Source organism: Tachypleus tridentatus, chromosome 2 (genome assembly GCF_004210375.1).
Source record: "Tachypleus tridentatus isolate NWPU-2018 chromosome 2, ASM421037v1, whole genome shotgun sequence".
NCBI classification, from domain to species: Eukaryota; Metazoa; Arthropoda; class Merostomata; order Xiphosura; family Limulidae; genus Tachypleus; species Tachypleus tridentatus.
Window position 1 is genome coordinate 135,650,598 of NC_134826.1, and position 144,179 is coordinate 135,794,776.

Genomic DNA, 144,179 nt, shown 5'->3' on the forward strand with positions numbered 1-144,179 from the left:
TACTCAACCTCAATTTTTTTTCACTTTCATCTTATAAATCACACTGAATGTCAAAAGACGCCTGCTAGTTGAAAAGCAAATCGATGACATTGACATAAGATGTGCTCATAATTGATGACACACACGTTTTGCGCTAATGGAATAACTTTTAGCGGTGATGTTTGTCAGTTATTGTCAGTATTACATATTATGGAGAAATAGAAAATTCGTGATGAAATCTAGAGTAAAATAAGGGTGATATACAAAGTAGGGAAGAGATGACAATCGCACAAGTACATTTGTTTTTTTAATGGAAGTTTTTTTTTATTTTAAACGGAAGGTCGGTAGGGGCGTTCTGAAACACAGGATTAACGTGTGTGTTAGTACATTCCATAATTGTGTTTTATAAAATTTAATATCATGTGTATCGATTTTCTTCACTTTACTTCGTACATAATATCGGGCTTAGCTTAATTGTATAATAACTATACTGATTGTATAGTCTACAAAGCATTGAGTATTTTGCGTTTTTGTTCATTTATTATTGGCAGGCGATTCCTGTTTTACCCTGCATTTAAGCTTTGTTAAAGAACATGGGGATTTCTATATAAACCGGTTCTAAGAGCTAGTGATAATATATCGTTCACACAAGGATTATGACTTATTTTTAATGACAAAATCTATCCAGAAACACATCTAGCTGATTTAAGTTTCTACTTAATACTTTATCACTAAATAAAGTAGTTGTAGGGATATCTGATTGAACCAAGAAAAATAAAGACACACGATCAGGTGAATTTGTCACTTTCTGTTTCGTATCTTAGCGATGATTTACTGATTTGTTTTGGAGCTTGTTGGGCAGTAAACAAATGTTAGTGAATGATATCCTTTTTTAAAGTAAAAAATCTCTGTCACTGCTGAATTTTTCGCGATAATATTTGTATTATGCTTGTCGAGTACCTTGGCCATCCTTAGATATCGACTCTACTGATTATATGGCGACTGATAACTGGAATTTGATAAAAGTCCTTTTTGGTTTGTTTTTTTTTAGTTTATTTTGCGTATAAGTTTCTAGATATTATTTTTCAAAGGGCATTTGGTAATTATGAGAGCACATGTCTTTTGTTCTAATAGGAGTTTCGTTCTCTTTGTCACTGTTTTCGAAACAAGACATGTTGGAACATATTTTAAAATACTTCATTAATTCCAAACCTCTTTCCACGTACGCTTATTTTAACTTGTCACAAATGTTGGTGAAACGCTGAAATTCACGGGATATCCGGTGTTCTATTGTATGTTACATTCAAAACTTTACAACTGTACACATGTTAACAACGTATTCACATCCGAAATACTTCACTAAGTTGGGGAAGCATAACATTCTGAGTGTTTTCATGCTATAACTGGAATTAAAAAACAAATAAAAACAAAAGTTCTTTCAAGTTCCACATTCCTATACATATGTATATATAAATACTATTTCCTACTGTTTTAGTATAAGTCATTAATATATAGTTCTACTTGAATATAATTTTATAAAATAGCTATTAGTGAGATACTGTCCACCTATTAATGGGTTACTGCTTATCTATTAGTGAGATACTGCCTACTTATTATTGAGATACTGTTTACCTATTAGTGGAATACTGTATATCTATTAGTAAGATGTTATTAACCTATTCTACAAAGTTTCATCATGCCTACCTATTGTTTGATACTGTTTGGCGCAGATAGCCTAGCTGCTTTGTACCATAAAACACCAAATCAACCTATTAGTCAGAATGGTGAGACTATTCACTGAATCAAAACAGTGACATTTGTTTTGTGTTATAAAATCAGGTAGAGATATGTGTGCGGTCGTTTTCGTCTTGAGAAAGCTCCAACGCCCTCTTTCGGGGTACATTTCACACTCATAAGTTTGAGAACCACTGCTACATTGTATACTTACTACTTGCAAGTGCGGAAGGTGTTTTTGTGGCAACAACTCGTAAACCATGAATTTTTGGGACTTAAGAGTTTTGTCTAGCTGACTTTTAAGCATCTAAGTATTGATTATATAACGTTGATTAGGCTACGAGTGCCAGGAACAATAGCTTGGTGGTTAAGATGCACATATTGTAAGTTCATAGATTTAAAGTTCACAAGCCGTTACCGCAGGTGCACGCCCACATTTCATGGCGTTGAGTTATTATAAATACAGACCATATTTGTTGTTATGACTTAGGCTTACCATTCTTCCACTGGAGGTATGACCGACTCGCAACCGGCCTGGGCGCTATCAGTATCACTCACAGTTCCGCTACTCTCGCTACTGTCCTCATCACTAGAACTTGTCAGATCTCACCACTTGGTCATGCCAAGCGACTTTCGGCTTCGAAGGAACGAAAGCACCTCAAATAATTTAAAACAATAATTAATTTATCAAACAACCTTACTGATTAATTTTCGTTAATTATTGTGTCAGTGGGGATAAAGAAAATAGAACTTATAACTGACAATTTTTAAGTAGAACTTGAACATTTTATGATTTAAATCGCTAAGATCAGGTTTTGATTTCCATCGGCGGATTCAGCAGATGGCCCAATACGCTTTGCTAGAAGAAAAACATTCACATATAGAACTTTAACGTAATTTACTTTGGAAAATACTATAAAAATATTTAGAAGAACGTAATATCAGAGAAGACGCTAATTAGTATTAATTAGCTCTAGAATATTCTAAAAATTATTTAGATTAGGCTTTATATTTTCATAGAAAAATCTCTATTTAATTTTATTATTATTTTGCATAATAGTAAAATAAAACTGCATTTTTCCTAAAAGTTGATATTGACTCATCACAAAGTATTATCATGATAAAGAACTAACTTCCTGTGAAACTTCCGTTTCGGATATAAGCTGTCCTTTGTCTTCTGAATTAAATACGAATGTATTTGTTTGATGAAAACAACGACTGCTCCGGAGAAAACGAACATTATCGCATCGTTGTTTTTCATTCTTCATGAAAACTGGTAGAGATGGCACACTTGAGGAATTATTAGGGTCACAGAATTAGAATTTGTTACATTAGGACAAATATGAAGTGAAAAGAACAACCGAAAATTGAAATAAACGTGCAAGCACATTCACAACTTCAAAAAGAGACCAAAAACATTAAGATGTGGAGCTCGAACTACAATTATTTCTTTTAAACCCCAATTACTTTTATTATTTTTAGGAAACGTAATTTTCTTGAGATTATAATAATTTTCTTTTTGGCAAGCCCCTTCAGTGGCTCAGTGGTATGTTTGTGGACTTACAGCGCTAAAACCGCGTTTTCGATACCCTTGGTGGGCAGAGCACAGATAGCCTATTGTGTAGCTTTGTGCGTGATACAAAACAACAACAAACAAAGAATAATAATTTTAATGTAAATTATTCTGCATCGAAAAACAATATTTCCATTTCTGTATTCAATAACAATGTACATGCAGATAATGGTTGTGATAGTTTTCCGTTTTACATTTAATAATAACTCAGGTGTAAGTGAAGATTATCACAATATCTATCTTGTGTATTAAAGGACAATTTAGATATAAATAGCGATTACATTTGTCTTTTATGTATCCAACAATAATGTAAATAGATATGGCGATTATTATAAATTTTTCTCTGTATTAAATAATAACCCAGGTGGAAATGGTTAATCATTTCTAAAGTGGTGAAGCCACCTCAAGTTTTTCAACAAACCTCCTGTCTTTTGTATAATTATTAATTTTCCTTTACGAGAGAAATAAGAACCAAAGAAGTTTCTTGGAAAGATAAACTTCAAACAGATGAATTTCTAGATAAAAATATCGTGATTAGGTTAATTGCTCTGATAAATCTCTGAATAAATAATCTTCACCATGTGTTTAGCTTTGTAAACATGTTCAGATGTTACAAATGACGTTGAGTTCGTATCCAGCGTGGCCATATATGGCTAGGTGGTTAAGGCACTCGACTCGTAATCTGAGGGTCGCAGTTTCGAATTCCCGTCAACCAAACATGCTCGCCCTTTCAACCGTGGGGGCGTTATAATGTGACGGTCAATCCCACTATTCGTTGGTAAAAGAGTAGCCCAAGAGTTGGCGGTGGGTGGAGATGACTAGAATAATTAGTCATTCTAATTATTATCATTAATTATCATTAGTGATAAAGACTCACTCTAGTCTTATACTGCTAAATTAGGGATGGCTAGCGCATGCAGCCCTCGTGTAGCTTTACGCGAAATACAAAACAAACCTACGAGCACTACTGGAGGTATGCCTAACACATTTTAACTTATACTAATTAAATGATTTCCTCAACTAATACCTTGTACGGATCACATTCGTGATGTAAGAAGAAACAAGTAGGTTCAAGAAGTCTTAATATAAAGCGATAAAACCTTATAACCCGAGTGCTAAAGAAAGGTAGATCTTTGTCCTTTAGGGGTAAACTGGGAATGGTAGTGTTACTGAATGCGTCACATATAAAGAGTGTTGAATAACGTTATGACGATTGCCTGGGCTTCCAAGAAGTGTTTCATATATGTTTTTCAATCTAGCGTTGTTATGTGTGTTTTATTTCCGGTTAAACACGGCTGGAAACGCGAGCGTTTTATGAAAAGGTGTTAGAGGTGTCTTCAAGTCTAATATATTATGCTGGAGGTCAGATAAAAATATAAATAATTAAGAGTTTTACAGAATAATGAATCAAGAGTAACAACCATTGTACTCATTAACACACACATTAAATTTTTACACAAACAATTTGTTCATGCCTACAATTAAAGTAAGGCTCAAAATTATCTGTATAAAATATTGTTGAAAAAGTTATGTTACGTTATTTTGAATTTTGCGCAAAGCTACTCGAGGGGTATCTGCACTAGCCGTCCCTAATTTAGTGGTGTAGGATCAGAGAGAAGGCAGCTAATCATCACCATCCATCACTTGGACTACTATTTCACCAATAAATAATGGGATTAACCATCACATTATAACGCCCCCACGGCTGAAAGGGGTAAAGGGCGAACATGTTTGGTGTGACATAGATTCGAACCCGTGACCCTCGGATTACGATTCGAGGGCCTTAACCACCTGGCTGTGCCGAAAAAGAAGGGAAAAGGTGGTAGAGAGAATAAAAATCTGTAAATGAAATATATAAAAACATAAGGAGTGGAGAGGATAGCCTGATACGCCTCGACTAAGAGAAGTCAGAAAAACAAAACACCTTGCTAGAAATATTTTGCTTTATAGGTGTTCAAAGAGAATTAAACGTCAGTGTTGTTATAGTAAAATGAAGGTGACATATGAAGTTTTACTGAAAAATCAATATCAAGTACAGAACTTTCTCAAGACAAGTATGGAAAATTATCACAAATAGTAGGTATTCGAAAGTTTAGCGGTAAACACTGAGAGCCACACTAAATGAAGGATAATAAATAAAAATTATTTTTCTGATACGGAGCAAATCAATGATCAGAAGTCACTGATTCCAGGATCTAGATTTATTCCTCTAGGTTTATTTAATCAAACGTTTTTTCAAGTAATACCTCTTACAAATTGAAGTAATTCGACGATTTCTTTAAGTGATAGCTTGTGTGAGTTACAGTTTAACTATTTTCTTAAATAATAATTTGTATAAATTAAAGGAGATCAACCATTTCTGTAAGTAATACTTTGCATAAGTTACAGTGATTCAACCATTTGTTTAAGTAATAGCTTGTATAAATCCTATTTATTCGTATGTTTCCATAAATAATATTTTGTATAAATTGCAGTACTTCAACCATTACCTTAAATAATGGCTTGCATAAATTACATTAGTTCAACGCAGTGGCGGATTTAAGGTTGTGTGGGCCCAGAGGCTAATATATTTTGTGAACCCTACATCTCATATAATTTTACATAGAATAAAATTATCAATGGGCCCCCATTAAAACCATGGGCTCTGGAGCTTATTCAACTATCACCTTAAATAATGGTCTACATAAATTAGATTAGTTCAACCATTTTCTTAAATAAAGGTTGGATGACAAGGTTACATTAATATTATAATAAACTAAGCTATTATTTTTATTATATTATTTTTTCATCAGCTTGCTGGTAATCAGTTACAATTACTCTTAGTGGTTATGCAGTTCAATAACTCTAGTATTTTTTAGGATCAATAATTATTCATTGTTAAATCAGCAATACTTGTAATAGTGTTACGCAATATCTTACATCCAAATCATATAGTATTTAGTTAAACCATTTCAAAACGTAAACATAATGCAATATTGAAATATACGTGCATATTATACATCTAATACATACAACAGATATACATAATAAACCAATGAATTTTCGGAAAGTTGCGTTTCAACAATGACTTTTTGTATTTTAGCAACAGAATTATGATCTGATATTGGTTGTTAATATATGTACTGAAATTGTAAAATGAAATGTATAGACATTACACAGCAAAATTTGAAATTTGTTAATTTAGTGTTTGATTAAAAATATTTGTTTTTTTTATTCTTTATTTATAATTTCGGTAATATAATTGCGAAATATTATAATTCAAAAATGATTTAGGTTTAACACTGAAGTAGTATTTTTATTTTCATGAGACGTTTTATGTACTTGAGCCAAGGCGAGGTGGTTCTACATCACGTCTTTACTTGAGGCTTAATTAATACAAAAACACAAAAAGCACGGGCTCACTCTTGTCATCGTGATAAAGTTTAATATTTTATTTATATCTATGTAGTTATTTGATGAAGACTTCTAAGACTTTATTACCTTTAGTTATAGACAAAATCGAAGTAACCAGGAATTTCAATGAAGTGGTGTTTCAGGTAAGTTTTACGTTTCTATATTAAGCCTAATTCTTAACTTAGGTTACAGATAGTGTTAAGAGTCAGCTAATATTTTGTGAGTGCAAATTCTTTATTTTCCGAAATTATTGCCGAAATGTATTGCTGTATATAAAATTTCCATATATCTTTGAAATTATTTCCCAAATAAAAGTTGTGGACTATTTGCATTAACAACCTGTAATCAACATTAAATTGATATATATATGAAAATTAAATCATGCCCCACCAATTTGGGTCTATAACAATTAACCTTAATAAACATATGACATCTCACAGTTGCAGTGTCGAATTTTCAATGTGTTTGAAGCACTTCACTAAATTTTAAATGCCCGTCATTGCTTCCTAGGTTGTTATTGTGTGAGTGTGTTATTTTTTGTGTGTAAAATTCCAGTCAATCACTTTTGGACATCTAAAAATATGTCAGTAGGTGTGTTATTCAAGAGAAGCCATCAACATAGTTTAGATCCCTGAGTATGCAAGAAAGTATGTTATTTGAATGCAACCTTTTTTGGCTGCGATAACGTCTTGTGTTTAACATGATGGAGATTGTCTATTGGCCATAAGAGGAAGTGATTATTAATTTACATCCTCTCCTGAAACAAATGGTCCATGCATTCATTAACACTATTCTTTCCTGGATCCCCTACCAATCTTCAGATATAAATACTATAATATAGCACCGGAAAAAATATACAAGTATATATAACTACTTCCCACATAATTTTGAAAAATTGAATTGCTCTTGGCAGTTATATAAATAGAGCTGACCAAGTAACTTATTTTATTCAACATTTCTTGAATATTTATATTAAGATGACTTTTAATGGCTGGTATACACACTGACTAACTATCGATAAAACTGCTTATGACGCTCCATCTGTAATTTTAAAATGGTCGAACCTCAATGGTGATCTTTCCATGAGGAAAGTTCATACTGTTTCAGTGTTATTTACAACTACCTGAACCTGATTCTTTTTTCCTTTCTATTGGTTCACTGGTGGGTCATTTGTAAGTTTACAGACTAATAATGCAACATCTAATTTGACCTTTTTCTAAAATAGTCAACTAAAACCAATAAATGACTTGCAGTTCCCCTTAGTGACTCAATCACAAGTCTAAGGCTTACAGCTTTAAAAGTTGAATTTCAATACCCGTAACGGGTAGAACACAGTGTGAGCGTTGATCTTAACAATGACCAAACCAAACCATGACATACAGTGTAAAAAAAAAAAAAAGCAAAACAAAACAATATATGTATATATATATATACATTTAGTTTAAACTTTTTATTTTGGTTTTTGTACACATCAAGAATTATAATAACTAAAATAAATAACACAAAGTTTCTTGGTTGGGTGATCTTGAAATTAATTTTGTCCTATTAAAGACCTATTTGCTACCATATTAACATGTTTCTTCATATTATTACTAACCTGAAATCAAAACCTATAGTAGCAACTCTTAAGAATTACGATTTTGTTAACTCTTTTTGTATAGCTTGGTATTCTTACAGATATTAATATCCAATTTATATCGATGGTGGAAAATATAACATTTACATAAATTATAAACATTCATAAGATTGAAGTTCATTTTTAATGAAAAGTTTTAAAGTGGTTTTTGAATTTCAGGACTGTACATATGTTCTGTGCAATTGTAAACAAAATATTGTAATCTGTAAAATTGATTAAGCAAATTTTTTAACCAGTCTGATTTCTGTTGTAAATGAATCTTACTGAACGTATTCATAACATATTCAAACGTTGTTTCATTCGTCAAGATAATATGAAACATGAATTCATGATGGAGGGGTTTGTTCAATATATTAAAAAAAAAATTGTAATTAAGCACAAAGTTACACAATGGGTTATCTGTGTTTTGCCCACCACGGGTATCAAAACACGGTTTCTAGCGTTGAAAGTCCGCAAGCATACCACTGTGTCATTGATGGGCTTTTAAAAATAATACTGTAATAATATTTAGTTGTTGTTAAGCGCAAAACTACACAGTGAGTTATCTGTGCTCTGCCCGTCACGAGTGTCGAAACCCGAATTTTTAGCGTCGTAAGCTAGAAGACTTAACACACAGCCTCTAAAGGCAGCTATAATATAAATTACTTTCTTACGTAGTTTTGCTTCATTACTATAATATTTTTATTACTCAGCTTTATTTGCAGTTTCGCACTTTTAAATACCCAATTCTATTGGAAATAAAAATGCTTTTCCTGTCTTGAGAAATGTGGTAGAATTTCTTCTATGAGGCATAACCAGAGATTTAATGTGGCCAGGATGTAATAAGCTCATTTATATACAGTACTTAAATAACTTTATATGGGTTTTCTCTCACTATTAACTATAAAATAAAGACAACTACGTGCAATGAAATTTTGGAGCATATGAATATATATATATTCAAGGGCAATAAAAACCATTAAAAATAACATGCACATATTTCTAGATTCTTCCGTTTGAACGAGTATATATTTTATTCTTCCTTTTTTATCTTTCGTTTGTTAAGTCATTGTTTCATCAAAAACTTCGTGAACTATAAAGTATCGAGGTAAAAATGACTGCAAAATACCACAATTTATTTCAGAAAGATGTAATGTATAAATATTGTAGCACAACGATTTCTTGTTACATTTTTTTTTTCTTTCAGCGTTTCTGCTGATAATTTAGGTGTAAAAGGGAGGTAAAATATGTTTGGGTTGAAATAACGTTTCTTAATTTTCTATGAAGACTCTCAAAACTCTTTCTTAATCATTTATTCAGACGTAACAAAAGAAAGACGACTGATACATTTATATACCTTTTCTTAACATAAACTCTGAGGGCAGTATTTGACAAAATAGCTACACGAGGGCTATCTGCGCTAGCCGTCTCTAATTTAGCAGTGTAAGACTAAAGGGAAGACAGCTAGTCTTCATCACCCACCGCCAACTCTTTGATTACTCTTTTTTTCCAATGAATAGTGGGATTGACCGTACCGTTATAACGTCCCCACGGCTGAAAGGGCGAGCATGTTTGGTGTGACGGGAATTCGAACGCGCTACCCTCAGATTAGGAGTCGAGTACCTTAACCACCTGGCCACGCCGAGCCACGTCTAAAGAACATAGGGTAAATGATGAATTATTAATGAAGGCTTATGATAGATAATATCTGTATAAATATAATAGTACTGTTTGTTGTATGTCCATGTAACTACTTCGCAGGGTGTGGATGGATCTTCACCAAAATTGGTATGGAAGTTCATTAGTTTATGCGGTGGGGGGTACATACAAGTATTCAGTTTTGCATTTTGCGGTTTTTATGGGCGTTTTTTTTTTTTTTACCACAACCTTATCTCCTATTTATAAATCTTGGTATGAAGGTTTGTTGGGTCCGTGCGGAGATGTTCGCAGATTTTCAGTTTCACATTTTTTGCTCTGCAGTTTTACGGGCCTTTTTGCAATATTTACAATTACATACAAAGGAAGCAACTTTTCATGTTCTAAGATAACCTTTCATTAATCTTGAATTTACTTAACTTCCGTCCATGGGATGGGTACTCCAACTGGTATGTATATAAATTCTTGAATACAAAAATGTATGAGGCTATGTAACGTTTCAAGTGAATCTAGGATACTGGAGATCTTCCTGTTAAAATGTAAGTAATATCGTTGATGAATTGTAACTAGAAAAGGTTTATACATCTCGAGCTGTGGGGAGAAGATGGAGAGCGCTATCTAGAGGAGCTTTAGGTTATTTATTTTAAGTAAAATATTTTATTTAATTACTTAAATGGGACTTTCTAGGTGCGTTTTTTGTTTTCCTGACTCTAATGTAAATGAGGATTTTTACTTTTTCATTGAAGCCAAAATTACATATATAACAATGTAAGTTTTTCACTTCCATGCTGTAAACACTGAGGCTGTAATTATACGATGGATAAGAATAAATAAATTAGGTTATTGGTCTTGGTGTGTAAAAAATAACCTATTCAGAAAGTTGGACCATTTTATGTTGTTATAAAATGCTCTGGTTACACTGCTTTGTTGAGGCTCTAATAATATATTGATGAGTGTTACAAAGAAGTTTTCTAGAAATCACTTGTATGTATAAATAGAACATGTTACGATAATAATTTTCAAATGTATTTTGATACGTCGTTCTAACTAAAAGTACTTTTCAAAAATTTATGTCTAAAATATTTTTTTTGGTTTCAATCATAAAGACAAAATACTTTTTCGGGTCTTTATTTCACTTACATTTACACAGAAGAAATCTCTAACGTATTGTTATTATAATATTCCATTTACACTTATTTGACAATTACTCTTAAACCTGCTTTCCATTTTACGTGGCAAGTAAATAACAGATGCTACGTAGGCTGAGTTAAATTTTGCGAATAAATGACAAAAGTCTTTCCTGGTCGTGATTCCTCAGTTAGACTAGGATATATATCTATTATAAGAACAATTATATACATTAGTGAAATATATCTAACGAAGTTAAAGGAAGTACTGAAAACGAATTACTAAGTCGTGTTGGGAATACATTTTCTGAGGAACAGTACAGTGATCTAAAGAGACCAATTGAGACCAAAACACAACATCACAACTTCATTGTTTTTATCATTCAGTAGATGGCGCTCTTTGGTGATGAACAGACATAAACTCGGTTGAAATCCGTTCTGAAACAACAGAAAAAGTCCTTTTAGTTGCTGCCAAATTCTTCATTCAACAATAAGTTATTATTCAAATAGCCCAGTACATCACAAAGAGTTTGGTATTTTATGCACGTCCAAGCTACTTATGTTTCCATTCCGTGTGCTGATTAAACAATAGTGGCGTGATACAAGAATCTTAGTAGCTATTGATTTGTAATAAAATAAGCTATTTTGTATTTGAACAAATGTTTCTTTCTGTTTTATGTTGTATAGAATGTTTCACACCTAAGGTAAGAAAACATTAAGATGAGATATTGAAAACATTTCTTCAGTGTACCCAGATTCTTCTTTTTTAATTCTCATATGACTGTTTTCCTTTCAGAATATATCAAAATACTTGACACAAATTGTGACACTAAGTAATTTTTTGTGAAGCAGGTTTGTTTGTTTTTTAATTTCGCGCATAGCTACACGAGGGCTATCTGACTAGTCGTCCCTAATTTAGCAGCGTAAGACTAGAGGGAAGGCAGCTAGTCATCAACACCCACCGTCAATTATGCAGATAACACTACGGTAGGTGTGTGTAAACAAAATATAAAACGAAACGTCGTATATTTAAATATTGCACCATCCATTAAATAACCTTTATAAACTGTATCTTTAAGTCATGAAATTCTTTACACCCGAATGTAGTACAGTTCTGTAAATATCAGTATATTCGTAATTCAGGTATCATTAAATACTTTGATTTAAATACACACGTAACGGTCCGGCAGAGCCAAGTGGGTTAAAGCGTGGGACTCCTATATCGAGGGTCGCGGGTTCGCATGCTCGCCCTCAGTCAATCCCACTGTTCGTTGGTGAAAGAGTAGCCCGAGAGTTGGTGGTGGGTGGTGATGATTAGCTGCCTTCCCTCTGATCTTATACTGCTAAATTAGGGACGGCTAGCGCAGATAGCCCTCGAGTAGCTTTGCGCGAAATTCAAAACAAACATACACACGTAAAAAAGGTTACAATCTGTGTGAGAACTGAATATAAAAAGTCAGTGAAAAACGTTGCATGCTAAATGAAAACATAAAGTTGAGTTAACTTTGTATGACAATAACGCTTTCAACCATTACCATTAAAACGTCATGTAATAAATGTAGTACTTAGCCTGTAAAAACAACTTGTAATATTGTCTTGTAAGTGATAAGTTTAGCTCTTTTTAACAACATCATGCGTGTAGTGAAATGTAAGTGTGCTTTAGATTACGTTGGTAAAGTGTTCTACAGTCACTGTGCACTTATATATGTATATAATTACAAAACTGCACAGTGACTTTCCGATTATCCTGTATAATGAAAATAAAAAGTATAATTGAAACAAAGGTACAGAAAATAAGTGAAATCATGTTAGAAACTTATAATAATTTATTTTCATCGTAATTTGATATATTTAATTCAAGTTATTAACATTTAGTGTAAAGTTATATTTGTACGTCTTGAGTTAACACTCTCTACTGAGCGCAGATAGCCCTCGTGTAGCTTTGCGCTAAATTAAAAACAAACCAAACCAAACACTCTACTGAAATCATGAAACTGGTAGGAAATAAAACGAAGAGAAAAATAACACCTATTAGTTTAGCATTGTGGTGTTTTAGTACTGTGTCAGTATGTGTTTCGGTTTCCTTTATATGTTTTGTATAGCCTATTTTATAAACGTGCATAAACATCTGTAAAGGAAACAAATATGTATATGGCTATATGTCTTCTTGCGTATGTATATTTGGAGTTATAAGAATTGTCATTTGCACATGATATATAAAACAGTGGAGAACTCGAACGTGAGCATACTTTAAAGTGATGAATGAATGAGTTTATATATAATCTGTATTTACTGGTTTGCTTTTTGTGAAGAACTGTATAACATTAAACTGATGAAGTGAAGTATTCGTTTTTGTTCGAGACTAACACGAATAATGTATTGGTTACTTTTTCCCTGCTTTTTTTAACCCTTTTCTACTACAAAGGAAGATAATTATCTACTTTGTCTCTTGCAGGGTGATTATTATACTCACGTGATCAACAATATCGTTCTTACCACCACTCGTGCTTGTCTTAGGATATTTTCCTATTTGTCATCTCCCCCTTGCGGCAATGTTTACGTCATTTGCAAGGAAATGATTTATGTTATTTTATTCTTACAATGACCCGAGGATAAAAAATCGTTAAAAGTAGTAAACGAATTGTTGGCTAAACAATAAACTTATTTCTTTTAACTGTGAAATTGCACTTAACGAAGTTTCAATTCTTTAGTTATATATAACATAACACAAAGCCTTTCTGTAATAATACTAATATATACTGAGAAGAAGCTGAACTACATCCTTGCAAGTAAGGTTGACTTTGTCCTGTGTACGGGCTTGCATTTTGGAGACGTACAGAGAACAAAATCATATGTGGTGAAGAAACTACACAGAACGAGGAAACCTTAATGCCATCAAACGAGTTTTTGGAAAGTGCCCTGCATTACTGAATAAACATTCTTTAATTTCTTATATACAAGCAAAATAATACGAAATAAAATACTTCTAGATGTAAAATGCACATTGCACGATGTGGAAATTTGGTGCCCTGAGAGATGAATTGGTTTCATATGGAACGAAAATATTAGCTCCGTGCTTGAAAATTATTTATTTTAGTGATCCAAATACAAGACAATATTATGCCCTATTAGTGAGTTAGTTAGTTATCACCATTAGATTCCATCTAGGAGCATAGGGCCGCAATCGCTTGCGGATTCTTCAACAAGTATTTAAGTGAGTAGGTTGTTAGCCCACTGCACCGAGCCGTCCCTAATTTAGCAGTGTAAGACTAGAGGGAAGGCAGCTAGTCATCATCACCCACCGCCAACTCTTGGGCTACTCTTTTACCAACGAATAGTGGGATTGACCGTCACATTATAACGCCCCCACGGCTGGGAGGGTGAGCATGTTTGGCGCGACCCTCGGATTACGAGTCGCACGTCTTACGCGCTAGGCCATGCCAGGCCTATTATGCCCTATTATATGATCTAATTGTGTTTGACAAACTAACAGGAGTAATTGTCGATACAAGATACTTGAATCTCTGAAGAGATACAAGGTGATAATAGGTAACTCATGTGAGTTACAATCATTAGAGAAAATAGGGTGTATGTTAAGAATTAGTTGTTGATCACAATCTGTTTTAAAGAAAGAAGCTTCAAACGCAGTTTAGTAAGGATGTTCTCTTCTTTTAATCTTTCTGTTGTTAAATCATCTCATATATCTTTAATGTGCAATATGATGGATGTTTGCAATGGCCTTCTCTACGTTTTCCATAACATTCTAAGACGATCAAAGTTTATCTGAACCTGAATCAAAGGAGCTTAAGATTGAAAGTTTGTGGCAAAAACATTGGGTTACACACCATAACTACCTTGAAACTACACATATAGTTTAGGGGTATTTAGTAACGTGTTTACTTACTTACTGACGGTTCTTCCACCACAGGTGACCCAAAATTTCCATCAATAGTAAATGTATTATGCAACCTTTCAGACACTAGTCACTTTTGTTCTGGTAATGCTTCTGTTGAAACCTTTGTGACCTTTAGTTTCGTAGCTTCAATATCGTTAGTTTGATATTTAATCACGGTTGAAGAAGTATTGGTTAAATGACAACCCATAATGTACCCTAAATTCACATAGAGACAATCATTACCCTATAGTGTGTATTCAACTGCAATCGATTTGGTTAAGAAGATTAATCTTTGTTCACCTATGCGACGAACAGGATAGCATTACTCACTAATATAAGGAAACAAGATATTCATCATGAAAAATTTAAAAAAAGAAATGATTCCAAGAGGGAAAAAGGACTCGCATTGAGCTGCTCCGGAACTGTCGAATATCGAGGTAACAGAAACAATGCTAAACCTGATCAAGAAGAAACGGAGTTGTTGTCTCCCAGTTAACATTTCGTAACATCTAATTATGGCAATGAAAGGATGAGTTACATTTGAGTGTTTCTTTTTCTGATTTAAGTTTGAAAGTTTATGACTTTTTTTCCAAACATCAAGGAACAGATGGCATTTCTTACCATTCAACAGTAGAAAGCTCCTAAACAAGATGGTACTTTTAATATAGTACAAATAATGCACACATGGTTAATAAGTACTAGACTATCAAACTTTACAATGACACAAATGGCCTCTTATAGGTTATTGCTTTCTAAAGAACATGTCTAAGAGAGATTTGCACAGATCCATCTGAAGCAACTTACATGTATTCTCTGTTTGATATCAATAGCTAATGTATCCCGAACTTCTACAGTTAATAAATAACATATTGAGTTATTCGTTTTTTCCAAAGTTTTTAACTGCTTTTTTTACGAATTACGCTTATAGGAAGCCATATTTTTCAAGTCTGAGTTGCTACTTATGCCCAAATTCTGGACGATGCACATAACATATGTTTATCTTTCACAAAATATTTCTTTACTATATCTGATTTGTTACTTATGTTGGTGGATCCACCCTTGTTTTTTTTAGAAAACCATAGATCGGCCTCTGAGTTCATTTTCTCTCGTGTTCTGTGAACGTTTTCATTTAAAATAAGTGTTGACTAAACGAAGAAAATAAATAACAATTTGGTTCACTGGAACATTCTATTATACCCGAATAAAGAAGAAGTTTTACTACGATCAGTTTGACCTTTTCATTCGAACAAATTCCACAATAAAATATTTAGAATGTAAAAGAAAGTAAAAATGTAAGGTAAACTTTATCATAAATGTTAAGTGCTCGATATTCTTGAAAAAAATTTTTCTACACATGTTTAGAATAATATCCAACATGTACAGCATAAAATCTTAAAGAGTTCTAAAGGTTATAATAGTCTTAAGTCTAAGTAGTGTTCTAATTCAGAAATATTACATTACATCACGGCAACTCTTGGTAATACGGTGATAACAGCCCGCAAAGAACTTCTAAAGGTTTAAACAATCTAAGTCAAAACAATGTTATAATTTAGAAATATTACATTACGACAGGGCAGATTTTGGGTAATATGGTGTTAACAGTATTTAAAATAGTCATAAAAGATATATTTGTAATAAGTGGATCAAGAGTTTCCTGTTTCCACTTGCATCAGGTTTTTCGAGATTTGTCGGATGTCATATAGTTGGACAGTTCTGTTTCATCAAAAGCATCGTCATCTAACATCCGTAAACTACTGTTGCTTATTGAACTGCTGACTTTACGTTTTCCACCAGAATCTTTTCCCTTCTGCACCGATAAAGCTGGAGTATTCAGAGCAATCTCTTGAGTTCCTTTAGGGGCAGGATTTACTGTAGCGTCGTTGGTCAGTAGCAGGCGAATTTTGACATCTGACGCGTGGTGTGGGGACACAGATAAGAGAGTGTTGTCAGTAGTCTCAAAAGCTGTCGAACGGTAAGTGCTATTTAAGCGAGACAGGTACTTGAACTTACCGCTTCTTGGTTGGCGGCAACCACAGCATCTTGTTATTGTGTCTTTGAAAGCTTGTCTGAACTTCAAAGACAGGATACTGTACAGGATAGGGTTGATGGTGGCGCTGAAGTAGTACGATACACCGGAAATGTAGTTCAATACGTCATAAACCTTCCTGTCTGTTGCTGTTGGTTTCTTGACGTATATTGCCATTAGACGCTGGGCGTGGAAGGGTGCCCAGCAGATGAAGAAAGCCACCACCACAGCAACTGCAAGGAAACAAATATACAATTTAACAGCTTAAATGAAATAGGTACGAAACACCCATTAAAGACACTCCACCACCAGGATTTGAAGTTCTTCTGAACTTACTTTCTTGAGCATACGAGTTGATGTCATTTTGGTCGCTGTGAGGAACTATCTTCCCAGAGACTGAAATGTCATCAACTTCTACACTTCATATAGACGCAGTGCAATGGTAAGTAAATTTTTATAAAATGATTCACAAAATAATGACCTTCATGTGCCTTTGGTATTTTAATTTCGCGCAAATCTACACGAGGTTTATCTGCACTAGCCGTCCCTAATTTAGCCGTTTAAGACTAGAGGGAAGGCAACTAGTCATCACTACCCACCGCCAACTCTTGGGCTACTCTTTTACCAACGAATAGTGGGATTGAATGTAACATTATAACGCTCTCACGGCTGAAAGGGCGAGCATGCTTGGTATGATGGAGATTCGAACCTGCGATCTTTGAACACAAGTAGAGTGAGTTAACCACATGGCCATGCGGGGCCCGCCTTTGGAGACAATCTCATATATATATGATTAAATACAGGAAATTACGAATTAGTACTTATAGACGTTATGTCTATACATTGACACACAAATATCGACATATATATACACACACACATGTGTATATTCATAATTTCTCTTTATCAAAATCCAATTTTGGTTGGAGACTAAATGTAGGTTATTGAAAACTTGGTCACTCGCCAGCTACTAGATAGAGGGCGTCATTTTATGAAGAATCTCTCTTTCTTTTCGAAAACTATTTTTAAAATAGAACAAATCATTCATGCTATAAAACATTATACATTATTACTGAAGTAACCTCGTGAACTAATTCGTGATGACGATCCATTTGAAGTAAAAATGCTGGTACGGTTATAAGAAAACAGAGGACAACGTTTCGACATTCTTAGATCATTTTTGTTAACCTGATGATGACCTAAGAAGGTCGAAATGTTGTCCTCTGTTTTATTAGTAAAATTGTTAATACTCATACCGGCCATCCTGAGGTATATTTATAACTGCGTTAGTCTTACGTTTGATGATGGAAACATATTCAAGCACACTTATTCATTTCTCAAGCTGTGTTCGCATTAGATAAAGAAATAATAATGCTTAACCGATACGAAGGTTTTGAAGCAATCACATTTTCATAGTGTTCTTTAATTATGAAAATGAAAATCAGGCCTTTAAAACGTTTTATTATTTGGATTTTATTTGCAAATAATGCGTGAAATCTAGTTTTTTGTTTCTAGCCAAAGAGTAGTAGAGGGCGCCTCAAATTCAAATGTTTAACGGATCTAAAGTTTTAGAGCCAAGGAATAGATATGTTTCAACGACTCATTTTTATATCATATATGGGTAATATATTCGTGGAAGTACTGCTTAAAATACTGGTCATCAGGTTCCTTAACCCTTTCAGTATTTCTGGGTTGTATTTGTCCCAGTGTATGTTTGTACAGGATTTGTAGGATCCGTATATCTGTTAAAAAAATATGTTCAGTGTGGTGCCGTACTTCTTTTAGTATAAATTTAGGTTTTCTGTTCGTACTTACATCGTTTTTACGTCAATAATACAAAATCCTTACCGAAAGGGATAATTATTTTTAGGCCTAGTATATCTGGCGCTTGACTCGCCACTTGAAAGTTGCGGGTTCAAATTTCTTTCATCGAACATGCTCGCTCTTAAAGCTGTGAGAAGTTATCATGTGACAGTTGATCCCACTATTCATTGGTAATTGGGCAGCTCAAGAATTGACGTTGCCTTCCCTCTAGACTATCACTGCTAAATTGGGAATGGCTAACGCAAGTAGCCCTAAAAAAGCTTTGCACAGAATTGAAAACAAACCATTCGAAGCTTGTTTATCCTTTGAATTTGTAGAAAAAGAGAGGGTATCATTTTATAAATGTTTGCGCTAAAACAAAATGATTCATGGTTGAATTCGATTATAAAAATAGAATTTTACGTATATAAATAAAAAAAAGAGACAAATATTTGTACATAAAGGATATCACAGATAAAAACCAACAACAGTGAAATGAAAATGTGGTGTGGACATTCCGACATAAATTTTTCTTTTTTGATTGTACAAAGAATGAAAGATATTTGGCAGTTTAATACATATGTCACCTAGTAGGTCTTAAAACACAGGGAAAAATAAACATGTAATTTTTAATGTGGCATAAAATAATTATTTTGCTGGATAGTTCGGAAGTGTGGTTTGGTTTGATTTGTTTTGAATTTCGCGCAAAGCTACACGAGGGCTATCTGCGCTAGTCATCCCTAATTTAGCAGTGTAAGACTAGAGGGAAAGCAGCTAGTCATCACCCCCACAGCCCAACGCTTTGGCTACTCTTTTACCAACGAATAGTGGGATTGACCATCACATTATAACGTACCCACGGCTGAAAGGGCGAGCATGTTTGGTGTGACGGGGATTCGGAGGTGTGAGTAGCGTCAATGTTACATATTATTCGAATCGTAAGTAAAACGTTCACTGTTGTAGTGAAAGTCAGTTAATAACATCATACACTTGATGTAACTCGTTGTGAGTAATGGTTTATTAAGCCTCACATGCTTTGTTTTTTTACGAATCTCTTCCTTCGATTTGTCATCTATACGTCTACTTTCATTAAAAATAAGAGTTGAGAACGTAACATAAACAATATTTTAATTTATATATTACAACAAAAACCAAAACTTCTGTCTCTAATGGATTATGCCTCCACTCTCTTCCACAGTGACTCAGCGGCAGGTCTGAAATGTTATAACGCTAAAAAAAGGGTTTCGATATATGTGGTGGACATGGCACAATAACATCTTGTTTATCTATGTGCTTAATAGCGAAAAATCATGAAAATCTGATGGTTTATAGTAAACTGCTTCAGAGCTACGTTGCTAAATCTGGAAACGTGAACTCATGGTAATGCATTTAAAACAGTACAGTTTTGAAGTTTAATTCTGTGGACTATAATTTGCATCTCGAAAGTTAAAAAACAAACAAAAAAACACGATGAAGATGGTTTGGACTTTATAACAGGTACGTCTCATTAGAAGTCACTTTTAGTCTTTTCACCTGGGTTTCATGTAATTTAATGATTATCGTACCCTAACTGTGATTCCAAAAGTTCATGGTTCACGTTCCATTGCTGCAGAAACGTGTTGTGTAATTCGAGATCGTAGTTGCAGTATGAAAGAGTTAACCATGAGTTAGTGTAAGTGATGTTGAATAATTGCCTTCCCTAGTTTGTAGTGACTGGTATGCATAGATAGTTTTCGTGTGGCTTTGTGCGAAAATGGTGTGGGTCATAATTTATTGTATTGAAAGAGTAATTATGCCAAAAAAAATTAGGTGTTTCAGTGAGATTGGAGATTTTTAATTTATGATGTTAACAGCCAAGATAGAGCCTCAAAGTTACTGTTTGTGCGTGAAAATGCAAAATATCATATAGAATGCATTACCAATATCATAATATTCGTATTGAAGTAAAGACCTAAGTGTGATTGGTAACGTGTTGATGACATTACAGAACATGTTAACGTATGGAACTACGTCTCAATGACTACATAAAACTTTTTGTTCCACAGCTATGTATTTAATATAACTTGTTGAAAATGTCGTCTTAGGTAGATGTTCAAAATATTATAATGCATCACCACGCCGCCTGTAGTCAGCTACTAAAACTATCTTGAAATCTGAGTAACCAAGATACATGTATTATGTATTTTGTAAAAGAAAGACGTAACTACGCAGCTTGTTAGGGCTACATCAACAAACACCGAAATGTCTAGCTGGAAAACAACGTTGAAAATGGTATCGGACTTATAATATGCACCATAGTATATACGCTACTTTATTCCCAAACAATAATGTCTTTTCTCCATTCATCAAACATCCTGGCCTTACGGCTAACAAAGCTCCGTTGATATATTAGTGATTCTATATAGCTATTTCTAAAGGTTAGTATCTGCTGGGTTGAGTCTTGTGTCCTTAATTAAAGTCACGTCTCAGTAGAAGTAATGATATAGATAATTACACAGCCTGATTTCGATGTTTGATATCATCGCATGTCACCATACGTTTCCCCTGAACGAAGCAGTTAATTCGGTATTGATTCTTTAAAATAAGACGTTTGTTCATTTTCTCTCTTCCCAAACCGTAGTTTTAGAAGGCTTGGTGGGACGAGGAAACAACACATCCTTGTGTAGAGTTTTGCTTCCCTATGAAAACTGATATTTTTCTTATGTTTAGTTTTTATTCATGTGGTGTAAATGTATAACCTCCAAGTTAAAGTAAACATGCACTAATCTCAACCAAGGGGCATAAATTACAATATAAGTGTATTTTAGTTATGAATTATCTTAGTTCAACTCTTGAATCCGTAATGTTATTTTAAATATAGGTTCCATGAAAAATGAACTAATAATTACTTTACATCAAGTTGCAATTTAATTATATCTTAAAATTTACATATGAACAACTGTTACTGGAGAGAAAAAGAGGATTGGTTTAGATGAACCAAAACGTAGTTTATAATATAACTTACGCAACTGGACATTAATCATGGAGTGTGCACTTTGAGCTTCTAAAGTTCTTAATAGACAGAGGCACAACACTTATTATATTACTGAACTGAAGATTGCATCGAATGTTAAATACATTAAAACCAACACATTTATTACGCATGTATTTTATGTATTTGTAGCTGTTTGTTGGTAAGCGGAAAACTAAACGATATGTATAGGGTTACTGTGTTGAGACCACTGCGGGTATTTGACACCGATTTTTAGCGTTTTAGTTTTCAGACGTAGAGCTCGGTGTCGAGTGTTAATGTATTAGTATACATTGCTGTTTGATACTGTAACGTTTCTTTGCGTTTAACGTCATAGGCTTTAGTTTCTGTATATTTTTACCTTCTACTTTGATTGATATGTTTACTGGATCGTTATGAGATACTGCTAAAGTTTGTCTGAAATGGGATATTTCGTTGTCATATAATACTTGAGGCTCTGGTATTGTCACTTTTAACTGCTTTGTTTGTTTTGTTTTTTAATTTCGCACAAAGCTATACGAGGACTGTCTGCGCTAGCCGTCCCTAATTTAGCAGCGTATGACTATAGGGAAAACAGCTAGTCTTCGCGACCCATCGCCAGCTCTTGGGCTAATCTTTTACCAACGAAGAGTGGAATTGACCGTCACATTATAACGCCCCCACGGCTGAAAGGGCGAGAATGTTTGGTGTGACAGGGATTCGAACTCGCGAACCTCAGATTACGAGTCACTTTTAATCCCCATATACCCTTACGAACATACGAATATAAAATTGCAAATTCAATATTTATGATTAAAACGAGAAGTAATTTTGTAACACAACAGGAATGTCACGTGGTGCAAAATGAAGTTGATTATACAAAAATATTGTTCCGTTTTGCAATGTTGACGGAACTAGAAGTGCTTTACGTGTCGATATATTTTCATGACTATGAGTGCTCATTTGTCGGCGTATTTTCATAAATTAAGAGTGTCTATTCGAAGATGTATTTGGTGATTGGAAGTTCTTTTTTGATTGTATATTTTCATGAGTGAAATTTATTATTTTTGTTGTATTTTCATGAAACAAAGTGATTATTTTTCAGCATACTTTCATGAGTGAGAGTGATTATTTTTCAGTACATATTCATGACTGGGAATTACTATTTGTCAGTGTATTTTCATCACTGAAAATTATCGTTTCTAATGTATTTTCGCGACTGAGAATGACATTTGTAGTGTATTTTCATGACTGAGCATGATATTTCTAATGTATTTTCGTGACCGAGCATGATATTTGTAGTGTATTTTCGTGACTGAGCATTATATTTGTAGTGTATATTCGTGACTGAGCATTATATTTGTAGTGTATTTTCGTGACTGAGCATTATATTTGTGGTGTATTTTCGTGACTGAGAATGATATTTGTAGTATATTTTCACGACTGAGCATGATACTTGTAGTGTATATTCATGACTGAAAATGATATTTATAGTACATTTTCATGACTAAGCATGATATTTGTAGTGTATTTTCGTTACTCAGAATGATATTTATAGTATATTTTCACGACTGAGCATGATTCTTGTAGTGTATATTCATGACTGAGAATGATATTTATAGTAAATTTTCATGACTGAGAATGATATTTATAGTACATTTTCATGACTAAGCATGATATTTGTAGTGTATTTTCATATCTGGATGTGTTTATTTGTGATTGTTTTTCATAAATTAGAATATTTATATGTATATCTTCGTAACTGGAAGCGATTTTTGTTGGTGTTTTGTGATTACTTAATGCGCTTATTCGTCGGTGTATCTTTACTATCACATTACAAATACCCTCACGAGCAGAAAGGTCCTAGCAGCTTGCGAAGGTAACAATAAAATATATTCGTGTGTTTTCATATATTCGAATAGTTATCAAAACTGAATAATTTGTTTTTAATGCATAAAACCTCCATATCCTCAGCATGTATTTATTTTTATCATCATTACAACTAATTGTGCCCCCCAGTGGCTCAGCGGTATGTCTGCGGACTTACAACGCTAAAAAGGGGGTTTCGATACCCGTGGTGGGCAGAGCACAGATAGCCCATTGTGTAGCTTTGTGCTTAATTCAAAACAACAAAACAACTAATTGTATATGTTATACAACATACACGTATAATTAGTCACGGGCCTTTTAAGATTTATACACGGTAGGAACAATGATAACTCTCATACGTTTTCGTTTGAGTCGCACAAAAGTCTAGTCTTGATAAGAATAATACCCTCAGAACTGGGCCCTGCATGACCAGGTGGATTAAGAAGTTCGAGTCGTAATTTGAGGGTCGTGGGTTCGAATCCCCATCGCACCAAATATGCTCGCCCTTTCAGCCGTGGGGTCGTTATGATGTAACGGTCAATGCCACTATTCGTTGGTAAAAGAGTACCCCAAGAGTTGGCGGTTGGTGGTGATGACTAGCCTTACACTACTAAATTAGGGGCGGCTAGCGTAGATATCCCTCGTGTAGCTTTGTGCGAAATTCAACAACAAAACAAACCTTCAGAATTTTCTCACGTTCGTTTGTTTATAATCTCGCGTAAAGATACACGAGGGGTATCTGCGCTAACTATCCCTAATATAGCAGTGTCAGATTAGAGGGAAGGAAGTTGGTCATCACCCCCACCGCTAACTCTTGCGCTACTCTTTCATCAACGAATATTGACCGTCACATTATACCCACTCTGCGTTAAAAAGCGGACATGTTTGGTGTGAGGAGGATTCGAACCGGCGACCCGCAGATTACGCATCGAGCGCCTGAACACCTGGCCATCTGATGTTTGTATTTGGTGAGTATAGATTAACCATACAACTTGCAATCTTAAAAAGTCCTTGGTCTTTGACAATCAAGTTAACAGATTCAAATTAAATGTGCTAAGAATACTTTAAAGAGTTTTCTCCTGTATGGATTTGGTGAGGATAAATTAATATATACAAATTACGACCAAAGTAATTCAAGGGTATCACGGCAATAGTGTTTAATTGTTATGCCAAAATTACTTAAGTTTAATTGCAACGTAATATGTAGGATTATTTAAATGTATATATGTTTTATACTATTTATTTACTTTTGGGGATTAAAAGAAACTGCCCTAAATGATTTTAACTTGAATTACAGAACATTAAAATTCTATTGAATGGTGAATTCTTCTATTAATAAAGTTTCTAACTAATACAGCCATTGGCAACATGGCGTCAGACTAAAACACTAGAATCTTTTATCTTAACGCTGACTAAACCTTATCGATGTGGTTTATAAAAACATAAAGAAACGTTTGAAATATTATATCTTCCCTTTGATATATTCGATAGGCTTGTTTATAGAACTTTACCTTTTTCGGCAAAGGCGAACGTAATTTAATGACATTGGAGTAACGTTTTTACTATTTTTATAGTGTTATGTCGTGTGTTAGTATTAGCCATTGGTAGACTGAAGTTGGTTTTGAAGCATAAGTCTTTTCCTTAACATTGTTGCTACTCAAAAGTGCTGACGTTGAGTACGAACTAACCGCAGAAGCCTCTTGAAATCGTTTATTTTCTGGGAAAATGGCAAGAGAATACGATTGGAACGACTAATTGAAGGGATAATGCTTCATATTTCTTAACTGCGCGTGAACACTCGATTCTTTCATACTTAAACGAAATCATGACGCTTGTAGTACACTAGCGCCCTCCTTTGACATAGAGGAGAGAAACTTTCAGGGTTTTAACAATGAAATTGGTGATTGTTCTTCAATACCTAGAATTAACCTGAGCTTATCGGTAATTATAAAAAAAATATTTTTAGCGATGCATGATTTGTGATATATATATAAACTATGCTTCATTAATTTACTAATTTAAAATGTAGAGTTACTAGTATGGTATTGTTTTAATAATTTGTAGTCACAAATAAAAATAAGATAAGTAACATAGAAAAGCACACGAAGGTGTGGAGAAAAAATACAACTTTGAATTCTTCACTTAATATATTCCGTGTTTTTGTCTTATAACAAAGTCACAACGGGCTATCTGCTGTGTCTATCGAGGGGAATCGAACCCCTGATTTTAGCGTTGTAAGTTCGAAAACTTAGCGCTATTTCAGCGGGTGACGTAATATATTCTCAAAGCACCTAACATAGTTTAACGTAACCTTTAAAATCTGTGTTTTTCAACGTCCCACATTGCCTTCCCCCTTTCGCAATCCCAGGCTCTTCCAAATCCTCTCCAACCTTAAATTATCATTAAATAATTAATTATTTGCATCATTATACTTTATTTTTACAATACTTATTAATGCAATTCAGGTAGTGTACAAAACAATTAGTGTCTAATGATTAATTAAAGGTGATTATTTGACCAAAAAATTAAAGAAAAAATACAACTTTGATTTCAGAGTTGTTACTCAATATCAGATTTCCGTTCGAATTGTACAACTTTAATGAGAACTTTGAGTCTCGTGCTGAGAAACTAAATGAGAAAATCGAGAAACAAAACAAGTCAATTTTGTTCGAAGATCGCCCTGCTCACTAATGTTGATACGCCCCTTCTTTCGTCAGAATATCCGTAACATTACTGAAAGCACTTTCAACCGAGTATGTGGTCGTTAATGGAAGAAGTACTTCTGGGCCGCCGCAGCTAATTTGTTATATTTGAGACTAACTTGAGGATCCTGCCACATCAGTTGTTGTTTTTTTTGAGGCATGGATCGGCTTCACGCTATCATTGTTTTGTATCTCAAGATACAAAATTTTATTAAAATTAATAAAAGTTTTAATACCGTATCAGCCGTCTTGAGATACATTGTTACCTCAAGTGGGTTTCTCGTCATTTCGAATTACTTTAATCGTTTTATAAGTCCGTCAACCCGTCGAACTGATCAGAGTTCATAGCCAGAAACTCATTGTTTTGGCATTTAAAAAGAAATGTCTGAGTAATCCAAGAGGGAAAGTTCAATTGTTGGAGATCGGTAAATCTTTCGTTCGACTCAATATGCAGGTTGGAATGATGTTAAGAGGTGATTCGGATGTTAAGAGATGATTAAGATGTTAAGAGATGATTCGGAGTATCCCGAGGATCCTCTCCAGTTCTTTCTCCGGCCACAATTCCTCCCCTTGGACTTGAACTTCCTCCCTGTTGAGAACCACTTGGTTGGTTAGTTTGTTTTCTGAATTTCCCGCAAAGCTACACGAGGGCTATCTGCTCGTAATTTAGCAGTGATAGACTAGAGGGAAGGCAACGAGTCAGCACTATTCACCGCCAATTGTTGGGTTACTTTTGTACCAATGGATGATGAAATTAATCGTACATTATAACGCCTCCCCACAACTAGAAGAGCGAGAAATTTCAGTGGAATGGGATCTGAAGTCGCGACCCTCAAACCTTAACCACCAGACCCACCTGTGAATGTGAATTGAATAGCCAGTTGAGATGGAACCCAAAATAATACATCTTGTGATTCTACGTGTCTGGTTAAATCAAGCGAAATATAGTCTTTCCTTTTAAGCATACTCGTTTACTTTAAATAAAAAATAAAACAGTTTCTAAAATATTATATTATAAAAGCTGTGAAAAAAAATCGATATTTTGGTAATTCAGGTTCGTCAGATGTGTTTGCGATCTTAAGCACGAATCTACACAGTGAACTCTAGCTGCCTGTATTGTGACCATCACTGTTATCAAAATCCGATGTTAACGTTACAAGCGTACACAGGTGCCGCTGTGCCACTGGCGGGGTGAAGAGATAAAGTACAGAAAGCATAAATAGGTTATAAGCTGCATAGATATATATTATCATTAACACGCTATTCCATTAAAAGATATGTGGATATCGTAATAACCTATTCAAAGCATAGATATTAAAATCAACTTAAAATCACATTAGTTGTTTGTTATTAAGCACAAAGCTATACAAAAAAAAAAAATATCTCTGCTCTGCCCACCATGGGTATCGAAATCCAGTTTCCAGCAGTAAAAGTCCACTATTGGATCGTTTTTATTGATAAATCAGCCTTTAATATATTTTTACCAGAGGAATAGACATATGAGTGTGTTTTTATCAACAAAACGTTACCACTCACCAGTTGGTATTTCAAACAAAATACAAGAACTCATCAACTAACTTGGTTCTATGACAGCGAAAGTTCGGTATATAGTTAAATGTATATGTAGTACAGTAGGAGAGATAATGATAACATTACAATTTTAAACGCCTAAGCTTGGAAAACTTAAAACTTGTACAAGGCCTAACTATGTAGTAAAACGTAATTAGGCCTAACAACGTGATCGCAGTTTTTATACAGCGCGAAAACATTTCAAATAGACCGTTGTATGCCAAAGATCAAACTTATATGTAGAGTCCTAGTTTTCATCAAAATGTTAAATGGGTAAGGAATGGTGGTAGACAAAAGCTGTGTGTAAAACTCGTGTTAGATAAAAGCTACATTAATGACTAGAAGTAGACAAAACCAACATCTAATAACATGTGGTAGACAAAAGCTACATCTAATCATTCGTGGTAGACAAAAGCTACATTTAACGACATGTGATAGACAAAGCTACATATAATAATGATATACAGTAGCCAAAATATACTTTTAATTACACGTGGTAGACAAAAAACTAGTCTAATAACACGCGGTAGACAAACCCTTCATCTAATGATAATTACACGTGGTAGACAAAAGCTACGCTTAATGACTCGTGGTAGACAAGAGCTACTACATCTAATGACAGGCAGTAGACAAAATCGGCACCTTATGACTCGTGCTGGACAAAAGCTACATCTGATGATTAGTTGTAGACAAAAGCTACATCTAATAATTCGCGATAGGCAAAAGTTAGAACTGAAATGGTATTTGACACATTTGCAGTCAACTAAAAGAGTCCTGCGAGGATAAAGAAACTTTACGCCAACGTGGTATTTTTTATCACATTAATATGGAGGGCCAAGGTACTTAACAGGCATAATACAAATGTGCACGCTAAAAATAAACAATGACAGAAAAGTTTACTTTAGAAAATGATTTTCGCTGACTTTCACTTGTTTATCTACCCAACAAGCTCAAAACAAGGCAAAAAATCATCGCTAAGATACGAAACAGAAAGTGACCAACCGACCTGATTGTTCATCTTTCTTATATACGAAACAGAAAGTGACCAACCGACCTGATTGTTCATCTTTCTTATATACGAAACAGAAAGTGACCAACCGACCTGATTGTTCATCTTTCTTATATACGAAACAGAAAGTGACCAACCAACCTTATTGTTCATCTTTCTTATATACGAAACAGAAAGTGACCAACCAACCTGATTATTCATTTTTCTTATATACGAAACTGAAAGTGACCAACCAACCTGATTGTTCATCTTTCTTATATACGAAACAGAAAGTGGCCAACCGACCTGATTGTTCATCTTTCTTGTTTTGGTTCAGTCAGATATCTGTACAACTACTTTATCACTAAAGTCAGTTGAAACTTCCATTATAAACATAATGGGTAGAATTATTAATCACAAATAAGTCATAATTCTAATGTGAACGAGGTTATATTACAGTTAGTTGTTGTTTTTTACAGTAATATGGTTTACATAGCTTGTGTAAAATAAGTGAAATAGGAATTATCAGCCAAAAATAGATGAATATTAGATGACTCTAACATGTAGGATACTCAATGCTTTGTATACTATACAATCAATGTTTGAAGGAGCAAATATTTTTGTGTATGAAATGAAGGAGTTACAGAAAAATTCAATACACATAATATTAAGTTTTATTACACCCACTCACAGAATGCACTAATCTTCAGTCAGAGGAAGAAATATCACAAAACAAGTAATAAAAATGTTTTGTAAATCTTAACTGATGTAGGGATGGCAGTGCGAAAAAGAATGCAAATAACAATATAGAGAAGACAAAGTTATAAATATATCATCCTTACATAAATTTCAGTATTAAAATTTAATGTTACACTGTAAAATACATATTTTACTTCAACATTACTGTATATTGAAGCTATATACTCTTTGCTTTTGGTATGCGATTTCTTTATCATGATGTGATGGCCATGTCAATGTAGATATCAACGTAATTTAACTAAACGTCTATTCAAAGAAAACCAAGTTGAGTCAAAACGTATCTTGATTATTACAGACTATTTCAGATTATTAATACAAGATCGGTCAAATTGATCGATTTTATAACCATTTTGTACTTGTGCATTTTATAGTATAATATTAATTCTTAATACTGAAAGCTATGTAGGGTTGAATTTTTCTATCGTTATATTATTTATTCCTATATTCTTATTTGCATCTCTGCATCATTTTATATTTACAACATGTGTTTTATTACTTACACATCTTTAAGACATAATATTTTTTGTGCTCAACCATCTAACCTTAACATCATAAAATGAACTCAGTGGGTGTTTTTAGTTTCGTGTTATCAGTTGTTATTTAAAATAATTGTATACAATTGATAATCAAATCTTACGATTAATTTATATTTAAATTTTCATTGCGAAATAAGTGAAGTGAGTGTATCAAGTTATAAAATAAAACTATAACAGTTGTATGAAGTCTCACCTCACCAACTGTACTCACATGACTTGTTAATTGTAACGAAAATAATAACAAGTTTGAAATTCCTAGGATAATGTATATCTTTTATTTTTAATAGAATAAGTAATTAAATAAGCCATTTCATAAACAGTCTAATTTTGAGTTATTGAGCTTCATGTTTTTACCTTAGGTCACGTGTTTTAAGTCTTTATGATAAAACACTTCTTCAAGCTTGTACCTTAAATCACGTGCTTCAAGTCTTTTAAATCTTAATGCTTACAACTCACGGCTTAAGTCGTTTGGGAACAATTAAAGCTTCCATTTCATAAAAAAAATCAAATCCTTCCTAATATATGAATATCTATAGAAAATTATGGCCAGAGAAGCATGAAAAACAAACGCTAGAATTAGCTTGCTTCTAACACTCCTTTATCAGATTGTCTTAGAGTGCTTTTGTTTGAACACAATATTAGCCTGAAGTTTCCAGTATTTTTCAAAGAACGTTAAGGCTTTTTTTTTATCCAAACTCATTCAGCTTATTTTAGCTTTAAACACTATAACAAATGTGTCAAGTTGTAATCCAATCAAGACGTAGAGAGAGAAAATTGATTTTGAAAACACAACTAGCCTTTCTTTTTGATTTATGATATCGGTGGAAAAAAGTAATACAACCTATCATTCTCCAATTTCACAAAAGGAACCTTTTCTTTAGAATATTACCAAATTTGAATAGTTCAAAACAATTTATAATGGAGAAAGCTGGCAAACAGCAAGAAATGAAAATATAAGAAAATATTAATGATTAAATAGCTGACTTTTTTCACTAAATTCGAAAAAGCTAGTGTATTTTGTTGTTGTTGTTGATTTCTTCTTTGAATTCCATGTTGAATAGTGGCTAACTTACCTACTTGACAATATGATATATTGCAGATTGTGGCTAAGTTGCTAAGTTATTTGCTAACACCACAAACAAAATATTTATACAAAATGTAGTTAGGGATTTTTTATTGTTTGTGTATACAAGTATTTGACAACTCATGAATCTAAATTGTTCTCTGAGAGGTAAATCTACGGACTTACGAAGCAAAAATTCTGGGTTCGGTTTATCGCGGTCAGCACCGCAGATAGTCCAATGTGGTTTTGTTCTATAAAACAAACAAGAGAATATTCTCAGCGCTCTATATTAAACTTAGTTTTGTTCAATTCAAATATTCATTGTATCTAGGAGAGAAACTTAGGAACTGTAACTGCGTTTTGCTTAGCTTAAATTTTTAGTTTAACACTCCTACGAAAAGTGGGGCCTAATAGGCCCCAGAGCAACTTGAAAGGTTATTAATATTAGGCTAATAAATTTGTATTTACATGAAATTTCCATTTCATTTGATTTCATTTCATTTAATGAAATGGCAATTTCATTTAAATACAAAATTATTAGCCTAATATTAATAACCTTTCAAGTTGCTCTGGGGCCTATTAGGTCCCACTTTTCGTAGGAGTGTTAAATATTATAAATAGTACAATCGTATTCGAAATATATTAATATTTCGTATATATATGTCTGTGTGTTTCTTATAGCAAAGCCACAATGGGCTATCTGCTGTATCCGTCGAGGGAGAATCCAGCCCCTGATTTTAGCGTTGTAAATCGGAAGACTTACCGCTGTCCCAGTGGGGGACTTAATATTTCACCAGAGGTTTCATTTTTTTTATTGAAAAAGATATAATGGAAACAAATGCTCTTATCTGTTTCAGTCAAGATGATCAGAGGTCAATGACCCACAAACTGACGACATGGCGTTCATATCACTGTTTAAAGGTTTGGTTGATGAAAAAAAAAAAGATTCGTTGCGTCATTTAATGAATACAGCTATCTTTGGTCCCACTTGTTATGTGTTAGTTAAAGATCAATAAATCCTGGGCACGAGAGCAGAATGAGCAACGATTCCTCTAATGCGACACAAAATGATTCATATAAATAAGTGTAGCGTAAAATATAAAGAATGGGAAATGATTACGAAGTTATTACGACTGTGTTATCATTTGTAGGCTGAATATATATATTATTTCAAACTTACGTGAAAATTTTACAGCGTAGCTGAAAATGTTGTTTAAAAAGGAATTTTTTGTTTGTTTTTGAATTTCGCGCAAAGCTACAAGCAGGCTATCTGCACTAGCCATCCCTACTTTAGCAGTGTAAGACTGGAGGGAAGGCAGCTAGTCATCACCACCCACCGCCAACTATTTTACCAACGAATAGTGGGATTGGCCGTAACATTATAACGTCCCCACGGCTGAAAGGGCGAGCATGTTTGGGACGACGGGGATTCGAACCCGCGACCCTCAGATTAATCGAACACCTTAAGCAACCTGGCCATGTCGGGCCTGATTAAAAAGGAATAAAAGAATACCGGACTCAGAGATAAATTATAGGTTTGAGTAAATCTTTTCATAACAAAATGTAATGTTTATATCCTAACTATTTGTCCCTCCAGTGGCTCAGCGGTATGTCTGCGGACTTACAACGCAAATCCGGGTTTTGAGACCCATGGTGGGCAGAGCACAGATAGCCCATTTTGTAGCTTTGTGCTTAATTCAAAACAACAACAATTCTAACTATTTAATAAGTGTCTTCACACATAGAAGAGCCAATATATTAAAAATGTGTTCGAACATTTTTCACGATTACAGGTAGCGTGTTCGTGACAAGAATCTTCATGGTAAACATTCTTTTCTCCCTCGCTGTTTCTCGCGGCAGATCTAAGGACTTGTAACGCATATAACTGGGGTTTGATACTCGTAGTGTACAGAACACAGATACTACGTTACTTAATAACAAACCAAATTAAAGTAATCACATATAGAACTATCCTGTTGTTGAAAAAAAAATTATCGCTAGCTTGGTACTTTTAAGCATGTGAACATTAGAATGAAGTTCAAATGCTAAAAAATTTATCAGTGGTTCGTACCGGGTGTGGTCTACTAATGTGACAGTCAAATCCAAGTTTTGTGTGAGACGATATTAGACGAAGAGTTGACAACGATTTTTGTTGACCAGCTGCTTTCCTTTAGTGTATCGGTTCAGATTTAGAGTCAGTTGTAAGTGGCAATTTGTCTAGCTTTGCGTGTAATGCTAAAACCAAGAAACAAAAGTTCGGGTTCAAGAAGTACATGTTCTAAATTTACTGTCCATACGCTGGTGTTCTAATCACTTTCAATGCATATTTTGATGTTATTATCAGTATCTATAGTGCATTATACAATTATAATGTAATAGTAACAACTACAATCATAATACCTGTTTATTTGTTACAGCTCAAAATCACAAGACGCGGCACGGCCAGGTGGTTAAGGCACTCGGCTCGTAATCCAAGGGTCGCGGGTTCGAATCCCTGTCACACCAAACATGCTCGCCCTTTCAGCTGTTGGGGCGATATAATGTCCCGGTCAATCCCACTATTCGTTGATGAAAGAGTAGCCCAAGAGTTGGCGGTGGGTGTTTATGACTAGCTGCCTTCTTTCTGGTCTTGCTAAGTTAGGGCCGGCTAGCGCAGATAGCCCTCAAGTAGCTTTGCGCGAAATTCAAAAACAAACAATTAAACAAAATCACAAAAGGTTATACGGGTTCTGTCCATCGCGGAGAATCTAATGTTACACAACTTACAGTAGACTTGCATAAAACGTAGAGTGACAATAACTTTAAAAATATGTTATTTTCTGGATCAAACCTTTCCTGTATGGACTATATATCAAAACAGTATTGAAAGATGATTGATTTAAGATTAACTGTTGTAACAAACACAACAAAAAAATCAGTTAAGTAACATTATTTGTATATTTTATTTTAATTCTTTTGTCTCGAACTGTTAAGACGTATTACAGAATAAACAATCTAGATAGATGAGACCTGAAACGTGATGAACTCAGTTCTTTATAACAAACAGAGACTGTTAAAAAGAGTGTTTTCTGTATCTTCTGGCTGTTCCTAATTTTAAACACAGACTGCAGAACTTACCCCTAACTCTTGGCATACTCTAACCGAGTAGTTGGATCTGACCGTCACTCTTATAATAAAACCACGATCTTAAAACTTGAAGAACGATTCTGGGACAAAGGTAATAAAAACATGAACACTCGAACGTGCAGTCCGGAACGCTAAAATCCAGGACATTCCAGCCTATTAAACTGAGAAAAACTAGTTGAACTTTATAAAACATTTGAATGTTTGGATTGTTAAATTAATACAAAGGATAAACTTCAACTTGGTTGCTTGTTTATAAAGGTGTGTGTGTTTTATAGCAAAGCCACAACGGGCTATCTGCTCTGTCCACCGACGGGAACCGAACCCTTGTTTATGAATAATATTGTGATGTATTAGGTTGAGGAATAATTCGTGAGCGTTTTTAAATAATTTCATTCAAGCATTACATGCAAGACTATACAATACTTCAATGCATGAACACATTACACCCAAAACATTTATTATGATACTTTATTTCATGTAATACCTAGGAAAAGTATGCATTGTTTTAAACGAAATTGCAAGAAATTAAATGCGAAAAGCAGATGGTGTCGAAAATGCTCGATTTTGTCCACTTGACATTCCATTTAATGAGCTGAAAATGAAAATCAAACACACCATCTATTAGAGCAAAAAATTATCTACCAAATGACATGAAATATTTTGCGAAAGCGTTTCATTTATGAATATATTTGTTTAACTTGAAAAAACGCTCACGAATTATTCCTCAACCCAATACTTATTCAAACTGTTTAATTGGATTGTGATGTACTTATTATTCAAACTGTTTAATTAGTTAATTTACAAACTACAACCTATAACTAATAAAAAAATAAAAGCTATACAAATGAGTGTGAAGCTAATGATTGTTTTAGTTAGGGCCATTTTCTGAAAGAAAAAAAATCAAACTATGAAAGTGTTCAATAGAAACGTTAATGTTGTCAACACCACTCACTATAGAGTGAAGAAACGTTTTCTGACCCAGTTAGAGCCGCCATGTTCTCTGAGTCCTCTATAAGATATACACATTATGGTCGTTTACCAGCTCATCGTTCTGAGGACGGTCCCTCACATGTGATAGCCACTACTACTGGTATATCCTAACATCAACCAGACTAAACTCGATCCACTGACATTTTCCGGCCGGACGCATCTGAATGTACTGATTGATGCGAGCAGCTGGATTCTCTACGTAAGAACAGAACATTTCTCTTCACCAAAAACAAAAGGTTAGAGACTACTAGGCGCATTCAAATGACTGCCAAACAAGATTTTACAGCATGTGTGTATAAGGCTAATTAGACTCTGAAAGTGGTTTGTAAGTTGTGCTACTTATCACAGTTAAACACCGCTACTGGAGAAAACAGTTTTCTAGGCCTAGAGCTAATTTTTAACTGATAGATATTCGGTTAATTTCTAGATGTCAAAGGTTCATTTCATTGCATAACTTCAAAGCTCGGCGTATAAAATAAAAATCAAATATCGTGTATAAGAGTACCAAGCATCACAGTTAGACAGTTTGTTTTCCACACTAAGGTTACTGAGCCACATACTTACACAGCTGGTTTTTCACACTAAGACATTTGTTCTTTTGTGATGCGTTATTCTGGACTCAGGTTTATAGCTTTACGTGGTTGTCGCGATATATTAATTACACTTGTCAGAGATGCATGTGCTGTTTGTTATAACGTTGTTTACGGATTATAAAAAATAGTATTTTGTACAGCTGTGTTCTGATTGATGAAAAACGAAACACGACAACACAATAGGTCAATTACAATAATTTTATAGTATTTTACAAAAATATATGTAACTCTATAGTAGAAACTTTCGATACAAGTGTGAAACAATGTTCAGTTTGTACTATAATACACGTATTCCCATAGTAGAAACTTTAGATACAGTTGTTAAACATTGTTCAGTTTTGTACTATAACACGTGTACCCCCATAGTAGAAACTTTAGATACAGTTGTGAAACATTGTTCAATTTTGTACTATAACACATGCAACATTCTAGTAGAAACTTCAGATACAGTTGTGAAATATTACTCAGTTTGTACTATAACACATGTACCCCATAGTAGAAACTTTAAATACAGTTGTGAAACATTACTCAGTTTGTACTATAACACATGTAACTTCACTGTAAAAACTTTAGATACAGTTGTGAAACATTGTTCAGTTTTCTACTATAACACATGTACCGCCATAGTAAAATCTTTAGATGTTCAACATTGTTCAGTTTTGTACTATAACACATCCATCTCTGTAGAAGAAACTTCAATGATGAGAAAGCTTATTTCTTCTCTTAATACAAATTTTATATGATTTTACTCTTTTCTACTCAGTTCCTGAGTAAAGTTTTTCCTCAGGTAAGTAACGTGCAAAATTCCCTTCCCTCCTCGCTAGTACAGCGGCATGTCTCCGGATTCACAACGCTAAAATCAGAGGTTCGATTCCCCTCGGTGGGCTCAGCAGATAGCCCGAAGTGGCTTTGCTGTAAGAAAACACACACACACGCAGAAGTCCCCTATAGTGCAACACATTATGTAAGAACCTTACGAAAAAAAATACAAAACATATGGAACAAAAAACGCCTAAGGTGTAATGTGCGGTAAATATACTTTAGGGAAAAAATAACTTAGGCCTTTCTCTGAGATCTGTCAGAATCCTGAAAATGCTTTCAAAGCGCTCTAAGGAATCGTTCTCTAATCGTTTCAGTGCATGAAACGAATGCACGTAAAACTAAACTAAAATGTAATGTGAACGAGAAATAATTTTAAAATGTTTAATTTATAACAGCCAATCAGAACTTTTGATTTTCATGAGTTTATCAAATGAAATAACATTTCGTAATAGAAACACAAAATATAATAAAGTGTCTCGTTTTTTTTCGATCATTACGTGTCCTTCCATTCAGGTTTTTAACAAGTATCTATAGTACGGGCTATGGTTGAAGTGCAGGATTTTGTTTTACGAAGGTTCCGCGTTTATCGCTCTATTAACACAAGAAAAACAAAATAAATGTCGCACTCTGTACTTGGTGTCATGAGTGTATTATAAGAGTACAGTCAAATCCCACAGTTTTATTAGGGTAACTTACTGTTAAGCTAAGTAGTGTTGGCTAGCTGACTTCCCTCTAGTCTACCGCTTCAAAATTAGAGATGGCGAGTGCAGATTAGTTTTACGCGAATATCGACGTATGTAGGACAGTTTTTGGCACAAGACGTTTTACAAATAATATGATCATTACTAGTCGTTAAGCTTCGCGATTATTGTTAGAGTTAACATGCTAAAGATAACTGTATTTTTACGTATTTATCGCAAGCATGCTCGCCCTTTCAGCCATGGGAGCGTTATTATGTGACGGTCAGTCCCACTATGCGTTGGTAAAAGAGTACCCCAAGAGTTGGCGGTGGGTAGTGATGACTAGCTGCTTTCCCTCTACTCTTAAACTGCTAAATTAGGGACGGCTAGCATAGATAGCCCTCGTGTAGCTTTGCGCGAAATTCAAAACAAAACAAACCAAACGTATTTATCGTTTTAGTATGTTTGTATGCGTTTTGTGTGTTTTTTTTATGCTGTTAATGGGTTATTTCCCTTTCTGACCAACTCAGTAAAAGGCACCGCCCTTAATCAATAACTTTGGGTTACGCTAAAGAAAATTAACATTGACTTCTATTAAACATTTTTTTGTTAGTAATGTCTCATATTTATGGTCACACACAAACAGTTATAGAATACGATATTTGAAGCATATTTTTTTTAGAGAGAGATGACTTCTCAACCATAATATGTGACAAGTAACAATATTTCGACCGTATTGAATCAATGAGTGTTTTTGATGCTAAAAATATTGTTTGTAAAATAATATAACTTGCATTTAAACAGTAGTAATAAAATCTATTACTACTATACTTTTAACATATTACATTGTATTATACTTTTAACATATTACATTGTATTATACTTTTAACATATTACATTGTATTTATAAACGGCGCGTAGAACTTTCGTCTCTCGTCGTCCACTCCAACCGATGACATATGGTATTGGCCAAAATCCTTTCAGACAGTAATTATGGGAAAGAAAGATTAATCTGAAATGGAGTTTTTACACGCGTCTGGTTTTGAATCCGAAATGGACGAATTAAGAGAAATGTGGGTGAACATTAGCATCTGCAGTTTACGTAATGTTTTTAAGTAACATATTTTAGGCCTATTGGTGGCTGATACTTACGTTGGCACTTTTTTTGTCGTATATCAAGGTGTTTAAATTTATCAGTGTAATTATCGTGTTTTGCTTGACTATATTTTAAGCTATTTGCAAACGATTTTTAGGTTATTTGTTTGTTTGTGTTGTTTTGACGCATGGCTTCGTAATAGGTTATTTGCATCACGTTTATCACCATATTCGAACGCCAAAATCTAGCGTTGTAAGCCTTGAAGGCTATTGTTGTGGTACCGAAGGATATTAGATTATTTCTAGTGCCTTTATGATGCCAGTGACAAATCAGATGTTAAAGAAATGAGATAAAATAACGTTAAGAAAATTTTGCAAGCTATTGCTCATTATATTTCGTTAATTTTCTGGAAGATTCTATAAAGGTGAGAATAACTGAATAACTATAGCATATTCTTATCGTCTAAGATCAGTAGCACGGATTACATCTATGTTTTTAAAACTCAAAATCTCTCTATTTGTTTGCCTGTCGCATTCACTGAGAAGCATTTACGCTTCTCTTCTGTGGGGCCTGGCATGGCCAAACGCGTAAGGCGTGCGCTTCGTAACGTGAGGGTCGCGGGTTCGCGCCCGAGTCGCGCCAAACATGCTCGCCCTCCAAGTCGTGGGGGCGTTATAATGTGACGGTCAATCCCACTTTTCGTTGGTAAAAGAGTAGCCCAAGAGGTGGCGGTGGGTGGTGATGACTAGCTGCCTTCCCTCTAGTCTTACACTGCTAAATTAGGGACGGATAGCCCTCGAGTAGCTTTGTGCAAAATTTCGAAACAAACAAACAATTCTCTTACGTGACGATGCGCAAAACTACAATTTTTGTTGAAATACGCGTCTATCGTCTGCTGCCGAACCGGTTATTTTATCGTCAACATATACATTACACAAATAAATTCCATGCATACTTGATTTTTGTTGTAACCTTGAGTTAACATTTAACTTAAAATATAGCATTATAAGTCTATGTAATTGTATATCAAACCTTATAAACAAAATAAATGTATGCAGAATTAGAATGTCGTGAGTGAAAAATCAAACAATAAGCATAGCCTATAAAATAAAGCTATGCTATCTGCCATTGAATAGAATAATAACAAAGAGTAGACCTTAAATTACCTTGTGTACAAGGTTGCATTATAACAGTGGTTCCCAACCTTTTTCATGCTCCGCACCCCTAAAAATTTTAAAATGTTCTTGCACGCCTTACAGTAATTATTTATTTAAGAATAAACGTGAAGGTGGCCAAAACAAATGCTGTGTCGCACCCCTTGGAACGCTATCTCGCACCCCTGGTTGGGAACCACTGCATTATAATATTTTCTACGTAAAATTAGATTAGTGTCTAGTGTTTTTATTAAGGTTTATTTGTAAATTGATTTCGTCTAGCATATACTGGTAAGTGTTTTTCTTTTAGCAAAGCCACAAAGGCTATCTGCTCAGCCCACCGAGGGGAATCGAACCCCTGATTTTAGCGTTGTAAATTCGGAGACTTACCGCTGTACTAGCGGGGGGCATATACTGGTACCATATGCGAGTTCCTTATAAGCTTCTTTCTATATTGTTAAGACACTGCCGGTGTACCATGACATTTGATCAGTATGTTCATTCAAGCGCAATATTTATGACGTACCCTTTGTACAAGTGTAAGGGTACAAAAGAATGATAAGTTTTCTCACTCTGGCTCATTCAGTTGTCAACAGTGATCAGTGAAGTATTACCGTAATGTTAAAACTTACATTCTGTAATGGAATGGAAGAATTAGCCTCATAGAATGGAAATAATGATAAAATATTCCTTTTTTCACGGTATGTACATTATCTTCTCAACTAAAGTTTTCCAGTCTAATGCAATCTTTCTTTAATATAAATTGAATTTTGTAATGTTCATACTTTGACTCCTCACAGTTACTAACGTGTTTGATGTTTCAAAGTCGTCTTCAATCGTTTCTTCTCTCAGTCTTTCGCTGGCGTAGCTTCTGTTATTGATAGACGGAATACCCTTTATGTTCCACTGTTGGTAGATGACGAGAGAAGTTTAGGCAAGTTGGATAATGTTCTTCGGACGTTGTTTATATGTTGATAATAACGTTAGTGATTAGGATTTGAACGCTTTAAAATAATGTGACTTTCTGTTACAAAAATGACGTTTGAGCAAAAATTTTATATATAACTGTGCTTTATGAAAGTCTGAATTTTGAATCTAAGCGCTGGTAGGTTTTCAGGTTAAGTAAATTTCAAACTTTAGGCCCGGCATGGTCAGGTGGTTAAGGTGCTCGTCTCGTAATAAGGTCGTTGGTACGAATCCCTTTCACATCAAACATGCTCACCCTTTCAGCCGTGGGGGCGTTATAATGTGACGGTCAATCCCACCGTTAGTTAGTAAAAGAGTAGCGCAAGAGTTGGCGGTGGGTAATGATAACTAGCTGCTTTCCTCTAGTATTACACTTCTAAATTAGGGACGGCTAGCGCAGATAGCTCTCGTATGGCTTTGCGCGAAATTAGAAAACACACAAACGAACAAAAACTTCAGATTTTATCGCAAAACTATACAAGAAATATATGCACATAGCCGTCCTTAATTTTAATGTGATATACTAGAGGGAAAGCAGCTGACCAGTAACACCTACTGATAAGTTTGGGGCTATTATTATTTGATCAAATAATAAGATTTGGCAGTCAGTTTTAAAGCACATTCACAGCTCCATGCGTTGATCGTTGTTTTTGACAACGGGGCATGAACATTGAGTCCTTAAATTCACAGTCTACACATCCTAAACTTTTTAATTTTTTGAAGGTTTTTGTCATTAGAATATTTGGCTATGCTACCGGAAGAAAGATACGTCAGAATAAAAACTGAAAAAATGTATGACTTTACGATAAACAATAAAATATTGTTCACAGCGACTAAAATTCACATTTTCCAACGTACGGAGTTCACATGCTGTAGAGACGACACTGAAAAATAAGAAACTTCACTTTTTGCAGTATATATGTTCACTATCTATGGTAATGTGTTTTTAGTGGATAGTCCTTGGGAAAGAGAGTACATTCCAACAAATAAAAATGGAATTAGATAAACTACCGTTTATTTCTTTTACCGTCACTTTTTCAATCTAGAAAATACACGTGTAATATCTACTGTGCTTATAAAATTCGGAAGCTAAAACGCAAGCGTTTCGGAAATATAGATAGTTACGTATCTTTAATGTACTGTTTTCTGCATCATATAAACAAATGGAAAAATAAAGGATTTTTAGCTTCAAAGACAAATTTAATACATTTTACATACAAAAAGTAGTTCGATCTTCAAAATTATGCCTCACAAAATTTTTATACAATTCAAATAAGTATGTACTTATGTTTTATGTTGTTTCAATCTAAAAATAAAATAAACAGTAAACCTCGTTAGAAAAATAGTAAGTGATTAATATTGTATATATTCGAAATTGTGGCTATTATGGTTTGTTTGTTACTAGAACCTACCCTCTAATCCAGTGGTTCCCAACCAGGGGTGCTCGAGATAACATTTGTTTTGGCCACCTTTACCTTTATTCTTAAATAAATAATTACCGTGAGGAGTGCGAGAACATATGAACATTTTTTAGGGGTGCGGGGTATAAAAGAGGTTGGGAACCACTGCTCTAATCTATCACATGAAAATTAGTGACGACCAGCTCAGGTAGCCCTTGTGTAATGTTACACAAGTATTTGGAAAAAGAAAAGATTAATCAGGAACAAAATCAATGCACCAAAAGCAAACTTCAGACTTTATCTTGAAAATAGTTCCAAGGTTTTCCTAAGTAAAACATCAGTTTTTGCTTGTTTGTTCTAACATAGTTGTTAAAGTTTCTCACGCGCAAGACAATTGTCAAAAACAAGTTCTGAACGTCTAGTAATATTAGCTAAACGGTAATAATGATTGATGAGAGGTTGTGATTTGCTTATTTTGAAGTATGTATGATATTAGCATGAAACATATTTTATCTAGTTCGGTGGTCTGTTTGTTTTTATCAGTTTTATTTGGCGACACTTGATATTTCTTCCTTATGCCTTATGTTCTAGATTACACATATAGTCACCTATGATGAACTAGTCTTTACTTTAGTAGATATGCTCTATGTAACAGTGATGCCTATGTTTGACCACTGTGTATACTAGATTTATCAATAAGCAAGCACTGTTCTCTACTTTTAGTTAATTACAAGTAGAAATGTGGTTACTCAACACTAAATAAGCAAGCTACACTGTTCTCTACTTTTAGTTAATTACAAGTAGAAATGTGTTTACTCAACACTAAATAAGCAAGCTACACTGTTCTCTACTTTTAGTTAATTACAAATAGAAATGTGTTTACTCAACACTAAATAAGCAAGCTACACTGTTCTCTACTTTCAGTTAATTACAAATAGAAATGTGTTTACTCAACACTAAATAAGCAAACTACACTGTTCTCTACTTTTAGTTAATTACAAGTAGAAATGTGTTTACTCAACACTAAATAAGCAAGCTACACTGTTATCTACTTTTAGTTAATTACAAATAGAAATGTGTTTACTCAACACTAAATAAGCAAGCTACACTGTTCTCTACTTTCAGTTAATTACAAATAGAAATGTGTTTACTCAACACTAAATAAGCAAGCTACACTGTTATCTACTTTTAGTTAATTACAAATAGAAATGTGTTTACTCAACACTAAATAAGCAAGCTACACTGTTCTCTACTTTCAGTTAATTACAAATAGAAATGTGTTTACTCAACACTAAATAAGCAAGCTACACTGTTCTCTACTTTTAGTTAATTACAAATAGAAATGTGTTTACTCAACACTAAATGAGCAAGCTACACTGTTCTCTACTTTTAGTTAATTACAAATAGAAATGTGTTTACTCAACACTATGACAGCTACGTTTGTTTGGTGAAATATCCTGTTAGATCACGAAACATTTATTGAACGAGTTGAGTTTTATGACATTCTATACAAATATCGCTTAGAGTACATCGATTAAAATAGTATATAAAAGGGATTAAAAACGGAAGTTCTTGATCCTATATCCCTAATAGGGATAACTTATACTTCTTTATAACTTTCGCTGAAGGATTTTCAATTCAAAATTTAACAGAATCCAAAAATGCAAAATCATAAGGTGAACCCGTAACTCTACTAGCTAAGGAAAAAAAAAACTGAAACCACAGAAACCAATGAAGTGTTCTATTATTGTATTGAAATACCTTGACCGTCAAACTGAAGAAGATTAGAACTTTGGAATGGACATGATCAAACAACAGACCTTAAGCACACTCTGTTATTCACTCTGTTAAAAGATATCAACATTTCTATCGTATCCCAGTAGGGGAAATAGGAAGGTGTGAATCACAAACAATTTCAGTCATTTGTTGTCCACAGTTTACACTCTGAAGACAACTGGTTTGTATCATCTTCAATAACCATTTGTTTTCTGTGTTGACTGAATTGAAGGAATGTTAGCCAGTTTTTTTCTGTTGTATGGGGATTATGGTAGTCGAGTTCTCATGGTTTGGAATAACTCTGTCAAATCTAACGTCAATGGAAACTAACAAAGTTCTCTAACGTACAGTGTTTTCTATTGACGATCTTAATATCTTTCATATTTGCTTGTTGATAGACCCTGATGACAGAAGTTGTATAATGTTCCGTTGAAGTTTATGTGGTTAAAGATAAGACAATCGAACTCTGAGGAAAAGCCTCTGTATGTGTGTGTACGAACCGCCACAACTACATGTTTTTTAACATCCACACTCCCTCCCCATCCTGCCCCAGGGAGTAACAAAAGGGACAGTCGGTGTTTAGGTCTCACCCACCATCTACTATGTCTGCCGTGGTAAGAATGTATACCTTTCTTGTGCTTTGAACTGGGACGTCAGGTGATAACTTATTGAGAGATAACTTTGGCAAAATCAAATTATTACCTTAAAAACGACGTTTCGGGTATCTACCCCTCGCCTGTTTGTTTTTGTTTTGTTTTTGAATTTCGCGCAAAGCTATTCGAGGGCTATCTGCGCTAACTGTCCCTAGCTTAACAGTGTAAGACTACGTGAAAGGCAACTGGTCATCACCACCAACTCTTGGGCTACTTTTTTATAAAGAACTAGTGGGATTGACCGTCACATTATAATGCCCCCACGGCTGAAAGGGCGAGCATGTTTGGTGCGACAGGGATTCGAACCCGCGACTCTTGGATTACGAGTCGAACTTCTTAACCCATCTCGCCATGCCGGGCCTCCCCTTCCCTGATGATGCAATATAAAATTTCGTCACGTCTGAAGATTGTTCTGCTTTATGGTAGTTTCCCTGTATTTAATTAGCGTTTGTTTTCCTTCTAACGAATCTAATAGGAAAAGATTACATTTTATATGAATCAAGTAACTTAAACATCAATTGAACAGGATATGTTACGAAAGTAAATTCAAGTCATAAAGAAGTAGACAGGTATTTTTATGCACTTAGATTAGAATATTTCTTGTATGGTGATCAGCATCTGTGATATGGGTGGGTAGAGTCAAGCCTTAGGAGTTGTTTATTGTTATTGTGTTTTTTTTGTTTTTTTTTGGGAGGGGGTTCTCGGATCCACAAGCCAACACGCTAACCACTACTATTAACACAAGGCCACAGGCGACCCGGTGTTGACTACTACCATTAACACAAGGCCACACCGACCCGGTGTCTAAGGAATAGACAAATTAAAATGGTACATTAACCTTCTTGTAATAGTACTAGTATATATATTTTATTTTGTTTTTGAGTGAGAAACATTTATTTTTTTCCTATTCGCGGTTTAAACCTTAGTTTTACTATAATTTACTTATTTGTATATTTTAAAGTGCGAAGCCATTTAATGTGTTCTCTGCACATTGATCACCACGGGTATCAACCTCCAAAGTGTAGCAATACAAAACCATAAACTTACTGTTTGGACACTATCTTGCTACATCCTTTTACTGTAATTAATTTTTATATTTACAACTTGTTTTATCCGTAGCATTCATTCATATATCGAAAATTCTATTCAATGCTATTAGGACATATTTAAAATTTCTGTTTAACTTACGAGTTTTGCTGTTTTTATGACATTGCATACTTTCTTGTTATGTTTGTCTTGAGAGTAAACACACATTGAGCTAACTGCTCTGTCAACCGCAGGAAATCGAACCTCATAGTCTAGACTTCTAAATCCGTACACTTATCACTGTCTTTCCGAGTACCATATATATTTAATTCTAATATATTATCGTTCTTAGGCAAATCTAAACGAATTAAAAAAAAAAAAATTGGTGGTCGTCATTTTTTAATCACGATGTTGATGGTAAAACTTAGCCATTTCGAATAAGTTTATCTAAGCCTGTATATTTAATAGAAACCATTAAGTTGAAACATGATTTGGCCTTGATTGGTACACTTATTCTGGAGTTATTTAATAGGAACCCTACAGACGTATCCATTCTAAGCATTTAACGTAATTAAAAAGATAATTTACGTGTTTGTCCACGTTGACAATCTGTTGTCCTCGTAAAAAAAGAACAACAACTTTCTTCTTAACGTACCCCGCTGGTACAGCGGTAAGTCTACAGATTTATAACGCTAAAATCAGGGGTTTGATTCCCATCGGTGGACTCAGCAGATAGCCTGATGTGGCGGGAATCGAACTCCTGATTTGAGGGTTAGAAATCTGAAGATGTACCGTTGGAGGGCACACCGTTAACACAGAACGGTAAGAATTTTATTGCGAATATGAGTGCAAAGAATTATCCAAACGATGTTCCCAGTTTTTGTATCATTTGTATAACTGTTGCTGTTTTGGGCGAAAGTTAGCAAGGCTAACGCTGGACGTAATCTACAAAGCTAAATTTATCAAATTTCGGTCAGTGGTGTTAAAGATCCTTTGTTGTCGTTTCTCAGAAGTTTGTTACTTCATGTTAAACACTAGGTTAAAGTGGAAAAAAACACACAAGCGTCTAATATTTTACAAATGCTTTTCGCTTATGAATTTGGATTTGCATAGGATTGTTGAGCAATTTTTAAATGAAGACACATTTTAACTGAATTCAAATGAAGTATAAAAGACATTTTAATATCAATTATAGTATACGAGTTTAAACAGCTGTCTTGAATAACAAAACTTTAGTAGTTTAAACCATATCTCCCTGAACATTATAGATCTGCATGTGCTATGTAAAGTATATTTCAGGGCTCGGCATGGCCAGGCTGGTTAAAAAAACAAAGAAAGTATATTTCATACCACAATTTATATATGTGCTAAGTTGCGTATTTCAAATAGCAATTTGCATGTGCACTAAGCTTAGTAATTCACATCACTATTTACGTATGTGCTAAGCTGAGTAATTTATATAACAAGTTATATATGTGCTAAGTTGTGCATTTCGTATCACAGTTTATATATGTTCCAAGTTGCTTATTTCACTTCACAATTTATACACGTGTGTGAGATTTAAATAGATGTTTATGAAATGTGGTAAAATTATGTTTAAATAAAAGAAGAAAGAATCAGTTTATGAGATGAGACGCATGCATACTATGCCTTTAGGTTTCGCCCATATTGAATTCCAAGTATATACAATTTCTGTAATCTAAGAAGAATAGAATATGAGTATATTCTGAATACATTAAGTGTATTTGTAATCATTATACTAAATGCAAAAGAGCAAAGCGATCCTGCAAAATATGGTAAGTACTAAATCTGTTTTACGTGTGTATGTGTACGTGTGTATTTTTATATAACAAAACTGCATCCGCTGTGTCCACCGAGGGGAATCGAATCCCTGATTTTAGCGTTCTAAATCCACAGATTTACCGCTGTAAAAGCGGGGGATTTTTTTATGCAATACAGTGGCCCGGCATGGCTAGGTGAGTTAAGGCGTTCGACTTGTAATCTGAGGGTCACGGGTTCGAATCCCGGTCGCACCAAACATGCTCGCCCTTTCAGCGATGGGGGCATTATAATATTAGGGTTATTTCCACTATTCTTTGGTAACAGAGTAGCCCAAGAGTTGGCGGTGGGTGGTGATGACTAGCTGCCTTTCCTCTAGTCTTACACTTCTAAATTAGGGACGGCTAGCGCAGATAGCCCTCGAGTTGCTTTGTGCGAAATTCAAAAAACAAAACAAACAAAATGTAATATGGCATATGTATTCCATAGATGTGTACAACCTTGAGTCACCTTGAAACGCACGAACTTGATTCGGAGATTTTGAGGCTTAGTCTTCTTTAATATGAACCTACATGATTGTAATGAACACAGCATATGTTAGGTGACGTAACTGGTGAAAAGGTACTCGGCTACTACAATAGAATAACGGAACTGACTGTCGCAGCTATCACGCCCCCACAACTAAAGTAACGGATATCTTGTTCAGTGACAAACTATGGCTTGAACTTGGATCTTGAGGTACATAGCCCAATACACTAGTCAATCGCTCACACCCGGATGGTCATTTTGGAAATTCTGAGTGTTACTAGAATTTTAACATGAAAGTTCATGAGCCAGAGAAACCTGAGTTTTATTGGTGTTTTTTTGTGTTTTTTTTACACAACATATTTTGTGTTTCACTAACGAATCTTCTTAAAGGCTGGCAGATGATGTATTATAAATACCCAGAATTCAGCTGCTGTCCTCCAATTTGTGTAATTTTTTAATAAGGTTACCAGTATCTTCCACGTCAGGGTTCGCTTCAGATAAGAAATTTAACAACTACAAAGATTAGTTTATATTAATTATATATCTGGGAGATCTATTTCTTTTTATATTTGTTTGACAGTACTTGATAGGTAACTTGTGAAACTCAAATTTTTATTTTATTGTCTGCTTGTGTTGTTTTTTTTGTATTTCGTGAAAAGCTACACGAGTGCTATCTGCATTAACCGTCCCTAATTTAGCGATGTAAGACTAGAGGGAAGGTAGCGAGTCATCACCGCCCACCGCCAACTCTTGGGCTACTCTTTTTCCAACGTATAGTGGGACTGACCGTCGCATTATATCACTCCCGTGGTTGAAAGGGCCAGGCTGTTTGTTAACACATATGTATATGTGTGTGTGTGTGTGTGTTCATAGTAGTAATAATAAATTAGAAACTAGTATAACTGACGTAAACAACTTGTGTTAACAGAAGACTTTATGAAATGAATTAATAGTAGCTCATATCGTATATTTTGCGATTGAATTTATTGCTAAGTCTGTGACATCAATAAGCTACTGTTCATGTCTTAACATAGTTGGCGTGGCCAACTTAGTCTTAAGTAAGTTCAGTTCAGACATTCGATATTCTGATTGACATACTTCTTTTAAACGTAGTTAAAAAAAAACATACAAACAAACAACGACAGTTAGATGAAAAGCGTTCGAACCTGAAGTTCGTCACGCGCTATCCAACCACTATCAGTTTACCGAGAAGTGAAAGCACGATTGTATAAGGGACTATGTGGCGTCGGTCAGCGCGAAGTTTTGCTATCTCAGAGGTCTGGAATTCATCAGCTCTGAAGTTGTTTGTCAAATGCTGTGGTAGGAAGGTTGTAAAATAGTTGCTTTTCGATGACCGACGACGACATAGAAGGTCCAGTTCAAATAATCAATTACTTGAGAATGTGCACGTTCATGGATATCTACTTCAACTTCATTAGTTCATCTTTCTCCCACATGCTGGTTTTAAGGATATTTAGGAAAGAGTCCTTAAGATACAAAGAACGAATTGTAGATATTTTGTGAAATAATTAAGAAATTCTGTAAAGAAAGTTCCTGATTACTTAAACTAGAAAACAAAACCGCCTAAAATAAAATACAAATAAAAACAAAATACTGTGATTTTATTCTCTGATTTTTCATATAAAAATATCATGAACTCTTGAACAAAACTGTCCATAATAAGAACATGTTTTAATTAAAGCTCTGTAATTTTCTCTGTATAATTTCAATGCTTAATTGTTTTTTTTTAGCTACCACTTAAAAGTGTGCAAGTTTCAGCTAATATATAAACAAGTAACGTTATAAATCCTTTTGTGTTGGGGCCCAGCATGGCCAAGCGTGTTAAGGCGTGCGACTGGTAATCTGAGGGTCGCGGGTTCGCATCCCGGTCGCGCCAAACATGCTCGCTCTCCCAGCCGTGGGGGCATTATAATGTGACGGTCAATCCCACTATTCGTTGATAAAAGAGTAGCCCAAGAGTTGACGGTGGGTAGTGATGACTAGCTGCCTTCCCTCTAGTCTTACACAGCTAAATTAGGGACGGCTAGCGCAGATATCCCTCGAGTAGCTTTGCGCGAAATTAAAAAAAAACCCTTCTGTGTTGATTTTAGTGTTGCCTATTATGTATAGGGGTTGAATGTACTGCAAGTTATGTTTATTTCTTCTTTCGCTGTTACCAAATGATGTTCTTTACAATGCCAATTAGTTGATGACGTAATTAAACGGTGGTTGCTGCTACACAGAATACCATGGAAAGATGAATGACATCACGATACTCAATCTTCCAGATGAATTATAAGACCATAACTTACATCTCCAGCGTTCTATGTGGTCTTACTATATGAAAACAGCGTGGTGTAGCCACAATGACAGTAAGGACTCTGCTAGCTTCATTTCAGAACGTTAATTGCTTGATTATCGTCTTGTTTTATAACGATATTTGTATTGCTAATTAATTTAACGCATTATAGATTATTTGTTTTTGTTTTTTTGAACTTCACACAAAGCTACACGAGGGCTATCAGCGCTAGCAGCCCGTAATTTTTCAGTGTAAGACTAGAGGGAAGGCAGTTAGTCATCACCACCCACCGCCAACTCTTGGGCTACTTTTTTACCAACAAACAGTGGGATTGATCGTCACATTATAACGCCCACACGGCGTGAAGGGTAAGCATGTTTGGTGTGAAGGGGAATCGATCCCGCGACCTTCGGATTACGAGTCGAGTATCTTAACCACCTGGCCATGCCGAGCCCGCATTATAGAAGCTATACTTCTTTCCACTGTCTTTGTTGTGTTTAGAACGTTTTGTGGTAGTTTAGTTTTCGTAGTTTGTTTTTATTTTGTGCAAGGTTGATTGAAAGGCAGTTCTTGTATGCATTGACACATATGATACCAGGAACTGATATTTTCGAGATACACTTGTCACACATATGGCGATTATCACATAGTGATGATGTAATCTGTACATACACACGTTAGCGAAAAGAAATATAGGCTAAAAACATCATATATATGTAGTCGTTGTAATATAGACATATATACAAACATAAATATATTAATTTATGTACACTAACGAAGAAAATATAAAAATCAAAGAACACGCTTTTAAGGATTTTGTGGGAAAGACGTTTAACACATGGTCTAACACGAGCCTTTATAAGAAATACGAGTATGGTCAAGAGAAAATATCATTAATATCTTAGGTCGTGATATTGCTTGAAACTTCAACATTTCTGTATCTTATATCTTCATGTTAATGAAGGAAAATGATAAATTCCACGACAAATAAAAGCACTCTTTTTTATTACGTTTTAGCGACTGAATACGTGCAGTAAACTTTCTTTTTAACCATATTCCTCAGACGTGTAGTTCAACATTAGATGTTGATCTTAGGGATAAGACATTCATCTGGTAAAAGGTAAGGCTAGAGATGTGAAGGAAGATAAATCTACAGTTGTTGGTATATAGCTTTCTGCGGTCTATCACCTGTTTTGAAGTTTCCCAAATAGAACGCAGATGTAACTAATGTTAATTAAACAAGAAACGTCTGGTTCCTCTGGCACTGGAATAGTCTTTGCATGACTTGGCCAATGTTTTTGAAAGCTGTGTTTGTTGATATTCGAATTATTTAAGAAAGGACACTTTTAAGTTCTTCGTTTTCTTGGAACGTTGCTACGGGATAATTAACTATTATTTCATGGTACTTTTGTTCGATATGTAGTCAGCTGTATGTCTATAAAATGGGTCGATGTGTAGTCATCTGTATGTCTATAAAAGGGGTCGATGTGTAGTCATCTGTATGTCTATAAAATGGGTCAATTGGATTCTATTGTAGTATTGATAGTTTTAGCATGAACGCATATTGGTTAAACAGATTCAGTTATAGCCGCTTAATTTTTGACTACTGACTAAGGAAAAAGCAGCTAGTAAGCACCGCTCGCCACTACACTGATTTTGTCCGGCTTTCTGGTTGTCACCCTGCTTTATAGTGTACTCACAACTGAAGATAAAAAACGTATTCGACAGCATCGCAGTGCAAACTTCGAAACATCGGTACACAGCCCGGCACTCTAATCTCCAGGCCAAACATCTCTGAAGGTTCGGATTCATCTCGTGGACGCAAGTGTCGCAAAAACGAGTAAAAATCCTGCGAGGGAAACTACATTGGAGAGTAGGACTAGCTATAAAAACCCTACCCGGCTGCTTACCAGTTTTAAAATACGCCACTTCCGTATCTGGCCACGTGATACAGAATGTCGCTCTCTTAAAATATTTTTTCTCCACAATTGGCACTGATTCACAGAAGTATTTCATCATCAGAAGATAAATATATACAAGACGTAATATGAGAAAAATCCACTATTCAAGTGGTCCATGAGTTTTTTTTTTCATTTTCCTTCAGCTTTATAGTCATCTAAATGACTTGCATAATCTACTAGAGTCCTTCAAGGACCAAATGTTGTAACTTCACGTCAAGACAACTGTTTTTATCTACTCAGCTGTAAAGTGTCAGGGTACGCGACCAAACTAGTTCATCAACGCTTGTGTTGACAAATCTTTACAAGTAGAAGTGAGAATGTTGAAACGCGTTGCTATAGGCTAGTGGTTCTTAAGAAAATAATACACACCATAAATCACGTCTTACTTTTAAATATTGTACCGCTAGGAAATGTTGGACACGCCTTTCAATTTTTGTAGCTATAATTATTCAGCGTAGATTAAAAAAAAATGAACAAAGTTTTTTTGTGTTATAAGGTATGACCCTGAAACTTGCTCCTAGCGGTTTCTCAAAGAAACAACTAGGATTAATCATTTATTAATTAAACAATCATCCACTATCTTGAGATTTCACTTATTTGTCAGTTAACTTGAAATTTAAGCTTTGCTAGTAAATTTATATTATGAGTACCATTATTATCAGTTATATACAAGGAAAGACACAAAATATTACTTAAAGCTTTAGGTTACAAATACCCTGTTGCTCCTAATTAACGCTCCGGGTTGCGTTTCAAACTGCAAACGTTTGACTCGTCAATTTTAGTGTTAATACGCGCGTTTCTTTTTCAAATCAAGATTGTGGTAATAAATGTGGATTATATGTAGGGTTACTATTGTTGTCACATAAGGTATGCTTTATAAAATTAATTAGAACGGGGACGTTAGTCATTGACAATACGAGAATTCAGAAATATATATGTGAATCTAATAATATAAATACTAAACACGTGATAGAATTAACTGAGTTCTTACATTGTTAGTGAATTGTTCTGGCGTTTGGTTTCTTATATTGTCAGTGAATTGTTATGTAGTTTAGTTTCTTACATTGTCAGTGAATTGTTATGTAGTTTAGTTTCTTACATTGTCAGTGAATTGTTCTGGCGTTTGGTTTATTATATTGTCAGTGAATTGTTATGCAGTTTAGTTTCTTACATTGTCAGTGAATTGTTCTGGAGTTTAAGTTTCGTACATTGTCAATGAATTGTTCTGCAGTATAAGATTCTTACATTATCGGTGAACTAACCTAATATTTAAGTTTCTTACAGCAAATTGTTCTGAAGTCTAAGTTTTCTCGTTTGAAAGCGAATAAGAATTTGATTTCAAGTTCTTTGACATAACACAACTACAGTAACAAATCAGCTTAATGTAAGTACTGTTGTGATAAGCTAATGCAGTTTTAGTAAATTATATCTCAAATATTTATTAAAATGAAATGGTGGCCACTTAAAACACAAGTTTTTCTTGGTGTTTCACCTAACCCTAACCCAACTTATATTTTTAGTTGTTTTTAATTAATTTTAGTTTTTTTTTTAAAATAAAATTTTAAATTGTTCCTCTGTACGAGTTAACTTTATTCCCGAAAATTTGAAATATATGATATTCGAACTGTTGGTCTATATATGCTAACTTCACTGTTATATTAGTTTCACTGATAAATAGAAATATATCACAGTTATAAAACGCGAGGCTGACACTAACAGAAATAAAATCAGAGAAGCTTTATTAATGAAATCAAACAACACCACAATTAATGAATACCCAGGTACATCTCTACATGGCTTTGGTCGTTAAGTCATGCATAAGTTTATTTTTAAATATTTATTTATCTTAGTATTTTTTTAAACCGTACATAAATGATGTATAAAATTCACGCGGATAAATGGGTAACTAAAATTGATTATATAATTTAAATACGTTGCTCGATTTTGAACGTTGATTTCTATACTGAAACTTTCTTTACTGTCAAAAACTCGTATATGTGATAATGATCAAAACGTCGAACCTGTTCTAGAAATATTAAATGGCCCGACATGGCCAGGTGGGTTAAGGGGTTCGAATCCCCGTTGCACCAAACATGCTCGCCCTTTCAGCCGTGAGGGCGTTATAATGTGACGGTCAATTCCACTATTTCTTTATAAAAGAGTAGCCCAAGAGTTGGCGGTGGGTGGTGATGACTAGTTGCCTTTCATCTAGTCTTACACTGCTAAATTAGGGACGGCTAGCGCAGATAGCCCTTGAATAGTTTTGCCCGATATTCAAAACAAATATTCACGTTCATTTAAGATTGTTAATGAAGGAGCTCATGTTATTGTTGTTATTTTCTATCGAGAATTATATACGCATAAAGAACAAAAATAATTGTGACTCGATTTTCATCTAACAAATTAAGTATTATTTGTGGGTGAGCGATGTTCAGTGTTTGGTTAATGGTACTGTTGCCAGTAGCCTTAAAACGATTTCAACTGCTGTGTTGTTTACGTCAAACAATACTTATATGCATTATTACTAGGCTTAATACAATGTTGTTATAACGATTTAAACTACTGTGTTATATGCGTCAAACAGTACTTACGTATAATATTATAACGATTTCAGCTACTGTATTATACGTGTCAGAATATATATTAAAGTAGGCTTTAATCCAGTGGTCGTTATAATGACTTTAGCTACTGTGTTACATACAGTGTACTTTGAACAATATTTGTTTGAAGTGTTATTGCTAAGTATTAAGGTTAAATATTTATTTTTCTCGTTTTTTTTTGCTTTTAAAACTTGGTAATAGGAAAAGAAAAGTAGTATTACGTCACGTCTTACTGAGTCTCAAAGGCTTTACTTGTACAAAATGGAAGAGGTACAAGGAAAAAAAATCACATTGGAAGAAACAAAACCCGAAACATAACAATACAAAAGATACTTTATTAATATATAGACGACATAAGGATTAATAAGCAATAAGTTTTTACTTTTTTTCTCACAGTAATGACCGACAATTCATTCCGCCTTGTTATTTAACAATTATGTCGTTGTAAATGATTAATCGCCCGGTGATTCATTTGGTCATTCTATAACTTTACACTAAAATAAAAGAAAATAAAAACACTCTAGATAAAGGAAAGTTGACATTATTGTCTTTGAAAGAAACCAAGTGTTTTACATTATTGTTTTAGAAAAAAAACAAGTGTTTTACATTGTTGTTTTTGAAAGAAACCAAGTGTTTTACATTATTGTTTTAGAAAGAAACCAAGTGTTTTACATTGTTGTTTTTGCTTTATTTTGTATGTTGTTGTTTTCTTGTTTTTTTAGAATTATAAACGAATTACGTGATATTATATCAAGAAATTGATCGATCTGATACAGTATTAATAGATAAGGCCGACTGTTTTAAAAACCACTTTATGATAATGTTGTCATTGTATAGGTCCACAGAAATAAATGAAAGGTCGCCATTTTCTATGGACCACCATTATCGAAAATTCATTTGTTGAATATTTATGTTTATCAGCACTTAACCTTTGTAGAGAAATTAACTTGAAACCTTAGTGAACTTTAAGCCAAGTACTTGCTATTCTTGCTAAATATTACTGAATATCTATTTATTTGCTAACTTAACGTCTACTTTAATCTTTTTATAGTCACAAAGTTCATTATTGTTAATGTGTGCAAGCTGCTACTAGATGTTTTCAGTCGGTTACTGAATTGGTTCTTCCACGTTAACCGTAAATTACCAACTTATTTACAAACCAATCACTGTAGTTGGTTCCACATATTGCATTTTATTGAGCAATTTTACGTTTATGCCCGTTTAGGTATAAATTCCTCTCTTTGGAACTGATTGCCACTCTTGTAACCATAGCTTAAAGTGCGAGAAATGCATTGTTATAGTATATCTCGTCAAGTCCTCCGCTAGTCCAGTGGTAAGTCTATGGATTTACAACGCTAAAATCAGGAGTTCGATTTTCCTCTGTGGACTTAGTAGATAGCCCAAAGTGGCTTTGCTATAAGAAAAGACATACATGCATCTCGCCAAATCCACAATTTTTACTTTTACTGCAGGGCCTGCCAGCGCCTCCTGGTGTTTTTTACACAAACGCAGAACATCGTAAAGACTCTTTTTTTTTTTTATTGTATTTATATTAAACAGATTTTCCTTTTCGAGCTCCTTTCTTTTCTTATATATTTCACCAAGGTTTATTGACAATTGAAAACTATCGATCTAAGAAAGTAAAACACGATTTGTACAATTGACTATTAAACGACAAAAAAAACAACAAATTAAAACAGTTTGAAAAAGTTCCGCAAAGCAAAAAAAATGAATAAAACTCCACGAATAGTCGGTCTCCAATATTGATGGCGGTATTAGCTAGAAAGAAGGTAGAGTTCCATGATATTTAAGTCATTCTGTTTTGTACATAGAGTAAAAGACAGATAGACACTCTTCTAGCTAACCGCTGTCACTCTTAGGTCGACCACAAGTCCAGTAACCTTCTTCGTGTGTGTTTGTGTACTCAGACCTGGCTGGTGAGGACAAAGAATGCAATACCTCAGCAAGGAAATCAAGATTTTATCAGTAATTGGATGCTTAATCTTTGCTATAAGAAGTTTACTAGAGTGTCAGAAGCATTTAACAATGAAAGTAGCCCTGCATGGCCATGTGGGTTAACGCATTCGACTTATAGTCTGAGGGTCGCGGGTTCGAATCCCCGTCATACCAAACATGTTCGCCCTATCAGCTATGGAGGCGTTATAATGTGACAGTCATTGGAAAAAGAGTAGCCCAAGAATTAGCGGTAGGTGATGATGACTAGCTGCCTTCCCTCTAGTCTTACCCTGCAAAATTAGGGACGGCTAGTGCGGCTAGCCCTTGTGTAGCTTTGCATGAAATTCAAAAACAAAACAAACAAAGGAAGTAAAAATTTCGGAATCTGTCTTTTTTCTTGATAAAATCAGTGAAACCGCCACTTTCTTAAATTATTTTCGGTGAAAGAACTTAAACCTTTAAATGATACAATGGTTAAAAAACTCACGATTGTTGAAAATATCTTGTAAAGTTATAAAAACACTTAAAACTGTATATAACAATGAATTATATCCGCTTAGCTCGCCGCATGAATCTAACCTCAATTTTTAGAGTTATAAACTCTTAAGATTACCGCTTAGCGGCATGAAGATAAATTATTTCGGTTTGTTTGTTGAAACTGATTATGTTATTGTCAAGTCATTTATTTAAAGCTAATTAACGATATGGTTTTCGAAACGGTTATTCATGTACAAACACGCAAGTTGTTTTCCCTTGCATGTCGCCTGGTGGAAGTAATCTTAAGGTTTCCCCTTGGTGTCTTTGTAAGTTGAGGACCTGTCAAAACACTCAAGGTAATTGTGTGGCACTATTAAACCAGTTATTTAACTTAAACTTACCTTTAATTACATTTTGACACATAGTGCTTAATATTGTGAAATTAAAACAAGAAAATGTTTGTATAGATTCGTAACACTTAAATAGTAAACACAAGCACACACACACACATATATCTTACAAAACAGACCGGAAATGTGTTTCTCAGTTGCTTTAATAAATATGTTTCTAATTTTCTTTGTAGTTGTATTTGTTTGTTTATAATTTCGTGTGCAAAACCACACAAGGGCTATCTGCGCTGTCCGTTCTCAATTTTGCAGTTTAAGGCTAGGAGGAAGGCAACTAGTCATCATCACCAACCGCCAACTCTTGAACTATTTTACCAACAAATAGCGGAATTGACTATAACATAAAACTTTCCCAGTACTGAATAGGCGAGCATGTTTGGGGCGACCTTCAGATTACGATTCTAGTGCCCTAATCATCTGGCCATACCAGGCTCATTAAAAAGTGAGAGACCAGGGGGAACGGATCTAAACATCGCAACCAACCAAGCAGGATGCACAAAGTCAATAGACAACCAGCTGCTAATCAACCAGGAACCTTGAACACGAATTGCAGTAAAATAATGGAGAGCCCAGACCCAGCCCGAATGGCACGTGACAACACCACAGGAACTAGAAAGTAGAGTAACTCGCTTGACGTACTATCTACCAGCGCTCTCCACCTATTAAACTATACCCAAGTTAAACCTGGCATTAATCCCCTCCAGACAACCAACTTGTTTTTTTCTCCCATTAAATCCATATCCAGAGAAGAAGACGACCACGTCGCCGAGCATGACAAAGTTTCCTCAGCCTCAATTCAGCATTTCACCTCTCAAGTTTATTATAAAACTTGAAATAACTTTAGCTTTAAAAACTATTTATGACAACCGATCATTGTTTTTCTTCCCTTCTAGTTTCTTCTGCCGCGATCTGGGCATTCCTATTTGGCGCTTTGGGCTCTCTAGGAATACTCTCACTCCCCTCACACAGCAAAATTCGCAGTTAATATTGGATCCTTTGATTTCCCCTCTAAAAGCACAGTTTTGCGAATTCCTAACCATTCTCGTGTTTCTAATTCATGTCTAAGTCTATTCATTAAACCATTGAATGTAATCCCCAACTTAAATTACTCTAACCATACTCCACGACTATCTTCTAGCGAGGAACTGTTTGCCTTTGTTTCAGCCTTAGTTCTCTTGATCAGCAATCTCTAGAATCTAGCAACTTCACCCTCCCTCCTTAAACTTCCGGGCTTCTGTCTCTCTGAATTCATGGATCTCTAGGACAACTTGGGATGGTACTTTTTTCACATTTGACAGTCATATTATTTACCCAACCACTCGTGCTTTAACAACTGATACTTCTAGTACGAAATATTCCAAGTTTTTAAAATTCCAACCAGTTTCAGTCCAAAACGTTTCACTTTTATTTCAAAGTCTCACAAAATTTTGCGAGTGGGGCGAAGAGAAACCAAATATTTTTTGGGCGCCCCTGATTATCATTCAGGATCCTTTGGGGTCTGGGAAGTTTAAACCAAAATGACTGTGAAGATCGCAACTACTCAATACCACCAACTGCTAACTTTTCTGGTGCTCTTTACAAATGAATAGTAAGATTAAACGTCATACAACTGAAAAGTTAACATGTCTTGTGGCGGTGTTCGAACGCGCGATCTACAGATTTTGAGTTCAGCACCTTAATTGCCGGAGCATACCAGGCGTGGATTATATTTGCAGTAATTGTTTTGTAACAACAACAACGAAAAGGAATTATAAGAAACTAGTAGATATTTTGTATGACAAAAACCTATTACATCTGACCATTTCAAAGAAAGATAGCAACCCGTGAGGTGCACAAACCACTTATAGACTGTCCAGCAGATTATCACAAACTTTAACTATAGATTGCAGCCCGTTACGATATCAACTACATCATGTCTGGCCAAAAATTCTTGTAGCTTCAGGATATTACAGCTTTGATTTTATTGGTCTGGCATGGCCAGATGGTTAGGGTGCTCGACTCACAACCTAAGGATCGCGAGTTTGAATTCTCTGTCACACCAAACAAAATCTCGCTCTTTCAGTCGTGTAGGCGTTATAATGTGACAGTCAATCCCACTATTCGTTTTTAATGAAGTAGCCTAAGAGTTGGCGGTGGGGGTGATGACTAGATGCCTTCCCTCTAGACTTAAACTGCTAAATTTGGGACGACTAGTGCAGATGATAGCCCTCGTGTAGCTTTGCGCATAATTCAAAACCAATAAACAAACATTTGTCTTCAATACATCGTAAGTTACAATAATATTTAGCTTAATTTTCTAATTTTCTTGTTATATTTTGGTAGGCTCTTTCAACCATACTTCAACCATCTCTACATGAGAGTACAATTGAAAGTAACCAGTACACCATAAATGGCGGTACAAATTTTAACTTGGGGGGGGTGCACGCATTATTGAAAAGGCTTCATTTTCTTCGTTAATCGTGATCAAAGAATGAAAAGTTGAAACAGTGGCATCTTCTGATAACTATATTCCTCTTTCGAAAATACACTTTGATACCGGGTGATAATTTGGTAGTGGTGCACGGGGAGCACGTGCCTCCTGTATCACCTATGGTACATTATTTCACGAACTAATTTATATGACTGAAACTTTACTCCTTTAGTCTTTCAGATGAAACCAGTAGGGATGGTATACGTAAGGAGAGTTCCCCCATTTACATTCCTAGATAACAAGCCGTGTTTCTGGAGAACCATATCATTCGCACCTATATAGTGCGAATAAAATAGTGTACTCTTACGACAGATATAACTTTGATACAAGCTTTCATTGCAAGAATAGAAAAACAGAAACATGTTTGGCACGAGACTAGTAGAACAGATGTCGCTCACAGATGCTGTCTTGTGCGATTTAGAAAGCGCAGAGAAGATCGCCACTAGCAAAGAAACTTGCTTGTTGAATTTCATATTTAATGATGCGTGAATACTAAAGAAGCAGGCAGTGGAACGTTACGAAACGCCAGTTGTGCGTTATAGCAGGACTTTATTCAGAAGCTTTCTTAGTCATTTTCTGTTATCTGTGTGTAAAAAAAAATGTATATGCAAAAGGTAATAAGGAATATATATCTCTTTCAAAGAGCGAACACTTGAATGCGGAGAATATTAGTCATTACGTTATATTCTAAAATGCTCTGTGATAAAGTCATAAGCATTTGTCAAAGACGCAATTGTAATTTTGGCACTCAATATCAAAACGTATTTATTGTGTTTGTTTGTTTGTTTTTGAATTTCGCGCAAAGCTACACGAGGGCTATCTGAAATAGCCGTCTCTAATTTAGCAGTGTATGACTAGAGGGAAGGCAGCTAGTCATCACCACCCACCGCCAGCTCTTGGACTACTCTTTTCCCAACGAATAGCGGAATTAACCGCCACATTATAACGCCCACAGGGCTGAAAAATCGAAAATGTTTCGATCGACAGGTATTCGAACCCGCGACCCTCAGATTACGAGTCGAACGCCCTATCCATCTGGCCATGCCGGACCTTTTTATTGTAACTGACGCTAATGACTTCGAGCTGATTACAGAGGGTAAGTATATAAAATTTATTTTGGAGTTTCCTGTGAGTCCATTCATACTATATCTACCAACCGTGCATCTTAAAAACAGTTCCACAGCGTAATTTCCATTTCAAAAGGCACTGTCGTAAGACTGCCAGATCTATAGCACACTAACATCTTCCCCTACTGGATTTCCATAATCCATCTAATATACGAGAGCGACGGTTTTCCCAGCGCCTCTGTAAACAGTCCGATTGCACAGAAATCCATAGATATTGCACCTTTATACATCATAGCACGTTTAACTGTTTCATTATTCACCTATTTGAACCATTCGATAATTGAACTGATATGTCGTGGAAGCGACTCGTGTATACGTGACATGTTGGTTTTACAAATGAAAACTATTCGTTTTACGTCGATTCACTATTCGTTGATAAAAGAGTAGCTCAAGAGTTGGCGGTGGGTGGTGATAACTAGCTGCCTTCCCTCTAGTCTTACACTGCTAAATTAGGGGTGGATAGCGCAGATAGCCCTCGTGTAGTTTTGTGCGAAATTCCAAGACAAAAAAACAAACAGTTGAGAAAAAAACACAATCAGTGTGTCATTTTATTGCAAGTTGACTCACTTTGTTCTGGATGTACAGTGCTTTAATTAGTTTGATGTATCAGGTGACTGCTTTAGTATTATAAATGGAAATATTTGCACCTAGGAGAGTAATAATATTCAAAACAATTGGTAATAATAAGGATATCCCCGTGTTTTTGAAGGAGCATCAGCGGGTCTATCGATATTAAATATCTTATCTTTGACTAGCAATTAAAAGCCATTAGCCTTTATGGCTTATAATCATAGATATAAGTACATACAACAAACCAATTATTTTCAAACCTTTTATTTCAAATGCAGATAAGCAAATTAAGGCGTTAGTCGCTCTTGCAGCAAAAATTCTGGAATGACTGGAGCTATGTGGTGCCACCTAGAAATCTACTGATGGTAAATATATGGAAACATCTCATAAGACGCCTGACTCTTTTTTAAACGATATTTCTTTCTGACGTAACAGTTATGTTACATTCTCGTGACAGTAACTGCAAACTTTCATTCAATTATAACAAAAAACAGATAACATCCACGCTCTGTTCGTACATCGTTGACGATGTTGCGTTTCTCGTTGATTAATAAAGTTCTAAAACGATAATTCAACAATTTGTCTACCCGATCGCACTTTCAAAATTTGATGGAAGATTTTGGAAGCAACGTCTTTCTCGCGAAACACGAAATCCACACCTCAGTTCAGCTGAGTTCCTTTAATACAAGCTCGAACGTTGCATTCGTCTCTGTATGTATTTACTGACATCTGTCACCGCTATACAGAACGTATTTCGAGAAGAATAGGCAACGAGAGAAAGAACAAGAGAATATTTTCGGCACTTTATGAAGTCTATATCATACAGAGTTGAGGCTGTTATTACGACAAAAGAAGTAGTTCAACCTTTTATTAGGTGAGAAGGATATCTAATGGTGAACTATAGAAGCTTTACTTAAGTGTTTCCACTGTCGAGTTTAGAAACTCTGAACAAAGTGTCAAGAAGGTTTTCCGTGAAACAAATATCTGTGATAAAAACACGAAAGGAAGTGGATACAGCTGTACAACCATTTTCATTCCAAAAATATCCAATAGTAAAGTAACTTGTTTTGAATGTTCTATACTTCTTAAATGTGTTTGATACGGTGTGTTCCTATTTACCATTGCAAGTCCTGATTTACACATTGGTAAAATAAATAATTACATGGAATTTCAACATACTTAATTATTTTAACTAAAATTAATTGTTAGATCCCAGACTAATTTATTTTCTCAAAGGGGAAATATCTTTCTAGGTGTAGAATTAGTATAAAACTTAGAAAGTTAGAAATGGTTTATTAATTAATGTCACCTGAATGAAAACAATCCAAGCTGTTATAGTATAATATTGTTCTTACTCTGAATGTGGAGAAAGGCTGAGGAAGTAAAGACATAATGTCTTTGTACACTCTGTTTCAACAACATTAGGGTGAGGGGAAAGGATAACATGTCTCTGACCATGTGATGCAGTGAAGACAAGATAAAAAGAAGAGGTTTTAAAGTCTATATTTAGATCATTACCAGTTCTCTTTGAAAGTAAATTACGTATTTATAGGAATGGATAAAAGAAAGAAGTAACAAACCCGTTACAAGAGAAAAATATTAAATGAAATTCTACACAAAGTGGCCATGTAACATAGAGTAACGGGGAACCTTGCGTAAGGAACGTTCTAATAAATAGACGACCAATTGGAGTACTGCTGAGAATATCTCTGAGAACGAGAATATCTAACTGATGCACTAACTCATTCTAATCTTTGTAAGTATAAAAGTATATTTATTTAGCTGTGTCGATTGTCAGGTTTTGGTTTCGCTTTAAGTACATGGCTTCCTTTGATAGTTTGTTTGTTTGTTTTTGAATTTCGCACAAAGCTACTCGAGGGACTATCTGTGCTAGCCGTCCCTAATTTAGTAGTGTAAGACTAAACGGAAGGCAGTTAGTCATCACCACCCACCGCCAACTCTTGGGCTACTCTTTTACCAACGAATAGTGGAATTGACCGTCACATTATAACGCCCCCACAGCTGAAAGGGTGAAAGAAAGTTACTATTAATAACTGAAAGGTTTTCTGATCTTTCTCTAGATATGATGTCTCTACCCTTTTCAGAAATCAACGGTAGATCCTACATTTCAACGGTTGAAATTCAATGCTGTGTGACTGGCTTGTCACTTAAAGTTTTGATAACGTTTAGTTAACTGTTCGCACTTTCAAGACAATAAGTTCTTCACGTGCCTCTAGTTATTTAATTAATTAAACTAGCTAAACTATTTTTATCGCAATATATTACAACACTTAATACTAACGACTTTGTCAAGTTATTCAAAGATTAATGTTGTATATTGCTTAGTACTTTGTTATTTTCTGTTAGCTACAAGAAGAAACAGTAGAACACTGAGAATGTTCAAACAGCATGTTCTTATGTTACAGTGTTATTGTGGCTAAGGTTTCTACAGTATTATTTTTTAGAACCAGTCTTTACTAGAATTAATTTTCCCCACTGTCAGTCCTACTCACCCTTATGACCTCGATAATATAGCACTATCACCCAGCACCGAAATTTCCATTCTAACAAGTTTCTAGAAAGAATGAGAAAGTCTAGCTAAGGTCACATAACTTGACGAACGACCCGCTTTATTTAAACGTTGACTTCTAAGACCGCACTTAAGCAGAAGAAAAAAAAGAAAGACAGAATAATTGAAATTACATTGGAAAGCTTGAGAGGTACCGTACGTGTTCGGCAGAATTAGCCAATTACAGTTTCTTTCGCGTTCATTTCTAAGTAATACTAGAATTTTGTGAACCTTTGTTAACTTCAAATCATTTATCACTGTCTTGTTAAAGTGCCTTAAGATGCGAAGCTTTATCGCTTATGATTTTGTGGGTTAAAAGATTAATATAACCCTAATTACGATCAGACGTCAACTGCAGCTTCGAAAATGTTATCAATATCCAATCATGTGAAGAAATTTCTGCGTCTCGTATATTTCGTAAGATTATATACTTGGAAGCTAAATTGTTTATTGTAATACTATGTTGTTAGCTTCAATTTTTATTATTTTTTTTAGAATCCATTTTCCTATTGACGTAAGCGTAAGTAATTAATATCTGATTCTAGACTTCCCGTCTGATATCTTTATTCTAAATGTTTGTTTGGTTTGTTTTGAATTTCGCGCAAAGCTACCCTAGAACTATCTAGCGCTAGCCGTCCCTAATTTAGCAGTGTAAAACTAGGGGGAAGGCAACTAGCTGCTACTCTTTTACCAACAAATAGTGGGATTGGTCGTGACATTATAACGCTCTCACGGCTGAAAAGGCGAGCAAGTTTGGTGTGACGGGGATTTGAACCTGCAATCCTCAAATTATGAGTCGAGTGCACCTTTATTCTAAATGTATGATTTGTTTCATTAGTGAATTTGATAATTCACGGAAGAAGAAGAAAAAAGAGAGAAAGAGACATTTATTATGGATACGTTTTCTTTTTGTCCGAATAACACTGTTTCGCTATTTGATACATTTATCCGTTATTAGTTTCTTTTCAGCACTTAGGTCGGGCTTCTTGAATGAGATTTGTTTTAATACAATCTCAATGTCAGTTAACGTTGAAAATAACTGCTTTCAGTTGGTTGGACTTCTTGCGTGAGATGTCTTACATTAAATGTCCCTCGCTGCGACAGGGGTAAGTCTACAGATTTATAACGCTAAAATCAGGGGTTCGATTCCTCTCGGTGAACACACCAGATAGCCCGCTGTGGCTTTGATGTGAGGAAAACACACAAACACTTATATCTAACCAAACAATTAACTTAATTTAGTAGTTACTACCTTCTCTATGGTCAGGTTTGCCTCATATCTGTTTTGACAATCAATTAACATTTGTTTTGTGTTTTGTTTGTTTCACAACGGAGCTGCATTAGCTTATTTACTATACCCATTGCGGGAAATTGAACAGTGGATTTCAGCGTTTAAGTTCGTAAACTCGCTAGTGTTCCACCACGAGACATCAAAATTAGAATAAAATCAGATGGCTCTTCTCTGGTCGGCATTCCTAAATTAGTCACGACTTTGCCTGAATTGTGTCTTTGTCCTGGCTTTTTAGTCCATTTGTTGCGTAAAATACCATTTGGAGTTAAAGTTAAGCGTGACCTGATTGGTTATAGTGCCGGGCAGTGTATCTGCTGGTTACATTCGCATCCCATTACAGTCAAACAAAAAAATCGACATCCGCACTTTGTTGTAATAGATGCGTTATAAACAAAAGTGAGAATCGAACCCATTTACGCGGTCAGACACAAGTACCTCAATAGTTGATGGGACTGCTCTTGACTTGCCACCTTCACCAGATTGCCCAATGTGGCTTTGCTATATGAAAACACACACACTAGCAAAACCTTCCCTCCAACCTGTGTGTTCAAAGTTAGGGACGACTGTTGAAGAGTTGATTTGTTTGTTTGGAATTAAGCACAAAGCTACAAAAGGGGCTACCTGTGCTGTGCCCACCACAAGTATCGAAACCAAGTTTCTAGCAGTGTGAATCCGCAGACATACCGTTGTGCCACTGAGTGGCTGTCGCAGGTAGCCCTGATGGAACTAGCTTTACGCGTACATGTAAAAGCTACAAACAATATAGGTTTTGAAACACCAAATGCTAGAACAGAAACGTATCAACATGCCAATTTACACACGTATTTCAGATATGCTGAAATATGAATTACAATGAAAATCTTCAGCTTTTGATGGCTTGATCAGAAGAAGATCATAATTCACTGTTTCAGTGGTTGCAATCCATTCCTCTTAATGACATTTTTGGACGTAAACCAAATAATAACTCACAAAGTTCTCCCAGCTTAAGATAGGTAGGATAGTCCTAAATTCAAATTCCAAGATTAAAATACAAATAATTATTATAATAAAAGCAGTATAGCATACGACGAATTAAAATACAATGAAATTAATTACATTAGATATTGTAACTAGTATAACCAATATTATTAATGAAAGAAACAACGAATAAAAAGAATTAGTGCGTGAAGTAGAAAACCAACAGAGGATAGTCCCTATCGATAATTTATATTTCTTTAAAAACGTAATCCCTCTAAGGTTGCACTTTATCAAAGAAACTCAGTACAGCACTCTTATTATATAACTTTCTGACAAGTAATGCCATATGTTTCAGTTGAAAGAGTGTCGGGTAGAATGTGTCAACTTTCCCGTGGCGCAAAACATAAACAATATTTAGGAAAATATATACAATAAATGAAAATTAAATGGTCGAGACCTCACCGTTATAACATAATAATGTTAATGCAAAATAAAAGGAAAGTACTAACCGAACAATAAATGTCGTTTGTCTAAAAGCTTTTACGACCAGTCTCAACATATTATTCATCTACCCTCACTGATATTTTCCGAGAATTGATTAGTTCCTTTACCAACCACTTAGAAGAGTTTGCAGGAAGTGGCGAATAACATTCATTCTTCACTTAAAGCGGATAAGGAAACACAATAAGCGTTTGCGAGTTTGCAACTCTCTTTGTTAACCTGAAGATGACCTCGGAAGGTCGAAACGTTATTCTCTGCTTATCAATAAAAGTGTTAATACCCATACCAGTCATTCTGAGATCCATTTTTATTTCAAGTGGGTTTCTCGACATCAAGACAATAAGCGTTTAGGAATACGAACGTTATATAAAAATACTACATTGTACGCAGAAATAGACGAGTCAACACACAGTACCACTAAGGAAACAAAGGTTAAAACCAAATATAAGTGAATTATGATGTAATTCCAATGTAGGTAATATTAACTATATACAATTAATGATTAGAACTAAGAGTTGTAAATAAAACCAATGGTGGACAATACAGTAAAGTTGTTTGCTTTTACCTCAAACAAAATAGGCCCGGCATGGCCAAGCGTGTTAAGGCGTGCGACTCGTAATGTGAGGGTCGCGGGTTCGCATCCCCGTCGCGCCAAACATGCTCGCCCTTTCAGCCGTGGGGGCGTTATAATGTGACGGTCAATCCCACTATTCGTTGGTAAAAGAGTAGCCCAAGAGTTGGCGGTGGGTGGTGATGACTAGCTGCTTTCCCTTTAGTCTTACACTGCTAAATTAGGGACAGCTAGTACAGTTAGCCCTCGAGTAGCTTTATGCGAAATTCCAAAACAAACAAACAATCTAACAAAATAACAAGGAAACAAAGTCTAGACAGGAAAGTTTTTTAAGTTGTGACATGTTGTAAAACTTGTAAATCAATAGTCTTTGGTAAAATGGTGTTGAATTTAACAATCAAGTAGATGAAATTTGTGTTGAATTTTCGTAAAGATGAACCTTAATTACGAAAAAGTACTAAAATCTAGAATAAAAACATGTTTATAAGTTATAACGCGATTGATGTTGTTACGTGTGTGAGAAATATCACATATTTCGTCTTGTAGGAATGTTTCTAACTCTATGAATTTAATTTAAACAGGTGAGATTATTATAATGAAAGCGTTGTAAACCACACTTGCCAGAGCGCACAATAAATATCACTTGTTGTAAGATGGACGTCGGAACTCCATGTCTCAGCATGAAACAATATGATGCTATCGTACAGTAATGTTTTTTACAGTCACTCTCGTGTTTTATGAAATTGAAAACAAGAACTGAAAGATCAATGGTTAACACAGAAAACTAAGTGGTTAAGTTTAAGTGGTTAATAGTGATCATAAAGTATAACTTGCGTAGTGGCCATAAAGTATGACTTCTATAGTGACCATAAAGTAGGACTTGTGTAGTGACCATAAAGTATGACTTCTATAGTGACCATAAAGTATGATTTCTGTAGTGGCCATAAAGTATGACTTCTATAGTGACCATAAGGTATGACTTCTATAGTGACCATAAAGTATGACTTCTATAGTGACCATAAAGTATGACTTCTATAGTGACCATAAAGTATGTCTTCTGTAGTGATCATAAAATGTGATTTATATAATGACCATAAAGTATGACTTCTATAGTGACCATAAAGTATGACTTCTATAGTGACCATAAAGTATGACTTCTGTAGTGGCCATAAAGTATGACTTCTATAGTGACCATAAAGTATGACTTCTATAGTGACCATAAAGTATGACTTCTATAGTGACCATAAAGTATGACTTCTGTAGTGACCATAAAGTATGACTTCTATAGTGACCATAAAGTATGACTTCTATAGTGACCATAAAGTATGACTTCTGTAGTGACCATAAAGTATGACTTCTATAGTGACCATAAAGTATGACTTCTATAGTGACCATAAAGTATGACTTCTGTAGTGGCCATAAAGTATGACTTCTATAGTGATCATAAAATGTGATTTATATAATGACCATAAAGTATGACTTCTATAGTGACCATAAAGTATGACTTCTATAGTGACCATAAAGTATGACTTCTGTAGTGGCCATAAAGTATGACTTCTATAGTGACCATAAAGTATGACTTCTATAGTGACCATAAAGTATGACTTCTATAGTGACCATAAAGTATGACTTCTGTAGTGACCATAAAGTATGACTTCTATAGTGACCATAAAGTATGACTTCTATAGTGACCATAAAGTATGACTTCTGTAGTGGCCATAAAGTATGACTGCTATAGTGACCATAAAGTATGACTTCTGTAGTGACCATAAAGTATGACTTCTATAGTGACCATAAAGTATGACTTCTGTAGTGGCCATAAAGTATGACTTCTATAGTGACCATAAAGTATGACTTCTGTAGTGACCATAAAGTATGACTTCTATAGTGACCATAAAGTATGACTTCTATAGTGACCATAAAATATGACTACTATAGTGACCATAAAGTATGACTTGCACGAGAAGAAGGATTTTGAACTAGGAACAGTATACTAAGATTCAGACATTAATTTTAAGGTAATTTTAAAGTAAGTTTCATGTTAGAGGATTGGTGAAAGATGTGTTAATTGTTTAGGGTATGTTTATTCCCTAGAGTCTATGATTAATTGTAGAAACTACAGTCTTGTTTACAAATTATATTTAAACATTTGACGGTATAAATGATTTTCTTGCCATCTAGCTAACTGACGCACGAAATCAAAGTTTCACAAGAAACCAATCGAAGTACTAACTTATAATGATGTTAAGAAAACGTAACGTTTGTACTACGCTACTATCGACAATCACAGATAATGTTTATTGAAGGAAAATGATCAGTTTACATTAGTTCGAATTATTTAGCTTTAAGATTGTATTGATTTTTAAATAGTGATGTTTGTATCACAAATGCCCGAATCATAAAGTAAGAAAATTCTCATAAAATACGAAAGACTTGTATGCAGAAATTGATGATATGATTCCGAATGTATTACAAATGATTTAGTACAAAGTTAAATGGGATAAGCTACTCCCATCACAAGTTCTCAATCACTTACTAAATAAAAACCTAGTTTTCATTTTATTCACATTTAATTATCCCAACTCATTTATCTAAAAACTCGTATGTGCATGTACTGTTACACTTCATACGTAAAAAAACAACAAACACTGTAGGTTTCTGGTTACTCCACTTTAATACTAATTTGCAAATGTAAGTTAAAATGATATCCACCCCCGAGTAGCATAGCAGTATGCCTGCGGACTTTAAAACCGCTAGAATCCGGTATTCGATATTCGTGGTAAGCAGAGCACAGATGGTGCTACCCCATGGCTGGTTACTAGCCGTACAGAGGAGGCAAAACCAAAAATACTTAAGAGGTCTAGTCAGTTAAGATTACAGTTGCTAAGCCTAATTTGTTTACAATAAGTACTTGGTTCTACAAGTAACTATTTGCTTACTTGCAAACAAACGTCATATTTAATACATTTCGCATATATTTTTTTTATTAGTGCGTTTATAAAAGAATAACAATCGAATAGTCGTTGTTTTTTAATTATTATTTTAAAAGTTCCATCTAAACAGAATATCTCATATCAAAACTTATTTTGTGTCTCCGCCATTTAATTTTTTTTCAAATTTCAAAATATTTAATGATTTTATTTTTCATTCGTCATGTGTTGTATCGTAACACAGGACTAGAAAATCTCAGTAAAACCTACATTATGTATTCTATTCAAGTACATAACATGCACTGTTCATAAAACTGCAAAGTTTCTGTAAGTCTTTCAATCGACACAAAGTTTGTTTTTCACACAGTTCGTAGCTTCGAACAGCTATAGCGTTAACAATGTCTAAACTACCGTTCACATAGAAAGATAACATTTTGTTGCAATATGTCATGCACTTCTTTAAAAATATACCAGAATCTCCTTTGTTCTGACTTACTTGATGGATGTTAGATATTCCTTTTTCTGATCATCTACACGTTCTTAAACTGTAAGGTAGTTTAAATCTTATGAGGTATTGTTATTATTATTGTGAATATGTTTGAGAAAGGTACAGAAAGTGTTTCGTTTAGTACTATGCAAAAACGTTTGATATATTCAAAGTAAAGAACGGCCTCTATAGTGTATCCCCAACGCTAGTACAGCGGTATGTCTTCGGATTTATAACGCTAAAATCAGGGGTTCGATTCCCTTCGGTGGGCTCAGCAGATAACCCGATGTGGCTTTGCTATAAAAAAACACACACTGTAGTGTAAACGTTTTTTTCAGGCCTGGTTTTTTAAAAATTTTCAACGATGTTTTTTGAATCAGTGGTGAAAAGGCGTATTATAATACCTTGTTTGACACTGGAGCATTATACCACGTCATTCACTTTCCTTATCTGTTCAGCTTAAGTTTATATTGGATTGGACACAGTAAAATCTTCAATATTTCAAACCATAGTAGAATATCCATATGCTATAAATAGGATCCACTTTACACATATAACAGACAGGAGAAAGTAAACATCGCATATACAATAGACAAAAAAAACCCCACTAAATCTTCCATGTGTACATGTAACTGACAGGGCACAGTAAAACCTTAACCCATTCAATAAATAGAACATAATAAACACTTCCACATCTGACAAGGTAGAGCACAATAGACAGGATGCAATAAAAATTATTATTATAATGACCCTATTTATTTGTTTCAGAACTTTCGAACAATGCTATAGATATGAATATGTATATGCGTATTCAGTAAGAATGATAGAAATCTTTGTTTGGAATCGCAAGCCTTAAACAATTGCATTTTTAGTTATTACATTCTTTGAACAGACACAGTATCCTTACTTTACATATCTAAAGTATCATTTGTATCTGTTTTATTCACATATAGTACCTTTGGTACATACTTTGTACAGATAAAGTAGCCGTATTACCTGTTTTATACAGATAAAGTATCCTTCGTAAATGCTTTAAACAAAGTATCTTTGGTACCTGTATTCTACACATATAGTATCCGTGGTACGTGCGTTATATAGCTAAATATCCTTTGTATATACTTTATATGGACGAAGTATACTTGGTACATGCTGTACACAGATAAAGTATTCTTGGCACATACTTTATATATATATAAATAAAGTACCTGGGATACTGTTTTATACAGGTGAAATACCTTTGGTACGTATTTTATATGTACAAATAAAGTACCTGTGATACTGTTTTATACAGATAATGTATTCTCGGTACATACTTTATATATACAAATAAAGTACCTGTGATACCTATTTTATATAGATTAAAGTATTCTTGGTACATACTTTATATATACAAATAAAGTACCAGTGATACCTGTTTGATACAGATAAAGTATTCTTAGAACATACTTTATATATACAAATAAAGGACCTGCGATACCTGTTTTATACAGATAATGTATTCTTGATACATATTTTATATATACAAATAAAGTACCTGTGGTACCTGTTTTATACAGATAATGTATTCCTGGTACATACTTCATGCGAAACAGCTGATGCACAAGCACTCCACTCCATGGTTTAAAGCCCTTTCATAGTTCACAGACGCCCCCATGAACAAAATACTGGTATAGCTACCCTAAAGTGATTAGTACTAGAAATACACACCCCGTTAGGACATTGGCGCTTGGCACCTGAGCACGTGCACTAAGTTTGGTCCTGCTACCCCCAGAACCCGTTGAAAGTGTTAGTGGACTTACAAGGTTACAAGCTAAATTCATAGAGTATATCGTTCACAACAGACAGCCATCGTTTTTATATAATTACATAACATGAACCGGAAAAGAAACAAAAGGTGTTGGTTGTGAACGCACAATCTGTAATAATAATAATAAAAGTTCGTTTCCGTGATTATATTGCAGCAAACGTTTCGTGCCAGAAATATTTGGTTTGCTCTAAATAAAGCGGAAAACAGTTGCAGGAAGAAAGAAATGTGACGCCACCACAGATGAAATAGATTACACCTCTTTACAGTATCCAACCTAGAATTACGAACATATAACAGAGCATAACAATGCTTCCAACTTCATTCCTGAGTTCTTTGTTAGGTGAGAGACACTTTGGAAACGAAAATGCTTGTATTACGTTAAACGCAACAATTTAAAACATTACACAGTGTGCGACAGTAAACCGTACCATAAAATTGAAATATAGATAAAATGCCGTGCTATATCAATTAAATAATTATATCCACTCACACGATTAATTACAACGAAAATTGGATATAAGATCATATATTATTTACACGTAAATAAAATTGTACCTTTCTATATTACTGTGCTTAACGTAATAAGTGTAAAGTACCCGCGCTGGTCTGCAAGGTTGAAAGACCCCTTTCATGTTTCAAAGACACCCCAATATAGCGACCAAAGTCCTTTATTGTGTACAACAATTGGTTGTATAATGAAATCATGGAAGGGGGGTATGCGCCTGGCATGGCCTAGCGCGTTAAGGCGTGCGCTTCGTAATCTGAGGATCGCGGGTTCGCGCCCGAGTCGCGCCAAACACGCTCGCCCTCCCAGCCGTGGGGGCGTTATAATGTGACGGTCAATCCCACTTTTCGTTAGTAAAAAGAGTAGCCCAAGAGTTGGCGGTGGGTGGTGATGACTAGCTGCCTTCCCTCTAGTCTTACACTGCTAAATTAGGGACGGCCTCGATAGCCCTCGAGTAGCTTTGTGCGAAATTCCAAAACAAACAAGGGGGGTATGCATACATAATTTTAGTACTTCGTAATGTTTGGCTGACTTTTCAGGCACGTTTTAGCCTCTCGTGGTAATGGGGTTATGCATTGTAGATAAAGACACCCTGGTTAACCCCAACCCTTTATTTCATGTTTAGTCTTGCTAGCTCTAAAACTGTAGGGTAACACACAAAATGAATTAATGTAGGACGTTCATATTTAAATTAGCCCTTGACTGACGAAAACGTCACAAATAGCTTGAAAGCCTTAATACTTACAAAACAAAGCATATCCATTTTTTCTTTACTATGAAGGATATGTAATAGTAAATATAAGGTAGGATTGAAAAACTAAAAGCCATATTTTTTTACACAAACGAATTGATATAGCGCAACGTAACATGATGTTTTTCAAGGTTTCTGTCTTCCAGTATCCACGAAGTATATAGTTTTATCTGCCAGCTACCCAGTAATCTACCTATCTAGTTATCTTAGTGCTTCTGTCTGTTCGTCATGTCTTCTTTAATCTATGAATTCATTTATCCACGCGTATGTACATTCTGTACTGTTTTGTAGCAATATAAAGAACAAACAAAAGTACCCGTCCCCAGTGACGAGTAGAGTTTAACTTTGTCAATCAAGTTAAATTATTTCATGTACTTTAATGTTGTTAATTGTGTTGCACACTTGATTTCAATCAGAGTCAAAGTTCTGACCTACTTATACCAACCACCATTAAAAGTAATTGTTAGTATTTCAGTCATGCTAAGAGTCACTGAACAATAACATACAGTAAATCTACATTTTCATTATATAAGTTATGTCATATTTTGAAATGTAAATTATAGTGTGATTGATTCCCAAACGTTTAGAGTCGAATATCCTGCTTGAGATGTAAAATCTGACATCAACATGATTCGTGTCTGTTCCCCCGTCATTTCAAAAGTGAATATTGAGCTTTGCCTGTGTGCACAGCTTTTCAAGTGCACTGGAAGCGTCCGCCGCAAACAGGAGACACCACGATTCACATTAAATAAATGAAAGTTTAAAAGTAAGTATAAGAACTTTCCCTCTGTTCAGTAATAAGGAAAACAATAGCGTGTAGCATAAAAAATAATTTATTAATAAATACTAGTCACGTGAATACTTTCAGAGAAGTGTGTAATAATTCATGTCATAGGATTCCAGCTTCTAACATAATATAGTTTATAGTTAATTGTAACTATAAAATATTAGCTGTAGATTTGATTTAACGTGGATTGATAGCGTGTCATGCTAATAAGTGAAAGGATTGAACACCCAAGACGTCATGCTACTGAACACGTTCCGCACTTATAAAAAAAAATGACAATCAAACCCAAAACTTTGTGGTGGCTGGTGCTTATAACTGGCCGTCTTCCTCTCTGGCTAGAAACTAAAAATTCGCAACAGCTGATTTAATCATACAGTCCACGTGCTTATGTATGGTATCGTTTGGGATGAAAATTGCAATTTTAAGTCTCAACACAGAAACAACTAAGAATAACACGACGGTCTCTCGACGAGAATTCATTTTCGTTAAAATCTCGATGGAATAAGTTCTACTGCTTTCAGATTAGACAGGCCTGGCATGGCCAGGTGTGTTAAGGCGTTCGACTCGTAATCTGCGGGTCGCGGGTTCGAATCCCCGTCGCACCAAACATGCTCGCCCTTTCAGCCGTGGGGGCGTTATAATGTGACGGTCAATCCCACTATTCGTTGGTAAAAGGTAGCCCAAGAGTTGGCGACGGGTGGTAATAACTAGTTGCCTTGTCTCTAATCTTACACTGCTAAATTAGGGACAGCTACCGCAGATAGTCCTGGAGTAGCTTTACGCGAAATTCAAAAAACAAACAATCCATCTAAGTGTTGCTGTTATTAACATTATTTAATGTATCTATTTTAATATTTTTTATTGTTTATTCTTATAGAAACGATTATTTTACATCGTTACATTAACATATGGGTTTAAGACTGTTCTAAATTTCCATGAGACATTATTGGGATTATGTACGAAAATGTCTTTAAATAAAGGAAGTGTACCCAACTGATGATGCAACGCATTCAAAAATTGTAAATGAAAACAGTACATTAAATTAGCTGTGTTCACTGCTGGCTTAATTTTTTAATCATGACCTATGTATTTAGCTTTTTTGTTTAGAAACTAATCTTAGTGTCTAGAATTAGCGATAAGTTATGCGACAGGAACTTATAGTCTTTATGGTAGTTACATATGTCAAATATACTATACATATTAAAACGATTTTGCATCTTGAAAATAGCTGATGCATACTTTTCATTGCAAAATACTTCATGGTAAAGCTGTAATAATCAATGCACTAACTCCTCCTTGATGGCTTTCATAACCCAACTAAAAACGATTTTCAGTGTCCGTTTCAGTAGTTTAATCGTACAGAAATTTTATGCGCTGCATCTGGCCGCTTGATCTTTTTGTTTATATTTAAAATAGCATATCTGTTTCATTCTCCAACAAGTTGAGGTACGTGGTAGTTGAACAGTTGTATTATGGAATCAACTTGTGTCCATGTTAGTTTCTTTTAACGCTTTTCCAGATGAAAATTCTTTTTTATTATATTGTTTACTGTTACATGGGGCACGTGGACGACTTTTGTCACTCACATTCATCTTCTTTAATTCTCTCCTGTATCAAGATATAAAATATCACGCTTTGCTTACTGCGGGTAGGGCATGACTTGTTGCAGGTCCCTTTTTTGGATGGTCCTAGTGACCGAAGTTCATACATATTTCTTTGTTTTCTAATTTTTCAAATAGAAAAGATATCTCTATCTTGGAAATTCTAAATCCCCAATCTAAACACACAAGTTATGATCTGAGTGTATTAATGATTTCCGTTGAAAAGAACTGTGACATATTCTTCCTAAAATAGGTTAAATGTTACTAATTGTAAAGCAATCATACGTCATGAAAAATCATTGAAGAACAGTTTTTATTTTACAGCATATTCGACTCAATATAATTTCTCATCGTTTAAAATAAAATAGGGAAATATCTACTTTGTAATCACGGAAAGATCCAAAGTGTTTATTCTAAATCAAAGCGAGACCTAGCATTACCTAGTAGTTAGACTACTGGACTCGAAAACTGTAGGTCGCGGGTTTGAATCCTGTCACCGAACATGCTCATCCTATCAGCGGTGTAATATGAAAGCCAATATTACAGTTCGTCGGTAAAGGTAGCCCAAAAGCTGTTGGTAGATGATGTGAACTGGGTTCTTTCCCTCTAGTCTGCCGCTGGTACAACGGTAAGTTTACTACGGATTTACAACGCTAAAATCAGGGGTTCGTTTCCCCTCGGTGGACTCAGCAGATAGTCTGATGTGACTTTGCTATAAGAAAACACACAAATAAACAAAGTTTCGCATAGCCTCGTAATTTTCGTCTTGTGCTTCTAATATTTGTTGTCAACAATGACTGAAAAAAAATTCCTCTGTAGCATGTCTGAGATGACATTTTATATATTTTTTGCAGTAAAGCATGTTAAAGATGTAATTGTGGCAATTGTCAGCAGTTACATGAAAAATTCCTTTATAGCATGTTTTAAAGTGCCATTTTATATGTTTTTTACAGTAAAGCATGTTAAAGATGTAGTTGTGGCAATTGTCCGCAATGACAAATGAAAAATTCCTGTGTAGCATGTTTAAAGTGACATTTTATATATGGTTTCTATTGTAAAATATGTTGAAGATTTGATTTTGGCAACGTTGTTTAACGTGTGATTATTTTATCATCAGTTATGTACCCGTGACATTTATTTCCACCAACTTTTAAAAAATCGAAATGTACGTTCCTCAGTGAAATAGTTCTATAAGAAAGTTAATGGTGAGAATGTATTCTAAAGACGGCAGGTATACATATTAAAGAATGTATTCTACAGACGGCAGGTATACATATTAAAGAATGTATTCTAAAGACGGCAGGTATACATATTAAAGAATGTATTCTACAGACGGCAGGTATACATATTAAAGAATGTATTCTAAAGACGGCAGGTATACATATTAAAGAATGTATTCTACAGACGGCAGGTATACATACTAAAGAATGTATTCTACAGACGGCAGGTATACATATTAAAGTTATAATTAAAATAAAGTATAGACCAATTACCTTTGTTAACCTGAAGATGGCACAAGGAGGTCGAAACGTTCTGTATTTTAATTAAAGTTTTAATACACATTCCAGCCGTCTTGAGAATACATTTTTACTTCAAGTGGGTTTCTCGTCATCACGAGTAATATTTCTTCGATGTTTATGTTCTTATGTTCATTTGTTTCCAAATAAAAATTATAAAAATACGTGTGTATATATTTATATACAAATGCCTGTTTTCCCTCTGTCTGATTCTTTTATTCGCCTATTTTTCTATTCTTGCAAATTTATATTATATAAACACCTGTGAATATAACACAATCACTTGCGTGTGTCTATGTTTAACATTCACTGATCGTGTTTGCATGCTTATATATTGGAAAAATGAAAGCTTTGTGGGCTACAGTCAGACGGAGGAAAGTAAGTGATAATTCTTCTATAATATTTCTGTTTGGAAAACTGCTAGCTATATATATCACTTCCGGTATTTTATCAACGATCGCCCAGTACTACTTCTCTTCAAATCACATCCATTATAAAGTTTTATAAGCTCTATGATTATAAACCTAAGTTTTATACGGAATTTTTTCACGGTCGTGTGTAAATTGCAGTGGAAGAAAAAAAAATTATAGATTTTAGAGAAACGTATATAACGTATTCAGTAAGTTCTGATGGAATTATTTCTAAGTCGTTTGTTAGGAATTGAGCGCAAAGGTACAGTTATAGGCTATCGGCTCTTCGTTCAGCACGGGTATCGTAATGCGGTTTTAAGCAGAGTGAGCCCAGAGTCATACCGTTGTGCCACTGGCGGATTTCTAAATCGAACTGGTTTTGATGATTAATAAAGTTCATTGTCAGAAAAACGATCGCTTTAAAAAATTATAATAATTTTAAAATATTACTGTCAGAAACGTCTTTATCAGGAAATACATTTCTGGCACAAGTGAAAAGTTAGAGTAACACAATTAAAAAATAGTTACATAAAACAGTTATTATTTATCGTACCACCACAGCCTTCGTAGAAACGGATTAAATAAATGATTTTCTGTTTGACGTACCTTGTAAAACAGAGGCATAAGTGAAATCTGTCACATTTAAACTCAAACGTTTGTGAAGCGAATTCAGGCAGAAATAACACTATGAAACAAATTTTGTTCCTGGATAGTATGTGTTATTTCTTAATTGCTTATGTTGTAAAAGTACAGAAAATGGCCATCACTCCCTTCAAACTTTGCTTTTGTGACCTGGATGATGAAAGTTAGAAATTAACCTATTTTCTATGTAAAAATAGACAAATTAGCACATTTTCGTTTACATAGAGTCTGAATAAAACAACATATGAATCAAGTGAGTAGTTTTTCGAGACTTGTGACTGTAATGTAAATGATTTTCACGTATCAGTTCCCAAATATAGTCTCTCATCATGTTTTTGTTATACGCTCCCAGGTCACAAAAGCAAAGTTTGAAGAGAAAAATAGGTCTTTTACATTTATTCTAGAATGTCATAAGGAACTGGGAAATAACACTTTCAGTCCAGGAACAAGAAAAAGTAAAAAAATTGTTACATAGTGTTATTAGAAGACTCCATTTATTTGTGTGTTTGTGAATTATCTTAGAAAAATATTAAATTCATTATTCCGTTGTTTTTTTTAAGACTGAGTAAATGTGACACAACTGGAAATACTGCACTAGTTAAAGTAAATATATGCAGGATTCTTAGGTTATTAATATAAATTTTTGTATGAAATATGCTCGAGAATAAACGTGAAGAAAGGTAAAAAGGTTTTATTTTTTTCACATTTTAGACTGGTGAGGTAGAAGAAAGAAGGACAAAAATGTTGTGTGATTTTGTTTTGAATTTCGCACAAAGCTGCACGAGGGCTATCTGCACTAGTCGTTATTGATTTGGCAGTGTAAGACTAGAGAAAGGCGACTATTCATCATTTTCGCTCTTCTATGTAAAATATTTTCTCAACCCAAACGAGCCGTTTATCATATAAATTTCTCAACAAGTGAGTTTCTCGACATCACTGGCGACTATTCATCACTATCCACCGCCAACTCTTGAGCTACACTTTTACCAACGAATATTGAGATTGACCGTAACATTATAACGAACCCACGGCGAGCTTATTTGGAATAAGGGATATTCGAACCCGTGACTCTCAGGTTACCAGTCAAGTGCTTTAACCACATGGCCATGACAGGCTTATTTGATGTTATATAAACCATTAAATATGTGCAAGATATAATAGCTGAAAATAGTTTAGTTTGTTCACTTTTAACCTGTGAACCTTACTGCATTCCAAGGAAAAAAGACGAGCGGAATGTACACTCCTAAATAATAATCGTATTAGATTTTTCATCCGGCTTCATTTTCAGTCATGTGAAAAGGTTAGGACACCCTATGAAAGCCTGTGTATTTTTGCAACATTTTTGGATATATAGATATTTAATTTCAATTTCAACAATACTGAGAGATTATAAGGATATAACTAAACAAATAAAACTGAAGAAAAGACTTTTCAAGATATTCTGTAAAGGTAATTTGACAAAAAATGCAAATTCTAACTGAGTAAAACGTTAGAACACCCTACCTCCTAATAGCTAGTGTTACTCCCTTTGGCTGAAATAACTGCAGTGAGACGCTTCTTGTAGCCATCTACCAGTCTCTGACATCGGTCTGAAGAAAGTTTACCCCACTCCTCAATGCAGAATTATTTCAGCTGTGAGATGTTTGAGGGGTTTCTTGCATGTACAGACCGTTTCAAGTCACCCCACAGCATCTCAATGGGATTAAGATCAGGGCCATTCCAGGACTCTCCATTTCTTAGTTTTCAGCCAGTCCTTGGTAGATTTACTGGAATATTTTGGGTCATTGTCGTGTTGCAGGGTCCAGTTCCGCTTCAGCTTTAATTTTCTTACAGATGGTCTCACATGATCCTCAAGCACTCTCTGATACACAATAGAATTCATGGTGGATTCTATGATTGTGAGCTGTTCAGGTCCTGCTGCAGCAATGCAGCCCAAAACCATGACACTTCCACCTCCAAGTTTCACTTTTGGTATGAGGTTCTTTTCCTGGAATGCTGTAATTGGTTTACGGCAAACATATCCTCTATTCTGGTGTCCAAATAATTCAATTTTGGACTCATCTGTCCAAAGAACATTATTCCAGAAGTCCTGGTCTTTGTCTACGTTCTCCCTGGCAAACTTCAGTCTGGCCTTGATGTTTCTCTTAGAGAGCAAAGGTTTCCTCCTTGCACACCTCCCATGGAAGTTAAACTTGTGCAGTCTCTTTCTGATTGTAGAGACATGCACTTTTACACCAACAGTAGTCAGAGCCTGCTGTAGGTCCCGTGATGATATGTTAGGGTGTTTGAAGACCTCTTTTAGCATCTTGCGGTATGCTATCGAGGTGAACTTGCTTGGACGACCAGACCTGGGCATGTTGGCAGTTGTTTTGAAAGCCCTCCACTTGTTGACTATTTTCCGAACAGTGGAATGGCTGATTTCAAAATCTTTTAGGATCTTTTTAAATTCCTTACCAGACTCATAAGCTGCTACAAGTTTCTTTCTGAAGGCCTCTCACCATGGTGCTCACTCTCACTTCAACAGTCAGGAGCACACCAAACTAAATGTCTGAGGTTTAAATAGGGCAAGCCTCATTCAAAATGCTGAGTAACGATCTTCTAGTCATGTGCACCTGGTTTGATACACCTGTGTGTGAGTTGAGCCATTTTAAGTTGGAATAAATGTGGGGGTGTCCTAACTTTTTCCTCAGTTAGAATATGCATTTTTGTAGAATTACATTTACAGAAGATCTTCTTGAAAAGTCTTTTCTTCGGTTTTAATTGTTTAGTTATATTCCTATAATCTTTCAGTATTGTTACAATTGAGATTAAATATCTATATATCCAAAAATGGTACAAAAATACACAGGCTTTCATAGGGTGTCCTTACTTTTTCACATGACTGTAAATCACTGCATCTTACATCTCTGATGACGTACAATAAATCTCCTTAATTTATGACAGTTTAGCAAATAATATATTCACGTATTCATGAAAAACAGCGTAATTTTAGAAGGCTTTACGCATCCGAGATTTTCTTACGTTTCTCATGTTGGTTTTTCACCATGTGATAAGGAATTCGGACAGTAAAGCGTTGAAACCGTACTGAAAAATGTTTTGATTGATTACGGTAGAATGTATTAAGCAGCTTCCTATTCAGTACTACAAAACATTTACTGAATTACAAATATATATACAACTCCACCGGTAGTTCTGTTTTACTATACTAAAACTATATATTTTTGTAAATTTCATTGCACTGTAGCACTTTTGTAAATTATATTGCACTTTTAATACATGGGACACTTTAACACGATAAATCAAAACATCATATCCATTAGCCTATGTTCTATTGTGTTATAGTACATTCAGAATTTTCTTGCAAAGCTACACAAAGGGGGTATTCGTGTGTAGTCTTCATAATTTTGAACTGATGAGTTAAAACGAAGATAGTTAGCTGATGTACAGCACCCACCGCCAACCATTTTGTTATTTTTTCGTAAACGACTAGGGTATTTGACTGTCACTTCTATAGTGCACCCTCGATCTCAAATTAAGAAGTGTGATTTTGCAGCAACAGGACGCGGACCACGAATCTTCGAACTTAGAATCTAGCACGCTATCATCACGGCCACACCCGGGTATTTTAGTAAATTACGACTTGTTACTCGCACATAATGTTCTCATTGGATCGGTTGTAAAAAATGTGAGGGTTTACGACTCTAAAAATAAAGTTTAAATACTCATGGCTAACACAGCAAAAATAACTCATATTGTGTGTAGCTTTGCGTTTAACAACAAAACCAACAGTATCACATTTAATAAGATATATGATCTATTATAACATTGCATTGTTAATTAACAACTTACAATATAATACAAAATGAAAAAGTTATATATCAAGCCACTTTTCACTTAGTAAACTTTTTACGTATCAGGTTTCTTTAATACTGAGTAGCGTCTGATTAAATCGTAGACAATATGTTTAATTATTTCAGATATATTAAGTCTTTGTTTAATTTATAAATTCCAGGCATAAATCTAGGCGAGTGTCACCCGACGCACCTGACACTTATAATAATTTTAAAAGTGTCACACACATCACTAAAAGTGGTGGTAAGCACAGGACGCGTATTACCTACTAGATGTTTAACAGTAGTTGTATGGACAGGTGCGCAAATTGACAAACATCAATGACGATTACTTTCTTAATATTTCCGGAAGTTCTACAAAACACAAACTATGGAGCTTACTTTAATCAAAACATAATAATTAATTTTTAAGTATTTCTAAAAGTCGTACAAAACAAACTATAGAGCTTACTTTAATCAAAACATAATAATTAATTTTTAAGTATTTCTAAAAGTCGTACAAAACACAAACTGTGGAGCTTACTTTAATCAAAACATAATAATTAATTTTTAAGTATTTCTAAAAGTCGTACAAAACACAAACTATGGAGCTTACTTTAATCAAAACATAATAATTAATTTTAAGTATTTCTAAAAGTCGTACAAAACACAAACTATGGAGCTTACTTTAATCAAAACATAATAATTAATTTTTAAGTATTTCTAAAAGTCGTACAAAACACAAACTATGGAGCTTACTTTAATCAAAACATAATAATTAATTTTTAAGTATTTCTAAAAGTCGTACAAAACACAAACTATGGAGCTTACTTTAATCAAAACATAATAATTAATTTTTAAGTATTTCTAAAAGTCGTACAAAACACAAACTATAGAGCTTACTTTAATCAAAACATAATAATTAATTTTTAAGTATTTCTAAAAGTCGTACAAAACAAACTATAGAGCTTACTTTAATCAAAACATAATAATTAATTTTTAAGTATTTCTAAAAGTCGTACAAAACACAAACTGTGGAGCTTACTTTAATCAAAATATAATAATTAATTTTTAAGTATTTCTAAAAGTCGTACAAAACACAAACTATGGAGCTTACTTTAATCAAAACATAATAATTAATTTTTAAGTATTTCTAAAAGTCGTACAAAACACAAACTATGGAGCTTACTTTAATCAAAACATAATTAATTTTTAAGTATTTCTAAAAGTCGTACAAAACACAAACTATAGAGCTTACTTTAATCAAAACATAATAATTAATTTTTAAGTATTTCTAAAAGTCTTACAAAACACAAACTATGGAGCTTACTTTAATCAAAACATAATAATTAATTTTTAAGTATTTCTAAAAGTCCACAAAACACAAACTGTGGAGCTTACTTTAGTCACATAATAATAATTACTTTTAAGTATTTCTAAAAGTTCTACAAAACACAAACTATGGAGCTTACTTTATTCACATAATAATAATTATTTTAATTATTTCTAAAAGTTCTAGAAAAACACAAACTATGAAGTTTACATTATTTAGTTGCTCTAATCTTTCAAGCAACACTGATGATCTAGGAACCAGACGAAACTAGTCTGTTGTCGCTGTGGTAGAGAATAAAAGGGAAAAAAACTGGCCTGTACGTTACGTTTTCTCACTAAAATTCACGATTTTGTGATGAAAATAAAGTAACAAACAAGTAGATAAGCAGTTTGTGCGCTGTATAGTGTCCCACAGTGGCACAGCGGTATATCTGCGAACTCACATTGATGGAAACCGGGTTTCGATACTCGTTGTGGTCAGGAGTACAGGTAACCCATTGTGAAGCTTTGTACCTAATTAGAAACAATTAGTCAATAAACCGCTGTATAATAATAATAATAGTTAATTAATTGCGATGTTATGTGATATATTGCCTAAACACCTGAACAATTTTAGAATGGTAATGGTACTTAAAGGACTATATATATCTAATTCAAAGAAAATAAATAGCGCACATAAACACACGACTAGATTTGCAGCCAACATTTTGGAACTTTTTGTAATGTTGTAATAGACTTGTTAGCACAGTTCTCGCTTCTAGGCCTAAGTTTAACAGCATACAAGTATCCACAGGTTTTCGCATTTTATTACTGCCTGGCATAGCCAAGTGGGTAGGTCGCTCGACTCGTAATATGAAGGTCACGGTCTCGAATTCCCATCGCATCAAACATGTTCTCACTTTCAGCCGTGAAGGCGTTATAACGTGACGATCAATTCTATTATTCGTTGGTAAAAGAGTAGCTCAAGAGTTGGCGGTGGGTGGCGCTGACTAGCTGCCTTCCCTCTAGTCTTATACTGCAAAACTAAGGACTTCTTGCACTATAACTGCAGTTTCTATCTGCTTTTAAAATGATAAAACCATACGAACTTTACATTGGGTCTCTGTGTACGGTATCAAAACATGTTACAAAAGACGTACGTAAAGCCGAAAGATATTTATTCATCTTTGACGCAAAGGCTATATTTCATTTTCTAACCAGTTTTTGACCTCTTACATATGTCTTATTCTATTTTTGTTTTTCCCTTTGTTCGTCGAAACAGTTATGGCTCTCAATGAAAAGCAGAGAAAAAATGAAACTGTGTTAGAATGCAGGAGATAACTTTAGTCAATCAAATATTTCGATTTTTTTTTCTTGATGGGAGGTCCACCTCCAAATTTTTTCCTGCACTCGTCTCTAAGTTTAGTTCAGCTCTAGGACAGTGTTTTTCCTTTATGACGTTATGAGCTACTAAGTATCTTATTAACTTGCAATTAAAACTGTCGCATGAATATAAAGAAACAGAATATTGCTTCACTAAACGTCTATTTTTTTCACGCGTGTCGAATTGTGAATTCATGGTTCGCCTCCCGTTATCATAAAACCACGATCTACAATTTGGGTCCACGAGTGCTCTGTAAGAGTGGAGGTCAAATTCTACTATGTGGTCGAACAGAGTATCCAAAGCATTGGCTATAGCTGCTTCTCTTCGTAGCTCAAAATTAGGGGCGGTTAACATCTTGAGTCCTTGTTTAGCTTTGCGAGGTTATCCTAAATAAATAAATACTCTCTCTCTCTTTCAATGATAAAAATATAATTGGTTTGCTGATGTTGTAACCATCCGCATTAAGTTCTTTATATATATGTATTACACTTATTGAGCTCTGTACTTGAATTAATCAATCACGATGTCTTTTTTGATCCGAAACTTGGCAATCACGGTCCAGCTTACCTCATTTTCATTTTTTCGTATATATTCTTTAATATTTAATCATTTTCAATGTCATGCGCCATTGTCATGCGTCTCTTACTGCACCTCCTCATTTAAGATTATTAAAAATGTTCTTTTTCTTGTTTCTCGCGTCATACATCTAGTATATGTCAGATTTCTTCATGAATAACTTTCACAATCAATCTTTTTTGAACTCATATTCACTAGTTTCAGGTAGCACCGAAGTTCGAATCCCTATATTCTTCGTACGCTTTCCCTGAAAATGAACCAATCATAACAATCCTAGGTTACACGGTAACCTAAAGATACATATTATTTAGTAGTATTCTCCTGGTGTTGTCATCACTTCTTCTCACGATCTTTCAGAGTTCTACATTTTGCCATTCCAACTTTTTTCTTGATCCGAAAGTTGCAACCATCACCTGTAGTTACCCAACTTCTTAAGTTTTTACTTGTTCTTAGAGATAATTCTCATTAGATTTTTGTAACTTTAACTTGGCCTTCTTTGACGTGGACACGCTGTAGTCGTGGAAGCTATGGCCTATCTTGATCATCTTAAGTAAACGAGTTTATGTATCAATCTTTATTCCAACCGAGTTAGGGAGTCTCACTGTGGTTCGGTTTGGACTTCTTTAGAAGAAAATTCTAAAATCAAAAGATGGTATTTCACCCTTACAATTTTTGTTTGAAGGAGGCAGGTTCCATATTCATTATGCACATGGATACGTATTATGGGTTACGTAAAATGTTTTCGTTTATTCGAAATGTACTAATGGTTTGTTCCACAGCTCCTTAAACAGTGGCATACATTTGATATAAGGCCTTTTCATTATTTGTAAATCTATTCTTCTCTCCGACACTTCCTCTTTTAGGAATCCTGGATCTGCCATTTGACGCAAAATGAGAGACGTGGGTGAATATATACTTCCATTAACTAAAGATCTGTCACAGCTAAAACTGGGGTCACTCAGAATTAAATAGAAATATATACTTGGTTAACTTAAATCTAATGAAATTATAAATGCATATTACCCTTCTTTGTTATTTTAATTATTTTCGTAAAATAAGAACCAATTTACTAGAGTAACATCTAGTTTGTAAAGAATAAAGATTCTTTAGCTCATGGTGTCATGGAAACTGAGAAATGGGATTTAACGGAAACATTGAGGATAAATAATTAAATTGGATTCACTGTTTGTATTTCCTCGTCTTTTTAAGTGTATGTAATTAGTTTACAAACGTCTCAATAAAACTCTTGCTTGTCCTTCATACGTTAAAACTAAGAAACTTAAATCCTTTGACTTTCAAGGAGAGTGACGATAAACCAGAATATGAGAACAAAAGTATACATACACATAAACACAGCATGGTGAAAGTAGGGCTGACATGTGGTGACACATAAGTTAATCTTAAAACTTCTAATTCGGAAATGCAACATTTTAACACAGCATGGTGAAAGTAGGGCTGACATGTGGTGACACATAAGTCAGTCTTAAAACTTCCAATTCGGAAATGTAACATTTTAACACAGCATGATGAAAGTAGGGTTGGCATGTGGTGACACATTAGTCAATCTTAAAACTTCCAATTCCGAAATGTAACATTTTAACACAGCATGGTGAAAGTAGGGCTGGCATGTGGTGACACATAAGTCAATCTTAAAACTTCCAATTCCGAAATGTAACATTTTAACACAGCATGGTGAAAGTAGGGCTGGCATGTGGTGACACATAAGTCAATCTTAAAACTTCCAATTCCGAAATGTAACATTTTAACACAGCATGGTGAAAGTAGGGCTGGCATGTGGTGACACATAAGTCAATCTTAAAACTTCCAATTCCAAAATGTAACATTTTAACACAGAATGATGAAAGTAGGGCTGGCATGTGGTGGCACATAAGTCAATCTTAAAACTATCAATTCGGAAATGTAACCCTTTTCAAAATGCCACCAAGTGAACCCATCAAATGTTAAATATCTTAATTTTTAAGTTATGGATGAAATAGTGTGTTAAACTATAAGTAAACGGTTGTTTTCTTTAGTCATGAACGTAGTTCCATCACTGATCTTCAGAGCTCCTACCTCCCTCTCCTGTTTCCGTTCTCATTAAAATTCCAATAAAATTTATCTCGAAGAAAGATAACTGCCGTTTCAGATATATGTAGATATGTGTTTATTAAATATATTTAATAACATTCGGAATACTATCGTTTCATTTATTTAGTTTTGATTTCAACGTTTATTTTCAATATCTTTAAGGAACGTTAGGATTCATCACTATGTGTGAAGTTTGTAGAAACAGTTCATCACACAAACCTAATTTATGAAGAATAGTGGAACAAAGCTTAGATTTTCCATATCTTATGATTATTCGAGTTATATTACTATTCATTCGTTGTAACTTTGACGCACTAAATAGATAATAAATACATCACAGTATGGTAGAGTTGTAAAATCGTAAGAGAGGTCTTTGTACTTTTACTTGTTATATAGGACGTTAAAGAGATTCGAAAACTTATGGGCTAATGGAATGATACAGAAAATGTCAATAAGGTGTCATTTATCATTTGGAAAATATCGAGTGAAAGCTACCAGTTTCAGATGATTCTTCTTGAAAAATGAAAACACAGAGCAATCGGTGCTCGACATGAAACAAGAGTTGTTTCAGATTGTCACAAAACATTGGGTACAATGTGTCTTATCACAAATATCAATGCATAAATATCTAACAGAGATAAACTCCGTTTACTTGTATTTACAATACTTACCAAGAGTACTAGTGTAAGAAAAACCAGTATATATCACGTTAGTTTATATGACTTCACAAAAACAGATAAATAGCATCAATGTATCAAAAGCTAGCGTAAATCAGATCTATTTATGTGACTTTACAAAACTGATTAAATATACCGAACAGAGGGTAACGTTACGGGCTGTGTATCATAAAATTCAAGGATCGTGCATCGGTATACTGCTAAACACACTCCTCTATCTCAGGTATAGGAGCGTATTAATGGTGATAATATGGTGACTGATGGTTCGCCGCTCCTATTTAAGGTCTCTGATCGGTTGGCCCGGCATGACCAGGTGATTAAGGCACTCGACTCTTAATCTGAGAGTTGTAGGTTCGAATCCCCGTCACGCCAAACATTCTCGTCTTTTCAGCCATGGGAACGTTATAATTTTACGGTCAATCCCATTATTCGTTGGTAAAACAGTAGCCCAAGAATTAGCGGTGGGTGGTGATGACTAGTTGCTTTCCCTCTAGTCTTACACTGCTAAATTAGGAACGGATAGCCCACATAACTCTCGTGTAGCTTTGCGCGAAATTCAAAACTAACAAACAAATTCTGATCGGTTACCTTTTGGTCTATCTGTCTTATTATATATAGCTCAGGTTGAAAACACCAAATATCAAGATTATTTGTGAATAAAGTTTATTTAATTGAAACAGCACCGCTCAAAATGTCAGTATGACGCTTAAAAGGAGATTTAATGTTTTGTTATGTGAAAACAAAAGAACGAAGTGCTGGTTAAAGACTTGCCAAATTGGCAGTCTATAAAAATTTGGAGACAAACACGAAATACTTCAAGACCTCATTGCTAACTGCCTAAAAGTAGAGGTTGAAAACTTGGTTGTTGTGTCAGTCTGTTTAGAAGTTCTTTTAAAACAGTGTTTTTGTCAACAACCGAATGAGGGAGGTGTGACAATATTTTTAGAACAGCACAAACATTCTCAGATGTTAAACAGTAAATATTAATTTACTCCGATTGGTGTATAACTCAAAAAAGAAGAAATGAGACACAAATATTAAAACATAAAGATGATTATTATCATTTTTTAAGAATAATAGGGTCAGCTTTAGGTTTTTTTTTAATACTGCGCAAATTTGTTTGTTTTGTTTTGAATTTCGCGCAAAGCTACACGAGGGTTATCTGCGCTAGCCGTCCCTAATTTAGCAATGTAAGACAAGAGGGAAGGCAGCTAGTCATCACCACCAACTCTTGGGCTATTCTTTTACCAACGAATAGTGGGATTGACCGTGCCTTTATAACGCCCCTACGGTTGAAAGGGCAAGCATGTTTGTTGCGACCGGGATTCGAACCCGCGACCCTCGGATTACGAGTCGCACGACTTAACACGCTTGGCCATGCCGGGCCTACTGCACAACTGCAATGGAAGTTTAGCGTAGTCGATACACTCTGAAACGTCTTAAATTTCATTCTTTTCATTTGTGACATCATTTTTTTAGAGCGTTGTGCATCCACGTGGCTAGAGCATGGAACCCAGCCAAAAAAACAAAAAAGTGTTCAGAGGAAGACTACAGTTCTTGTACTAGTGGTCGTGATGAAGCCGCAACGGCGAAGCTATGGCTGCATAGAGTAAAACTTTTTTTTTATCAATTTGTACAGCAAAGTTAATTTCTTTTTTCTAATTTTACTGTCAAAAAATAAAACGTTCATGTTTCAAAGCGTAGCTGCATAGCGATAAAAACTATAGTGAAATATAACAGCAATACCTAACTCTCCATTATCTCGCGTTCAACTAATAATAAAACTTTGTGATTAACAAGGACTTGATTGTCTGATTTCATCAAATTAAAACTTGTTTTAGATCATTTTGCTTCGTAGAACATTAAATAATTTCATCTGTTTCTTAGCTTGAAAATGACGTTATTCGGTTACGACATCAGTGTTTTTAACAATAGAACATTCAATCGTTTCTTTGTCGTGGTTAAATATGATGCTACAAATAAAACTGGAAATAATAATAGGTTTCAAACAGTTCTAGAATTTATTAATATTATATACGGTACATTAGAAACAGCTAAGTTAGTTTTAGATTAAGAAAAATGTATTTAACTAATTTCTGATCGTAGCTAGAATATTTTGATATCAAACTTCACTTCATTCGGAGTTGGCAACCCGGGTTCGAAGCAGTGAAATACCACAAAATTTTCTCCTCACTTTAAGTGGGTGATTTAAAAAAGAGGCACTCAAACCATTACTCCTGGCAGGGTAAGGTGTTTAGGGCGCTCGACTCATAACCTGAGGGTCGCGGGTTCGAATTCCCATCACACCAAACATGGTCGCCGCCCTTTCAGCCGTAGGGACGTTATAAGGAGAAGCTCAATTCCACTATTCGTTGGTAAAAGAGTAGCCAATAAGTTGGCGGTGGGTGGTGATGACTACCTGCCTTCCCTCTAGTCTTACACTGCTAAATTAAAGCTAGCACAGATAGGGGTGGTGATGACTAGCTGCCTTCCCTCTAGTCTTACACTGCTAAATTAGGGACGACTAGCACAGATAGCCCTCGAGTAGCTTTGTGCGAAATTCAAAAAACAAACAATAAAGTTTTAGCGAGCGACTATCATTGAAAGAGTATTTCACTTCGTATGGCGTTTACGCTATAGTAACGATATAGTACCAAAGAAAATGACCGAGTGTTCTGTAATTACTTTTACAGATGGTAGGTGTAGCACAGATAGTCTATTGTGCAGCTTTGTGTTTAGCCACAAGCAAACAGTGATATAAAAATGTTTTAGGTGTGTGCTTATTTAGAATTTGTTTTTTCTTTTCAATTTCAATAACAAATGAGCTGATATCGTAAATAATTTAAAGGTGCTCTTATGATAAATACAAACACCGAAACAAAAAGGTATTAAGTTAACGATACTTCATTATGGTATCGAGTAATTTATTTTATTTGCTTAAAATTCGTAATGTACGAAGATAATACGCGAGGAACGAAAGTGACAGAGGGGAACAACCGTACATTTTTTACAGTTTATTAGTTTTACATCTCTGGTAAATCCTTCCGAACAGGGTTCCCATTTTTCTGAATATTTTACAGAAAGCAGAAAATGTGTAGTGCATAACAAAACATGGAAATGGGTTCTTTGTAATACGGACTGAAGTATTTTGTGGAAATATGACAAAAAGTTCTGAAAAGAATCACGTTACCCAATGGTCGAAAAAACATTTTTGCTAGAAGAGAATCTTTGTATTTAAGTGGAGTACTGTACAAACCAAGTCGGGATGTATTGAGTGGAGTACTGATTAAAACGGGATGTATTGTACAATATCAGAGGAGATTGTACAATATCATTTAAAAAACTTTGATGTCTCGAAAATAACATTACGACGACAGTTTAACGGCTAGAAGAGACTGTGATCTTTGTATTTAAGTGGAGTAATGACTAATAATCCACAGGATATATTGTACAAAGTCATTTAAGTGGAGTACTGATTAATAATCCACAGGATGTATTGTACAAAGTCATTTAAGTGGAGTAATGACTAATAATCCACGGGATGTATTGTACAATATCATTTAAGTGGAGTAATGACTAATAATCCACAGGATGTATTGTACAATATCATTTAAGTGGAGTAATGACTAATAATCCACAGGATATATTGTACAATGTCATTTAAGTGGAGTAATGACTAATAATCCACAGGATATATTGTACAAAGTCATTAAAGTGGAGTAATGACTAATAATCCACAGGATGTATTGTACAATATCATTTAAGTGGAGTATTGACTAATAATCCACAGGATGTATTGTACAAAGTCATTTAAGTGGAGTACTGACTAATAATCCACAGGATATATTGTACAATTTCCAATAAAACTACGTTTCATTTCATTCTATTTCTAGTATAACGTTAGATGTGCACTACACTTATTAAAATACAGCACTTGATCTATTTCTAAATTACATTCTATTCAACCAAGTGAAGTAAAAAGTGTTAATAAAAACCTTGTTACTTTGTGGTCCTGATAAAATTCTTTATGAGAATGAGATTGTGAACAGTGATCAGTCTTAAAATACACATACAAACTGACCAATACTAACAGCATCAGAAATCATGTGTACTAAAACAACACGTGTAACTGTTGAACAAGTGAAAAGAGGTTTACTCACCCAACATTTTTACAACAGCTCGCCGAGAAGACTGACTCGATCCCTTCGCGGATTGCTTCAGCTGTGATTTTACCCCGTTTGAGGTACTAGAAGCGGCTTCGCTGCGGTCCAGACCGGAGGGCCTCCTCAGCTTCACTCCGATAAACACGTACAGTACCGTGATCAGTGTCATGGGGAGAATGAAGAAGAGAAAAGTGGATATCTCGAAGGCGTGGCTCAAGGGCGTTTTCAGAGTACAGAAAACGTGGACAATGCCAAATTGTATGGCCAGTGGTATCGCACATAATGCACTAAGCACCCAGATAATCACGATGGCAATGACTGCCCGAGAGAGCTTGGACATGGTATGGGCCCGAAGTGGATGGCAGATCGCAAGGTATCGTTCCACGGTGAAACAGGTGATGGTCAAGATAGAGGCGTTTGTGGAAGTTTCGGAGGTCAAGCCTCTGAAAATGCAAAAGAATTCGCCGAAGACGTAAGGATAACGTTGCCACAGTAAATACATTTCTTGTGGCAGACCCAAGATAAGAAGAAGGAGATCAGATATTGCCAAACTGAAGAGATAGTAATTGGTGGCTGTGTGCATGTACTTGTTCCTAGCAATGACCACACACGTGCATATGTTGCCTACAACTCCAGTGACAAGGATAACTGTATAAATTAATGTTATGGGAATCACTGTTGATGGAGGGTCTCTCTTTGGTCCAAAGCTCAGAATAGTTTCGTTACTGCTTTCATTATCCATTATTGGTAGCAAAGTGGTCAAGATTGCATCAGCTAGTGAAGAAGAAAACGTATGTTCTGAACCGGGCAGAAGAATATCAGTCATTGCGAAACACGAACGTTTACAGCACTTAGAAGTCACTTGTTTTTTGGATGTATGTTCCTGAGTTCAATCGCAAAACGCTGTTTTCTTTCATTATATCGTGACCAGAAGCGCTAAGACAATAGTGCTGTAAGAGTGAAGTTTACAATTAATTAGAGGAAAACTAGTTTTCGAATAAATCAAACCTGGAAAGAGTCGTGTTTTGCCTTCACCTTGAATAACGAACCGGCTTTCTTTGTCTGACAGTGATCAACACAGGAAAACTAAACCATATACGCAGGTTTAATCATTACAGTTGAAAATATAGCGGCTATTAGATCTATTTGATCTGGGAAAGATCACTTAATGGACATCCACTGTTTCACAGTGCTACTTACACTGTCAACGAGCCAAGGTTTTATTCCGACTTCGAGTAGCGCTGACGTCATTCTACGTCACTAAGCACGTGACTTACCCAGAATGTCTGTGGTGTTAGTCTTGTGAGTGATATTCGATTCAGAAGTCGAAATGCTAAAAAAAAAATCTTAATTTTTTTTTGCCTTTTTTGTGTTTATTTTCTTGTAAGACAAGCGGTTAGTTATTCACTTAGCTTTCGAAGTAATTTTTGAAAAGAAATTCCAAAGTGTAAGAATTTAGCGGTCTGTGAAACGTCGTCGTGTGTCGACAAAGAATTGTTTCACGATTAACCAAATTATACCTTAAAAATAACAGGACAATTTGAAGAAAATATTAGGTGACTTCAGATGTGTAAAAAGTTAATATTCGTAGTAACTTGTACTTGCTGCTTCTAAATAGTATAATTAGGATATTATAATAAAGGCACAATTGACATAACGAATTAAATTGTTCCCCGCTAGTACAGCGGTATGTCTCCGGATTTACAACGCTAAAATCAGGGGCCCAATTCCCCGCGGTGGGCTGAGCAGATAGCCCGATGTGGCTTTTTTATGAGAAAAACACACACACACGAATTGAATAACATGTTCGTTTTGAATTTCGCGCAAAGCTACACAAAGGCTATCTACGCTAATCGTCCCTAATTTAGCAGTGTAAGACTAGAGGGGAAGGCAGCTATTCATCACCACACACCGCCAACTTTTGGGCTGCTCTCTTACCAACGAATTGTGGGATTGACCATCACATTATAACGCCCCCACGTCTGAAAGGGCGAGCATGTTTGGTGGACGGAGATTTGAACCCGCGACCTTCCCTCTGGTCTTACACTGCTAAATTAAGGACGGGTAGTGCAAATGACTCTCGTATAGCTTTGCACGAAATTGAAAACAAACAAAATACAAGTAAAGCTCATTACAGGCATATTTATATTTAATATAAAGTTTATTTATAATGCAAAATTGTGTTGAGTAATATAATTTTAAACGTAACAAACATATTAAATGTGATTGTTTTTATCAAAAAATATTCTTTAAGATTTCAGGGATTAATGTTGCCGAATTTTCATTTAAAAACCGATAAAGTTAATTTTAAAAATTATTATTTTTTCTCTTAGACTTTTTGTTGTTTTCATAGTGTAAAATTAAGCAATGTGCTAATTGCATATGTTCCCTCTGGATGTTAACTTTGTAGGGTTTCATAGAACTTGTCGCTGACCTCCAGTGAGACTGTTTTTTATACAATAACAACAAATGAGACTTACATGACACAAAGTGAACAGGAAAATTCTCACAATCAAAAATATATAGCATAAATCATTTTCCAGTTTGTATAAGGCTTAGCTTTCATTACATTAACTTTGCCTTCCATGAAATTTTTAGCTGAACTTTGTCAAATATGACGATTTTTTTTTCAACCTTTGCCATTTTCTACGAAAGAAAGTGTCAATAACAAATGGAAGCTTGAAGAATAGGAATACGTGTGTGACTTTATCATAGCAAAATCACACTGGGCTGTTTGCTGTGTCCATCGCGGGGGAATCGAACCCGAGATTTTATTATTCAAATCCGTAGAATTACCCGCTGTTCGAAGAATAGGGAGTCGTGAGGCAACAAAAAATTGTTAATAAGGTTAAAGTTTGTTGTTGTTGTGGATTATAGGATGAAAATAAAAATAATTGTTTCTGTGATTACGTAACATGGAAGGTTTATTTAATTTGTATATATTTATTTGTTGTTTCTTTTTTTTTAATTTCGCGCAAAGATACTCAAGGGCTATCTGCGCTATCCGTCCCTAATTTAGCATTGTAAGACTAGAGGGAAGGCAGCTAGTCATCACCACCCACAGCGTATAGGGGTTGTAGTCTTTCTATGGACTTGTACTTGAGGTAGATGACAGGTACATCGGAAGTATCAGAGTCATGAAGCCAATATAATAGGCCCGGCATGGCCAAGCGTGTTAAGGCATACGACTCGTAATCTGAGGGTCGCGGGTTCGCATCCCCGTCGCGCCAAACATGCTCGCCTTCCCAGCCGTGGGGGTGTTATAATGTTACGGTCAATCCCACTATTCGTCGGTGAAAGAGTAGTTCAAGAGTTAGCGGAGGGTGGTGATGACTAGCTTCCTTCCCTCTAGTCTTACACTGTTAAAATAGGGACGGATAGCGCAGATAGCCCTCGAGTAGCTTTGTGCGAAATTCAAAAACAAACAAACCAATATAATGTATCAGAATTTATATTTTTATGTTTGAATACAAAAGTATTCGAGAATCCAAAATCTCTACCAAAGGATTATGTTTTTGTTTTGTGTTTATTATCCTTTAAAGAAAATACAAAGCTCGGCGTAACATAGTGGTTAGCATACTGGGCTTAGGATCGAAAGTTCTTGGGTTCTACACGTAATGTTGTTGAACACGTTCCGTACCTTTAGCTGTGGACGCGCGTCATAAAAAATGCCATTCAGTCTACTTAGTTAGGTTCAAAGCACCATACAAAGCTCGGATTTATTTGTTCGTTTTCTTCTGTGCTGCTGACTGCTGTGTCTGAATCCTTGGGATCTTTGACCAATCCGTTTATATCATGTGCGTATAAGCTACCGTACAAGAAGCACATTATGTTTCTACATATAGAAAGAGATATAAAGTATAATGTGTAATGTATGTATGTGTGTGTGGGTGTGTGTACACATTCGACGTCTTAAAATTCTTGTATGTAGAAACTTGCAAGGTACAGTGATATACATATGTCATAATCAAAATTATATATATCACCGTGTAAAAATATTCGAAAACATCTGGTGAGTATTAGAAGAGAAATAATCGAAATCTTGAAAATTAAAAGATGAAGACATATTGTAGGTTAATTTCAGAGTTACATTTGTGAAATGTTTCAAATTTGAGTCGCCACCACGTGTTTCTTTATGGCAAAAAAAAATCTGAGACAATTGTGCCATATTTCATATTTTTACCATAAAGAAATTCATGGCAATGATACAGATGTCATTTGTCAAAGATAAGGTGGCGTCTCAACTTGCTCTTGACTAGTATATGTTTGTTTTGCTATTCTATTTGCACAAAACAACAGATGAGCCATGCGCACTAGTCGTCTTTAATTTTGAATTGGCAAGAAGAAAGAAGACGAAATTCAACAGCCATCAAATATGGCACTCAGCCCTCGTTCTTTTACCCTACCTGTTCCTACAAATTTAATACGACTATTATTTTTTTTATTGTGGCGTTGTTTCGAATAACGGAAAACAAAGCTACGCAATGAGCTATCTTCGCCACTAATGTGTATCAATTAAAAATGTTTTTAATCATGTATCGATGTAAGCTTTGTGTGTTTCCTATTTATTATTTTAGCGTGTAAATATTCTAGAAAACTTACAGAGTTTTTAAAAGAGTGTGTAATATTCAAAAGGAAGTGTAAAAGTCATCTAATAAACTTCGTTCATCTGTTTGTTACGGTTTGTCCTGTGTTGACGAGCCTATGTATCGTCTCCAAACAAGCTCCAAGAAAGGGAATGAAATTTTGACAAACCTTAAAGACGAAACGAAACCGTTCTGTGATTAGGTCATGTAGGCTTATTACACTTATTACAAGGACGTTCAAAAGAGAAACTATTTATACTGTGACTTCTTCTTTGAAGGATAGGCAGAAAAATCCAAGACAGGTTCAGACTAGTTTGTTCTACTCACACCGGTTATCTGTAAACTACGCAAAGTCTTTATTTGTAAACGTTTCCGAGTTCGTGCTAATCTTGAGTTCGAATCCCAATCGCACTTAACATGGTCGCTCTTTTAGCCTTAGGGGCATTATATTGTTACGGTCAATCCCACTATTCGTTGGTAAAAGAGTAGCCGAAGAGTTGACGGTGGCTAGCAATGACAAGCTGACTTTCCTCTCGTCTTACACTGCTAAATTTGTGACGGCTAGCGGAGATAGCCCTTGTGTAGCTTTGCGCGAAATTCATAACAAACCAAACCAATCATGATAATCTAATCGGAACTAGGACCGCGCGGTACAAATGCCGACTAACTTTTATGCTTCTGTAATAGTGTGGTTTGGTTTTAATTTATAATTATTCAACGTACATTAAGGAACACTGGAAAATCTTTAGACAGGCATTTATCCTTATCATTTTGTTTGTTTGTTTTTAATTTTGCGGAAGACTACACGAGAGTTACCTATGTTATAGCTGTCCCCAACTAAGCAGTGATAGAAAAGAGAGAAAGCAATTATGCAGAAAACCCACCACCAACTCTTGAACCACTGTTTTACAAACGTATAGCGGGATTGACTGTCGCATTATAACACCCTCATCGCTGAAAGGGCGAGCATGTTTGGTGAAGGTGATTCGAACTTGAGATCCAAAAATTGTGAGTTGACCGCTCTATCCACCAGGTCATGTCAGGTTCTCTTATCAGTCAGCTAGAGAGAGAGACAAACCCTAGCACAAACATCCTACAATTGTTTCGTGGTACTAAGATACACGAGAAGTGTTGAAAATAATTTAATATGTTGAAGTTCAATGTGAGGCTGGATAGTTAGCTGGTACATTTCCTTATAACGTAACGCACACTCGCACATACATAAGTAGATTGAATAGAAACGGCTTGCTTGTTTTATGTATTATTTTAATCTATAACATGAATACTTGTCCACAGTGGAAGATGTCACCAGAAGAAGATGTGACATGATAAGTTAGGTTTTAACAGGACATATCACAACTTACCGTGTTGAATAGTAAACGTGAGGCAATAAAAACATTATTTGTTTTTAAGATTCAACAAACGTTATTGTGTGGGTTTCTAAAGAGCAGTACAAATAGTTTCGAATATGGAATTACAGAGGGATTTGGTATTTACCACCTGACAGGTTTCTCCAGAATACTCCTCCAGTTCTTTATCATTCACAGTTTGGACTCTAAGCACGGCTAAAGCCAAGATTTTGTGCTTGCGTCTTCGACAAGATATTATGGTTTCTTTTGTTTTTTTTCAGCAGTCACGTGACACTTTTGCATAACATGGATAGAGATAGTCGTATCCAACTCGCTTTAGGTGAAGAGCTCAGTCGATCGGCAAGAGGGCAACTTGACTTATTTGTACTTTATAAGCGTATGCAATAATGTTTTCCTCTCTCTCTGCTATTCACCAGTTTCCCCCCAGAGACAGCCACACACTCGATTTTGGTCTTCATTGTTGATAGACTCAGATGAGCGATATCTCTAAAAGACTTGGAAATGGTTTTTAACAGCAAAATTGATGCAAAACGTGCGCTTATAAGCATAAAGGTCGGAGAGAACCTTGCACTTATTCATTGTCTAGCAAACAAAACATGACATGATTACGTTTCTACATTTATGAAAGTGAAAGAATTACTTCACACTTCATAGGATCAGTATATTCTGCAAATAAATGAAAAGTTCTCCAAATATGTTATATGAGAGTCTTAGCGAAGCATCCGATGAGTGCACATGAGTAGTTAATATTAAGATGAACAGGGTGGAAGAAATGTCTTTAAGGTTTATAAAATATTATTTGATTTCTGATATCTCAAGTGTATTGTAGTAATTATTCATTTGGTAACTCGAAAATATAAGAAAGATTTAATACATTTATAAATACTTGAAGACAACGCCTGTTTGATATTGGCCTGGCATGGCCAAGCGTGTTAAGGCGTTGGACTCATAATCCGAAGGTTGCGGGTTCGAATCCCGGTTACACCACACGTGCTCGTCCTTTCAGCCGTGGGGCGTTAGAATGTTACGGTCAATCCCACTATTCGTTGGTAAAAGAGTATCACAAGCGTTGGCGGTGGGTGATGATGACTAGCTGCCATCCGGCTAGTCTTACACTGCAAAATTAGGGACGGCTAGCGCAAATAGCCCTTAAGTAGTTTTGCGCGAAATTCAAAACAAACAAACAAACAAACTGTCTGACATTACGGCAATTTTTTACCACGCGTAAGTGTCACTTAAGTACTTATAAACGAATCGTAAACATTGATAAATAAATAAAAATATTTAATTTTCCCGGGGTCTTAGTTTATGTACTGTACATATGTACATAAATGTTTTACTAACCATGAAAGGCCTAAATGTAAGGTTAACGTTAAACGTTCTTCGTTTTACTGTATTAAACACTAAAACATACTGAATCAATAATAATTATATAAAATGCTTAAGTGATAAAATAACTAGAGGGCGCAAATAACACGTGATATTTCAAGCCTTACAGAAAAACGTGGTTTTCATGCACTTCTTCAAACTTAATAAACGATGTTAGGCGCTCAAACATGTTTATTAAACATGCCAACTTCTGAAATGTCAAACAAAAATGAAAATTCATCATCCATTAATTTTTATTACCAAAATTGTTCACGTTAGTGAAGGTTCCTTAAAGTGTAATCTCACACTGTTCTTTGTTCTTTAGATAACTAAGTTCAATTTTTATTAAAATCCTGATATTTACAAATTAAAAATGCAGAGAATGGATTTGAAAATGATTCTTATAATATTGCATATTTCAACTTAAAATTTATTCGAATAAAAAAAACAAACTATGAAACCTACGTATTATCCAAAAACGGTTTTGAAATTTGACTCGAGGGTGAGTTACAGACATGAGGTTCGGTTGAGATATTAGTTTTCATAAAGACATTTATCAGTTTAGACAAACATGTAATCGGAACATAAGACAGTTTTTTTCAGTTTGGAGAAGCATGTCATCGAAACGTAAGACACTTTATCAGTTTAGACAAAATTGTCATCAAAACTTCAGACGCTTTTTCAGTTTAGACAAGCATGTCATCGAAACGTAAGACATTTTATCAGTTTAGACAAAATTGTCATCAAAACGTAAGACGCTTTTTCAGTTTAGACAAGCATGTCATCGAAACGTAAGATACTTTTTGTAGTTTAGACGAACTGATCATCGAAACTTAAGACACTTTTTTTCTTTTAAGTTTAGACGAACATGTAATCAAGACGTAAGTTATTTTATTAGTTTAAACAAACATGTAAAGAAGCTTGTTTGTTTGTTCTTGTCTATAAACATAACAACTGCCTCGACTACGAATTCAAAATTAATAAAAATGTTTGTCATGGAGAATACGGACTGGTTATATTACGTTCATATATATATGATACAGTCATGAAATGAGTTACCACTATAATTCGGATGGTATTATTAACCAACTTATTTTGTGACGTATTGTGTTCAAGTTTTTATTCACAAAAGAGTAATATTTATTTTAATAAAAAAAATATCCGTTACCAGATAATAAAGAGTGAACTTTATAACTGAACACACTGCAGCTTCTCCATATAAATACAAAATAAAAATGTTTGTTTCAGAATTTCTACAGATAAAATTAAGAAAACTGTCATTTTATTTTATTACAAATCATCTCGAAGTTTCTATAAATAATAGCAAGAAAACCTTTCTTTACAATCGGCCATTTCGGTATTTCTGCACATTGGTGTTTAGTAGAACATACTTAGTTTCTCATTGTCTTGTATTCATTTACCACAAATTACTTTAAAATATTATATTCTTTTTGTTTACCTCACATTACTGCAAAACGTCCTCTTCTATTTGTTTCCAACATATTGCTGTAAAAACGTTCTATTCTATTTATTTACCACATATTGCTATAAAACGTTCTATTCCATTTGTTTACCACATATTGCTATAAAACGTTCTATTCTATTTGTTTACCACATATTGCTATAAAACGTACTATTCTATTTGTTTACCACATATTGCTATAAAACGTACTATTCTATTTGTTCACCACATATTGCTATAAAACGTTCTATTCTATTTGTTTACCACATATTGCTATAAAACGTTCTATTCTATTTGTTTACCACATATTGCTATAAAACGTTTTATTCTATTTGTTTACCACATATTGCTATATAAGGCGTTCTATTCTGTTTGTTTACCACATATTGCTATAAGGCGTTCTATTCTGTTTGTTTACCACATATTGCTATAAAACGTTCTATTCTGTTTGTTTACCACATATTGCTATAAAACGTTCTATTCTGTTTGTTTACCACATATTGCTATAAAACGTTCTATTTGTTTGTTTACCACATATTGCTATAAAACGTTCTATTCTGTTTGTTTTACCACATATTGCTATAAAACGTTCTATTCTATTTGTTTACCACATATTGCTATAAAACGTTCTATTCTATTTGTTTACCACATATTGCTATAAAACGTTCTATTCTATTTGTTTACCACATATTGCTATAAAACGTTCTATTCTATTTGTTTACCACATATTGCTATAAGGCGTTCTGTTCTGTTTGTTTTTGCTATAAAGGCGTTCTATTTGTTTGTTTACCACATATTGCTATAAAACGTTCTATTCTATTTGTTTACCACATATTGCTATAAAACGTTCTATTCTGTTTGTTTACCACACATTGCTAAAGACGTGTTCACATGTTGCATAAAACGTTCTATTCTGTTTGTTTGTCATTGCTCCTAGGCGTTCTATTCTATTTGTTCACATATTGCTATAAACGTTCTATTCTGTTTGTTTACCACATATTGCTATAAAACGTTCTATTATTCTAAACGTTCTATTCTATTTGTTTACCACATATTGCTATAAAAGGTTCTATTCTATTTGTTTACCACATATTGCTATAAAACGTTCTATTCTATTTGTTTACCACATATTGCTATAAAACGTTCTATTCTATTTGTTTACCACATATTGCTATAAAAGGTTCTATTCTGTTTGTTTACCACATATGTTTATAAAACGTTCTATTCTGTTTGTTTTACCACATATTGCTATAAAACGTTCTATTCTATTTATTTACCACATATTGCTATAAAACGTACTATTTTATTTGGTTACCACATATTATTGTAAAATATTCTGTTCTATTTGTTTACCACACATTACTGTAAAACATTATATTCCCTTTTTTACTACACATTACTGTAAAACATTCCATTTGTTTACCACACATTACTGTAAAAACATTATATTCCCTTTTTTACTACACATTACTGTAAAACATTCCATTTGTTTACCTCACATTACTCCAAAACGTTCTCTTCTATTTGTTTACAACATATTCCTGTAAAAACATTCTGTTCTATTTGTTTACCACATATTGCTGTTAAATGATCAAATCTTCCTCATTTCGTTTTCTAAAGTTGATAATATCCGCTGTTTTCCGGAAAAATATAAATCGATAAATATTTCTATCTTAGTGTTAGGCACACAACGGTATCTGTCGAAAACATAAACATAAGAATGTGAAATGATAAATCGCATGGTGATCAAAAACTAGAAACACTTAGTTCTTGCGCGTGGAAGTTGCGCTACTATTTTAATTTTCGTATTGTAAAAATGTTATAAGTGTTTTGACAACTATAACACAAAATATCGAACAATGAATAACTCCTTGGGATATTATTTAAATGAGATATAATCAATAGTTATGAGGCCTAATGTTTGATCCGCTGCCTTACAAGCTTGCCAATATAATAATTTCTAATGTTTCTTTTTGAGAAATAAGCAACATCAGATTCTAAACGAGTAATCCTATCACCTGATCAACGTAAATCTACTGGTTACAAAATTGTGTTCTTCTTTAGAGAAACAAAACAAATCAATAACTTCAAGAATCTCCTGTAATGCTCTGGTTTAATATCTTTATAAAGTTCCTGTCACAAAACTAAGCTGCGGTGGACGTTGGAAATGAAGAAAAGATCTTCAGTCCTACATACACATCGTTTTTGTTTTAAGAAGCTGAAAAACAAACAAACTAGAAGCACCTAAGATGGTAACTTGGGTAAAGATACACTTTAGTTTAGAAATAAATATGCCATCGAAACGTTTCTTTGATTGTTTTTGTAAATTTCGTACAAAGCTACACGAGGGCTATCTGCGCTAGCCGTCCCTAATTTAGCAGTGTAAGAGTAGAGGGAAGGCAGCTAGTCATTATCACACACCGTCAATTCTTGGGTTACTCTTTTATCAACGAATAGTGGGATTGATTGATACATTATAACATCCCAACGGCTGAAAAGGCGAGCATGTTTCGTGCGACGGGGATTTGAACCTGCAGCCCTCAGATTACGAGTCGAACGCCTAAACCCACCTGGGCGTGTGGGGCACCATCGAAACGTAAGACACTTTTTCAATTTAGACAAACATGTCGAAACGTAAGACACTTTTTCAATTTATACAAACATGTCTTCAGAATGTGTAACACCTTTTTAGTTTAAACAAACATGTTATCAAAAGGCAAAATACTTTATTAGTTTAGACAAGCATGTCTGTTTGTTTTGAATTTCGCGCAACGCTACGTGAGGGCTATCTGCGCTAGCCGTCCGTAATCTAGCAGTATAAGACTAGATGGAATGTTGCAAAACATCCACTTCCAGCTCTTGGGTTCCTTTTTTAACAACGAACAATGGAATTTATCGTAATATTATAACGCCTCTACGGCTGAAAGGACGATCGTGTTTGGTGTAACAGGGATTCGAACCCGTGAACCTCAGATTGCATGTCTAGTTCCCTTCCCACCCGGCCATGCCGACCGACAAGCATGCCATCGAAACGTAAGGCCTCCCAGTGGTACAGTGGTATGTCTTTTGATTTAAACTCTAGAATCAGGGTTTCGATAGCCATGGTGGAAAGATCACGGATAGCCCATTGTGTTGCTTTATGCTTAATTCCAAACACACAAACGAAAGATCGAAACTTAATATACATTTTTAATTTAGATGAATATTTGGAAACGTAAGATACTTCTTCGTTCACACATAGGCCCATCATTGTCAGGTAGTTAAGGCGCTCGACTCGTAATAACAGGGTCGTGGGTTTGAATCCTCGTCACACCAAACATGCTCGCCCTTTTGGCCGAGGGGACGTTATAATGTCACGGTCAATTCCACTATTCTTTGAGAGCTAGCGCAGATAGCCCTCGTGTTGCTTTGCGCGAAATCCAAAAACAAACAAATAAATAAAAGTTCACAAATAAATGAAGATCAAATGTCATGGTTTAACGGAACCGATTTACAGAAACGCTGTTGTTGAAAACGTCCTTTTTTCCACTTTCTTTATGATTAAACTGTGAAATATTTTATAGGTTGATGCATTCTGAGTTTAAAGACCTGATGAGGATACTTTTACGAAAATATAGTCGTTTTAGTACCGCAGTTAAAGTGGAAGAAAACACGGAATATTTAATATATGCGCAAGAATGTGTTCTTACCAAATGTATACGGTGTCGAGATTAATATGTGTTACTAAAATGATTTTATAATTGCCTTCTAGTTTACTGAACAGCTGTTAGCTATGCTCTGTGATAGCAAACTTGAATTTAATATAGAAATTTTCAAACGAGAATATATCCTGCCTGTCATGCGCACGCTCAGCTTCTAACGTAGTCTAAATTTCACGAATGTTTGAATTTGGAAAATAATCGATGGGAGAATTCTTATGAAGATGGTCTTTGAAACAGTTACATCATTCGCTTAAAACTGATTGCTTAGGAACTGTTCAAATGTTTGACATTTTCTAGTTTCACAATACTCACTAGAGGGTTAAAACACATACGAAAAACAAAACAAAACATGGAGATGTTGAAAATGTGTTTCGAAATAATTCATAGATCGATCACAAAAGTACTTTTCAAATTAGCTGTTATGTACCATTTTTACATATATATCAAGTTTTAATTGTATTGGTTTAGTTTTCGCTTTAAAAAAATCACTGAAAGATACATAATCCAAACCCCGCGAAATTATGAAATATTTCAACATCCAGCCAATCAATATTACCCGATTTAAATGTCCCCTAGTGGTACAGTGGTGTGCCTGCGAACTTATACTGCTAGAAAGCGGATTTCGATACTTGTGTAGGCCATAGCACAGATAGCCCATTGTGTATGGTTTGTTTGATTTGTTTTGAACTTCGCGCAAAGCTACACCAAGGCTATCTGCGCTATCTGTCCCTAATTTTGCAGTATAAGACTATAGAGAAGGCAGCTAGTTATCAGCACCCGACGCTAACTCTTGGACTACTCTTTTACTAACAAATAGTGGGATTGAAATTCACATTATATCTCCCCCACAGCTGAAAAGGCAAGCATGTATGGTGTGACGGGGATTCAAACCCGCGAGCCTCAGATTACGAGTCGAGTACCTTAACTACCTGACCTTGCCGGGCTGCTACTTAAGGGCTATCTGCGCTAGCCGTCCGTAATTTAGAAGTGACAGACTAGAGATAAGACAGTTAATCAACACCACCTACCGCCAATTCTTGGGCTACTCTTTTACTAACGAAAAATATTGTGAAGCCAGCGCGGCTGAGAGGGTGCTTATATTCGATGGCAAGATAAATTATTGTTAAATATACAATAGGCTAAATACTAACGTCTTATAACGAGTGTAAGATTATTTTAAGTTCAAAACGAAAACATTTGTTTATTTGAAGTTAAGCACAAAGCTAGACAATGGGCTATCTGTGACCTGCCCGCAACGGGTATCGAAATCCGGTTTCTAGCTCTGTAAATCCTCATATATACCGCTGTGCCATAAACGAAAAGAATTATCTCAACAGTTAAAGATAATATATAAGTTTCTTATGTATTTGTTACAGACTTTTAATAACAATGGTCTGTAAGAAAAATAAAATAATAATATGCCTAATTTAAAGATTCGTAACATCCCACCTATTACATATAAACCACATTTATATAATGTGCTCAGTTTGAATTGTTTATTTAAATGTTTTAGAACTCATCCTAATGTTAACAACTTACGTATGAATAGGCTCATAAAGACTTTTGAACAAGAGGAAAAATGTATGTATGTTTTATTTGTCACAATGTTGTTTACTCAGATAAGCGTTCAGAGTGTTTTCCCATGTGTCCACACGGCTTAGAGCATGTAGAGACTTTCTGGACCTACGAATACGAGTGTACAAACTTCGCGTCCATTTGTTGCAACAAAAAATAACAATAATAAAAATTGTTTCGCATTTTGGGTCCGTTGGTGCATGCGTAATAAGAATGGCAGTCAGATTAAGCTATTTGTTCAGTCATCTTCTCTAACAGCTCGAATTTAAGGACGAGTACTATGTATAGTACGTGTTGAAGCTTTAAGCGAATATTTGGAAAAAAAAACAAGCAAAATCGAAGAATGCCAGGAGAGAGAAACTAGATCTTAAAGAAGGAAGTTTCATCTAGATCTGACAGAAATGAATTTTCGATTCAATAGCTTGATGTATTTCGTGTTTTCTTGTCACAGCTAGGCTTCTCTGGTTGATTGGGTTGGAGAGTTTCTACGGGTAAATGAACCACATTCTTTTCCTTTTTTAGATCTGTGAAAAAGCAGCGATTTCCTCTGTACCATTGGACATGTTGACAGTTTCTTGGCTATTTTTCAGTTGCAGGTTTCTAAAGCGAAGCTCCACCTGAGCACTTCCTATGAATTTTTACGAGACAAAGTACCGTTTATGAGTCCCTAAGGAAACGTTTTCATTGATTGTGATTCGGACTTTGCTTCTATATGAAGAATCTAACCCATAAAAGGGAGTTTAGCTCAACAACAGAGCCATTTAAAACAGGTCCACGAACTCTTGGGTTTGTGTTCATCGCTGCACAAAACTATTCCGTGATCAAAATCCGGATCAATTCTGTTAGCTACTATATTAGTGCATTAAGTTACGATTTGTGTTAACCTAATTAATTTTTATCAACTTGAAATCGAGTACTAGGATCCTTTATATTTAATAGATAATGCAAAAAGGAGAATATGTAGAATAATAATAATACAATAATATGTAGAATAATAATAATAAAATAATATGTAAAATAATAATAATCTATGAAAATAATGAGAAGATTTGTTTATTTGTTTGAGAATTTCGCGCAAAGCTACACGAGGGCTATCTGCGCTAGCCGTCCCTAATTTAGCAGTGTAAGACTAGAAGGAAGGCAGCTAGTCATCACCACCCACCGCCAACTCTTGGGATTCTCTTTTACCAACGAATAGTGGGATTGACCGTCACATTATAACGCCCCACGGCTGAAAGAGCGAGCATGTTTGGTGCGAGCGGGATTCAAACCCGCGACCCTCGGATTAGGAGTCGAACGCCTTAACACACTTGGCCATGCCGGGCCCCTAATGAGAAGAAAGTTGAAGAACTAGACTTAGGTAACCTAAGAACATAGGAATTCGATATCCAAATTAACCAATAGAAGAACATTTTAGAATAAAAAATAGCGGATAAACCTGCTTTTTACTGCACAGCATAAAAGTTATTATTCTGAACATGTCTTTATAAACCTCAGTTGTTTTAAAAGCTACAGTTAAAACACTACAAGCTGACAAAGCATTGCAAAGCGATAGGCCTATGTGCGTAGTAAAGTCACGTAAACCGTATAAACGTGTTCTTCACACATTCTTCTCGCATTTTCACGTTTCAAATCAGATGTGTGTAAAAATGAAATTTCAGGTCTGTCTTTTGTCTCTCATTAGTCACCACTGCCCAGAAGATCTTTTGCCTAATATCGGAATTAAACTGAAAGATTATTTCCATTTCTTGAATTTCGCACAAAGCTTCAAAAAGGCTGTCTGCTCTTGTCATCTCTAATTTTGAAGTGACAGAGGAAAGGGAGCTAATCAACACTATTTCTTGTCAACTCTTGATTAACGAGTAATAGGATTGACCGTCACATTATAACGCCTCCAAGGCTGAAATGACAATTTCTCTTTGTTTCTTTTCTTTTTTTTAATTTCGCGCTTAGCTACTCGAGAGCTATCTACGCTAGCCGTCCGTAATTTAGCAGGGTAGATAGTTCTCGTGTTGCTTTGCGCGAAATTCAAAATAAACCAAACCATTAACTCAATGGTTCACAAACCAATTTTTTTGCTGTTAAATACAAAGCTACACAATGGGCTATCTGTGTTATGCCCACCATGGTTATGGAAACCAGATTTTTAGCGTCTTAAATCTTTTGCAACTTTGTGCTTAATTCCCACTCGAGAATATTTAATGTTCGTGCAACGGACATTGTCCAGTAGTTAGCCTGTCCAAACTGTAAGACCTGTAGCTTATAATGCGTAGCCAATTGCCGCAAAAGAACTTCACATTTTGATGCACTAATTGTTTCGCGAAATTTTTAAACAAACAATAAGTCTTCACGTGAACTAAAAGTCGATAAGTTTAATGCACTTACACAGATCAAAGGTGTTATAACCTGAAGCTAGATGCGCAGAATAAACCAACCTGTGTTGATAATATTACAGTCAACGCGAATTTCTTCTCGTTCTTAGAACCACCACATTCAACATTCAGTCGGGTTTATGATTTTTATATCAAGACAGTGAAAGTGTAATAATAAATTTAGCTATATGAATGTATCAAGGAGAAAACGCACGCAAATAAGCAAAATGAGAGCAATCTGTCAAGGGATGAAACGCTTTGACTGGAAACCTGGGAATAAAAGAGAAAACAAGTGACAGAGTAGTTAATGTAAAAATCTGAAGTCAAATAGATCGTGAAAGGGAATTTGCGATAATATTAAACTAGAACCGACAAGAGAGTAAATATATGAAACCAGAAGAGAGGGAATGGAAGAAACACAGATAAATGTATTGATATGAAATTAATTAAATATATGAAACCAGAAGAGAGGGAAGGGAAGAAACACAGAGAAATGTATTGATATGAAATTAATTAAATATATGAAACCAGAAGAGAGAGAATGGAAGAAACACAGATAAATGTATTGATATGAAATTAATTAAATATATGAAACCGAAAGAGAGGGAATGGAAGAAACACAGAGAAATGTATTGATATGAAATTATTTAAATATATGAAACTAGAAGAGAGGGAAGGGAAGAAACACAGAGAAATGTATTGATATGAAATTAATTAAATATATGAAACCAGAAGAGAGGGAAGGGAAGAAACACAGAGAAATGTATTAATATGAAATTAATTAAATATATGAAACCAGAAGAGAGGGAAGAGAAGAAACACAGAGAAATGTATTGATATGAAATTAATTAAATATATGAAACCAGAAGAGAGGGAAGGGAAGAAACACAGAGAAATGTATTGATATGAAATTAATTAAATATATGAAACCAGAAGAGAGGGAATCGAAGTAACAGAGAGAAATGTATTGACATGAAATTAATTAAATATATGAAACCAGAAGAGAGGGAATGGAAGGAACACAGAGAAATGTATTAATATGAAATTAATTAAATATATGAAACCAGAAGAGAGGGAATGGAAGGAACACAGAGAAATGTATTAATATGAAATTAATTAAATATATGAAACCAGAAGAGAGGGAAGGGAAGAAACACAGAGAAATGTATTGATATGAAATTAATTAAATATATGAAACCAGAAGAGAGAGAATGGAAGAAACACAGAGAAATGTATTGATATGAAATTAATTAAATATATGAAACCAGAAGAGAGAGAATGGAAGAAACACAGATAAATGTATTGATATGAAATTAATTAAATATATGAAACCGAAAGAGAGGGAATGGAAGAAACACAGAGAAATGTATTGATATGAAATTATTTAAATATATGAAACTAGAAGAGAGGGAAGGGAAGAAACACAGAGAAATGTATTGATATGAAATTAATTAAATATATGAAACCAGAAGAGAGGGAAGGGAAGAAACACAGAGAAATGTATTAATATGAAATTAATTAAATATATGAAACCAGAAGAGAGGGAAGAGAAGAAACACAGAGAAATGTATTGATATGAAATTAATTAAATATATGAAACCAGAAGAGAGGGAAGGGAAGAAACACAGAGAAATGTATTGATATGAAATTAATTAAATATATGAAACCAGAAGAGAGGGAATCGAAGTAACAGAGAGAAATGTATTGACATGAAATTAATTAAATATATGAAACCAGAAGAGAGGGAATGGAAGGAACACAGAGAAATGTATTAATATGAAATTAATTAAATATATGAAACCAGAAGAGAGGGAAGAGAAGAAACACAGAGAAATGTATTGATATGAAATTAATTAAATATATGAAACCAGAAGAGAGGGAAGGGAAGAAACACAGAGAAATGTATTGATATGAAATTAATTAAATATATGAAACCAGAAGAGAGGGAATCGAAGTAACAGAGAGAAATGTATTGACATGAAATTAATTAAATATATGAAACCAGAAGAGAGGGAATCGAAGAAACACAGAGAAATGTATTGATATGAAATTAATTAAATATATGAAACCAGAAGAGAGGGAAGGGAAGAAACACAGAGAAATGTATTGATATGAAATTAATTAAATATATGAAACCAGAAGAGAGGGAAGGGAAGAAACACAGAGAAATGTATTGATATGAAATTAATTAAATATATGAAACCAGAAGAGAGGGAAGGGAAGAAACACAGAGATATGTATTGATATGAAATTAATTAAATATATGAAACCAGAAGAGAGGGAAGGGAAGAAACACAGAGAAATGTATTGATATGAAATTAATTAAATATATGAAACCAGAAGAAAGGGAATGGAAGAAACACAGAGAAATGTATTGATATCAAATTATTTAAATATATGAAACTAGAAGAGAGGGAAGGGAAGAAACACAGAGAAATGTATTGATATGAAATTAATTAAATATATGAAACCAGAAGAGAGGGAAGGGAAGAAACACAGAGAAATGTATTAATATGAAATTAATTAAATATATGAAACCAGAAGAGAGGGAAGAGAAGAAACACAGAGAAATGTATTGATATGAAATTAATTAAATATATGAAACCAGAAGAGAGGGAATCGAAGTAACAGAGAGAAATGTTTTGACATGAAATTAATTAAATATATGAAACCAGAAGAGAGGGAATGGAAGAAACACAGAGAAATGTATTGATATGAAATTAATTAAATATATGAAACCAGAAGAGAGGGAAGGGAAGAAACACAGAGAAATGTATTGATATGAAATTAATTAAATATATGAAACCAGAAGAGAGGGAAGGGAAGAAACAGAGAAATGTATTGATATGAAATTAGTTAATTTAAATTAATGGATGGAAGAGATATAAAAGTGAATACACTATCACCTTATATTAATGCTGAAGCTTTAGGGAGAAAAATAGGACTTGGATGAAGAAGGACATAGGAGGAGTGGAATAGAATGTAAGAAGAAGTGATGGCATCAAAACACCAATGACAATAAGTGAGGAAAAGGAGGAAATATGTTTAAGAGACAGATAATATGAGGACTAAGAAGCCGTAAGTTTAAAGGAAGTTAGGGCGTTTAGAACAACATTAAGACCACCGTCAGGCAGCTAGAAGAATGAGGAAGGCAAGGGAGGTAAAAATACTGATGTAATAGGAAATTGGAAATTTGTCAAGGAAGCCACCCAGTAACCAGGAACAGTCAAGATAGACTAGCCCTAGCCAAAAAGCCATGTAAAGAATACAGAGAGATGAGGAACAGAAGGATAAGAAGGATTGCTACTGAGACGTACGGTGATAAATATGACACTTCAGCTGATGAACTTCTGTGAAAGATGGATGAGCAGAATGGGGCATGACAAGTCCTATATGTGAAGCCAGAATGACGGCACTGTCGTATGGAAGAGAGAAGTACAATGTTAAAGAAAAATGGAGAGTGGAAGAGAAGAGGTCAGAAGACATAGCAGAAGAAACCACAATTGGGCCAGCCAAGGTATTTCAACAAGGAGAACCTGACAGCAAGTGGTCCAAATGAGGGAGAAAACTCAAGAGAGAACATGAGTAGAAGACTAGATACAAAGGAAGAGATTGGAATATTTCCTCAGTTTATGTATCCACTGCCAGTGTGTAGAACAAGATACCTGAATGAGAAAAGTTTGGAATTGCTGTAAGCATCAATGGCATTGATATGAGAATTTCTCAGAGGAGTCAAAGTCATCCCAAGGGAAGCTCCAATGATATTGTAGAGTACACAAGAAAAGACCTGAGCATGACCAAAGAACTTTACATACGTAAATATTTTTTTGAAAGTTTCGTTCAAAATATGAGAACAGAGAAAATTAGTATTTATAAAACATAATGTACCATAACGTGTGAAACATGTAAGACTAACAAAACATAAACAAATAATAAAAAGCTGCGATTAATGTCAGTCTTGTCGTTAAGGCTAGCTCAACGTGCTGGTGAGCGCCAGAAAAAAAACAAACAAACAACTTAATAAATGAATTAAAGGAAATAAAAATTGTCTGACGTGGTGTTTCAAGTGTTAGGATTTGAATGTATAATGCTGAATTTTAATTAGTTGTTTTGTTTTTCGTCTATTTCTAATCCTAATTTTCTTTTTATCGCGATAAAAGTACTAAATTTGTAAAAGTCTGAAGTCTCTGTTAAGACTTGAACATCTGTAATATATTTCATTTATCTGTAATATATTGTTTATTCCTATATTTGTAGTTTTTTTATCATTATGAGAAGTTATTAAAATGATAAAATGTCTTAAGGGCGCTGACAAACTTAGAGCCAGTGATGCTTATTGTATAATAAAAGCCACAATAATTTGTACTTCAAAAACAACTTCTTCTGTTCAAAGTAAATACGGTCCTGATGAATTTAGGTTGGCCTGGCATGGCCAGGTGGTTAATGCTTTCGACTCGTAATCCGAGGGTCGCGGGTTCGAATCTTCGTTACACCAAGCATCTTTGCCCTTTCAGTCGTGGGAGTGTCGTAATGTAACGGTCAATCCCACTATTCCTTGGTAAAAGAGTAGCCCAAGAGTTGGCGGTGAGTGGTGATAACTAGCAACCTTCCCTCTCGTCTTACACTGCTAAATTAGGGACAGCTAGCGCAGCTAGCCTTCGTCTAGCTTTGCGCGAAATTCAAAAAACAAACCTTTCAGTTATGGGGGGTGTTATATTGTGACATTCAATCCAACCATTTGTAGGTAAAAGAATTAATAATCCCCTGCTGATACAGTAGTAAGTCTATGGATTTATAATGCTGAAAGACTAAGCAGGTAGCCCGATATTGCTTTACTATAAGAAAAACAAACAATAATTAATGGTGGGCGGTGATGACTAGCTGCCTTCCTTCTAGTCTTACACTACTAAATTAGGGACGGTTAGCGCAAATAACTCTCATGTAGCTTTGCACAAAATTCAAACCAAACCAAAATGAATGTTAGATAAGAACTTGTACTAATGAGATCTCATTCCCACTTTTTGCCCTAATGACCAGCAAGTGTAAACTGTCATTTCTGGAACACAGAACCTATAACTTATAAGCGCAGGACACTTATCTAAGAATTACTTTAATGTGTCTCTACTGGCTGACATTATGCGATGGAAATATCTATCGTAGAATTGGTAGACTCTGTATGCAGGGATGGCCAGAGTAATCATCAGGCATAATACAAATTTACAAGACAAGAAATCAACCATCACAGAAATTTTTACTGTAAGAGATGACTGTCATTCACTATAATAGCTGCGAAAACTTTAGGTACTTATTTCCAGACTGTGGGTGGTAATATTCAGGACTTGGCCGTGAACTTGGCTGACGTCGCGAGTTTCTGAAATCATATCCCTAAAATTTTACCATTAAACATTTTCAAGAAAAAAAAAAACGTAATATTTTCATAAGCGAAATCACGTACGAGAACTATAATTAAAACCATTGTTTGGAAAAAAACAAATCTAATCAAAGCTTTATGAAGCCAGCCGTTAAAACACGAGCTTTATAAAGCCAGCCGTTAAAACACAAGCTTTATAAAACCAGCTGTTAAAACACGAGCTTTATAAAGCCAGCCGTTAAAACACGAGCTTTATAAAGCCAGCCGTTAAAACACGAGCTTTATAAAACCAGCTGTTAAAACACGAGCTTTATAAAGCTTTATAAAACCAGCTTTTAAAACGTTAAAACACAAGCTTTATAAAACCAGCCGTTAAAACACGAGCTTTATAAACACGAGCCAGCCGTTAAAACACACGAGCTTTATAAAACCAGCCGTTAAAACACAAGCTTTATAAAACCAGCTGTTAAAACACGAGCTTTATAAAACCAGCTGTTAAAACACGAGCTTTATAAAACCAGCCGTTAAAACACGAGCTTTATAAAACCAGCTGTTAAAACACGAGCTTTATAAAACCAGCTGTTAAAACACGAGCTTTATAAAACCAGCTGTTAAAACACGAGCTTTATAAAACCAGCTGTTAAAACACGAGCTTTATAAAACCAGCTGTTAAAACACGAGCTTTATAAAACCAGCTGTTAAAACACGAGCTTTATAAAACCAGCTTTATAAAACCAGCTGTTAAAACACGAGCTTTATAAAACCAGCTGTTAAAACACGAGCTTTATAAAACCAGCCGTTAAAACACGAGCTTTATAAAGCCAGCCGTTAAAACACGAGCTTTATAAAACCAGCTGTTAAAACACAGTTTTGTACGTTCTTCCACAACTAAAAGAAAACAAAATATCAGTTTTTAAGTAAACAACGACTGAGTTTCTACCGTTATTACTGTTTGTTATAACGTTCACTTTTTATTTGAAATGTCAGAAATTAGAAGGAAATGATATACAGGGTGGCCCGTAAGTCTCTACCCATCCATATGATATGTTATATTCAATTACGCATGTGTTATAAATTTGTTTTGTTTTCTCAGAGAAATATGACCGATGTAAGCCCATTTACACTTGAAGAGCGTATTGTGCATAATAGTATGCAGCGAGAATGAGGGACAGCACACAGATACACTGGATACATAAGATATGTGGATGGGTATGAACTTACGGGCCACCCTGTACGGTTCAGAAAGAATGTGGCTGTTATCTTTAATGCTCTTCTTCCCTCGTCTTTGTGTGGTTGAGGAACGTGCTCGATTGGAATGTATATATATACACAGCCTGGTATGTGAAGGGACAATGAAACCGCATTCCTCTAACATAACAGTCCATATATTTGTGAAGACCTTCACAATAGTCTGGGAAAAGCATCACGAAGAATCAACTTACTGGGAAAAGAAAACATTAAACACTCGGAGAAAATTGATTATTGTAGAAATCAAATTCAGGTCAATGAAGAAACTTGTATCCTGATACGTCTTAGTGTCTTGTGGATAACAATGAAGAAACTTGTATCCTGATACTTCTTAGTGTCTTGTGGATAACAATGAAGAAACTTGTATCCTGATACTTCTTAGTGTCTTGTGGATAACAATGAAGAAACTTGTATCCTGATACTTCTTAGTGTCTTGTGGATAACAATGAAGAAACTTGTACCCTGATACGTCTTAGTGTCTTGTGGATAACAATGAAGAAACTTGTATCCTGATACTTCTTAGTGTCTTGTGGATAACAATGAAGAAACTTGTATCCTGATACGTCTTAGTGTCTTGTGGATAACAATGAAGAAACTTGTAACCTGATACGTCTTAGTGTCTTGTGGATAACAGTGGAGAAACTTGTAACCTGATACGCCTTAGTGTCTTGTGGATAACAATGGAGAAACTTGTATCCTGATACGTCTTAGTGTCTTGTGGATAACAATGGAGAAACTTGTAACCTGATACGTCTTAGTGTCTTGTGGATAACAATGGAGAAACTTGTAACCTGATACGTCTTAGTGTCTTGTGTATAACAATGCTAATTATACATTAGGTGTTTTATACCATTTAGGAGGGCTGGATTAACGTTTGTGAAATAAAAAGAAGTGCATACCACAAAAAGCACCATGTTCTTTGCAAAAACAAAAGAAACATTTTTAAACATTTTGTAGACTTTTCATTATCTGAATGGACCGCCCTCCCAAAACAACAACAGATAATTCCCTGTGCAAAACACAACAAAGTTTTGATCAAATATTTAAATATTACATCACTACAATTGGTTATATCAACATTACTGGACTTTTGAATAGAGAATATTTACAACTACCTATAAAGTTATGGAGGCTTAATATTTATAGAGTGTATCACACAAATATCAATGTATGTATATATAATAGCGTTTCCATTGCAAACACGGTTAACTATACCGAAATGAATATTTCAGAAAGCTCGAAGAAAAAAACCAAACATTTCTGTCTAATTGAAGCTGCACCACGAGCTTATATTAACTTTTACATAAAACATAAGCAACTATCTCTCCTTATCATAATAAGAAAAAACTATTTGTTAGCAGTAATAAGGTTTTCGTTGGGATTCACTTTCGTTATTTTGTGTGTGTTTGTGCCTGTGCAACGGCATTTTGTACGTATCACTCATCTTTAGGAAACAGTAAGCAGTATATACCTTAACGTATTACATATCATGTCCATTTCCAGTGCACGCCTGGTAAAGAAGGGAATATCTTCCGGAAGACCTCGGGTTGTTGAGTTTCTTATATTCTAACTTTTGTATCGTTTTTAACTTATTGTTGGCAGACTATTTCATTCTTAAAAATTGATTCTATGCTAGTTGTATCATGTAATTGAAGAGTTGAGTGAGGTACTTGAATATCAAAGAAATTATTAATATTTAAACATTGTTAATATCATTGACGTATAAACCCTAAATCATTCTCGTCCAATCACAGTTGAAGACTCTCATGGCTGTTTAATATAAACTCCGATAAAACTTCGTGGTTAACCAAAACAAAGGTGATTAGTAGACATCAATAATATCGACACAATATTTGGATAAGTGTCTATCTAAGTCTTTATTGCACATTGTAACGTACACGTAACAAATGCTTCTAATTTAATACGCCATTTTTAAGTAGGATATTTAAAGAAAACATTTTTATACAGTATTTTCACAGAGCGTTAAATAGAGAGTTTTTTCTTTAAGTTAAGTACAAAGCAAAGCAATGAGTTATTTGTTCTCTGTCTATCACGGGTATCGAAACCCCCATATTTTAGCGTTTTAAGTCCGCAGACATGTCGCTGTGCCAGTAGGGGGTGGTGGTGCAAATAGAGGGTTAAATAGTGCCCTGTGCTTATTACAAGTAATTGTCTGGTACTATATGTATAACCTTGTCTTAATAGTCAATTTTTAACGACAGTTAATCTAATTAATTGAAAAATATTTATCTAGCTAAGCGCTATATTGATTGGATGAATCACGAAAGATGATTAACAATATCCTGGTATCTTCAAAATGAACTGTTTCTATTGATGAAACACATTCGTCCAAAACTTAAAATGTAATATATATATATACATATAGTATGCGACCTAAGTTAAAGTAAGTAGAAATATAAAACAACGTTTCAACATCAAACACCTTTAATGCTGCCAAAACACTTTTAAAACCTCGGTAAACCTAGTTATTGAATGTATAGATAAACATCAAAGTCTAATCTGTCTGAATCCACAGGGCCAGTCGAGAAGTTGATGTGTCAATCTGTAGTTTTCTTGTTCGCGTCCCGTTGCCGTAAAAACAAGCTCCGCACTTTAGAGCCGTAAGTACGTTATTAGTGTGATGGTTAAATCTCACCAATCGGTCAGACGTGAGTACTGAATAACACAAGAATTTACGACGAGATCAGTTGACTAGTTAACTTCTCATTAGTCTATCAGTTCCAAACTCATAATCTGAGGGTTGCGGGTTCGCTTCCCCGTCGCACCAAATATGCTCGCCTTTTCAGCCGTGGGGGCGTTATAATGTTACGGTCAATCTCACTATTCGTTGGTAAAAGAGTAGCCCAAGAGTTGGCGGTGAGTGGTGATGACTAGCTGCCTTCCATCTAGTCTTACACTGCTAAATTAGGGATGCCTAGCGCAGATAGCCCTCGAGTAGCTTTGCGCGAAATTCAAAAGCAAACAAAAAAAAAGTTCCAAACTAGGGATAGCTCTACGCAGATACCCCTTTGTATAGGGTTGTGCGATGTTCTAAAAGAAACTGAAATTATATATCGTGGAGAGAAAAACCACTAATTAGTAATTTTGATTTGTTTTTGCAAGTGTCGTAACTTATATGAGTTATCTGTTTGCTGTTGATTAATAGACTCTTTACTACATATTCATTTTCACGATAATTGTTGAAGTACATATATAACAGCAGACATATCCCCGTTCAACACCATAGAGATGACAAGGTTTTCACGGTGTGAGACAGAGTGATCAAATACGAAGGCTGACCATCTATGTCATTTCTCGAGGGGCTCTAATGAAGTATACCAGGTTTGATGATAATCGGTCCAACGGTTCGCTAGTTATAAGTGGACATACGCGCATTGAGAATTTTTCAAATGACAATTAAGATACGTTCAGGACACTAAAAGCAACTTCTGTAATGTCTCAATGAGTAATTTAACCTAATAGATTTCAGTACACAAAGTCATGTTAACTACAGCAGAATGTTAACATGAAGGTGACGAAATGTATAAAATTTACAGAATAATTTTTAAAAATATGAGTGCTAAAACTGAAATGTCAGACGTTCATAAGCATTCATGTTGTGTGTTAAAACTGTTACGTCAGACTTTCATGAATACGGATATTATGTGTTTTAAAACATATGTCAGACGTTCATGAACATCCATGTTGTGTGTGCTAAAACTTTAATATGTCAGACGTTCATGAACATTAATGTTGTGTGTGCTAAAACTGATATGTTAGACGTTCATGAACATTAATGTTGTGTGTGCTAAAACTGATATGTCATACGTTCATGAACATCCATGTTGTGTGCTAAAACTCTGTTATGTCAGATTTCATGAACATCCATGTTGTGTGCTAAAACTCTGATATGTCAGACGTTCATAAACATCCATGTTATGTGTGCTAGAACACTGCTAAATTAAGGACGGCTAGCGCAGTTAGCCTTCGCATAACTTTGCGCGAAATTCAAACCGAGCAAAATGATATTTTAATTAAAATAAATAATTATAAAAATGCCTCATCTCAATTTGTTACTAAGCGCAAATTTACACAATAAGCTGTTTGTGTCCTCCAAGGGTATCGAAGCTCTCTTATAGAATTATAATGTATTATACTTACTGCTGAGTTAACACTATTTACAAAAAAAAAGAGCTTCTAATAATATTTAGTTTAGCGTATTCTATTTGGTTAAAGTAATAATTTGTTTATAGTATTGCAACAATTTAAGATACACATATGTAAAATGTGGTTGTTTAATAAAGTTGTAAACTTTGACGTAGTAGCTTAATAAACCACTTACAACAACGCTCGTTTTTTTATTATTCTAGCTGCTAGAATCTAGCACTAGTTACATTTATGATATTAGATTCAGACTGGTTCTCATGATCAGGAAATCAAGTTGTTGTGATAAAGCATTTAATTCTCAAACCGAAACGTTTGGCAGATAAATGAAGTTGCAATATCTGTTTCTCAAACCCAAATGTTTGGTATACAAATGGAGTTTTATTATCTGTTTCTCAAACCCAAATGTTTGGTATACAAATGGAGTTTTATTATCTGTTTCACAAACCGAAACATTTAGTATATAACTAGAGTTTTATTATCTGTTTCACAAACCGAAACATTTAGTATATAACTAGAGTTTTATTATCTGTTTCACAAACCGAAACATTTAGTATATAACTAGAGTTTTATTATCTGTTTCTCAAACCCAAATGTTTGGTATACAAATGGAGTTTTATTATCTGTTTCACAAACCGAAACATTTAGTATATAACTAGAGTTTTATTATCTGTTTCACAAACCGAAACATTTAGTATATAACTAGAGTTTTATTATCTGTTTCACAAACCGAAACATTTAGTATATAACTAGAGTTTTATTATCTGTTTCACAAACCGAAACATTTAGTATATAACTAGAGTTTTATTATCTGTTTCAGTAAGCGAAACGTTTGATATGCAAATAGAGTTTTATTTTTTGTTTCAGTAATCGAAACATTTTGTTTATAATAAGAGTTTTATTATTTAATTAACAAACCGAAACGTTTGGGTTATAACGGTTTTTGCTCGTAATTGCTGTTTAGGTTAATTCCCTCTCGTTGTTTAACTTTTACCAGTTGCTCTTCTTTGAAGCCAAACGGTTTTTACCCGCTACTAGGAATTGTGGAAGAGCATTGATTAATGTGATGAGCTTTATTACGTCTTATTACTAGTTGGAATTGTGAAAGTGTTTTCCTCTCGAAACTTCAAATAAGTTTTACATATACAAGGATGGCCAGGTGTGTTAAGACTTTCGACTCGTAATCCGAGGGTCGCGGGTTCGAGTCCCGGTCGCACCAAACATGCTCACCCTTTAAGCCGGGGGGAGCGTTATAATGTGACAGTCAATCCCACTATTCGTTGGTAAAAGTGTAGCCCAAGAGTTGGCTGTGGGTGGTGATGATTAGCTGCCTTACCTCTAGTCTTACACTGCTAAATTAGGGACGCTTAGCGCAGATAGCCCTCAAGTGGCTTTGCGCGAAATTCAAAAACAAACAAACATATTCAAGGAAGATTAATCGTTTGAATCTGAAAAACACACCACCACTTTGCTTGCTTGTTTGTTTTGTTATAGCAAAGCTACATCGTGCTATCTGCTGAGTCCACCTAGAGGAATCCAACCCCTGATTGTAGTGTTGTAAATTCATAGACTTACCAAGAGGATTGCTCAAGAGTTGGCGGTGGGTGGTGATGACCAGCTGCCTTCCCTCTCGTCTTATACTATTAAATTAGGGACGGCTACCGCAGATAACCCTTGTATAGCTTTGTGCGAAATTCAAAACAAACCAAACCAAACTGAAATAGTGTCGTCGCTGAGAGTTGTAACGATCTCACTACACTAAAATGTGGGCTGTTGTCTCTTGAGTGTCGCAAAAGCTATACATTGGTGGATCCGTCCCAGATAAAACTCTTAGTTAAAAAACTGTGACCAATGAGCATTTTTGTGTTAAGTATTGTTTAAATTGCCTTAAAGTAATTTCTATAACACATAACACCATTTACGATGTCTTTTTCTAGTAATTGCTCTCAATATTAAAAGAAATTTACACTTCGCTCAACATTTCAACTCCCACTCCGAGACAAATGTGTGCAAGTCATAACTAATAATCGTACTGTGGTAATTTGAGCTGTAGATAACTAGTGAAGAGAAACGTTTGAAAATTTTAATTACCGATACAGTTCGAGCTCTTCGCGGTTCTTTTTTCACAAGGGGATCAATTAGCATTTGTTGACGATAAATGGAACTCGTCTGTACTCGATGTAAATGACATTACCCAAGGAAGAAACATATTTTCTTTGGAATCGTATATGAAACAAAAACAAGCCACAAGAGAACACGGTCTGGAGTTAGTTACTCGCTAGGATCGTGGGATATTAGTAAGCGAATCCATTCTGATACATTTGTGGCATTGCTTTTAAACGGATAAAGAACCAGCATATACACACGAAAGTTATTTGTAGTTAACGTCGATTATTTTGTTATTTAATAAGTTTCGTAGACAGAAATATATTTTGAACATAAAGTCTTTATAAAATGGTAGCGTTTTTTACAGTCTTGCGAACGTTTTCACCAGAATTTCGTAAAGTCTGTATGACTGTCTGTTGAGAAGTACTCGTAAGATAATTACTTTAAAGTGGTTTTTTGAGTTCAGAAGATAATTCCCAGTACTTTACATATTCTATTCTAAAACGTATTAAAACTCTAAACTTAAAACCTTTGCCGATTATGCTTATAAGAAAATGCATTTTGAGACATGATAAATTACTTTTTGCGTTTATAATTTCAAGTCTGCAAGTTAAAAGTTTATTTTTTATCATGTCTAATTAGTTGATTGAAATTGTTCACATCTCTCATAAGCTGCGGAAACTAGCGTGGCCCAGTGATTAGCGTAACACACTATGGATCTGCGAGTTAGCGTTCACGTGTTTTGGAGCCGTGCGTGCGTTATAAGGGTGATAGTAAACTCCTGCTGTGCGGTCAGAGAAGAGTCGCCCAATAACTGAGTCAGGTGCTGTTGAATAACTGCATCACTTCTTGTCTATTAGTTTAAAACTGGAGACGGATAGCACAGAGAGCCTTTGTACAACTTTTCTGGAATATTACCTCACCCCCCCTAACAAAAAAATTGTTAGCTGTGAAAAATGAATATTAACTATGAGTACTGAATATCATGTGTGAATAGTAAAATCAAGTGTCAGCACTGAATGTGAACAGTGAATAGTAAATATCAAGTGTAAATAGTGAAATCAAGTGTCAGCACTGAATGTGAACAGTGAATAGGGAATATCAAATGTGACTAGTAAAATCAAGTGCCAGCAGTGAATATGAACAGTGAATAGCATGTATATCAAGTGTGAATAGTGAAATCAAGTGTGGGCAGTGAATGTGAACAGTGAATAGTAAATATGAAGTGTGAATAGTGAAATCAAGTGTCAGCACTGAATATGAACAGTGAATAGTAAATATGAAGTGTGAATAGTGAAATCAAGTGTCAGCACTGAATATGAACAGTGAATAGTAAATATGAAGTGTGAATAGTGAAATCAAGTGTCAGCACTGAATGTGAACGGTGAATAGTATGTATATCATGTGTGAATAGTGAGACAAAGTTTCAACACTGAATGTGAACAGTGAATAGTAAATATATCAAGTGTGAATATTGAAATCAAGTGTCGGCACTGTATTTGAGCAGTGAATAGTATATATATCAAGTGTGAATAGTGAAATCAAGTGTCAACACTGAATCTGAACAGTGACTTGTAAATATCAACTGGGGATAGCGAAATCGAGTGTCATCACTGATTGTGAACAATGTAAACATCAGCTTCGAGTTGCAGATACCAGCTGTGATTAATGAATATCAACTGTGCATAGCGAACATAGATAAGCTAGAAATAAAGCTATACAGGTTCAGTACTACCTTTTGAAAGATACGCTGGTATATGAACGATACAGTGTATTATAAAACTTTTGTAGTGTCGTCCATTGATGGTTTACACAATATATTTATACTATTATTATGACCTTTAGTTTTACGTATAATTACTTTGTATAATTACGTATAATTACAAGTGTGTGTATATACTTAAATCTACCATACATATATTATGTGTGTGGATATACCTATATCTCTTTCCTTGATTAAATAATTTTTTGCGATATTTCAAATCATTATTGGTTGTTCTTTGTCATTAATTAACAACCAAGTGAAATAATAATTACTTTCTTAAAAGACCTTGTGTCACTGAGTAGTAAGAATAGGTCAAGAGATCGTGTGTTACAGAGGTTTTCCACATGTATCTAATTACTTGTAAAAAACAAAACTCACACAATCGTACAGAATTACGTCACAACATTAGTTGAGTCTTCTAACTCTGTAGAGAACAACTAACCTTATGTTACAACAGAGAAGGCCAAGAATAGACAATTAATTTCATGGACACATACAGGGGTTTCTCAAGTAGTAACCAATGAACATTGTTTTAAAATTTATGAAAACAATCATTAACACGGCGTACGTGCTAAAATATTTGTTTCTTTGATCAGTTCTGAGCAAACTTATGCGAGGGTTACCTGTGACAGCAATCCCTAATTTTGTTTCGCTTGTTTGTTTGCAACTAAGTACAAAATTATAAAATGGGCTATCTGTGCTGTGCCCATCACGAGTATCGAAACCCGGAGTTTAGCGTTGTAAATTCACAGACAAACCGCTGAGCCACTGGGAACTCTTAATTGTGAAGTGACAGTCTAGATTCCTCTAGTCAACAGCACCCACCGCCAACTCTGGAGCTTCTCTTGAAAGACTGAAGAATGGGTGTTGACCGTCACTCTTATAATGCACTTTCAGCCCAAAAATGAGGAAGGTTTTCTTTTCTTCTAACACACTAACCAACAGGCCACGCTCGGTCTGTATTAAAAGTAATTGTAATTTAATTTGATCAGAATTTTCCGTTTCTTGTTTATCCGTATACACTGAATTACTTTTATGCTGTACTGATATTCATCATTGTCATAGTTACCAGCCTATTACCTTCGCTTGCTTATTATTTAGTTTTGTCAGGTATGTCAAAAAAAATGACCAGTTGAAATTTTGTAAACCCTCCCATCCTTCTGCGAGCTCTGTTCACCAAACTTCTTCGTTCATCACAAACGAAAAACATGATCTTATATTGAGAAAATAAAAACAATTTCCAATTACACTATCAAAAAAAATCAATAAGAATTGTGCATCGTAAATTAAAAATGACTCGTGATATTGGAGTTAAAAACACGCATACTTAGAGTTAACTTTTTTTTGCACATTACACCAGTTATCCGGGATAGTCATAAACAACTGTAGGTAATAGGAAACCAAGGCCTCGCTAACATAATTTAATCAGCCAAACACTGTTTTATAATGTCCCAGATGAAACAATTGAAAAATGCCCCATTTTCAAAACGTGTTACTTCAGTTAATCTGTGGTAAATGAAATACTTCATGAATAAAGCTGATGTGACCTATGTAGTGAAGATACTTGTTGCTCTCATGCGACCTATACAGATAAAGAGATTTTTCTGTGTATTTGAGTTCGAATCTAATGTGTGTGTGTGGTTTTGTCATTAAGAAATACAGATAGCAATTGACAATAGGAAACCAAGGACTCGCTAACATAATCTAATCACCCAAGCATTGCTTTATAATGTCCCAGATGAAAGTACTGAAGAATGTCCTATTTATCATTTTCAAGACGTGTTACTTTAATGAATCTGTGGTAAATGGAAGACTTCATACATAGCTCATATCAGCTATACATACGAAGTCTTCCATTTACCACGGATTCAAGATATTTTCTGTGTTTTTAAATTTGAATCTAATGTGTGTATGTGTGTGATTTCGTTATTAAGAGATAACAGACCGTTACTGAAAGGCGACTGGTTATTATATTTATCAGTTTTTATTACAGTAACTTTAATATCATTAAGTAGACGTAAAATAAAGAAATAGGCTTAAGTGACCTTATAGACTAATAGGTGTAAAATAAGTTACAAGTAGAATTAAACGATATATCCAGGTGGTTAGGGGTGATCGATTCGGAATTCGAGGGACGCGGGTTCGAATCCCTATCACACCAAACATGCTCGTCCTTTTAGCCTTAGAGGCGTTATAATGCGACGGTCAATCCAACTATTCGCTGGTAAAAGAGTAGCCAAAGAGGTGGCGGTGGGTGGTGATGATTAACTGCCATCCCTCCAGTTTTACATTGCTAAACTAGGGACGGCTAGTGCAGATAGTCCTGGTGTAGCTTTGCGCGAAATTAAAAAAAAAATAAAGCGATTTATAGGCTAATAGGTGTAAATAATTAATAACTAAACAGTTAACCCATTGTATAGCTTTATGTTTAACAATAAATAAAGTTGTTATCATTACACGCTATTGTTATGTTTTATTGTATATCATTACTGCAACTCTTGGTTCGAGGTAATGATAAGTTTTTTTTTTTTTTTAAATAAGTTGTAGGTCCCTATGTATGCCATGGTTTTAGTTTCAGTTTTTTGAACGATAACAGATTACAGGTTTTAGAATGTACTCGATGTTTTGTATTTTTATTATCCTGTAATGTTCTAAATTACCAGATCCAAAGTGCGGTACGTATTTTCTAATTAATTTAGAGCATATTATTTAACATGTTTTGAGATAAAGGCATACGCTCAGCTACATCCATCTGTAAGAACAAACTTCTGATCAGGTTGTATTTTTAACCTATTAATCAATTGTAATTTAATCTTGGCGTATAAAAATTTGTCATGAAACGTGTTATAAGAATTAATGCAAAGATCAGTCAAACTTTCCATTTTAATCTTGCAAAGGAAAGCTTTCCTCGTCATCAAATCTCAAACACTTTTTTGCACAGTTTTTAATATCTCTCACGATAATTGCTTTAATTTATTGTAATGACATTAACAAATTGGCTAAAGTATTAAAGATTAGACAGACCACTTAAGTCGTGATCTAAATCTAAACTTGTAACACACGCCATTAGATTATCTAAATGTAATATTGTAATGAGCACAATTACGGTATTTATTTGACGTTCATTAGAACATAAGTTCAAACACGAAATAAAAATGTTGTTACTTTTGTTTTTGTCGAGTAACACTTCAAAATAATAGGTCGTGTTTTAAAATTTGTTTAAAACTTTTAAGAGATAATTCTAATTCAACTTGTCCAATAGTCATTGTGATAGACTATGCTGAAAAAATATTCAATATTGAGCTGAAAGGAGAAATTCAAATTTAGTAGGTATATTTTTGTTCATTTGAATTTAAGAACAAAACAATGCAATGGGCTATCTGTGCTCTGCTCATTACGGGTATCGATTAGTTGGCTGGTTGGCGATTTTTGGTCTAAAGAAACAACTAGGCTATATGCGCCAAACAACTGGTAAAAACTGTAAAAGTAAGATTGTGATAAAGTGTAAAAACAAAGTAAAGTACAAAAGTCAGATAAAAGGCTCAAAATGGACTTAAACACAGTTTAAAATTACAATTAATTTGGCCAGTGTCAGCATCGCCAATGACACTGTCCAGTGGTAAATCTGTGGAAAAGACATGTCTGAAATGATGTCCGCCGCTCACGGTCGTTTGTTTGGTTTGTTTGTTTTGGAATTTCGCACAAAGCTACTCGAGGGCTATCTGTGCTAGCCGTCCCTAATTTAGTAGTGTAAGACTAGAGGGAAGGCAACTAGTCATCACCACCCACCCCCAGCTCTTGGGCTACTCTTTTACCAACGAATAGTGGGATTAATCGTCACATTATAACGCCCCCACGGCTGAAAGGGCGAGCATGTTTGGCGTGACGGGGATGCGAACCCGCGACCCTCAGATTACGAAGCGCACGCCTTAACGCGCTTTGCCATGCCGGGCCCTCACGGTCGTAACGATGGCACGACAGTTAAACGTGGTCTATCGTGACTTGAGTGTCACGAAGGCCACACGTTTGCGGATCAGATTCATATAAAATAAAATCATGAATTAATAACTGTGACCAATGTCAGGATAACTTCCTTCCTTCCGATCCTTACGGAAGCAAGACAGCCAGAAAGCAACAGAAGGTTTGATCTGTAAAGTTTGTTATTACGTTGCTCGCTCCAAGTCGACTTCTAAGTGGCATAGACCCGAGTCTTGAATACTGGACCGTGTTCCATATACGAGATAGGCACGACTGTAACAGCACTAGAGCAGACGCACTTTGCTGCAGGTGTCAGCGAGCTAGCTTTTGCGAATACCGACGTGGCCTGGTACCCAGAAAAACGAGACGCGAACAGAAGATAGAGAAAGATGGGGCAACCGTTGTTGAATATATCTACGAGAACAGGGCGAGAAGTGGTTACAGAACCAGTAGAGAGAGAAGAGAGTTGGTGTAAATAGTACTACCTGTGTTCTGCGTAGCTTCTAAGTGATCCGGGGCAAGACTAATGGCATACAACTCGATATGGATATTCTAAAAAATATGTTGAGTTTATGTACAGAATGAACAGTTTACTGAACAATGCGATCAGTTACTCCTTCAACACGGTCGTTAATACGTGGTAGACTAATGGTAGAAGGATTGCTTTCCGAGAAAGAGGTGAAAGAGAACCGGTTGGTTCGGTGAAGCTTCCACCGTGGCGCTCTGGTTGGGTGGTACTGACCACGGTCAATCTTCCTCAAAACAGTAGGAAAAGAATTAGTACCTACTGGGTCAATCCTCCAAGAAAAATGAGAGAAAAGTGAAGTGGAACAGATAGATCAATGGCAGTAAAAGGTTGACTAGTTACACGAAAAAGAAGTAAAATAACCAGTATTGAATAGAGACAGGCAATGATCCAAGATCATACATTTCATGAAATGACCCCTCTCAAATGACCAGCACCATTCTAATGGGAATTGTGTTCATTAAAGTCTTCCAAGATAAAGAAAGGAGACAACAAGTATTCAACGAGAGCATTAAGGTCTGATTGATCATACGTCTCTCCAGGAGACAGGTAGAGAGAATAAACAGTGATGGTGTGATCCAAGGAGAAATTGATGGTTACAGTCTTCAAGGGTGTATCGAGTGGAACAAAAAAGATGGGCAGTGCCACCCCACCACGAACTCGTCCATCATGTAATCTGTCATTTCAATATAAAGAAAACTATCGAAAGGTGACAGTATCAGCAGATTTCAGAGAAGATTTCTATAAAAAGAGACACACGGGATGATAGGAATCAACCAAGGTCTTAATGTCATTAGAACGATAGCCTCGACAGTTCCACTGAATCAAAGTGACCACTTTTACTTAGATGGAGGATATTCGAGTGGTGAACCATTTTGTTTAAGAAAATGCCATTTTTATTTTCTGGGTCGAGAGAGCAGGTGCCCGTCAGTTGAAGTAGATTTTAGTGACTGTGGTCGTGGATTAATAATTGTTCTACATCTCGGGGACGAAGGAGATGGATCCAAGCAGTCACCAGAAGCCCGGGGCATAGGAGATAGACCTGGGCCATCACTGAAGAAACAGTGGGTACAAAAAATGGAGTAGACATGGACTTCTCATTCCCATTATCTGTTGAGGTCAAACTACTCTTCATATGATGCGAAAAAAGGCACTAACTGAAGTATTGAAAGTTTTGTCAGTACCTCCACTATAGCAGTGGAACATAATGCGGCAGTACATGTCCAAGATGGAGAAGAAGACAAGAACTGTCAAGCCTCCGCATAAGGAATGTTATTGACAGTATTGTAATCCTGGACCTCTTTCATCTCCACTCACTTAAGGCTAGATCGATTGTAAAAGGGCTGGGAATCACTACAATTAACACAGTAAGCGTTCATTTGACACTAGAAGGCATTGTGGTCTTTGCCACCACAACGAGCACACGTCACAGAACTACAACAAGATAGGTTAAAATGACCAAACCACTGACACTGGAAGCACAGAAGACAGTTAAGAATATAAATCTTTACTATATAGTTCAGATAACCTGCCTACTAGACAGAGGCAGACAGAATCCGAGGGTCGCGGGTTCGAATCCTGGTTGCACCGAACATGCTCGCTCTTTCAACCATGGGGCCGTTATAATGTTACGGTCAGTCCCACTATTCGTTTGTAAAAGAGTAGCCCAAGAGTTGGTGGTGGGTGGTGATGACTAGCTGCCTTCCCTCTAGTCTTACACTGCTACATTAGGGACGGCTAGCGCAGATAGCCCTTGACTAGCTTTGCGCGAAATTAAAAAACAAAACAAAAACAAACAAACAAACAAACACAGGCAGACAGACGTTGTGATGAAATCATCAAATTGAGATCATTGGTAGGCAACATAGTTCCATTGTTATGAGAGGAGATACGTCTAATTGCAGAAAATCTTTGGTTGGATAGAATAGCGAGAATCTCTAATATTGGGATGGTCTACAAATCCCAATCAACAATAACTCCTTATAAGGAATTCAAAATAGCATGAGGAGTAACTTCAGTAGGTATATCCCCAGTGGCTTTTGAATTCAGCACGAGTTCACTACATATTGGTGTAGAACTTTCCACCAAGATGTACCCAGAATGTAGATTTTGGACTGACTTTGGAGAGTCATCAAGCCTCTTAAATCCTCTCTGATTGAAAAAGACAGACATTCGCCCTAAAGGTTTGTATGACAAAGGAGTCATTATGATAAAACAAGGTAATGGTGCAGAATGGGTTGGAGATAGCTTTTCAGGGTCTTAACAGTCACTCTTACCCTTATTACGCGTTGCCCCTTAGTGGCACAGCGGCATGTTTGTGGTCTCATACCGTTAGAAATCGGGGTTCGATACCCATAGTGGGGATAGCACAGATAGCCCATTGTATATCTTTGAGCTTAATTAAAACAAACAATTATTGCGCAACCACGTCCCCCAGTTACGGAGCACATTTTTACAGCAATGGGCAGCGAACAGTGAACTCTCGAATTCACAGCTGTTCGAGCACGCAGTGGGTGAGACTAAGCCATAATGTCAAAATTGTGTATGTTTAATGATGCTCTGTTAAACATGCTTTTCTACGTTTAATATCGATATTCAAATCGCAGTGCACGTACATATAAACAACTTCCTATGATGAATTGCCGTTGGACGTTTTCATTTATCAATAGCGGAAATGTCATGGTTAACTTTAGTCATTAATCGTTTGTGCAAAACGAAACCGACTTGGATCAACATTTTGTAATAAGTTGATTTCCTTGAGTTTAGAGAGCACATGTCGATGTTCCAAATGTTCTGTATTTGCTTGTTCTGCGGTGTGTGAAAACATGTAGAGAAGGTCGTGAAAGAAACCTTCATGAATATGAGTTATGAAACGAATCTCCATTTACTTGGTATACACCTGAAATAATAAAATAGACATGTTTGGCTATTATTAACACAAAGCTACATAACGGGCTATATGTGCTCTGCCAACCCCGGGTATCAAAATCTAATGTTTAGTGTCATAAACTTACAGAAACATTGTTGATCCAATGATGGGCTGCAAAACATAGAGCAGAAGTCTTGACTCTACAAGAAACAGTATTGAATACTTACAATAGGTCACACTGAAGAGTCTATCTTACAATAAATAATAACTTCTAAATACTCAATAGACGTAGCTAAAGAGTCCTTCCTATAATAAATAATAACTGCTAAATACTCAATAGACGTAGCTGAAGAGTCCTTCCTATAATAAATAATAACTGCTAAATACTCAATAGACGTAGCTAAAGAGTCCTTCCTATAATAAATAATAACTGCTAAATACTAAACAGACGTAGCTGAAGAGTCCTTCCTATAATTAATAATAACTGCTAAATACTCAATAGACGTAGCTGAAGAGTCCTTCCTATAATTAATAATAACTGCTAAATACTCAATAGACGTAGCTGAAGAGTCCTTCCTATAATTAATAATAACTGCTAAATACTCAATAGACGTAGCTGAAGAGTTCTTCCTATAATAAGTAATAACTGCTAAATACTCAATAGACGTAGCTGAAGAGTCCTTCCTATAATAAATAATAACTGCTAAATACTAAACAGACGTAGCTGAAGAGTTCTTCCTATAATAAGTAATAACTGCTAAATACTCAATAGACGTAGCTGAAGAGTTCTTCCTATAATTAATAATAACTGCTAAATACTCAATAGACGTAGCTGAAGAGTTCTTCCTATAATAAGTAATAACTGCTAAATACTCAATAGACGTAGCTGAAGAGTCCTTCCTATAATAAATAATAACTGCTAAATACTCAATAGACGTAGCTGAAGAGTTCTTCCTATAATTAATAATAACTGCTAAATACTCAATAGACGTAGCTGAAGAGTTCTTCCTATAATTAATAATAACAGCTAAATACTCAATAGACGTAGCTGAAGAGTCCTTCCTATAATTAATAATAACTGCTAAATACTCAATAGACGTAGCTGAAGAGTTCTTCCTATAATAAGTAATAACTGCTAAATACTCAATAGACGTAGCTGAAGAGTCCTTCCTATAATAAATAATAACTGCTAAATACTCAATAGACGTAGCTGAAGAGTCCTTCCTATAATTAATAATAACTGCTAAATACTCAATAGACGTAGCTGAAGAGTTCTTCCTATAATAAGTAATAACTGCTACATACTCAATAGACGTAGCTGAAGAGTCCTTCCTATAATAAATAATAACTGCTAAATACTCAATAGACGTAGCTGAAGAGTTCTTCCTATAATAAGTAATAACTGCTAAATACTCAATAGACGTAGCTGAAGAGTCCTTCCTATAATTAATAATAACTGCTAAATACTCAATAGACGTAGCTGAAGAGTCCTTCCTATAATAAATAATAACTGCTAAATACTCAAAAGACGTAACTGAAGAGTCCTTCCTATAATAAATAATAACTGCTAAATACTCAATAGAGGTAGTTGAAGAGTCCTTCCTATAATAAATAATAACTGCTAAATACTCAATAGACGTAGCTAAAGAGTCCTTCCTATAATAAATAATAACTGCTAAATACTCAATAGACGTAGCTGAAGAGTTCTTCCTATAATAAGTAATAACTGTAAATACTCAATAGACGTAGCCGAAGAGTTCTTCCTATAATAACTAATAACTGCTAAATACTAAACAGACGTAGCTGAAGAGTCCTTCCTATAATAACTAATAACTGCTAAATACTCAATAGACGTAGCCGAAGAGTTCTTCCTATAATAAATAATAACTGCTAAATACTCAATAGACGTAGCTGAAGAGTCCTTCCTGTAATAAATAATAACTGCTAAATACTCAAAAGACGTAGCTGAAGAGTCCTTCCTATAATAAATAATAACTGCTAAATACTCAATAGACGTAGCTGAAGAGTCCTTCCTGTAATAAATAATAACTGCTAAATACTCAAAAGACGTAGCTGAAGAGTTCTTCCTATAATAAGTAATAACTGTAAATACTCAATAGACGTAGCTGAAGAGTCCTTCCTATAATAACTAATAACTGCTAAATACTAAACAGACGTAGCTGAAGAGTCCTTCCTATAATAACTAATAACTGCTAAATACTCAATAGACGTAGCCGAAGAGTTCTTCCTATAATAAATAATAACTGCTAAATACTCAATAGACGTAGCTGAAGAGTCCTTCCTGTAATAAATAATAACTGCTAAATACTCAAAAGACGTAGCTGAAGAGTCCTTCCTATAATAAATAATAACTGCTAAATACTCAATAGACGTAGCTGAAGAGTCCTTCCTATAATAAATAATAACTGCTAAATACTCAATAGAGGTAGTTGAAGAGTCCTTCCTATAATAAGTAATAACTGCTAAATACTCAATAGACGTAGCTGAAGAGTCCTTCCTATAATAAATAATAACTGCTAAATACTCAATAGACGTAGCTGAAGAGTCCTTCCTATAATAAATAATAACTGCTAAATACTCAATAGAGGTAGTTGAAGAGTCCTTCCTATAATAAATAATAACTGCTAAATACTCAATAGAGGTAGTTGAAGAGTCCTTCCTATAATAAATAATAACTGCTAAATACTAAACAGACGTAGTTGAAGAGTCCTTCCTATAATAAGTAATAACTGCTAAATACTCAATAGACGTAGCTGAAGAGTCCTTCCTATAATAAATAATAACTGCTAAATACTCAATAGACGTAGCTGAAGAGTCCTTCCTATAATAAATAATAACTGCTAAATACTCAATAGAGGTAGTTGAATAGTCCTTCCTATAATAAATAATAACTGCTAAATACTCAATAGACGTAGCTGAAGAGTCCTTCCTATAATAAATAATAACTGCTAAATACTCAATAGACGTAGCTGAAGAGTCCTTCCTATAATAAATAATAACTGCTAAATACTCAATAGACGTAGCTGAAGAGTCCTTCCTATAATAAATAATAACTGCTAAATACTCAATAGACGTAGCTGAAGAGTCCTTCCTATAATAAATAATAACTGCTAAATACTCAATAGAGGTAGTTGAAGAGTCCTTCCTATAATAAATAATAACTGCTAAATACTCAATAGACGTAGCTGAAGAGTCCTTCCTATAATAAATAATAACTGCTAAATACTCAATAGACGTAGCCGAAGAGTTCTTCCTATAATAAATAATAACTGCTAAATACTCAATAGAGGTAGTTGAAGAGTCCTTCCTATAATAAATAATAACTGCTAAATACTCAATAGACGTAGCTGAAGAGTTCTTCCTATAATAAGTAATAACTGCTAAATACTCAATAGACGTAACTGAAGAGTCCTTCCTATAATAAATAATAACTGCTAAATACTCAATAGAGGTAGTTGAAGAGTCCTTCCTATAATAAATAATAACTGCTAAATACTCAATAGACGTAGCTGAAGAGTTCTTCCTATAATAAGTAATAACTGCTAAATACTCAATAGACGTAACTGAAGAGTCCTTCCTATAATAAATAATAACTTCTAAATACTCAATAGACGTAGCTAAAGAGTCCTTCCTATAATAAATAATAACTGCTAAATACTCAATAGACGTAGCTGAAGAGTTCTTCCTATAATAAGTAATAACTGCTAAATACTCAAAAGACGTAACTGAAGAGTTCTTCCTATAATAAATAATAACTGCTAAATACTCAATAGACGTAGCTGAAGAGTCCTTCCTATAATAAATAATAACTGCTAAATACTCAATAGACGTAGCTGAAGAGTCCTTCCTATAATAAATAATAACTGCTAAATACTAAATAGACGTAGCTGAAGAGTCCTTCCTATAATTAATAATAACTGCTAAATACTCAATAGACGTAGCTGAAGAGTCCTTCCTATGATAAATAATAACTGCTAAATACTAAATAGACGTAGGTGTAACCAACATGTAGCCTAGCCAGGACAACTTCTTTATTACGACCCTTGTTGAAACTAATTGGCCAAAGAACATGAGTAGGTTTGATATGGAAACGCTTGTTAGAATGTTCTTCATCCCAAAAATTTTACTACAGGCAATTAATCTTTACAATAGTCAGTGCTGAAGTCTAATTTTTACAATAGTCAGTGCTGAAGTTTAATCTTTACAATAGTCAGTGCTGAAGTCTAATTTTTAAAATAATCAGTGTTGAAGTCTAATTTTTAGAATAATCAGTGTTGAAGACCCGTCTTTTCAATAAATAGAAGAGACGGTTCGTCTTTATAGAAGCCAGAACAGAAGTTTATACCTGACTTTGTTCAGGTGAAATGTATATCCACATTTGTAGAATTAACATGCAGTAAATCACTGCTTCTTTTGGAAAAAAATATGAAAGGAGCTTAGTATTATAATAAATGGACAATAACAAATATTGAACAGTAAAAATATTGTAATCCAATTCCTTACTTTTCAAATAAATGATTAATGGACAAAAATATTTCTATTCAAAGACACCATTGTTAAAAAGGTTTTATAACCTTTCATTTTCTTTACAATGAATGAAGTTACAAATATCTTTCTGAAACAGAGTACTTCCTATACGTATATTCCTAGAAATCTGCAGATAATGTAATATCATAAACATCAAAAGGACTTCGAAATAGATATAATCATTTCAAACATATATCTTTGTTATGTCCATTCTCCGAGGTCCCACAATAACTGATGTATAATAGAATAACAAAACATAAGAATTATTACAAAATTCATTATAGCAATGAATTTCAGAAGAATATCCTATTCGTGCGCCGTGGTTGCTTCTAATACTCAGGCACAAGAACCTCTTTTGGTATAAGTAACTTAGATATATCTTTTTAAGAATGGAAACGAAAAAAAACTCTTTTGATAATGAATATAAACTTAAAGTGACATACAAAGTAACTTCACATTCACTTCTGTTTTGGATTTACGTTAATGATGTCTGATACTGTTTTGAGTAACGTTTTACTGATACACAAAATTTTTGTCAGAGAAATGACTAAAATAACATTTATAAATTTAACCCTTCGAAAAGCAACAAACATAGAAAATGAATTAACATTGGTTCTAATGTTTGTTTTGCAAAAGATTAAATAAGCTAAAAATAAAATAATTCAACCTACAACTGACAAACGTTTTTTTTTCTCCCCCTACGCAACCTAAACATTTCACTAAAAAGCGACATAGAAAACTAGAAATGACAAGGAACGTTCTGTTTTCCATACAGGACTCAAGTGTGCTTCTACTTGAAATCCATCGTCCCGTTCAGTAAATTCTAATCAGTGCTTTATATAACAATGTGTATGTAATGAATCATATAATATCAACATTGATTGTGCTCTTATTATTTCTTACCATTTTATTTCTTCACACAAAAGAGAAAAATAGAGTGAAATTTCACATTACGTGACCATGGCAGAATATTGATTTTATGTTGTATGTCAGGTATCCCCACACTTTTGGAGCTAGCAGGACCAAATGTGGAGAAACCCTCCATTCTTATTTATATGGGTAACCGTGGAGAAGGGGCTAAAACGCATACCATAGGTCACCCGGGAATGATTGGAGTCTGTGTGTAGGTTTCCATTTCACTGAACTCGAATCTGGCGTCAGAATATTTGTTCCTGATGCGGCACGAAGTACCAGTTATGAGACTATTTTTGTACTGTCACTAGCAAAAGTATCGGAGACAACCATGACACACGTGTTCGGATATTACAGGCTGACGTCCTAATTATTTTTATTTCGGATACAGACATTGTACCCACTCTAGGGTTAGTTACAGAAATAAATGAGGCTAATGGAGGAAATTCAGGTGTACAAATGGACCTCAGTGAATCGTGAGAAGAAGTAAGTGCTAGTATCCATGAGTGTACAACTGGACTTCTACAAATCATAAGAATACTCATGTCGATAAATTTTTCTACATTAGTCGCGCTACATAATTATTGTATGTGTAGTTATATATTATTCACGCCACAGTATTATTCTGAATATTGTTCTACATTATTCCTCCTACAGTATTATTGAAAGTATTGTTCTACATTATTCCTCCTACAGTATTATTGTAAGTATTGTTCTACATTATTCCTCCTACAGTGTTATTGTAAGTATTGTTTTACATTATTCCTCCTACAATGTTATTGTAAGCATTGTTCTACATTATTCCTCCTACATTATTATTGTAAGCATTGTTCTACATAATTCTACCTCCGGTGTTATTCTAAGTATTGTTCTACATAAGTCACGCCACTGTACTGTGTGTGTTTTTTATAGCAAAGCCAACATCGGGCTATCTGCTAAGCCCACCGAGGGGAATCAAACTGCTGAATTTAGCGTTGTAATTCCGGAGACATACCGCTGTACTAGCGGGGGTCGCGCTACAATACTGTTGTAACTGTTGTTCTATATTATTTGCGCTAAATCATTATTGTGAGTATTGCTTTAAATTAGTCACACTACAGTATTATTATAAATATTATACCACATATTATTAATGTAATTATTGTTCTACATTGGTCACGCTACCGTATTATTGTAAGTATTCTTCTACATTATTTACGCTACAATATTATTCTAACTAGCGTTATATATTTGTCGCACTACAGTATTATTGTAACTACTTTTTATATTTTTTACACTACATTATTATTTTAAATATTTGTTTACATTATTCACGCTACAGTATTATTGTAAGTAGTTTTCTACATTTGAATGCTACAATCTTATTGTAAGTATTGTTTTACATTATTTACGCTACAATGTTATTGTAACTAGCGTTATATATTGGGCACGCGATAGTATTATTCTTCGTTTAGTTCCACATTAGTCACCCTACACTATTACAGCAAGTATTGGCCTACACTGCTAGTGCTACACTATCATAGTAAGTATTGTTCTACATTATTTACGCTACAATATTATTGTTAGTATTGTTCTACATTATTCATGCTATAGTATTATTGTAAATATATTTCTATATTATTTACGCTACAATATAATTGTAACTAGAGTGATATATTGATCACGCTACAGTACTATTGTTAGTATTGTTTCGCATTATTTATGCTACAGTATTATTGTAAGTATTGCTCTACATTACTTACTCTACAGTTTTATTGCAGGTATCCTGATTAAGATATTTTTAAATAAGCACACAGGCATACTTGAATGGAAAATCGCCACCTGGAAATAGCCACCTGCCGATTTGTTTTTAATTAAAAGAAGTGCGAAAGAAGCGTACCGTTCACTTAATATAGTTTACTGATTAACAAACTGATGATAATGTAATAATGGGTTTGTTGTCAATATAGTGTTAGAAGTAGTTCAATTCCACAGCTGAGTTAGACCAACCTGCTCTAAAATATAGTGTTAGAAGTAGTTCAATTCCACAGCTGAATTAGACCAAACCTGCTCTAAAATATAGTGTTAGAAGTAGTTCAATTCCACAGCTGAATTAGACCAAACCTGCTCTAAAATATAGTGTTAGAAGTAGTTCAATTCCACAGCTGAATTAGACCACCAACCTGCTCTAAAATATAGTGTTAGAAGTAGTTCAATTCCACAGCTGAATTAGACCAAACCTGCTCTAAAATATAGTGTTAGAAGTAGTTCAATTCCACAGCTGAATTAGACCAAACCTGCTCTAAAATATAGTGTTAGAAGTAGTTCAATTCCACAGCTGAATTAGACCAAACCTGCTCTAAAATATAGTGTTAGAAGTAGTTCAATTCCACAGCTGAGTTAGACCAACCTGCTCTAAAATATAGTGTTAGAAGTAGTTCAATTCCACAGCTGAGTTAGACCAAACCTGCTCTAAAATATAGTGTTAGAAGTAGTTAGCTGTTAGACCAAACCTGCTCTAAAATATAGTGTTAGAAGTAGTTCAATTCCACAGCTGAATTAGACCAAACCTGCTCTAAAATATAGTGTTAGAAGTAGTTCAATTCCATAGCTGAATTAGACCAAACCTGCTCTAAAATATAGTGTTAGAAGTAGTTCAATTCCATAGCTGAATTAGACCAAACCTGCTCTAAAATATAGTGTTAGAAGTAGTTCAATTCCATAGCTTAGTTAGACCAACCTGCTCTAAAATATAGTGTTAGAAGTAGTTCAATTCCATAGCTGAGTTAGACCAACCTGCTCTAAAATATAGTGTTAGAAGTAGTTCAATTCCATAGCTGAGTTAGACCAACCTGCTCTAAAATATAGTGTTAGAAGTAGTTCAATTCCATAGCTTAGTTAGACCAACCTGCTCTAAAATATAGTGTTAGAAGTAGTTCAATTCCATAGCTGAGTTAGACCAACCTGCTCTAAAATATAGTGTTAGAAGTAGTTCAATTCCATAGCTTAGTTAGACCAACCTGCTCTAAAATATAGTGTTAGAAGTAGTTCAATTCCATAGCTTAGTTAGACCAACCTGCTCTAAAATATAGTGTTAGAAGTAGTTCAATTCCACAGCTGAGTTAGACCAACCTGCTCTAAAATATAGTGTTAGAAGTAGTTCAATTCCATAGCTTAGTTAGACCAACCTGCTCTAAAATATAGTGTTAGAAGTAGTTCAATTCCATAGCTTAGTTAGACCAACCTGCTCTAAAATATAGTGTTAGAAGTAGTTCAATTCCATAGCTTAGTTAGACCAACCTGCTCTAAAATATAGTGTTAGAAGTAGTTCAATTCCATAGCTGAGTTAGACCAACCTGCTCTAAAATATAGTGTTAGAAGTAGTTCAATTCCATAGCTTAGTTAGACCAACTTGCTCTAAAATATAGTGTTAGAAGTAGTTCAATTCTATAGCTTAGTTAGACCAACCTGCTCTAAAATATAGTGTTAGAAGTAGTTCAATTCCATAGCTTAGTTAGACCAACCTGCTCTAAAATATAGTGTTAGAAGTAGTTCAATTCCATAGCTTAGTTAGACCAACCTGCTCTAAAATATAGTGTTAGAAGTAGTTCAATTCCATAGCTTAGTTAGACCAACCTGCTCTAAAATATAGTGTTAGAAGTAGTTCAATTCCACAGCTTAGTTAGACCAACCTGCTCTAAAATATAGTGTTAGAAGTAGTTCAATTCCACAGCTGAATTAGACCAAACCTGCTCTAAAGGTAGTGACAGAAATGAGTTTTTTGTTTTGTTTTTTAGGTATTTAGTTCCCTACTTTATAAGTTAGTGTTTTCTGTGGTTTAGTTGTGCTGATTTGTTATGTAGTGTTCGAAAACGTATGAATGAGTTTTCTTGTGTTCTTTGAACCTGGTTTCAAATTTTCTGCTTGTTTCTGCGATATAAAACTCGTGGAAGTTGTTCCATTGTATTTTATAAATGATATTGATGTTATGCTTGTCAGTGTAGTTTTTATATAGTATAGATTTTATTTCTGTACCAGGTTTTTGAATAAATGGACTTACAACAGTAGAAACCAGATTCCGATACTCGTGGTAGTGCTTTGTGTAGCTTTGTGCTAAACTAATTATAAACAAACACTCCTTTATCTATAATTACTTTCCCTCTGGTAAGCAGCGACTGTGTCACAGCTTGGGAACTGTTACAATGATGTTTGTGACGCTGTTTTATTATATATCACTCTTTCTCCCTCTGTGTTTGTACTTACTTCCTCACAACGGTATTGTGACCAACCTTACACGTGTTCTTCATCTATGATTTAGTTTTTAAGTTTTTATTTTCAGCTGCTAGTATTACTTTCATAGGCCATAATAAAACCTCACACTGTTGGTGCAGCAAATGCGTTTAAATTTTTCACAGAAAAAAGTGATAGATTAATTGCAAAGATTAATTACATTATATATATTTTTAATAATTTCAAAACTAACGTAACTATGCTTTTGTTTTTTTAATTTGTGCAGATCATAATTGATATTACATTATCAGAAAAAAAAAATAGTGAAACATTTTGTAGAGCCATCTAGTGGGAGATACACACACTTATTGGTGAGTCTAACATCTGTGATCCACTTTATTTTACAGCCAATGGGCATATTTTATTAAATACCGAATAAAATATAGAAAATATTTGTATTTATGGTCATGTAATGCAAATCATTGCCTTTTTCACACATACGTGGAATGAAAACATCTTAGATTTTCCATCTCGTAATGATGGAATTATTTTAATTACATCCCAGCAAAATGCAAAATAAAACAAAACAACTTAAAAGTAATTATACACTAAGTGAACAGTTCGTTTGGATTAAGAAAATGATGGATTTATAAGATGTGAAATAAGAGATTTGAATTTTTATTTGATACTAAGAAAACTGAAAGATACGAAAATATAATTTCTAGTTTGTCTGTCCCTTTAATAAAACGAATACACACTTGCTTTTCTCAAAGAAAATATAGGTCAAAATACAATATTATCTATTGACGTCATATCATGTACTAAGGTATTTCAGTTTGGATGTGATATCACAGTATCAGCTGTTAACGTTACATCATTTATTAAGGTATTTTATTTCTGATGTGATATTTCCAGGGAACAGTACGAACTCGGGTACTGACCAACATGTGACTAATGAGCAACTGTCAATGCAATGGTCACCCTTTGGTGTCTCTTCATAGAGCATTCCTTTTTTCTAGATATATTTATGTCTATGTTTGTGTAGACTAATAAATAAAAGTAGATAGAGCCATGGGCTACGAGTGTATTTTTTGTGGAAAATATTTGTTTTAAATGATCAATCATGTCATCAGCGACTCTGAACGAATCATTTTGGTCAATGTCTTGTTTCTTTTGTTGACGGAGATGTATTTTAGTTAGGTAGTAATATTACTGAACATTTAAATAGTCCACATCTAGTTTACACTAGATTATTGACATAATCCAATATAAGCATAAGGTATTTCAGATGAGAACTCGAACAGAAGGTAATGGAGATGAAGGCTACTCTTCAACTGAAGGAAGCTATTTTGTTTAAATGTATGAACATTTAAAGGCCCTTTTTACTACCGTAACATTACGAGAAAACAAAAAGTTCATTATTACACATATCGCCTCAACTTACGAAACTTTTCTCCCTTTTTTATATTTACAGTAAACACCAAACGTTAATTATTGTCTTTTTAAGAATTATATATTATCTTCATTGAGATAAACTTTATTTACGCTGTTTATGATTATTAAATACGATAACAGAATGTCTTGGTTTGTTTGTCATTTTGTAAAATCGATCTTTCAATTTGTACTGAGTCGACTGATACAGTCTGACAGTTTGTTGGACATGGTATGCAGTTATTGATACTTTAACGTTGTTAATTACATATTAAAACGTATAGTTTAATGAAGTACAAAAGTCGTATCTAACTGACCTGTGTAAAAACATTTTTACAGTAAACCATCTATTTTTAAGTATATTTCAAACACGTGGCGACAGTATATTATAGTTCAATTTTATTTTAACAAAAGTTTTCCGCGTACTCAAACGCAAATTTTGTCTGTTGTTATAACACTGAAGGTCATACAATAAACCAATATTTAATATTTTCGTGACTTCAGTTCGAGATCATGTGATGAATCGATTTCTCATTTTATTCTAAGCGGTTTGAAACACTGGGACAGATTTTCTGGCACTTTGCCAAAATTACACTTTTGGAATTTATGTTTAAAGTGAAATAACCAAAGAATTACAATACCGATGATTTACTTTTCTCGATAACATAACGTTCTGAACGAGATAGAAAGGAACACGATGTTATTTTTAATGCGAGTAACGAGCAAAAGTCATTGACTGATAAAGTTGAAATATCTCACAGCTCTACACTGTACGTGTGACCACGTAACACCCTCCAAACAATATTGTCTTGACGTCACTGACAACACTGGTTGTATCTGACTTTTGTAATTCTTAAACAACTGTTTCCATATTGTATGTGTGTGATTTTCTATTAGTCTTAACTTTAGACAGTCTGAAAGTACTAATATTTTAAATATTAGTAAAGAGTAAGGCGCTAATATATTATATTTAGTGGTAGGACTAATATTGTTTATATTGTAATAACTGTCTCATTGAAATATGTGTGATTTGTGAAACATTGAAGAAGCTATGTTTTCCATATTTTCAGGGCCCGGCATGGCCAAGCACGTTAAGGCGTGCGACTCATAATCTGAGGGTCGCGAGTTCGCATCCCCATCGCGTCAAACATGCTCGCCCTTTCAGCCGTGGGGGCGCTATAATGTTACGGTCAATCCCACTATTCGTTGGTAAAAGAGTAGCCCAAGAGTTGGCGGTGGGGGGTGATGACTAGCTGCCTTCCCTCTAGTCTTATACTGCTAAATTAGGGACGGCTAGCACAGATAGCCCTCGAGTAGCTTTGTGCGAAATTCAAAAACAAACAAAAAAACCAAAACCATATTTTCAGTGTCATATAAAAATTGTTGAAACTGTAAGATGGACGATACCGATATTTTTCACGTGTTTGAATTATTATACCTTCATGAAGTTAAGGATACATACCTAACTTTCCCTATTATACTTAAAACACAAATAGGAGAGGTTTTTTTTTAATTTCCTGCTAAGCTACTC

The 144,179-nt window shown here is 34.7% G+C and overlaps 1 protein-coding gene across 2 annotated transcripts; it reads right to left on the reverse strand.

Annotated features, from left to right (window-relative positions):
• Positions 1-11,065: 11,065 nt before the first annotated feature.
• LOC143245193 (pyrokinin-1 receptor-like) lies at positions 11,066-94,309 on the reverse strand. 2 transcript variants are annotated; one of them, XM_076491248.1, is made up of 3 exons: positions 93,085-94,306; positions 16,983-17,231; positions 11,066-11,515 (listed from the first exon to the last, which is right to left on the reverse strand). In XM_076491248.1, exons 1-3 carry the CDS (start codon positions 93,911-93,913, stop codon positions 11,457-11,459), a joined length of 1,137 nt encoding a protein of 378 aa, XP_076347363.1. In that variant the 5' UTR covers positions 93,914-94,306; the 3' UTR covers positions 11,066-11,456. The 2 variants fall into 2 exon arrangements, with proteins under 2 accessions (XP_076347363.1, XP_076347362.1); XM_076491247.1 differs by lacking the exon at positions 11,066-11,515 and having other exon boundaries at positions 16,147-17,231; positions 93,085-94,309.
• Between the last annotated feature and the right edge of the window lie 49,870 nt (positions 94,310-144,179).

What these genes read in the sequence shown, in the direction of transcription:
- LOC143245193 (XM_076491247.1), bottom strand. Translation starts at nt 93,913, where the DNA reads ATGACTGATATTCTTCTGCCCGGTTCAGAACATACGTTTTCTTCTTCA. An exon ending in AGCTGTTGTAAAAATGTTGG is followed by an intron (nt 17,232 to 93,084) that starts GTGAGTAAACCT and finishes GTTTCCTTGCAG; the next exon opens with TTGCTGTGGTGGTGGCTTTC.